Source organism: Somniosus microcephalus, chromosome 34, assembly GCF_052327205.1.
Source record: "Somniosus microcephalus isolate GS21.2 chromosome 34, FLI_Smic_1.0, whole genome shotgun sequence".
Lineage (NCBI taxonomy): Eukaryota > Metazoa > Chordata > Chondrichthyes > Squaliformes > Somniosidae > Somniosus > Somniosus microcephalus.
This window is the reverse complement of record NC_141020.1, coordinates 9,522,438-9,627,470: the sequence shown is the minus strand read 5'-3', so window position 1 is coordinate 9,627,470 and position 105,033 is coordinate 9,522,438. Positions and strand designations below refer to the sequence as shown.

The window sequence follows — 105,033 nt, the reverse complement described above, 5'->3', positions numbered from 1 at the left end:
GCAGCGCGGGCCAGCGATCGGGACCAAAGATAAGGGCCGCACTCGGACTGAAAGGCGCGGCGGCTGCAGAAGCTCAAGGTGCGAGAGCCGCGGTGCACAGCGCGGGCTATCGATCGCACAGAAGATAAGGGCCGCACTCGGGGGCTGAAGGGAGACGGCGTCGGGGGACGGGTGAAGACCGCCAAGCGCGGGAAAACCGCCATTTTGTGGGCGGAGGACGACGGCAAGAGCGGGAAGCCGCCATCTTTGATAACAAGTAAAGAAAATAAAATCTGAGAAATTGCAAATCTACAATGCCTAAACACGGGAATATTAGCACCTTTGATAGTGACCTCGAAGATTGGGCCATATATGTTGAAAGAGTAAAAAATTATTGTAAGGCCAATAAAATTCGTGACCAAGATAAAGCTCTAACATTATTAAATTTAATGGGTGCGAAGACATACGGGCAATTGAAACACCTGTTATCACCAGATGAACCGGCGGATAAGACGTTCGATGAGATTGTTACTGTCCTGAAAGATCATCTAAACCCCACGCCGCTGATGCTAGCGGAACGATTTAAATTTTACGACAGAAGGCAGCTACAGCATGAAAGCAATGCTGAATATTTGCTGGAATTGCGTAAACTAGCGAAATATTGCCAGTTTGGAACGGGACTGACAGATGCACTACGAGACAAATTTGTGTGTGGTTTATTTAAACAGGATACACAAAAGCGACTGCTCGAGGAGAATGAGCTGACGCTTGAGAAGGCGGTCACTATGGCAGCAGCACACGAAGCCGCAGCGAGAGGCACGGCAGTAATGCAGCTACGGTCACCGGAGCTCAGTGCACACAAATTGGGTGTGAGTTCTGGCAAATGTTATCGTTGTGGAAAGACAACGCATGATCAGAACCAGTGTTGATTTAAAAACCAAGAATGTAGAACTTGTGGTAGGCTTGGACATATAGCTAGAGTATGCAGGTCAGGGAAGAAGACCAGCAACAAGAAGTCACCGCAAGGAAAATACGCAAAGGTACACAAGGTGACCGAACAGGAGTCCGATTCAGATGCTAGCAGTAATGAACTGGCTAGCTTAAGAGTACTCAACGCTGGTAAGGGTGCAGACCTCCAGACAATTTGGGTCACTCTTCAGATAGAAGGAGTCCAAGTAAAACTGGAATTGGACACTGGATCGGTCATAAATAAGAAAGATTACGGAAAGTTATTCCAACATATTCCCCTACAGGATACGGGGATTATATTGAAAACATACATGGGGCAAAGAGTGTACCCCATCGGGAAAATAGAGGTTGCAGTGGTCCACAAGGGCGAAGAGAGTCAAATAATGGACTTATATGTGATATCTGAAGGAGGTCCTCCACTACTAGGACGGGAGTGGATTAGGAAAATGAATATGGACTGGCATTTCCTACAAACAATAACGAGTGAGAACTCGGTGAAGATAGTCGGCCCAGACTCTGGAACGGATGATGGTAAGCCCAACTCAGGTGCAAAAGACAAAGTTTCAGCACAGAATTCCACTGAGCAACAACAACATAGTTTAACTGTGGATTCTGAGTCTGGCAAGTCTACTGATGTGCCCATTTCTGAGGGACACCGGGCTCGAACTCAACTCCATTTCAAACTACAACAGCAATTAGAACAAATGCTTCGCCGTTTTGAGCAAGAGTTGAATGCAACGAAAGAGTTCTTGGATATAGAGTTGGAGAATCTGGAAAGACAACAGAAGCAGCTGATGGAGAAAATGGAGCAGGAGCACACAAAACGTCTGATGTCAGAGGAGTTAACGGTCAGCCAACTCCTGCATATGCTGAAGGACAGGACTCTGAAATGGGAAAAACTTGAACACGAACTTCAATATTCAAATGAAAGGGGTTCGGAGCTCTCAAAGGTTATTGGAAGAGCTGAGGTGGCAACACAGACTGAGATGACTGCAACAGAGCAGCCCTTGGATGCCAAAAGTACGCTGACTCATGTCAACGTAGAACAACAGACCGCTGAAACAGCTGCTCCGGTAGAGGGATTGAATAGTCCGATCAATCAATCTCCAAAAGAAGTTGAAGTAGTAAAATCTCAAATGAGGTCATTAGTAAACGACTTGCTGAAAGCCCAGAAAAAGCTGGATGAAGAGGTACGCATGAAGAAGTCTCTTCAGGAAAGATGTCTGGACTTGGAACAAAAGCTGGCTAATGCCCAGCTGGGTATGGAGGAAATAGAAGACCCTCTCGCTGGCCTAGATCAGGACGACACCGAATATTACTATGTCCTGTCCTGCCCAACTTGTAACTTCGACTCCCACCATACAGAAATCATGGAGGAGCACCGAAAGTCTACGGAACATCGGGAGAAGGTGGCTCTACTACGGAAAAAGGAGGAAGAGAAGGAGGAACTGCGCATGCAGCTGGCAGCTGACAGTGGAGCCCAGAGAGTCTCCAAGAAGCAGAAAAGGAAAAGTCGAAACAGAAGATGACCCATCTGAACCATTATTACCTCTACCAGATCACACACGTGGTCCCTCCGAAAGGAGCCAATTCAGTTCGGAAGTTCAAACTGTTAAATCCATGGAAGGACTATTGAATGAGTCACTCCAGCAACGTGAACCGACTACACCACAGAGATTGAAGCTGTGAACTGTTTTCCGCAGAGACTGAATCTGTGATCTATTTTGACATGAAGTTATCTATGTATCTATGTTATTCTGTTATGTAAACCTGAAGTTATATATGTATATATGTTATTACGTTATGTTAAATGGGGAGATGACTGTAAAGCTAAGAAGGGAGGAATGTTGTGTATGTAATATGTGTGCTACTTTGAACCTATGGACAGGACTGCACTACTTGTAGGGCGTAGTGATACGCAGTACCACTCCTGGCCATAGGGGTATAAATAGTACTGTGGGTACTGATCTCCCCTCAGTTCCCGCCTGTGGGCATGAAGTAAAGACCTACGTGCAGTCCCTACCTCCAACCAGTAAAGACCTGTTTGAGTTATACGTTTAAGTCTTTGTGTTAATTGTTCAATACAATACACATACTTAACAGGAGGGGGCAAGGGGGAGAGAGAGAGAGGGAGGGGGCAAGGGGGAGAGAGAGAGAGAGAGGGAGGGGGCAAGGGGGAGAGAGAGAGAGAGAGGGAGGGGGCAAGGGGGAGAGAGAGAGAGAGGGAGGGGGCAAGGGGGAGAGAGAGAGAGAGAGAGAGAGGGAGGGGGCAAGGGGGAGAGAGAGAGAGGGGGCAAGGGGGAGAGAGAGAGGGGGAGGGGGCAAGGGGGGGAGAGAGAGAGGGGGAGGGGGCAAGGGGGGGAGAGAGAGGGGGGGAGAGGGGGGGGGAGAGAGAGGGGGGAGGGGGCGAGGGAGAGAGAGAGAGGGGGAGGGGGCAAGGGGGAGAGAGAGAGGGGGAGGGGGAGAGAGAGAGGGGGAGGGGGCAAGAGGGAGAGAGAGAGAGGGGGCAAGGGGGAGGGGGTGAGAGAGAGAGGGGGCAAGGGGCAGAGGGAGAGAGAGGGGGCAAGGGGGAGAGGGGGAGAGAGGGGGAGGGAGAGACAGCAGAGGGTGATAGAGAGGGGGAATGGGAGATAGGGAGGGGAAGAGTGAGAGACAGGAGAGGAAGATGGAGAGGGGGAGAGTGAGAGAGAGGAGAGGGAGATAGAGAGGGAGACAGTGAGAGAGAGAAGAGGGAGAGTGAGAGAGGAGAGGGAGATAGAGAGGGAGACAGTGAGAGACAGGAGAGGGAGATAGAGAGGGGGGGAGTGAGAGACAGGAGAGGGAGATAAAGAGGGGGAGAGTGAGAGAGAGGAGAGGAAGATGGAGAGGGGGAGAGAGAGACAGGAGAGGGAGAGAGTGAGAGAGAGGAGAGGGAGATAGAGAGGGAGAGAGAGGAGAGGGAGATAGAGACAGGCGAGGGAGATAGAGAGGGGGAGAGTGAGAAAGAGGAGAGGGAGATAGAGAGGGAGAGAGGAGAGGGAGATAGAGACAGGAGAGGGAGATAGAGAAGGGGAGAGAGAGACAGGAGAGGGAGATAAAGGGGGGGTGAGGGAGATATGGAAGAGGATGAGAGGGAAAGAAAGAAAGAAAGACACATTTCTATAGCGCCTTTCACAACCACAGGACGTCTCAAAGCGCTTTGCAGCCAATGAAGTACTTTTGAAGTGTAGTCACTGTTGTAATGTAGGAAACGCAGCAGCCAATTTGCGCACAGCAAGCTCCCACAAACAGCAATGAGATAATGACCCGATAATCTGTTTTTGTTATGTTGATTGAGGGATAAATATTGTCCAGGACACCGGGGAGAACTCCCCTGCTCTTCTTTGAAATAGTGGCCGTGGGATCTTTTCTGTCCACCTGAGAGAGCAGACGGGGCCTCGGTTTTAACATCTCATCCGAAAGACGGCACCTCCGACAGTGCAGCACTCCCTCAGCACTGGGAGCGTCAGCCTAGCTTTATGTGAGATAGAGAGGGAGGGACGCTAAGTGAGAGGGGAGGGAAAGAGGGGTGGGAGAGAATAAGATCGAGGGAGCGTTTGAGCGAGAAGAAAGCAGGATGGGGTGAGAGGGAGATCGAGGGAGAGGAAGTGAGGGAGAAGGGATGAAGATAGAGAGGGGGCAGTGAGAGAGAGGGATAGCAAGAGGGGGAGGGAGGGTAGAGAGAGTAAGAGGGAAAAGGGAGATAGAGAGACGGCGGGAAGAGTGAGAGAAAGACGGGAGAGGAGAGAAACAGAAAATGTTACGGAGGGAGAGAAAGGAAGGGGTGAAAGGGAGGAAGAGAGGGAGAGTGCGGAAGAGCGAGAGAGAGATGTGGGAGAGAGACAGAGACAGTGAGAGCGTCACACAGGCAGGATCATAATTTGTTCACATTAGTGCTTTATATAAATATTTAAAATAGGATGAAACTAAACCTGACCTCAAAGACAGCAGCTTCCAAATGAAGGAGGGTTTGACCCCCAGCTCAGTAAACATTCTCTGATAACAAAACTATACAAACCTTCGTGGGTGAGTGAAAGTTCACAATTGTTTTAAGGTTACTTGAAAACCACAGCGTAAAGAGATGAATGTCAGTGAACCTCTTGTGCCGATTAAGACAAAAGGTGTTGCTGTTCTTAGAATTGGTATCGAGCTCGCCCGAGTCAAGAGAGCATGGAGAGAATGCAGCATAAAGGAAGTTAAACTGGTGCAGAATATTGAAGTGTTGCACGAGTTAATGCACATCATTGGGACAGTGTAGAGGGAGCTTTACTCTGTGTCTAACCAATGCTGTACCTGCCCTGGGAGTGTTTGATGGGACAGTGTAGAGGGAGCTTTACTCTGTATCTAACCCCGTGCTGTACCTGCCCCGGGAGTGTTTGATGGGACAGTGTAGAGGGAGCTTTACTCTGTATCTAACCCGTGCTGTACCTGCCCTGGGAGTGTTTGATGGGACAGTGTAGAGGGAGCTTTACTCTGTATCTAACCCGTGCTGTACCTGCCCTGGGAGTGTTTGATGGGACAGTGTAGTGGGAGCTTTACTCTGTGTCTAACCCGTGCTGTACCTGCCCTGGGAGTGTTTGATGAGACAGTGTAGAGGGAGCTTTACTCTGTATCTAACCCGTGCTGTAGCTGCCCTGGGAGTGTTTGATGAGACAGTGTAGAGGGAGCTTTACTCTGTATCTAACCCGTGCTGTACCTGCCCTGGGAGTGTTTGATGGGACAGTGTAGAGGGAGCTTTACTCTGTATCTAACCCGTGCTGTACCTGCCCTGGGAGTGTTTGATGGGACAGTGTAGAGGGAGCTTTACTCTGTATCTAACCCGTGCTGTACCTGCCCTGGGAGTGTTTGATGGGACAGTGTAGAGGGAGCTTTACTCTGTGTCTAACCCATGCTGTACCTGCCTTGGGAGTGCTGGTTGGGAGAGTGTAGAGGGAGCTTTACTCTGTATCTAACCCATGCTCTACCTGCCCTGGGAGTGTTTGATGGGACAGTGTAGAGGGAGCTTTACTCTGCAACTAACCCATGCTGTACCTGCCCTGGGAGTGTTTGATGGGACAGTGTAGAGGGAGCTTTACTCTGTATCTAACCCGTGCTGTACCTGCCCTGGGAGTGTTTGATGGGACAGTGTAGAGGGAGCTTTACTCTGCGTCTAACCCCGTGCTGTACCTGCCCTGGGAGTGTTTGATGGGACAGTGTAGAGGGAGCTTTACTCTGTATCTGACCCCGTGCTGTACCTGTCCTGGGAGTGTTTGATGCGACAGTGTAGAGGGAGCTTTACTCTGCATCTGACCCCGTGCTGTACCTGCCCTGGGAGTGTTTGATGGGACAGTGTAGAGGGAGCTTTACTCTGTATCTAACCCATGCTGTACCTGCCCTGGGAGTGTTTGATGGGACAGTGTAGAGGGAGCTTTACTCTGTATCTAACCTGTGCTGTACCTGCCCTGGGAGTGTTTGATGGGACAGTGTAGAGGGAGCTTTACTCTGCATCTAACCCCGTGCTGTACCTGCCCTGGGAGTGTTTGATGGGACAGTGTAGAGGGAGCTTTACTCTGTATCTAACCCGTGCTGTACCTGCCCTGGGAGTGTTTGATGGGACAGTGTAGAGGGAGCTTTACTCTGTATCTAACCTGTGCTGTACCTGCCCTGGGAGTGTTTGATGGGACAGTGTAGAGGGAGCTTTACTCTGTATCTAACCCGTGCTGTACCTGCCCTGGGAGTGTTTGATGGGACAGTGTAGAGGGAGCTTTACTCTGTATCTGACCCCGTGCTGTACCTGTCCTGGGAGTGTTTGATGGGACAGTGTAGAGGAAGCTTTACTCTGCATCTAACCCCGTGCTGTACCTGCCCTGGGAGTGTTTGATGGGACAGTGTAGAGGGAGCTTTACTCTGCATCTAACCCCGTGCTGTACCTGCCCTCGGAGTGTTTGATGGGACAGTGTAGAGGGAGCTTTACTCTGTATCTAACCCGTGCTGTACCTGCCCTGGGAGTGTTTGATGGGACAGTGTAGAGGGAGCTTTACTCTGTGTCTAACCCGTGCTGTACCTGCCCTGGGAGTGTTTGATGGGACAGTGTAGAGGGAGCTTTACTCTGTATCTGACCCCGTGCTGTACCTGCCCTGGGAGTGTTTGATGGGACAGTGTAGAGGGAGCTTTACTCTGTATCTAACCCGTGCTGTACCTGCCCTGGGAGTGTTTGATGGGACAGTGTAGAGGGAGCTTTACTCTGCAACTAACCCGTGCTGTACCTGCCCTGGGAGTGTTTGATGGGACAGTATAGAGGGAGCTTTACTCTGTATCTAACCCGTGCTGTACCTGCCCTGGGAGTGTTTGATGGGACAGTGTAGAGGGAGCTTTACTCTGCATCTAACCCCGTGCTGTACCTGCCCTGGGAGTGTTTGATGGGACAGTGTAGAGGGAGCTTTACTCTGTATCTAACCCGTGCTGTACCTGCCCTGGGAGTGTTTGATGGGACAGTGTAGAGGGAGCTTTACTCTGCATCTAACCCCGTGCTGTACCTGCCCTGGGAGTGTTTGATGGGACAGTGTAGAGGGAGCTTTACTCTGTATCTAACCCGTGCTGTACCTGCCCAGAGAGTGTTTGATGGGACAGTGTAGCGGGAGCTTTACTCTGTATCTAACCCGTGCTGTACCTGCCCTGAGAGTGTTTGATGGGACAGTGTAGCGGGAGCTTTACTCTGTATCTAACCCGTGCTGTACCTGCCCTGGGAGTGTTTGATGGGACAGTGTAGCGGGAGCTTTACTCTGTATCTAACCCGTGCTGTACCTGCCCTGAGAGTGTTTGATGGGACAGTGTAGAGGGAGCTTTACTCTGTATCTAACCCGTGCTGTTCCTGCCCTGGGAGTGTTTGATGGGACAGTGTAGAGGGAGCTTTACTCTGTAGCTAACCCGTGCTGCACCTGCCCTGGGAGTGTTTGATGGGACAGTGTAGAGGGAGCTTTACTCTGCGTCTAACCCCGTGCTGTACCTGCCCTGGGAGTGTTTGATGGGACAGTGTAGAGGGAGCTTTACTCTGCATCTGACCCCGTGCTGTACCTGCCCTGGGAGTGTTTGATGGGACAGTGTAGAGGGAGCTTTACTCTGCATCTAACCCCGTGCTGTACCTGCCCTGGGAGTGTTTGATGGGACAGTGTAGAGGGGGCTTTACTCTGTATCTAACCCGTGCTGTACCTGCCCTGGGGGTGTTTGATGGGACAGTGTAGAGGGAGCTTTACTCTGTATCTAACCCGTGCTGTACCTGCCCTGGGAGTGTTTGATGGGACAGTGTAGAGGGAGCTTTACTCTGTATCTAACCTGTGCTGTACCTGCCCTGGGAGTGTTTGATGGGACAGTGTAGAGGGAGCTTTACTCTGTATCTAACCCGTGCTGTACCTGCCCTGGGAGTGTTTGATGGGACAGTGTAGAGGGAGCTTTACTCTGTGTCTAACCCGTGCTGTACCTGCCCTGGGAGTGTTTGATGGGACAGTGTAGAGGGAGCTTTACTCTGTATCTGACCCCGTGCTGTACCTGTCCTGGGAGTGTTTGATGGGACAGTGTAGAGGGAGCTTTACTCTGCATCTAACCCCGTGCTGTACCTGCCCTCGGAGTGTTTGATGGGACAGTGTAGAGGGAGCTTTACTCTGTATCTAACCCGTGCTGTACCTGCCCAGAGAGTGTTTGATGGGACAGTGTAGCGGGAGCTTTACTCTGTATCTAACCCGTGCTGTACCTGCCCTGAGAGTGTTTGATGGGACAGTGTAGCGGGAGCTTTACTCTGTATCTAACCCGTGCTGTACCTGCCCTGGGAGTGTTTGATGGGACAGTGTAGCGGGAGCTTTACTCTGTATCTAACCCGTGCTGTACCTGCCCTGAGAGTGTTTGATGGGACAGTGTAGAGGGAGCTTTACTCTGTATCTAACCCGTGCTGTACCTGCCCTGGGAGTGTTTGATGGGACAGTGTAGAGGGAGCTTTACTCTGCGTCTAACCCCGTGCTGTACCTGCCCTGGGAGTGTTTGATGGGACAGTGTAGAGGGAGCTTTACTCTGCATCTGACCCCGTGCTGTACCTGCCCTGGGAGTGTTTGATGGGACAGTGTAGAGGGAGCTTTACTCTGCATCTAACCCCGTGCTGTACCTGCCCTGGGAGTGTTTGATGGGACAGTGTAGAGGGGGCTTTACTCTGTATCTAACCCGTGCTGTACCTGCCCTGGGAGTGTTTGATGGGACAGTGTAGAGGGAGCTTTACTCTGTATCTAACCCGTGCTGTACCTGCCCTGGGAGTGTTTGATGGGACAGTGTAGAGGGAGCTTTACTCTGTATCTAACCTGTGCTGTACCTGCCCTGGGAGTGTTTGATGGGACAGTGTAGAGGGAGCTTTACTCTGTATCTAACCCGTGCTGTACCTGCCCTGGGAGTGTTTGATGGGACAGTGTAGAGGGAGCTTTACTCTGTATCTGACCCCGTGCTGTACCTGTCCTGGGAGTGTTTGATGGGACAGTGTAGAGGAAGCTTTACTCTGCATCTAACCCCGTGCTGTACCTGCCCTGGGAGTGTTTGATGGGACAGTGTAGAGGGAGCTTTACTCTGCATCTATCCCCGTGCTGTACCTGCCCTGGGAGTGTTTGATGGGACAGTGTAGAGGGAGCTTTACTCTGTATCTAACCCGTGCTGTACCTGCCCTGGGAGTGTTTGATGGGACAGTGTAGAGGGAGCTTTACTCTGTGTCTAACCCGTGCTGTACCTGCCCTGGGAGTGTTTGATGGGACAGTGTAGAGGGAGCTTTACTCTGTATCTGACCCCGTGCTGTACCTGCCCTGGGAGTGTTTGATGGGACAGTGTAGAGGGAGCTTTACTCTGTATCTAACCCGTGCTGTACCTGCCCTGGGAGTGTTTGATGGGACAGTGTAGCGGGAGCTTTACTCTGTATCTAACCCGTGCTGTACCTGCCCTGAGAGTGTTTGATGGGACAGTGTAGAGGGAGCTTTACTCTGTATCTAACCCGTGCTGTACCTGCCCTGGGAGTGTTTGATGGGACAGTGTAGAGGGAGCTTTACTCTGTATCTAACCCGTGCTGTACCTGGCCTGGGAGTGTTTGATGGGACAGTGTAGAGGGAGCTTTACTCTACGTAACCTGTGCTCTAATTGACCGGGTATTGTTTGATACTTACACTGGGTGCTTGAAATGGGAACATGTTCCATTCCCAGCACCTTGATGAACAGAAAATTCACCGAGAACAATACAGCGAGATTCAGCATTGACCAGTTTGTATACAGCTACTGGTCCGGCTCCCCCACTGGCCCACTGAGCTAAGGCCATCGGCCAGTACTGTACTAAACTTTGCAGGCCCTTTTGATCCCAGGTTCAATTTGCCCGAGTTACTGATCTCGGCTGTGATAGCAGTGGGGTCAGACACGGCCGCGATGCCCCCCATAGTTGAATAGCAGGGCAACACTCACTGTCTGCTGAGCTCCGGCACTGTCGGGGCACCCGGTATCGGTGGAGCCGTGTGGGACTCTGGTTGGGCGTATTCCGTACTTCCTCACATGACCTCTCACCTCGACCGCCCCGCACCCCCCCCCACACTCCCGCCATTGGTCCGTCCTCCAGGCGCCACCCCCCCCCCAAGCCTCCCCATGGCCAACTGGAAAGGGAATAAAACCCTTCACCACCCAATTGGATTCGTCGTATTTTTATTTACTAATAAACGAACTGTTTCAAAGGAAAGAGCACAATTTTCTTTTAAGACCCTTATTCCGTTTCTTCTCCTGGTTTTTGCTTGCGGCAGTGCCCTGGAGATTAATCTTCGATTCCTGGAGACTCCAGGGCCAATCCTGGAGGAGGGTGGGAACGCTAGCGGAACCAGCGTGTGGGGGGGCGGTGGGGCAGCACTTTGTAGGTGTGGAGGAAGAAATGCATTTTTCTGTCGAAGGATTGACTATAACCCCGTCACTGCTTGATTGAACCCAATTCCATCCTGCCCGATTATTGTACGTACGCCGAGCGCTCAGGACATCAGCTGTTTTTTTTTTACTGCTTTGTGCTCTCTTCACCCCACAGCCGCGAAACGAGAATGGGCTTTAGTGCCTCTCACGAAAGCTTTTGACGTGTTTCTGGGTCTGTGTGTGCGGTGTGAGCGTATACATAACATTTACTGCAAATGTCAACTGCAGCTAATCTTTTCTTTGGGGAAAATAATTCTATCGAGCTCAGTCGGTTCCAGCATTTGGATTAAAAAAGCCCACAGCTCACACGCTGCGAGTGTTTAACTCTTTTAATGGCCAGGTTTTCGGCGGGTGTAAAAGAAAGGTGCAACCTGCATTTATATGGCGCCTCTCCCGACCTCAGGGCATCCCAAAGCGCTTTCAAGGTGGAGATCGCTAGGTTTTTGGAGTCTCGGGGAATCAAGTGACATGGGGATCGGGCGGGAGAGTGGGGCTGAGGTCGATGATCAGCCATGATCTTAGTGAAAGGCGGAGCAGGTTCGAGGGGCCGTACGACCTACTCCTGCTCGAGGGACCGTGTGGCGGAGCAGGCTCGAGGGGCCGTACGACCTACTCCTGCTCGAGGGACCGTGTGGCGGAGCAGGTTCGAGGGGCCGTACGACCTACTCCTGCTCGAGGGACCGTGTGGCGGAGCAGGCTCGAGGGGCCGTACGACCTACTCCTGCTCAAGGGACCGTGTGGCGGAGCAGGCTCGAGGGGCCGTACGACCTACTCCTGCTCCTAATCCCTAAGTTCTTTGCAGCCAATTAAGTACTTTTTTTTTTGAAGTGTAGGCACTGTTGTAATGTAGGAAAGGCGGCAGCCGATTTGCGCACAGCAAGCTCCCACAAACAGTGTGATAAGCGACCAGATCATGTTTTTTTTCATGTTGTTGATTGAGGGATAAATATTGGGCCTCAGGACACTCGGGGAGAACTCCCCCCTGCTCTTCTTCGAAATAGTGGCCTTGGGATCTTTACGTCCACCCGAGAGAGGGCAGACGGGGCCTCGGTTTCACGCCTCATCAAAGAAGTACTTCATTGGCTGTAAAGCGCTTTGGGAGGTCCTGAGGTTGTGAAAGGCGCTATAGAAATGCAAGTCTGCGATGGGATGAAGGTCTCCTTACTTTGCTGGCTCAAAAGGCCCCACAGTTAACGGAGTTTGAGCTGCCTCGGCTGAGTTTCTCATTGGGCTTGCAGTGGGGCTGAGCAGAGGGAGCTTTACTCTACTTCTAATCCCTGCAATACCAGACTCGGCATGTTTGTTACCGATAGCTGATTGAAAACTAAGAAGCTGTGACCTTCCAGGATCACTTTCCCCACTTTCAAGATCACCTTGCCCGGCACATCTCCCTCCCTCCCATCTAGTTTCTCTGGAGGAGTTCAAAGCTTTGGCCCATCAAGTAGCCACAGTACGTGAGAGCTGAGCTCTTTGACATGAATCAGTCATTCATGAAAGAAAGACTTATGCAATAATACTGAGTGGCCTACAGGTGGCGCTGTCCAGGGAGAGTATAAATACTCGGGCATGGGCCCAGCTTGCGCAGGACATTCTTAACAGGAACTAGTGAAGGACACAACTAGACCTCCATGTTGTAAAACAGTTGATTAAAGCTTTGTTTAACGCTTAGACCAAGTGCCTAGTAGTTTTCTTATGTCACTCTTTACTTGCGATTTCCACTTGTGTTTTCTGCTGGCAGTGAACACCGGGGTGGAAATTCGACCGGGGGGGGGGGGCATCGCCAAACAGATGTTATCGCACCAGCAGCCTGTTATACGACCCGCTTGACATTCAGTTGTATCGAACGCAATGCAACTGAATATCGGGCGGAGAGTACAACGGGCGGCAGATACAACACCGTCCCTGTTGTGCTGCCTCCCATGGTCGAATGTCTACCTCCAACAATCTTAGCTTTTTTCTTGTTGCCTGGGAGTCGAGGGGAAGGCAAGCTGTCGGAGGAAGCGAATCCCATCCAACATTGGTCAATTACCTCCCATCCCCCCAGCAAATCAAGTTAAATGGAACAATTTCCACCCCCCCCCCACCTATCTTACCAAAGCCCCTCTTGATTGAAATACTTTGGACCGCAGTCCAATGCTGGCATTTGCAACGCTGTTTGTAAAGGGACTTCCCACAGTCCGCAAGAGTTAATCACACTTAAGCTACCACTGCGTTCTCGACATTTATTATTTTGGTGAAAGATTGGGTGAAAGAACACTGCTCACACACGCACACACTCACACACACAGGTGGATGCCAGAATTCCAGTCAGCCTCCCGCAACTCCAAACACTAAGCCCCGGTGAAATGTCAGATTAAAGCTCCTAGCCTCTTCTCCGCTTGCCTGCGTCTTGCTCTACAAAGTAATTCGAGGGGGAATTTAAGACCACAGCAGGAGCCAGGTGACAACAGGAGCCCAGAGCTAGTGTACATTGGGCTCAAGCCCCACTCCAGAGACTCGAGCACAAAATCCAGGCTGACGCTCCCAGTGCATTACTGAGGGAAACATAGAAACATAGACGATAGGAGCAGGAGTAGGCCATTCAGCCCTTCAAGCCTGCTCCGCCATTCAATGAGATCATGGCTGATCATCCAAATTCAGTACCCTGTTCCTGCCTTCTCCCCATATCCCTTGATCCCTTTAGCCTTAAGAACTATATCTAACTCCTTCTTAAATATATTTAATGATTTGGCCTCAACTGCCTTCTGTGGTAGAGAATTCCACAGGCTCACCACTCTCTGGGTGAAGAAATTCCTCCTCATCTCAGTCCTAAATGGCTTTCCCCTTATCCTTAGACTGTGACCCCTGGTTCTGGACTCCCCCGCCATCGGGAACATCCTTCCTGCATCTAGTCTGTCTAGCCCTGTTAGAATTTTATTTCAATGAGATCCCCTCTCATTCTTCTAAACTCCAGCGAGTATAAGCCCAATCGACCCAATCTCTCTTCATACGTCATCCCTGCCATCCCAGGTACCTAGGGAGTGCGGCGCTGTCGAAGGTGCCGTCTTTCGGGTGAGACATTGAACTGAGACCCTGTCTGCTCCCTCTCAGGTGGACTTACAAGATCCCGCAGCACTATTTTGAAGAAGAGCAGGGGGGGTGGGGGGAGTTCTCCCCGGTGTTCTGGGGCCAATATTTATCCCTCAACCACAATAAAAAGCAGATGATCTGGTCATTATCATGTTGCTGTTTGTGGGATCTTGCTGAGTGCAAATTTCCTGCATTACAACAGCGACTACACTTCAAAAGCACTTTGGGAAGTCCTGGGGGTCGGAAAAGGTGCTATATAAATGCAAGCCTTTCTATTGAAGGCAGTTTTGACGTCAACTTTTCCCCCCTCGCGTCTTGAAATGCCATAGAGGGAGTGCAGCGAAGGTTCACCAGACTGATTCCTGGGATGGCAGGACTGGCGTATGAGGAGAGATTGGGTCGACTAGGCCTGTATTCACTAGAGTTTAGAAGAATGAAGGGGGGTATCTCATTGAAACGTATAAAATTCTGACCGGGCTAGACAGACTGGATGCAGGGAGGATGTTTCCCCTGGCTGGGGGGGTCTAGAACGAGGGGTCACAGTCTCAGGATACGGGGTAGGACATTTAGGACTGAGATGAGGAGAAATTTCTTCACTCAGAGGGTGGTGAACCTGTGGAATTCTCTACCACAGAAGGCTGTGGAGGCCAAGTCACTGAATATATTTAAGAAGGAGATAGATAGATTTCTAGACACAAAAGGCATCAAGGGGTATGGGGAGAGAGTGGGAATATGGTATTGAGATAGAGGATCAGCCATGATCATATTGAATGGCGGAGCAGGCTCGAAGGGCCGAATGGCCTACTCCTGCTCCTATTTTTCTATGTTTCTATGTTTCTTAAGACAGTGGCTCACCCTGGGCCTTGTGTGTCGGCTGACTATTTGACCTTAGAGGTCAAAGATCGGAGCCTGACCTCAACGCTCTTCTCACCTGACATGGACACCTTCGTAGGATCGTGACCAGGAGCAGGAAACCTGGTCGATTTTACCTCTCCTTAACTCAGGGGCTAAATGTATCACCTCAACTGCGCCGGACCAGGCAGTGACTGACGTAAGAGAACTACTAGGCACTTGGCCTGAGTATTAAACAAAGCTTTAATCAACTGTTTTTCAACTTGGAGATCTAGTTGTGTCCTTCACTAGTTCCTGTTAAAGAATGTCCTGCACAAGCTGGGCCCGTGCCCGAGTATGTATACTCTCCCTGGACAGCGCCACCAGCAGGCTGCCCAGTATTACTTCATAAGTCATTCCCACATGAACGACAAGATTCAAGTCAGTGACTTAACTGACCAGGCCATCGGTGGAGCTGGTTAGCGACAGCTAACCTATTTATCAAGCAAATACAGGAAACTCTTTTTTATCCGGCACCGACGGGACCGGCGTGGTGCCGGTTTATCAAAAGGTCCGGATTACAGAGAGGTATAGTAAAAGGTACGAGAGCCCCGTACACAGCAATAGATCCAGGCTTCCCTGTTGCTTAGCAACAGGTGCAGGCACCCCGGCCACAAGATCCAGGCGTCCCTGTTGCTTAGCAGCAGGTGCAGGAACCCCGGTTACACAGCCACAGATCCAGGAACGGCCACTAATATGAAGTAAAACTTACCTGAACCTACTCCTGAATTTTGCCGGTTAACAGAGATTTCCGGTTATTTTAGGTGCCGGTGAATCGAGAGTTTCCTGTATTGAGCTGCCTTGGCGGTATTTTGAGCGAGAGGTGACAGCACAAGAGATACCGATGAGCTGCGGACCCCAAAATATGTATAAACCCTTTATTGCAGAGCGTAACACTTGTACCAAGCCCTTCGATGCTGGCGTGACTGGAGAGTCTTTCAAAATATAACCGGCTTTCGAAGGTCTGAATTCAAGTCACTCTCAGAGGCTGCAGTAGAAAGCCAACATTACAGTACAACACAAAAAACGGAAGAACAATAAGAGATTCCTCCACATCAGCAGGACATGATAAGATATAGTCAGTGCGAGAGGTAACAAATTCCCATTGATGGTGCAGTCGTACTATCCTATGCAAACTGGGTGGCGATGCTTATAGAATCATAGGGGAAAAAATTCAGTATCGCCCCGCTTGGGGCGCCATTATCGGCCGTGCGCAAAGTTTAGCGCCTGGCGCTAATTATCGCCTCCGACGGCAAACTTGGCTTTTATCGCCCCTGGAGGTGATTGGAGCGCTAAATCAGGCGCTTCACACCCGTCTTAAGGCGCAAAGGCCGATGAGCGAGGCGCTACCTCAGAGCGCTGGCGAAGCAAGGAAGGGCAAATCAAAATGAACCTGCAAAGTGCTGCTCAGTACTCAAAACTCCTTCACACAGCGTTGAATCTCTCCAGAAGTCTCTCTCTCTCTCTCAGAATGCGTGGTGCAAAAATGTCACCAACAAAAAAAGGCAGGAAGCGGTCGCCTTTAAATGTCGCTCCCCCAGTCCCTTTCTGACTGCAAAACACTCCCCTCAACCTGTCGTTGCTAGCGGCAGGCGGTAAGGGAGGGGGCGCCACTCAATATCCGGTCTGGGGCGCTACCAGGGCGTTGCCCACTCGACTGACGTTACGATCTGCCGGCGCAGGAGATTGTGGCGGTAGTGTTTAGCGCCGCCGCAAAATGTCTAGTTAATTTCATGAGCGGCGCAAACATCGCCCCGCCTGGGCGCTAGTTGCTTTGCGCCCCATTAGCGCCCTCTTAAGGTGCTAACGGGAGGTGCAAACAACTGAATTTTTCCCCCATAGAACCATAGAATGGTCACAGCTCCGAAGGAGGCCATTTGGCCCGTCGGGTCCATGCCAGCTTTCTGCAAGAGGGGTTCAGCTAGTCCCACTACCCCGCCCTTTCCCCGTAGCCCTGCAAATCTTTTTCCTTCAGGTACCTATCCAACTCCCTTTTGAAAGCCGTGATTGAGTCTGCCTCCACCACCCTTCCAGGCAGTGCAATCCAGATCCTAACCACTCGCTGCATAAAATGTTTTTCCTCATGTCGCCTTTGGTTCTTCTACCAATCACCTTCACTCTGTGTCCTCTGGTTCTCGACCCTTCCGCCAATGGGAACAGTTTCTCTCTCTCTACTCTGTCTAGACCCCTCATGATTTTGAACACCTCTATCAAATCTCCTCTCAATCTTCTCTGCTCCAAGGAGAACAATCCCAGCTTCTCCAGTCTATCAATGTAACTCAAGGCCCTCATTTCAGGAATCATTCTCGTAAATCTTTTCTGCACCTTCTCTAAGGCCTTCACATCCTTCCTAAAGTGTGGTGCCCAGAATTGGACACAATACTCCAGTTGGGGCTGAACCAGTGTTTTATAAAGGTTCATCATAATTTCCACACTTTTGTACTCTATACCTCTATTCATGAAGCCCAGGATCCTGTAAGCCTTTTTAACTGATTTCTCAACCTGCCCTGCCACCTTCAATGATTTGTGCACACATACCCCCAGGTCTGTCTGTTCGTGCACCCACTTTAGGATTGTACCCTTTAGTTTATATTTCCTCTCCTCATTCTTTCTACCAAAATGTATCACTTCACACATTTCTGCGTTAAATTTCATCTGCCACGTGTCGGCCCATTCCACCTATATTTATGTCCTCTTGAAGTCTATCACTCTCCTCCTCACTGTTCACTATACTTCCAAGTTTTGTGTCATCTGCATATTTTGAAATTGTGCCCTGTACACCCACATCCAAGTCATTAATATATATCAAGAAAAGCAGTGGTCCTAGTACCGACCCCTGGGGAACACCACTGTGTACCTTCCTCCAGTCCACAAAACAACCGTTCACCACTACTCTCTGTTTCCTGTCACTTAGCCAATTCCGTATCCATGCTGCCACTGTCCCTTTTATTCCATGGGCTTCAACTTTGCTGGCAAGCCTATTATGTGGCACTTTGTCAAACACCTTTTGGAAATCCATGTACACTACATCAACTGCATTGCCCTCATCAACCCTCTCTGTTACCACATCAAAGAACTCAATCAAGTTAGTTAAACACGATTTGCCTTTAACAAATCCATGCTGGCTTTCCTTAATTAATCTACACTTGTCCAAGTAACTGTTAATTTTGTCCCTGATTACTGTTTCTAAAAGCTTCCCCACTACCGAGGTTAAATTGACTGGCCTGTAGTTGCTGGGTTTATCTTTACACCCTTTTTTGAACAATGGTGTAACATTTGCAATTCTCTAGTCCTCTGGCACCACCCCCGTATCTAAGGAGGATTGGAATATTATGGCCAGTACCTCTGCGATTTCCGCCCTCAATTCCCTCAGCATCCTAGGATGCATCCCATCCGCTCCTGGTGATTTATCTACTTTAAGTACAGCCAGCCTTTCTAATACCTCCTCTTTATCAATTTTTATCCTATCAAGTATCTCCACTACCTCCTCCTTCATTATGTCTATGGCAGCATCCTCTTCCTTGGTGTAGACAGATGCCAAGTACTCATTTAGTACCTCAGCCATACCCTCTGCCTCCATCAGTAGGTCTCCTTTTTGGTCCCTAATTGGCCCCACCCCTCCTCTTACTACCCTTTCACTATTTATATGCCTGTAGAAGACTTTTGGATTACCTTTTATGTTGGCTGCCACTCTATTCTCATACCCTCTCTTTGCCCCTCTTATTTTCTTTTTCACTTCTCCTCTGACCTTTCTATATTTAACCTGATTCTCAGATGTATTTGCAACCTGATATCTGTCATACGCGCTATTTCTCTGCTTCATCATATTCTCTATCTCTTTCATCATCCAGGGAGCCCTGACTTTAGTCGCCCTGCCATTTCCCCTAGTGGGAATGTACCTCAACTGTACCTGAACTATTTCCTCTTTAAAGGCAGCCCATTGTTCCTTTACAGTTTTGCCTGCCAATCTTCGATTCCAGTTTACCCGGGCCAGATCCGTTCTCATCCCACTGAAATTGGCTTTCCGCCAGTTAAACATTTTTACTCTAGATTGCTCCCTGTCCTTTTCCATAGCTAATCTAAACCTTACGATACTATGATCACTGTTCCCTAAATGTTCCCCTACTGACACTTGCTCCACTTGACCCATCTCATTCCCCAGAACCAGATCCAGCAATGCCTCCTCCCTCGTCGGGCCGGAAACCTACTGTTCAAGAAAGTTCTCCTGAACACACTTCAGAAATTCTTCTTAGAATGAACAAAATGGTGTCTTTCCTTGTTTCTGCTTGCTGGGAGAGTCTAAAAGCAGGGGTCATAAATATAAGATGGTCACTAATAAATCCCATAAGGAATTCAGGAGAAACTTCTTTACCCAGAGAGTGGTGAGAATGTGGAACTTGCTACCACAGGGAGTGGTTGAGGCGAATAGTATAGATACATTTAAGGGGAAGCTAGATAAACACATGAGGGAGAAGGGAATAGGATATGTTGATGGGGTGAGATGAAGTAGAGGTGGGAGGAGGCTGGTGTGGAGCATAAACACCGGCACGGACATGATGGGCCGAATGGCCTGTTTCTGTGCTGTACATTTCATAGCGAGAGGGTTGCGCAGCAGGAGAATGGGATTGGGTGGCCTTTAGCACTCAATTCCAAATCGCCGACTTTCCATCTGACAGTGAGAAAATTCCGCCCACCTGGTTGGGTTGGTATTGGCGCCCATCCGCTTCTGGAACCTTCTGGAAATTTCTAAATTCCCACCTGGGAAACAACAACCAAAAAAAAAATAGATGCAGTTTTTTCTTTTTCGCTTCATTCGGAGTGGAGCCCGCTACTTATTGGGGTTCTTTTCTCGCCAGCTGCGAGGAGTCGCGATCCCTGATCTACCCCACCCCCCCGCTTCCGTCCAACCCCCTCCCGCCCCAGACCGGCCTGAACAACCCCCCGCCTGCTGTTTTGGGTTGTCCGTAGGCGGCGGTCCCAGGTTGATTGGCTAATGCCCGTCAGTGCATCCGAGTGAACGAGAGAGTGGCCCAATGCCGCAGGGCTTCAGTTTGGCTTTAGGTTGCGCAATGCACACAGGGCTCGAAGTGCGACTAGACGGTCTAGTTGGCAGTTCGACTCACCTTGAGTCCCTGTCTCTTTCATCGCTGTGCCCTTGTTTTTGTTACTTTGCCAAAATGAGGGACGTTGGGCACTTTGGCCACACTGGCACACCAATGGGCAGTGCCACAGCCTGATGAGACATGGGTTTCCAGAGGTCCTCCATCAGGAAAGACTGAACAGGCTGGGGCGCTTTTCTCTAGCAAAGATAAGACTGAGGGGTGACCATGTCATGTGTCTTCAATAGACTAGACATAGAGAAGATGTTTCCACTTGTGGGGGAGACCAGAACTAGAGGCCATCAATATAAGATAGTCACTAATAAATCCAATAGGGAATTCAGGAGAAACTTCTTTACCCAGAGAGTGGTGAGAAAGTGGAACTCACTACCACAGGGAGTAGTTGAGGCGAATACCGTAGATGCATTTAAGGAGAAGCCTACTGTCAACAAGGGCAGACGTCGATGACGAAGTCCAACACCGCCTTCAGTGTGCCAGTGCAGCCTTCGGTCACCTGAGGAAGAGAGTGTTTGAAGACCAGGACCTCAAACCCGGCACCAAGCTAATGGTCTACAGAGCAATAGTGATACCCGCCCTCCTGTATGCTTCAGAGACATGGGTTGACATGAATCAGTCATTCATGAAAGACTTATGAAATAATACTGAGCGGCCTGCGGATGGCACTGTCCAGGGAGAGTATAAATACTCGGGCACGGGCCCAGCTTGCGCAGGACATTCTTAACAGGAACTAGTGACGGACACAACTAGACCTCCATGTTGTAAAACAGTTGATTAAAGCTTTGTTTAACGCTTAGACCAAGTGCCTAGTCGTTTTCTTACATCATGGACCATGTACAGCAGACACCTCAAAGCACTGGAGAGGTACCACCAACGCTGCCTCCGCAAGATCCTGCAAATCCATTGGCAGGATAGGCGCACCAACGTCAGTGTTCTCGCTCAGGCCAACATCCCCAGCATCGAAGCTCTGGCCACGCTCGATCAGCTCCGATGGACGGGCCACATCGTCCACATGCCCAATACGAGACTCCCAAAACAAGCGCTCTACTCGGAGCTCTGACACGGCAAGAGAGCCCCAGGTGGGCAGAGGAATTGCTTCAAGGACACCCTCAAAGCCTCCTTAAAAAAGTGCAACATCCCCACCGACACCTGGGAATCCCTGGCCCAAGACCGCACAAAGTGGAGGAGAAGCATCCGGGAAGGCGCCGAACACCTCGAGTCTCTTCGCCGGGAGCAAGCGGAAGCCAAGCACAGTCAGCGGAAGGAGCGCACGGCAACCCAAGCTACCCACCCACCCGCCCCTTCAACCACCGTCTGCCCCACCTGTGACAGAGACTGTAGGTCCCGCATTGGACTCATCAGTCACCTGAGAACTCATTTTTAGTGTGGAAGCAAGTCATCCTCGGTTCCGAAGGACTGCCTAAGAGGAAGATATGAGGGAGAAAGGAGAAGATCGGGTGAGATGAAGTAGGGGTGGGAGGAGACTTGTGTGGACCATAAATGCCGGTATAGACCAGTTGGGCCGAATGGCCTGTTTCTGTGCTGTACATTCTATGTAATTCTTAGTGAGCCTGTGACTATAGCTTGGGGGAAAAATTCAGTTGTTTGCGCCTCCCGTTAGTGCCTTAAGAGGGCGCTAATGGGGCGCAAAGCAACTAGCGCCCGGGCGCGCCGATGTTTGCACCACTCGCGAAATTAGCTAGACATTTTGCGGCGGCGCTAAACACTACTGCCACGATCTCCTGCGCCGGCAGATCGTGACGTCAGTCAAGCGCGCAATGCCCCGTTAGCGCCCCGGACCGGATATTGAGTGGCGCCCCCTGCCTTACCGCCTGCCGCTAGCAACGACAGGTTGAGGGGAGCGTTTTGCTGTCAGAAAGGGACTGGGGGAGCGCTATTTAAAGGTGACCGCTTCCTGCCTTTTTTTGTCGGTGACATTTTTGCACCACGCATTCTGAGAGAGAGAGAGAGACTTCTGGAGAGATTCAACGCTGTGTGAAGGAGTTTTGAGTACTGAGCAGCACTTTGCAGGTTCATTTTGATTTGCCCTTCCTTGCTTCGCCAGCGCTCTGAGGTAGCGCCTCGCTCCTCGGCCTTTGCGCCTTAAGACAGGTGTGAAGCGCCTGATTTAGCGCTCCAATCACCTCCAGGGGCGATAAAAGCCAAGTTTGCTGTCGGAGGCGATAATTAGCGGCAGGCGCTAAATTTTGCGCACGGCCGATAATGGCGCCCCAAACGGGGCGATACTGAATTTTTCCCCCAAGGTGTTGGGAACGGGAGTGGGAGGTGAGGTGAGGGATTGAAGCTGAGCAGAAGGGACCCTCTCCATCATCGGGGGGGTGGGGGGGTGGGGACAGGGTGTAGGGACTATTAGGAAGCTCATCTCCCAGGGCACTCCCTCGCACACCCCAGCATTGCCGCAAGAAACTCGAGAATGCGTTTCCTGTCAGCCCACTCAATCACGTCTGACAAACTCCAGGGACTGTTACTCCAGGGGCTGTTGCTCCAGGGAATGTTACTCCAGGGATTGTTACTCCAGGGACTGTGGGGTTGGGTGGGGGCGAAATCACTTTAAATTTAGCGGATGGGAGTAACCACGTTAAACCGAGGCCCCGTCTGCTCTCTCAGGTGGGTGTGAAAGATCCCACAACACTGTTTGAAGAAGAGCAGGGGAGTTCTCTCTGATATCCTGACCAATATTTATCCCTCAACCAACATCACTAAAACAGGTTATCTGGTCATTATCTTATTTCTGTTTGTGGGAGCTTGCTGTGCACAAACTGGCTGCTGCATTTCCTACATTACAACAGCGACTACACTTCATAACAGTACTGCATTGGATGTAAAGCGCTTTGAGACATCCTGAGGTCGTGAAAGGCGCTATAGAAATACAAGTCTTAAAAAAAGTCCGTCTTTACTTCAGTCCGACCCCTCTGAAATCTTTTCCTGTCACTTCAGGTCTCCTATCAGGAAAATCGTCCCTGAGTGCGGGCAAAACAAGAATTCCCAGTTCAGCAGCGAAGGTAAATCCCTGGAATAATTTGGGAAACTGTGTGTAGATGCTGGTGCTCCTTCCGGACGGATGAATGCAGATGAGGCGAACGGACTTCCTTATCTTCTTCTACCCTGCGAACTCTGCACCTATAAAATTCCTCAGTACACACTCTGGCCGCACGTGGCTCTTGCCGGGAAGCCTCAGCAAACCGCCTCCCAATTTAACCAGTACAACATTCAGGTGTGCCGGGGTTAAAGGGCATTCCCAAGAAAAGCAGAGGCAGCAGGCCCTGGAGTAACATTCGCTGGAGTAACATTCCCTGGTGTAACATTCCCTGGAGTAACATTTGCTGGAGTAACAATCCATGGAGTAACATTCCCTGGAGTAAATTCCATGGAGTAACAGTCCCTGGAGTAACAGTCCCTGGAGTAACAATCCCTGGAGTAACATTCCCTGGAGTAACAGCCCCTGGAGTAACAGCCCCTGGAGTAACATTCGCTGGAGTAACAATCCCTGGGGTAACATTCCCTGAAGTAACATTCACTAGAGTAACAGTCCTGGAGTAACATTCCCTGGAGTAACATTCACTGGAGTAACAGTCGCTGGAGTAACATTCCCTGAAGTAATGGCCCCTGGCGTCACAGCCCCTGGAGTAACAGTCCCTAGAGTAACATTCTCTGGAGTAACATTCTCTGGAGTAACATTCCCTGGAGTAACAGTCCCTGGAGTAACATTCCCTGGATGACATTCTCTGGAGTAACATTCCCTGGAGTAACAGTCCCTGGTGTAACAGTCCCTGGTGTAACATTCCCTGGAGTAACAGTCCCTGAAATAACATTCCCTGGATTACATTCCCTGGAGTAACATTCCCTGGAGTAACAACCCCTGGAGTAACATTTCATGGAGTAACATTCCCTGGAGTAGCAGCCCCTGGAGCAACATTCCCTGGAGTAACAGTCCCTGGAGGAGCATTCCATGGAGTAACAGCCCCTAGAGTAACAGTCTCTGGAGCAACATTCCCTGGAGTAACATTCCCTGGAGGAGCATTCCATGGAGTAACAGCCGCTGGAGTAACATTCCCTGGACTAACATTCATTGGAGTAACAGCCCCTGGAGCAACATTCCCTGGAGTAACATTCCCTGGAGTAACAGTCCCTGGAGTAACAGTCCCTGGAGTAACAGCACCTGGAGTAACAGCACCTGGACTAACATTCCCTGGACTAACAGTCCCTGGAGTAACGTTCGCTGGCGTAACATTTCCTGGAGTAACATTCCCTGGACTAACAGTCCCTGGAGTAACGTTCCCTGGAGTAATGTTTCCTGGAGTAACATTCCCTCGAACTACAGTCCCTGGAGTAACATACCCTGGAGTAACAGTCCCTGGAGTAACATTCCCTTGAACTACAGTCCCTGGAGTAACATACCCTGGAGTAACATTTCCTGGAGTAACATTCCCTGGAGTAACATTCCCTGGAGTAACAGTCCCTGGAGTAACATTCCCTGGAGTAACAGTCCCTGGAGTAACAGTCTCTGGAGTAACAGTCTCTGGAGGAACAGTCCCTGGAGTAACAGTCCCTGGAGTAACAGTCCCAGGAGCAACAGTCCCTGAAGTAATATTTCCTGGAGTAACAGTCCCTGGAGTAACAGTCCCAGGAGTAACAGTCTCTGGAGTAACAGTCCCTGGAGTAACATTCCCTGGAGTAATAGTCTCTGGCGTAACAGTTCCTGGTGTAACAGTCTCTGCAGTAACATTCCCTGGTGTAACAGTCCCTGGAGTAACAGTCCCAGGAGTAACAGTCTCTGGAGTAACATTCCCTGGAGTAATAGTCTCTGGAGTAACAGTCCCTGGTGTAACAGTCTCTGCAGTAACATTCCCTGGAGTAACAGTCCCTGGAGTAACAGTCGCTGGGGTTACAGTCCCTGGAGTAACATTCCCTGGAGTAACAGTCCCTGGAGTAACATTCCCTGGAGTAACAGTCGCTAGTGTAACATTCACTGGAGTAACATTCCCTGGCATATTATTCCCTGGAGTAACATTCCCTTGAGTAACGGTCCCTGGAGTAACATTTCCTGGAGTAACAGCCCCTGGAGTAACAGTCGCTGGAGTAACATTCCCTGGAGTATCAGCCCCTGGAGTAACATTCCCTGGCTTAACAGTCCCTGAAGTAACATTCCCTGGAGTAACAGCCCTGGAGCAACATTCCCTGGAGCAACTGTCCCTGGAGTAACAGTCCCTGGAGTAACAGCCACTGGAGTAATATTCCCTGGAGTTACAGTCACTGGAGTAACAGTCCCTGGAGTAACATTCCCTGGTGTATCATTCCCTGGTGTATCATTCCCTGGAGTAACATTCCCTGGCGTATAATTCCCTGGAGTAACATTCCCTGGAGTAACATTCCCTGGAGTAACAGTCCCTGAAGTATCATTCACTGGCTTATCATTCCCTGGAGTAACATTCCCTGGCATATCATTCTCTGGAGTAACAGTCCCTGGTGTAACAGTCCCTGGTGTAACATTCCCTGGTGTATCATTCCCTGGAGTAACATTCCCTGGTGTAACATTCCCTGGAGTTACATTCCCTGGAGTTACATTCCCTGGAGTAACATTCCCTGGAGTAACAGTCCCTGGAGTAACAATTCCTGCAGTAACAGTCCCTGGAGTAACATTCCCGGGAGTAACATTCCCTGGAGTAACAGTCCCTGGATGACAGTCCCTGGAGTAACATTCCCTGGAGTAACAGTCCCTGGAGTAACAATTCCTGCAGTAACAGTCCCTGGAGTAACATTCCCTGGAGTAACATTCCCTGGAGTAACAGTCCCTGGAGTAACATTCCCTGGAGTAACAGCCCCATTAGTAACAGCCCCAGGGGTAACATTCCCTGGAGTAACAGCCCCAGGAGTAACATTCCCTGGAGTAATAGTCCCTGGAGTAACAGTCCCTGGAGTAACAGCCCCTAGAGTAACATTCCCTGGAGTAACAGTCCCTGGAGTAACAGTCCCTGGAGTAACATTCCCTGGAGTAACCATCTCTGGAGTAACAGTCCCTGGAGTAACAGTCCCTGGAGTAACAGCCCCTGGAGTAACATTTCCTGGAGTAACAGCCCCTGCAGTAACATTCCCTGGAGTAACAATCTCTGGAGTAACATTCCCTGGAGTAACATTCCCTGGAGTAACAGTCCCTCGAGCAACATTCCCTGGAGTGACAGCCCCAGGAGTAACATTCCCTGGAGTAACATTCCCTAGAGTAACAGCCCCAGGAGTAACATTCCCTGGAGTAACAATCTCTGGAGTAACATTCCCTGGAGTAACAATCTCTGGAGTAACATTCCCTGGAATAACATTCCCTGGAGTAACAGTCCCTGGAGTAACATTCCCTTGAGCAACATTCCCTGGAGTAACAGCCCCAGGAGTAACATTCCCTGGAGTAACATTCCCTGGAGTAACAATCTCTGGAGTAACATTCCCTGGAGTAACAATCTCTGGAGTAACAATCTCTGGAGTAACATTCCCTGGAGTAACAGTCCCTGGAGTAACATTCCCTGGAGTAACAATCTCTGGAGTAACAATCCCTGGAGTAACAGTCCCTGGAGTAACATTCACTGGAGTAATATTCCCTGGAGTAACATTTCCTATAGTAACAGTCCCTGGAGTAACATTCGCTGGAGTAACATTCCCTGTAGAACAGTTTCTACTGTGACAGTTTCTACAGTGAAAATTTCTATAGTAACAGACTCTATAGAAGTATGCTTTGCTGCGACCGTGTCTCCTGTTGCCATATCCACAGGCAGTGAAGCGTTGATTTGTCCAGTAACAATCTCCCTCCTCATCTTAAAGTGAGATTTTTTATTTTTGGGGGGGTGGGGGGTGATGGGGTGCGGTTCTCTCTGCTCTGCCACGCCCAAGGGTGCTGACCTGTACTGGGTGACAGCGCTGTGGGTGCTGACTGGCCTCTGCTATTTGGTCTGAACATCATTCTTCACATGGGAGTCTAGACAGTGAGGATTGATAGGGGAAGTTAGGTCTGGCTCCGACCCTGTGCTCACTCAGTGCCCACCCTTGCTCCAGCAGGGGTCACGGGGGAGTGATCAAGCGCACGATGCAGGCTGGTTCTCACGCCCCAGTCCCTGCGTGTGGGGATGTTGGGTGAGGGCTAATCTGTGATGACTCCACGGTCGAATAGCTCACGGGCAACTCACTGTCCAGGACTCACAGGACTATCAGGACCTGTGGAGTTGTTCTCCTTAGAGCAGAGAAGGCTGAGAGGAGATTTGATAGAGGTGCTCAAAATCATGAGGGGTCTAGACAGAGTAGATAGAAACTGTTCCCATTGGCGGAAGGGTTGAAGACCAGAGGACACAGATTTAAGGTGATTGGCAGAAGAACCAAAGGCAACATGAGGAAAAACTTTTTACACGGTGAGTGGTTAGGATCTGGAATGCACTGCCTGAAAGGATTACGTAGGATTACACAGGATATACAGCACAGAAACAGGCCATTCACAGAAACCCCACAGTGCAGATAGAGGCCATTTCGGCCCATCGAGCCTGCACCGACACATATCCCACCCGATCCCCGTAACCCCTACACCAACACATATCCCACCCTATCCCCGTATTTAATCCCCCTAACATTAAGGGTCAATTTATCATTGCCAATCAACCTAACCCACACATCTTTGGACTGTGGGAGGAAACCGGAGCACCCGGAGGAAACCCACGCAAACACGGGGAGAATGTGCAAACTCCACACAGTCACCCGAGGCCGGATTCGAACCCGGGTCTCTGGCGCTGTGAGGCAACAGTGCGAACCACTATGCCACCATGCTGCCCAACCAGTCCATGCCAGCGTTTATGCTCCACTCGAGCCTCCTCCCGTCTTTCCTCATCTAAATCTATCAGCGTAACCCTCTATTCCCTTCTCCCTCATATGCTTGTCCAGCCTCCCCTTAAAATGTATCGATACTATTCGCTTCAACCACTCCCTGTGGCAGCGAGTTCCACATTCTCACCACTCTCTGGGTAAAGAAGTTTCTCCTGAATTCCCTATTGGATTTCTTGGTGACTATCTTATATTGATGGCCTCTAGTTATGCTCTTCCCCACAAGTGGAAACACTCTCTCTGTATCCACTCTCTCAAAACTTCTCATAATTTTAAAGACCTCTATTAGGTCACCCCTCAGCCTTTTTTCAAGAGAAAAGAGACCCAGCCTGTTCATCCTTTCCTGATATGTATACCCTCGCATTTCTGGTATCATCCTTGTAAATCTTCTCTGCACCCTCTCCAGTGCCTCTATATCCTTTTTATAATATGGTGACCAGAACTGTACGCAGTACTCCAAGTGTGGTCTAACCAAGGTTCGATACAGGTTTAGCATAACTTCCCTACTTTTCAATTCTATCCCTCTAGAAATAAACCCTAGTGCTTGGTTTGCTTTTTTATGGCCTTGCTAACCTGTGTCGCAACTTTTAGTGATTTGTGTATTTGTACTCCGAGATCCCTTTGTTCCTCTACCTGACCTAGACTCGCACCCTCCAAGTAATGTGACCTCCCTATTCTTCCTACCAAAATGTAATACCTCACATTTATCTGTGTTGAACTTCATTTGCCAATTATATGCCACTTCTGCAAGTTTATTAATGTCCTCCTGTAATTTGTTGCAGTCCTCCTCAGTATTGACTATTCCACCCGCCCCCCCCCCAAAATTTGGTATCATCCACAAATTTAGAAATTGTGTTTTTGATTCCAAAGTCTAAATTGTTGATGTAAATTGTTAACAGCTTATGAGGGAGAAGGGTAGTGGAGGCAGATTCAATCGTGGCTTTCAAAAGGGAATTGGATAAGTACCTGAAGGAAAAACATCTGCAGGGCTACGGGGAAAGGGCGGGGGGGGGAGTGGGAGTAGCGGAAGTGCTCTTGCAGAGAGCCGGCACGGGCTCGATGGGCCGAATGTCCTCCTTCTGTGCTGTGACCGTTCTATGATTCTAACAAAGAGTCACCTTCAGGGGAGAGGAGGGAGGAAAATGATTTAAAAAAACAGGCCAACCTGTCCAAATTGGGCAGAGTTAACAGCAAATTAAAAACTGGCGCAGTACCACGGTTTTGCCTCTAGATGCCACCAGCGTGCTTAGTAAATACTATGTTACACCCGATTCAAAAAGCACACTACCGACACCTAGTGCTGGAAGATTATTACTGCAAGATCTTTTTCTCTATTTCAAATTTCTGGAGTTCAACACTGGACTGACTTCAGAATCCTAGATCTGATGCTGATTCCTATTTCTTTTTTTTCCTAAATGAATTTTGTCCCTAATTGTCACTGATTCTGAGGCAAGGTGCCCCTCTCTCTCTCTCTCTGAGTTGGCCTTAGGGCCCAAGCAGTTGAAGGCACGGCCGCCAATGGTGGAGCGATTAAAATCGGGGGATGCTCAAGGGGCCAGAATTGGAGGAGCGCGGAGATCTCGGAAGGTCCTTAGTTCGGCGCCCAGCCTGTGTTGGGTTCACTGAGTTCAGGTGCCACCACAGTTGGCCTCAGTACCCCAAGGAAATGGACAAGGGTGGGGGGGGGGCGCAGAGGGGAGGGGGTGAAGGGGCAATCAGCCAGTGGCCCCTGCTCTCGATCACTGTGCTGCCAGGGTACTGAATTTGGATGATCAGCCATGATCTCATTGAATGGTGGAGCAGGCTCGAGGGGCCAAATGGCCTACTCCTGCTCCTGTCTTCTATGTTTCTATGTTAGGGGAGGGACGGATCCGGCGCCACGGTGATGCCCGGGGGAGGGCATCTTCCCGGGCAAACAGCATGCTGACAGTCACATGGGCAAGATGCCTTTTCCCCGTGGAACCATCCCCAACAAGGAGTCGGAGAGAGCTGTGGGCAAAAAAACGTTTTGTCTACATTTGGCTTCCTCTGGGTCGGCTCTGGGCAGGGGAGACGTTTTGACTTGTACAGGAAGTGGACGGTTATTGTGGGCCAACCTTCAACCCGTTGTAATAATTCAGCCAAATATATAGGCCTGTATTCACTAGAGTTTAGAAGAATGAGAGGGGATCTCATTGAAACGTATAAAATTCTGACAGGGCTAGACAGACTGGATGCAGGGAGGATGTTTCCCCTGGCTGGGGGGGTCTAGAAACGAGGGGTCACAGTCTCAGGATACGGGGTCGGCCATTTAGGACTGAGATGAGGAGAAATGTCTTCACTCAGGAAGGTGGTGAACCTGTGGAATTCTCTACCACAGAAGGCTGTGGAGGCCAAGTCACTGAATATATTTAAGAAGGAGATAGATAGATTTCTAGACACAAAAGGCATCAAGGGGTATGGGGAGAGAGCGGGAATATGGTATTGAGATAGAGGATCAGCCATGATCATATTGAATGGCGGAGCAGGCTCGAAGGGCCGAATGGCCGACTCCTGCTCCTATGTTTCTGTTATGTCAAGCGGTTCGACCTACAAGCCACGTGGTCAAGTTCGAGCGCTTCCCGCTCCCAAATTGTTTTCAGTGGGGTTTAGTTTCCCCGCTCTCCTCCTTTCGACAAGAGTGCCTGGAGCAGGGATGGGGTGTCTTCAAGCAAAGGGGTGGGGGGAGGGGATAAGGATCGCCGAACCCCTCCTGGACTGGGTTGGAGTCTCCAGGAATTGAAGCTTAATCTCCAGGACCCGGCTGGGGAGCAAAAGCCCCGGGGAAGAGCAAAACCATAGAGGCGTTAAAAAAAAAACTGGCTTGCGTGACCGCCGAGGCGGTTCACCGCGAGGATGACCCAATGGCAGGTGCGAGCGGGCCGTGCGGTGAATACATTCGGCCGCAATTGGCGACTCTAGTGGGCACCGTGTCTAACTCGGACCGTTCCCGCTCACCGCCGGCCGCGACGCCGGACGACAGACGCGAGGAAAACCACCGCGAGAAAGAGACGGAGAAACAGACATTGGGAAGGGAAGGAAAGTGGAGGTCGGGTGGTGGGATTGCCTGATGATTCAAAATGATTTAAATAAGTCAAAAATTACCGCATACATGAATGTTATAAAAAATACATTTATAAAGGTAGCAATACTATAACATCTTACAACCCTTAGATTTTATTTTATTTTTTTAAATTCTTTATATACTCAAAGTCTTCATCTGAATGCAGTCCTCCTTGAGCACCACCAGCTCGATGTTGAAATACTGGGATTTTTTAGAGGAAAGAGGGGTGTCCAGCGTGACAGACCGGGCGATGTCCGTCGACTTGGAGCTGGTGAAGAACTTCAAGAGCGGCGCGAGGCCCTTTGTCACGTCACTGCGGGCGCCCTCGTTGACCAGACAGTAAAGGATGGGGTCGGCCACGCAGTTGAGGCTGGTGAGGGCCAGTGAGACATGGTAGGCGGTGAAAACGTTCTCCTCGAAGCTGCAGTCCCGGGGCCTGCTCAGGTACATGACGCTCCGCAAGAGCAGGATGATGTGGTAGGGCGCGAAGCACAGCAAGAGGATGACAATGAGACTCAGCGCCAAGCGCTTGATCTTCGCCTTCTCCCCCTTCTCCGTCGACAGGTTCCCCTTGACCGCCTTGAGGATGCCCTGGTAGGAGAACAGCATCAGTATCCAGGGGAAGAGGAACCCGATGAAAACCCGGTACAAGTTCATCTGGGCCACCCACTTCTCCATGGGGTACTTCTCGAAGCAGAAGGTGTGGTTGAAGCGGTCTTCAAAGAGCTCGTTGTGGAACAGCGGGGCCGAGTTGGCCCCGATCTCGATGGCCCAGACCACCACGCTGGTGACGACCGCGGTCTTCACCCGCCGGATCTTGGCGAACCGCAGCGGGTGAGCCACGGCCAGGTAACGGTCGACCGAGATGCAGCTGAGGAAGGCGATGCTGATGTAGATGTTGGTGTAGAGGATGAAGCCAAACAGCTTGCAGGACTCTGGGCCGAGAATCCAATTATCCTGCTGGAGGAAGTAGTTAATCCACGGGGGCAGGGTCGCGATGTAGAGAAGGTCGGAGATGGACAGGTTCAGCAGGTAAATGCCCAGTTCATTCTTCTGCTTGACCTGAAGGTAGGCAGCCCATAGAGCAAGGCAGTTGGTCGGCAGTCCAATCACAATGACAAAGATGTAGAGAGTTGGCGGGAACAGGCTGTCGAGTCTCGAATCAACATCGCAACTGTCATTACTAATGTTGCACATTTTCTACTCTGTGAGACCTGGTCAGGCTCAAATCTTCCTAAAATTGGACAAACCCATCGCCTGGAGGACCTTACCAGTCGCGTGTTCAGTGAAGTACTCGAGCTTGGCCAACCCAACCGATTCGAAATATTCCATTGACGAATAACCGATCGCTTTCAATACAAGGCCGAATACCCTAGGGCCACAGTGACGAGGCGGCTATCTCTTCGAAGTGTAGCCTCTCCCTTTGTCTCTTCCCAATCATTTGAGAGTGAGGTGGCAGAGTGTTTGTGTGATATCTACTGCACACTTGGGCTTGGAGTGGTGTTGAGTGTCCTGTCAAACAATTCCTGAAAAATAAAACAGAATTACTTGTCTTGGCCATAACTACTATAAGACATCACATAGAAACATAGAAGATAGGAGCAGGAGTAGGCCATTCGGCCCTTCGAGCCTGCTCCGCCATTCAACGAGATCATGGCTGATCATCCAAACCCTAGCACCCGGTCCCTACACCGACAGCCATCCCACCCAAGCCCTATCCCCGTATCCCCGTAACCCCACGTATTTAATCCCCCCTAACACTAAGGGCCAATTTTTATCATGGCCAATCAACCTAACCCGCACATCTTTGGACTGTGGGAGGAAACCGGAGCACCCGGAGGAAACCCACGCAAACACGGGGAGAATGTGCAAACTCCACACAGTCACCCGAGGCCGGATTTGAACCCGGGTCCCTGGCGCTGTGAGGCAACAGTGCTAACCACTATGCCACCGTGCTGCCACCAGGAGGAAATTGTCAAGTTAATGAGGCCTTGTTATATTTCCGATGTTCTCCCTCCTCTCCTGAAGGCTGTGTTTCATGCTGGATGACGGTTGCATTTGCAAAGCTAGTTCCTCCCTCAAGACCCCATTCTTCATGTTTGAGCCGAGGCAGTATGTATCCTCAGGCTATTCAACTGTGGTGGGCAGACTCACAGACAAGCCTGATCCTGAAGTCACCTGATACCCAGACCTAGGCACTCTCCGAAATAACAACAGAAAATGCTGGAAAAACTCAGCCGGCCAGGCAGCATCCGTGGAGAGAGAAACAGAGTCAACGTTTCAGGTCGAAACCCTTCGTCAGAACTGGAAAAAAAGCAGGAAAAGGGATAGATTTTAAAGCAAGTGGGGGCTGGGAAAAGGGGGAGGGGATGAAAGAACAAAAGGGAAGGCCAGAGATAGGATATGGTGTGGAGATGCCGGAGTTGGACTGGGGTGGACAAATATAAGAAGTCACACAACACCAGGTTATAGTCCAACAGCTTTATTTGAAATCACAAGCTTTCGGAGCGCTGCTCCTTCGTCAGGTGAAGTGGAGAAATGCATAAAGACACAGCTTATATAGTCAGAGAATAATGTCAGATGTTTACAGGTAATCTTCCCAACTGCCATTTATCACACCTCGGCAGATAGAAAGCAGGAGAGATTAAGAGACATTGAGAGACATTGGGGGAAAAATTCAGTATCGCCCCGTTTGGGGCGCCATTATCGGCCGTGCGCAAAGTTTAGTGCCTGGCGCTAATTATCGCCTCCGACAGCAAACTTGGCTTTTATCGCCCCTGGAGGTGATTGGAGCGCTAAATCAGGCGCTTCACACCTGTCTTAAGGCGCAAAGGCCGAGGAGCGAGGCGCTACCTCAGAGCGCTGGCGAAGCAAGGAAGGGCAAATCAAAATAAACCTGCCAAGTGCTGCTCAGTACTCAAAACTCCTTCACACAGCGTTGAATCTCTCCAGAAGTCTCTCTCTCTCTCTCAGAATGCGTGGTGCAAAAATGTCACCGACCAAAAAAGGCAGGAAGCGGTCGCCTTTAAATAGCGCTCCCCCATTCCCTTTCTGACTGCAAAACACTCCCCTCAACCTGTCGTTGCTAGGGGCAGGCGGTAAGGCAGGGGGCGCCACTCAATATCCGGTCCGGGGCGTTGCGCACTCGACTGATGTCACGATCTGTCGGCGCAGGAGATCGTGGCGGTAGTGTTTAGCGCCACCGCAAAATGTCTAGTTAATTTCGCGAGCGGCGCAAACATCGCCGCGCCCGGGCGCTAGTTGCTTTGCGCCCCATTAGCGCCCTCTTAAGGCGCTAACGGGAGGCGCAAACAACTGAATTTTTCTCCCATTGAGAGACATTAAGAGATATTCAAGGAACAAAGGATGGCTCTAGATGAAGTGTGAATGGCCCTGGCAGTCTCCAGCAGGTGTCACAGGGTAGTATTTAAGAAAGGGAACATTGGCTTATTTTTAAACCTCCCCCCCCCCACTCCCCCCTCCAACTCCCTTTGCCCAAGCATACAGAGACCAATCGTAGCTGAGATCTCGGATGTCAAGATGAAAAATAAAGACTTGCATTTCTATAGCGCCTTTCACGACCACCGGACGTCCCAAAGCGCTTTACAGCCAATGAAGCACTTTTTTTGAAGCGTAGTCACTGTTGTAATGTAGGGAAACGCGGCAGCCAATTTGCGCACAGCAAGACCCCACAAAGAGCAGTGCGATAAATGCTGTTCTCCACCCACCACCCCTGTTTTTCTTCTAAATTCCCAGCATTTGTGTGTTCTTTGTGCTTTCTTTTTAAACGGAGTTTTCCGACTTGGTGCTTCCGGTGGGGAGTCTCGCCTGCCAGGGGCACAGGCGGGAGTTCCCTCGCGGGCTGCGCACGATTTCATGACCGGGGGGGGGGGGTTAGAACGCTGAGCGCAGCACGTACCAGAATTCCACATCCGTGCCCTCGGCTGGCCCGCGCAAGGTTGGAAAATTGACTCCCTAACTCGTTATATTCAAGACTGAGATCGATGGATTTTTGGATATTAAGGGAATCAAGGGATATGGAGATTGGGCGGGAAAGTGATGAGGTAGAACATCAGCCATGATCGCGTTGAATGGCGGAGCAGGTTCGAGGGGCCGAATGGCCTATATTCTCTAGAGTTTAGAAGAATGAGAGGTGACCTCATTGAAAGATACAAAATTCTTACAGGGCTTGACAGGGTAGACACAGGGAGGATGTTCCCCCTGACTGGGGAGTCTAGAACCAGGGGTCACAGTCTCAGAATAAGGGGTCGGCCATTTAGGACTGAGATGAGGAGAAATTTCTTCACTCAGAGGGTGGTGAATCTTTGGAATTCTCTCCCCCAGAGGGCTGTGGAGGCTCAGTCGTTGAGTATATTCAAGACAGAGATCGATAGATTTTTGGATATTAAGGGAATCAAGGGATATGGGGATAGTGCAGGAAAGTGGAGATGAGGTAGAAGATCAGCCATGATCGTATTGAATGGCGGCGCAGGCTCGAGGGGCCGAATGGCCGACTCCTGCTCCTACTTCTTATGTTGGTGACACACGTTGTATCGCAAACATGTTCAAGACATCGGTTCAGATCATGTTAGTCCGCCAGCCCTTTTCATCTCGCTCTTCCACGGTACCAGCTCTGCCCTCTCTTAGTTACAGCTTTCTTGTCAGCCGGATTAGGCAGGATGTCAACCTAGCAGCTCATAGAATGACACAGCACAGAAGGAGGCCATTCGGCCTGTCATGCCTGTACTGGCTCTTTGAAAGAGCTCCCCAATTAGTCCCACTCCCCCCTTACTCTTTCCCCACAGCCCTGCAAAATCTTTCCTCTTCAAGTATTTATCCGATTCCCCTTTTTGAAAGTTACTGTTCAATCTGCTCCCACCGCCCTTTCAGGCAGCGCATTCCAGATCACAACAACTCGCTGCATTAAAAAAAAATTCTCCTCACCTCTAATTTTTTTTGGGGTGCGCAGCCCCTTTAAGGGTCTGCGCGGTTCATTCAATTACTCGCGCATGCGTGGTTATTTCAATTGTAAAGCCGGTGAGCCGGCTGCACGGGGCCTCCAGACCGCGGCGCGGCTGCGCGCACTTAACAGGTACATTGCTCCCCACTGCCATTTTTTGAGAATTGTCTTAAATCTGTGTCCTCTAGTTACTGACCCGCCTGCCAGTGGAAACAGTCTCTCCCTTTCTACTCAATCAAAGCCCCTCATAATTTTGAACACCTCTATTAAATCTCCTCTTAACCTTCTCTGCTCTGAGGAGAACAATCCCAGCTTCTCCAGTCTCTCCACATAACTAAAAGTCCCTGATCCCTGCTGTAATCCTAATGGCCGAAAAATTCGGTTCCTTTGCGCCTCCCGTTAGCACCTTAAGGGGCGCAGAGCAACTAGCGCCCGGGTGCTGCGCCGCCAACGCCTCCTGCGAAATTCAGCAGGAGGTTAGCGGCGGCGGTAACCATCAGCGCCCCGCGGCGCTGTGCCACCAGCGATGATGTCGTTGCCGTGCGCAGCGCCCCGCTCGCGTCCCTGCCGCGATCTTCGGGAGTGCCCCCTGACTTACCGCCGGACGCTATGTCCGACGGGGTCGGGGGGGGGGCCTACCTGCGTCCGGGGTGGCACTAATTAAAGGGGAGGTACCGGGCGGCCATTTTTGTTGCTGCCCACTTGCCAGCACCTGCTTCCGCTGCCGTCCCCGGCCTCCTGACCCGCCCCCCCCCCCCCCGCGGAGTGCCGGCTGCGCTCCGTGAGTCCTGGCACTTCTCGACTGCCGGTCTCTTTTGCCGGCACTCCCGATCCCCGGTGGTCCAGCTGGGCCCCGGGTCGCGCTGCGCCAGGCCCCTCCCCTTTAAGAAGGGGAGGAAGGCCTGCAATACCGCAGCATGTAGCGCCGTGATATTCCCTCGCTGCGCCCCAAGAGGGAGGCGGCACGCTTCCAGTAGCATCCCGCTTCCCTCTTGGGGCGCTACCGATGAATTTCAGCCGCGGAGGCGAAGTTAGCGCCCCAAAGGGGGCGCGACTGAATTTTTCCCCCAATAAATCTTCTCTGCAGACTCTCCAAGGCCTTGACATCCTTTCCTAAAGTGTGGTGCCCAGAATTGGACATAATTCTGTCCACATAGGTGAGTCTAACCAGTGTTTTATAAAGGTTTACCGTCAGTTCCCTGCTTTTGTACTCTTTGGGCTGGATTTTTATTGGGCCGTGGAGTCGGGATTGGAGGCGTGTGGGGGTTTAAAATCCCGAAATCGGGGGTCCTGACCCCATCCCGCCCTCAACCCGCCTCCATGCCAGTTTCAAAGGAGGCGGGCACCCGCCCCTCACTGGGACCCGCCTCCCCGAGGCGGGAAGGGGATTAGTGCCAATTAACTGCCTGTTAACAGGAAGTTAACAGGCAGTTTTTAGCCTAATCCTTATTTTCATTGTTGAAATGTGGGATTCCCGACGGCTCCAAACCACGCCAAGTTAGCGAGGTGGGCCTTCGGGATGAAGGGCTTGGAGGGGTCGAGATGTCCGGTGTTCAGGTGAGTGATGGGTGCATGAGTGCAGAGTAAGTGTGTTTGGTCTGTGTGAAGTGTTTAAAGAAGTTCTACTAACCTTTACTTACCTTTACAGCCTTCCTTCCTTCAGGTCTCGGGAGTCCCTCATCTCACCGGCACAGAAAGCAGAATGGCTGCGAGCTGTCAAAATCTGCAGCATTCAGCTTTCTGTTCCGGGGAGATCTCTAAATCATCCTGAGAGGAAGTAATTAACCTGGAGTACAGATTGTCAGTGTTTGACAGCTTCAAACAGCTGTCAAACGCTGATATTTCATCTGTCAAAAGCTCTTGACAGATGAAATGTCAATCTGTGACGTCACCTGTTGTCGAGTGGCCCTTAATTGGCCTGCTGAGTCCGCTGGGCGGACTCAACAAGGTCAATCAAGTCTAAATCAAGTGGGTTGACCAGAACTCGATGGAGGCGGGACTACAACCCCGAAAGTTGTAGTCCCGCCTCCTACCCGCCTCCTCAATGAAAATCCTGCCCTATGCCTCTATGCCTCTATTTATAACGACAAAGGATCCCGGATGCTTTTTTATAACATTTGAAGACTGGCCTCTCTGACATGGCAGCCTCCTCTCGGTGCTGCCCAGAAAGAGCCAGCCTACAGTATGTGCTGGCGTGGGGCTTGAACCAGCAACCTTCTGATGCAGAGGCGAGACTGCTAGCCACTGAAATAAGTTGGCACCTTCAATGTGAGGGAAGAAATGAAGTTAGGGCAGCGACGTCTATTTGACAAAAATAGCATGACGTGCTATTTGTTGTACTTTGTGTTTTACACTTGTGTCCTTGTGTTCCTCTTCGATGTGAATTGATCGAGTTGATGTCCCTTTTTGCTAGTTCATTTTGGGATGTGGGCATTTATTGCCCATCCCTAATTGCACCTTGAGAAGGTGGTGGTGAGCCGCCTTCTTGAACCGCTGCAGTCCCGTGTGGTGAAGGTGCTCCCACAGTGCTGTTAGGGAGTTCCAGGATTTTGACCCAGCGACGATGAAGGATCGGCCGATATATTTCCAAGTCAGGATGGTGCGTGACTCGGAGGGGAACTTGGAGGTGGTGGTGTTCCCGTGCGCCTGCTGCCCTTGTCCTTCTAGGTGGCAGAGGTCGCCGGTTTGGGAGGTGCTGCCGAAGGAGCCTTGGCGAGTTGCTGCGGGTGGTAGAGGTCGTGGGTTTTGGTGGTGTGACACCAGCGCGGACACTGCCAGTAAAGGAAGCAATTCCAATTCCCCTTGTAAAATGGGGATGATGTGGTGCCTCCGACAGAGTTACGATTCCTCAGGGCAAGGAAGGTTTTCCAGAGAGGAACTTGAATGGCTTCTGATACCATTAGCAAATGCCGGGGGTGGGGGGGGGGGGTGGTGGAGCAGAGCGGACCGTGCTTCCGAAACCAATGGAAGTTAAAATCATAGAAATATAGAAGATAGGAACAGGAGTCGGCCATTCGGCCCCTCGAGCCTGCTCCGCCATTCAATGAGATCATGGCTGATCATCCAGACTCAGTACCCTGTCCCTGCCTTCTCCCCATATCCCTTGATCTCTTTAGCCTTAAGAAATATATCCAACACCTTCTTGAATATATTTAATGAATTGGCCTCAACTGCCTTCTGTGGTAGAGAATTCCACAGGTTCACCACTCTCTGGGTGAAGAAATTCCTCCTCATCTCTGTCCTAAATGGCTTACCCTTATCCTTAGATTGTGACCCCTGGTTCTGGACTTCCCGACCGTAGGGAACATCCTTCCTGCATCTAGTCTGTCCAGTCCTGTTAGAATTTTATAAGTTTCAATGAGATCCCTTCTCATTCTTCTAAACTCTAGCAAGTACAAGCCCAATCGACCCAACCTCTCCTCATACGTCATTCCTGCCATCCCAGGTATCAGTCTGGTGAATCTTCACTGCATTCCCTCCATGGCAAGAACATCCTTCCTCAGATAAGGCGACCAAAACTGCACACAATACTCAAGGTGTGGTCTTACCAAGGCCCTGTACAACTGCAGCAAGACATCCTTGCTCCTGTACGCGAATGCTCTCGCTACAAAGGCCAACATACCAATCGCGCGGGTTCTATAACTGGCGGGGTTTCCGCTCCGGCAGTTTGCAGGTGAAGGTCAAAATGACCCCCTGGTGTGACTCAGATCTGACGTCGATACACACGCGCGCGACACTCACCAGAAAGCGCTTCTCCCTCAAACGAGGTGACGTGACGTGACGTGGCGCCCAGCTGATCTCGGCTGGCCATTTCGGCAGTCGGAATCCAACCTGGGTGAGCTCCCGAAGCTCGGGGAAAGTGACACGAAGAGCACCCTGCACACCGGCGCGACTGAACTGACAACAGCCCCAGAGACATTGAGTCTAGTCCGCGGACTCTGGGCTGCTGACAACTGATTGCAAACCAGCCCCTATGTTGATTAAACGCCATGTCACTGTTGACTCTACATCTGCCCCCATCCTGGTAGAGCTTACCACCATCGGGGACTTGAAGTGCAGCTAGCCCGGAGCCCAGTGTCTTGTGCAACCTTTTTTGAGCAGTGTTTTTTTTGCATTCCGGAGCGCTAATTGCCCATGCCGATGTGCGAATGACTACGCAGAGCCTGCATGCTGCCCCTGCGGCGTGGAATGTCGCCCGTCCTGTCTGCCTGCTCCCACGTTCTGCTGGCGCGCCCCGCTGACACTCCAGGGGTTGCGCCCGTGGGACTCTCGCCGCGAAGGTCACGGCGCCGGTCGTCGTGCCCACGGGGCTCCTCGCCACCATCTCGCGGCCTGCGACGTGGGATCGGCCAATCCGCAGGAACCCTGCTCCGCTGTCAGTGGCCATCTCGAGGTGCTGCTCCCCATTATGTGCGGGTTAGTGTGTTTGTATGTGTGCTGGTATTGTTGGATTGAAATAGTGTATAAAATTACATAGAATGTAAAGTACATAGAATTTCCCACATTACGACAGTGACTCCACTTCAAAAGTACTTCATTGGCTGTAAAGCGCTTTGAGACGTCTGGTGGTCGTGAAAGGCGCTATAGAAATGCAAGTCTTTCTTTCTTAATGTTCAGCACAGAAACAGGCCATTCGGCCCAACTGATCTATGCCGGTGTTTATGCTCCACACCAGCCTCCTCTCACCCCTCCTTATCTAACCCTCTATTCCCTTTCTCCCCCATGTGTTTATCCAGCTTCCCCTTAAATGCATCGACACTATTCGCCTCAGCCACTCCCTGTGGTAGCGAGTTCCACATTCTCACCACTCTCTGGGTAAAGAAGTTTCTCCTGAATTCCCTATTGGATTTATCAGTGGCTGTCTTATATTATGAAAAAGACAGACTTGCATTTCCAAAGCGCTTTCACAACCACCGGACGTCCCAAAGCGCTTTACAGCCAATGAAGTACTTTTTGGAGTGTAGTCACTGTTGTAATGTAGGAAACACGGTTGCCAATTTGCGCACAGCAAGCTCCCACAAACAGCAATGTGACAATGACCAGATCATCTGTTTTAGTGATGTTGATTGAGGGATAGATATTGGCCCCAGGACACCGGGGAGAACTCCCCCTGCTCTTCTTCGAAATGGTGCCGTGGGATCTTTTACATCCGCCTGAGAGAGCAGACGGGGCCTCGGTTTAATGTCTCATCCGAAAGACGACACCTCCGACAGTGCGGCACTCCCTCAGCACTGCACTGGGAGTGTCAGCCTGGATTGTGTGCGCAAGTCTCTGGAGTGGGACTTGAACCCACGACCTTCTGACTCAGAGGTGAGAGTGTTGCCCACTAAGCCATAGACTGATAAGTCTGTTCGATCTTTCCTGATCAATAGTTTGGTTGTACGTGGTAGTGCTGATGTTACAATGGTTCTTTGTCCTGGCTTCAATGAAGATAGTCTCTGAATCCGCAATGGCCCAAATATCACCTGTAAAGATATCAAAATACCCTTTGAGCATGAGGCCACGCTAACAGTATAGAGAATCTGTCCAACATATTGCCATAAATTAAACATTTTTAGCAACGGTGGCAATATAATGGTGTATCTTAACTCTCTTAAACCACTTAGATATATGCTCAAAGAGAAATAAGCTTGGGATTGAACTCTCACCGGATTCTGTGGAGGTGCCGCCCATATCAGATTTCCATCAAAGCCCGGGTCCGACGAGAATAATTCAGTCACTCCCGCCCCCTCTGTGGCCAACTGCTAGGCCGGGCAGCTGGACTGGTGGCTGAGTTCAACCGGTTCATTCGTGATCTTGTTATCCATCGTGGAACTGTTTGGGCCAAGGCAAGCAAATTCTGTTATTCCCGGGAGATTGTTCTCCCTGGCCTGCAAAGTCTTCTCAGGCTTGGCCTGGGTTTTGGAGTGAATTGCGCCAAATACGGATTCCCCCCGTGGCCATCGGGCTCCTCTACGGTCAGACCTACCTCAGAGTAGATGGAGCCTTGCCCTCTCCAGGGTCCTTCGCTTCAAATGCCACTTTCTCCCCAGTACACCAACAAAACCTCGACAGGAGTCAGAAAAACCTCATTCGGAAAGGCTATTTTCGGATTGATGAAGAGTTGAGTTTGATGGCAAGTGGGGGAAATTGCTGTTCATTTACCAGCAACTTTGCGTTCGTGCTTGCTGACCCGTGGCTCAGTGGGCAGCAGGCTCGCCTCTTACTCCGAAGGTTGTGACTTCAAAGCCCCATTCCGTGAGACTTCAGCACAAAACTGGCACTCTCAGTACAGTACGGAGGGAGTGCTGCACTGTCGGAGGTGCCGTCTTTCAGGTGAGAAGTTAAAGCAAAGCCTCCTCTGCCCTCTCAGGTGGATGTAAAGGATCCCACAACACTATTTTGAAGAAGAGCAGGGGAGTTCTAAGCTCTGGAATTCCCTCCCTAAACCTTGCTACCTCTCTTTCCTCCTTTAAGACGCTCCTTAAAACCGACCTCTTTGACCAAGCTTTTGGTCACCTGCCCTAAAATTCTCCTTATGTGGCTCGGTGTCAAATTTTTTGTCTTATAACACTCCTGTGCAGCGCCTTGGGATGTTTTACTACTTTAAAGACGCTATAGAAATACAAGTTGTTGTTGGTGTCCTGATCAATATTTATCCAATACATAAAAACAATTTATTTGGTCATTATCTCATTGCTGCTTGTGGGATCTTGCTGTGCGCAATTGGCTGCCGCGTTTCCCACATTACGACAGCGACTCCACTTCAAAAAGTACTTCAATGGCTGCAAAGCGCTTTGGGACGTCCTGAGGTCGTGAAAGGTGCCGTACAAATGCAAATGATGTTTTCTTTTAATGGCAGGGGGGGGTGAATTTTCTGAGGTCAGGGGGTTAAGGTTTATTTATAGGCCTTCTTGAGGGCCTTTGTTCTGCTTCCAAACAGTCCAGCACTTGACCCGGGAGTGCTTGGGAGAGCGGACATTGGGTCCCAGAAGTACAAAAATGTTCCATTCCACACGACTGAACCAATACTCACTATCCGACTCCACGCAAAAAAGCCCGAAAGTAAACGAAGCCAAGAGGAAAATCATCCGTGTTATTGTGCCGCTACTCCACTTCATAGAGCATCTGGAGATCGCACTATGGAAGGAAAGGGTTAAAAACAGAAAGAAAGACGTGCATTTATATAGTGCCTTCCACGGCCTCAGGACATCCCAAAGCCCCTCACAGCCAATGAAGTACTTTTTGAAGTGTAGTCACTGTTGTAATGTAGGAAAGGCGGCAGCCATTTTGCGCACAGCAAGCTCCCACAAACAGCAACGTGACAACGACCACATCATCTGTTTTAGTGATGTTGGTTCAGGGATAAATATTGGCCCTAGGACACCGGGGGAGAACTCCCCCCTGCTCCTCTTTGAAATAATAGCCGTGGGATCTTTTGCATCCACCTGAGAGGGCAGACAGGGTTTAAACGTCTCATCTGAAAGACGGCACCTCCGACAGTGCGGCACTCCCTCAGTACCGCACTGGGAGTGCCAGCCTAGATTTTTTGCTCGAGTTTCTGGAGTGGGACTCGAACCCACAACCTTCTGACTGAGAGGCGAGAGTGCTGCCCACTGAGCTATGGCTAAAGAAATATATCTTGGCATCTGCCCTAAACTCGGCCATCACCTCCCTTCACTGTGCCCTCTTGTCCCGCTGCCTCACTTTATCTAAAGCAATCGTTCCACGTTTCCTCTATCCCATTAAGTACCTGTGGACCAAGTATCTCCAAGTTTGCAGACGACACAAAGCTGGGTGGGCGTGTGTGCTGTGAGGAGGATGCCGAGAAACTCCAGTATGATTTGGACAGGTTGGGTGATTGGGCAGAAGCATGGCAGTTGCAGTATAATGTGGATAAATGTGAGGTTATCCACTTTGGTGGCAAAAACAGGAAGGCAGATTATTATCTGAACGGCAATAGATTGGGAGAAGGGGAAGTGCAACGAGACCTGGGTGTCCTTGTGCACCAGTCACTGAAGGTAAGCATACAGGTGCAGCAGGCGGTTAAGAAGGCAAATGGTATGTTGGCCTTCATAGCGAGAGGGTTCGAGTACAAGAACAAGGATGTCTTGCTGCAGTTGTACAGGGCCTTGGTGAGACCACACCTTGAGTATTGTGTGCAGTTTTGGTCACCTTATCTGAGGAAGGATGTTTTTGCCATGGAGGGAGTGCAGCGAAGATTCACCAGACTGATACCTGGGCTGGCAGGAATGACGTATGAGGAGAGATTGGGTCGATTGGGCTTGTACTCGCTGGAGTTTAGAAGAATGAGAGGGGATCTCATTGAAACTTATAAAATTCTAACAGGACTGGACAGACTGGATGCAGGAAGGATGTTCCCGATGGTCGGGGAGTCCAGAAACAGGGGTCACAGTCTAAGGATAAGGAGTAAGCCATTTAGGACTGAGATGAGGAGGAATTTCTTCACCCAGAGAGTGGTGAACCTGTGGAATTCTCTGCCACAGAAGGCAGTGGATGCCAATTCATTAAATATATTAAAGAAGGAGTTAGATATATTTCTTAAGGCTAAAGGAATCAAGGGATATGGGGCGAAAGCAGGGACAGGGTACTGAATTTGGATGATCAGCCATGATTTCATTGAATGGCAGAGCAGGCTCGAGGGGCCAAATGGCCTACTCCTGCTCCTATCTTCTATGTTTCTATGACCTCTAAGGCCCCCTTGGGGAGGCATCTCTTCTCAGGGTCTCCTCTTACTTACTCGAGTGCGCGCAAACTTGCTCTGGTTGTGCCAGCTCTCAGTGCCTTCCAACAGCATTGGTACGGGGTGAGAGAACTGGTCCCTGAGTGAAGCCCAGATAGCATGACTGGAGATTGCATGGTCAGAGGAACTGATCCACCCACCGATTGTGTACTCTAATCAGTCTGAGACAATCGCAGAATGGAATGGGAAGCTTGAGTCACGATTGTGTAGTAACCTAATATAGCAAGGAAACAATCAGTGGGAGCAGCCGGAAATAAAGGATGTAAAAATGAATTTATAATTCCCGTCAACTGCCTGGCATCAACGTTGACAGCCCTTTTCTCATTGCCCTCTCAGGTGGACCTGAAAGACCCCACGGCACTATTCGAAGGAGAGCAGGGAAGATCTCCTTGGTGTAACCTGGGGCAATATTTATCCCTCAATTAACACCGCAAAAAAAAAACATACCCCGGATTATCTGGCCACGATCACATTGCTGTTTGTGGGATCTTGCTGTGCGCAAGTTCGCGTTTCCGACAGTACAGCGGCATTTCAAAGGCCCTTCATTGGCTGTGAAGCGCTTTGGGACGTCCCGAGGTCGCGAAAGGCGCCGGAGAAATGCAGGTTCTCCCTCCTCAGTATTCCGAGAAGGAGTTTGTTATTTATCTCGGTGTCCCATCTCATCCCTGCTTTGGATTGGCCGTTGTCCATTTCCGACAAACTCGAAGCAGATACGTAGTTTGGTTAAACGCCCCGGGCTGACAGATAGTTGAGCAGCTTGTCTCCCTCCAGCTCATCGCTATTTCTTTCCTGCCTTGCAAAACCCTCTCCGCATCTGATAACATTATCCAGTCAGTCCCATTAACAGGGTACATTGTCAAGTGGTCTGAAATGTTTCATTCTAATAACTAAATAAATGAGACATAGTTTGAAATACGTCAGCCTCTGCAACAGCTGGCCGTTTATGTTCCTCCAATTTTCTCCCCTGTCTGAACAACAATAACTTCTATTTATATAGCGCCTTTAACGTAGTAAAACATCCCAAGGCACTTAACAGGAGTCAAAAAATTTGACACCGAGCCACATAAGGAGAAATTAGGGCAGGTGACCAAAAGCTTGGTCAAAGAGGTCGGTTTTAAGGAGCGTCTTAAAGGAGGAGAGAGAGGCGGAGAGGTTTAGGCAGGGAATTCCAGAGCTTAGGGCCCAGGCAACAGAAGGCACGGCCACCAATGGTGGAGCGATTATAATCAGGGATGCTCAAGAGGGCAGAATTAGAGGAGCGCAGATATCTCGGGGGGTTGTGGGGCTGGAGGAGGTTACAGAGATAGGGAGGGGCGAGGAGGCCATGGAGGGATTTGAAAACAAGGAGGAGAATTTTGAAATCGAGGCTAACCGGGAGCCAATGTAGGTCAGCGAGCACAGGGGGTGATGGGTGAACGGGACTTGGTGCGAGTTAGGACACGGGGCAGCGAGCACAGGGGGTGATGGGCGAACGGGACTCAGTGCGAGTCAGGACACGGGGCAGCGAGCACAGGGGGTGATGGGCGAACGGGACTTGGTGCAAGTTAGGACACGGGGCAGTGAGCACAGGGGGGTGATGGGTGAACGGGACTTGGTGCGAGTTAGGACACGGGCAGCCGAGTTTTGGATGAGCTCAAGTTTACGTAGGGTGGAATGTGGGAGGCCGGCCAGGAGTGCGTTGGAATAGTCGAGTCTAGAGGTAACAAAGGCATGGATGAGGGTTTCAGCAGCGGATGAGCTGAGGCAGGGGCGGAGACGGGTGATGTTACGGAGGTGGAAATAGGCGGTCTGTGTTATGCCGCGGATATGTGGTCGGAAGCTCATTTCAGGGTCAAATATGACACCAAGGTTATTTAGATATTTTAATAGTGGCCATAAAGGGGTGTTAGTGTCGTCGGTACGTGTTGGGGGCCACGGGAGGCGGGGGGAGGGAGGGAATTACCGGCGTCCGTAAATCCGAGAGTACTCGTGAATTCTGTATTTGAAACAATTCCGTGTTTGCTGACCTGCTAGCACGTTATCAGCCGTGGCTCAGTGGGCAGCACTCTCGCCTCTGAGATTGTGGGTTCAAGTCCCACTCCAGGGATCTGTGCACAAAATCGAGGCCGACACTCCCAGTGCAGGACTGAGGGAGTGCTGCACTGCCGGAGGTGCCGTCTTTCGGAGGAGACGATGAATTTAAAGAGGAATTTCTGTAGTAAGGTGTCTAAAAGCAAAGCCCTTAGCAGCACTGGTAACCCTCTCTCCCTCTTTAAATGCCCGGAAATATACCTAATTTGCCACAGATTTAGTTTCAAATCTATTCCCCTGCTAAATTGTCAACCTACTTCACTTTACCGTACACTCAAGCCACACTAAGCTGGGTTGGACAAGAGTCAGCAGCAAGGCGTTCGGATCTAACCTTTCGGATGAGATGTTAGAACTAGGGCCCCGTCTGCCCTCTGAGGTGGACATAAAAGATCCTGGGGCCAATATTTATCCCTCTACCAACATCACTAAAAAACAGATGATCTGGCCATTGTTTGACAAATCTGTTAGAGTTTTTTGAAGTTGTAACTGGCAGAGTAGATAAGGGGGAACCAGTGGATGTAGTATATTTGGATTTTCAGAAAGCATTCGATAAGGTGCCACACAAGATAACAGATGGTCTGGCCATTATCACATTGCTGCTTGTGGGAGCTTGCTGTGCGCAAATTGGCTGGCCGCGTTTCCCACATTACAACAGTGACTACACTTCAAAAAAAGTACTTCATTGGCCGTCCTGAGGTGATGAAAGGTGCTATATAAATGCGAGGCTTTCTTTTATCGTTACCTCTAGCCCGCAATGTTGGCAGAAATCTGCTCAGTATAATTCCTCCCTCACTGCATCTGACACAAAACAAGCTGCCAACATAAACTGCGAAAAGGCTTAAGATAATGTAAGAAAAATAAGTTACTTTTTAGCAAAAGAATCTGTTTGCGCGATATATTAAAAGTCTGGCATATAGCTTGTGCTATCTATCACCCACTTCCGGTTACACTTTTGTGTCACAGTTCCACCACGCCTGATTGGGTCATCCTTCTCCCACGATCGACTGCTATTTACCCAGAGCTGCACCTGATTGTGGGAAAATGTCAATTAAAACAAACTAAAAACAACTGAACAGGCCCGAACAGGTATAAATGTAGGAAAGAGAAACAAAGATTCTTATCATTAAGATCATTTTACGCATTCTACCTCCTGTCAGCCATGGCTCAGTGGGCAGCACTCTCTCACCTCTGAGTCAGAAGGTCGTGGGTTCAACCCCACTCCAGAGACTTGAGAGCATAAAGCTAGGCCGACACTCCCAGTGCCAGTGCTGAGGGAGCGCTGCACTGTCGGAGGTGCCGTCTTTCGGATGAGACGTTAAACCGACGCCCCGTCTGCTCTCTCGGATGGATGTATAAGATCCCATGGCCACTATTTCGAAGAAGAGCAGGGGAGTTCTCCCCGGTGTCCTGGGCCAATATTTATCCCTCAACTAACATCACTAAAACAGATTATCTGGTCATTATCACATTGCTGTTTGTGGGAGCTTGCTGTGCGCAAATTGGCTGCCGTGCTTTCCACATTACAACAGCGACTACACTTCAAAAAGTGCTTCATTGGCTGTAAAGCGCTTTGGGACATCCTGAGGTCGTGAAAGGCGCTATAGAAATGTAAGTCTTTCTTTCCCTGCTTGGCATTCTTTCTTACATATGTGAAACTAGCTTAAAATGCAGCGAGTGTTTCAGCTCCCACTCTTCAACAGGATACCGGTTCCGCATTTATTTTGGCAAATTATGCATTGACTTGTCAATCAAACAAAGGTCTCACCTGCAACCTAATCTCTAACTGAACGCAAGGAGACAAATCGCACCGAAACACGGAAGTTCGAGATACTTTTGACTTCTTCCAACAACGGAAAAAGGCTTGCAAGTGAATTTTCACGAAGAGAATGTCCCTTTCAGGCTCAGCCAGCACCACAACCCTTCACGGCCAGGAGACATTTATAAAGAGCTTCAGGAGAATGGACACTGCTGTTTGAGAATCACAGACAATTGCAGTCTCTTGGGTAACTGCAGATGGCACTCAATCCTTCCCTTTCCTCGCTTGATGTTGTGGTGCGCTGAAAACTGAGACACCATCATTGCTCAGGCTCGGCCATTTACATCAGGAGTTCTCCAATAAAAGCTGAACCTCATTATCTATCAAATGAGCCAAACATTGTTTAGAAAGTGATGGATAACTGGAAGCTGCCAAACTGCGAAGTAACTGGCGGGGAAAGCAAAGGCTGGGCCTAATATAAGAGTCTTGCCAACACAACTCTACGTTAAAGAGAGTCTCACCTCCCGGGCTCTCTCAAAGAGAGGGTATCAACATTCAAAGAATGCAGCATCACCATCAAAATCCCTTTCAAAAAGGGAATGTCACCTTCTCCTCCTTTTCCATTTGTCGGTGTTCAGACGGACCTGGGTGTCTTTTTACACCAATCACTGAAAGTTAACATGTAGGTACAGCAAGCAATTAGGAAAGCAAATGGTATGTTGGCCTTTATTACAAGAGGATTTGAGTATAAGAGTAAAGACGTCTTACTGCAATTATATAGGGCCCTGGTGAGACCACACCTGGAGTACTGGGTACAGTTTTGGTCGCCTTGCCTAAGGAAGGATATACTTGCCATAGAGGGAGTGCAACAAATTCACTAAACTGGTTCCTGGGATGGGGGGATTGTCCTATGAGGAGAGATTGAGTAGACTAGGCCTATATTCTCTAGAGTTTAGAAGAATGAGAGGTGATCTCATTGAAACATGCAAAATTCTTACAGGACTTGACAGGGTAGATGCAGGGAGTCTAGAACCAGGGGTCACAGTCTCAGAATAAGGGGTCGGCCATTTAGGACTGAGAGGAGGAGAAATTTCTTCACTCAGAGGGCGGTGAATCTTTGGAATTCTCTCCCCCAGAGGGCTGTGGAGGCTCAGTCGTTGAGTATATTCAAGACAGAGATCGCTAGATTTTTGAATATTAATGGAATCAAGGGATATGGGGATAGTGCAGGAAAGTGGAGATGAAGTAGAAGATCAGCCATGATCTTATTGACTGGCAGAGCAGGCTCGAAGGGCCGAGTGGCCGACTCCGGCTCCTATTTTTTATGTTCTTATATGTTCTAAGACCCCAAAGAGGATGCTGCGGTTCAGGATTTTTTTGACGGGTTTAGTAAGAATATCAGAACATAAGAATTCGAAGCAGGAGTCGGCCATATGACCCCTCGAGTCTGCTCCGCCATACGGCCCCTCAAGCCTGCTCTGCCACACGGCCCCTCGAGCCTGCTCCGCCACACGGCCCCTCGAGTCTGCTCCGCCACACGGCCTCTCGAGCCTGCTCCGCCACACGGCCCCTCGAGCCTGCTCCGCCACACGGCCCCTCGAGCCTGCTCCGCCACACCGCCCCTCAAGCCCGCTCTGAACACGGCCCCTCGAGCCTGCTCCGCCACACGGCCCCTCGAACCTGCTCCGCCACATGGCCCCTCGAGCCTGCTCCGCCACACGGCCCCTCGAGCCTGCTCCGCCACACGGCCCCTCGAGCCTGCTCCGCCACACCGCCCCTCAAGCCCGCTCTGAACACGGCCCCTCGAGCCTGCTCCGCCACACGGCCCCTCGAACCTGCTCCGCCACATGGCCCCTCGAGCCTGCTCCGCCACACGGCCCCTCGAACCTGCTCCGCCACATGGCCCCTCGAGCCTGCTCCGCCACACGGCCCCTCGAACCTACTCCGCCACACGGCCCCTCGAACCTGCTCCGCCACACGCCCCCTCGAGCCTGCTCCGCCAACACGGCCCCTCGAGCCTGCTCCGCCACACGGCCCCTCCAGCCTGCTCCGCCACACCGCCCCTCAAGCCCGCTCTGAACACGGCCCCTCAAGCCCGCTCCGCCACACGGCCCCTCGAGCCTGCTCCGCCACACGGCCCCTCGAGCCTGCTCCGCCACACGGCCCCTCGAGCCTGCTCCGCCACACGGCCCCTCGAGCCTGCTCTGCCATTCAATAACTTTTCCACAGAACGCGTCTAGATACGACTTTTCTTCTTTCATCCCCTCCCCCTTTTCCGAGCCCCTAAACTCGCTTTCCCTTTCCTGCTTTTTTCTCAGTTCTGGCGAAAGGTTCTCGACCTGAAACGACTCTGTTTCTCTCTCCACGGATGTTGCCTGGCCTGCTGCGTTTTTCCAGCTTTTTCTGTTGTTATTTCGGATTTCCAGCATCCGCAGTATTTTGCTATCGACTTTTTTTTGTGTGTGTCGTAAGTTAAAGCTTGCTCGAATGGGGTTAGTTGGTGTCCCGGACAGTCCCATTTGGACTGTGCAGCTAGACCCAGACGGAAGATGGTTAATATGCTCACTGGGACTTGCTTTTCAAGAGATTAAAGATTAAATCATTTTTTAGCTTATCTGGGTAATTGGAAAATCCTCTCACCCGCTGTGTTGGAAAACCCTTGGATCTCTATCTGTCTCGGTGGGGCTGGGGGTTTGTAGAAGAGACACCAGCCTTTTGACAGAGAGAAGATCCTGCCCTGGACTGTAGGACTGAATGCAGAGGGGCTTATTCTGATTTAAGTTCAGTAAGATAACCTACTGAAGTGGGCCAGTGTATTGCATTCATTATTTTAAGTGATCAAGCTGTGTCAACTGAACATGTGAATCTGATCATAACTATTGCTCTGTACATTAGCATCTTCGGCAGCACCTCCCAAACCCATGACCTCCGCCCCCTAGAAGGACAAGGGCAGCAGGCGCATGGGAACACCACCACCTCCAAGTTCCCTGCCAAGTCACACACCGTCCTGACTTGGAAATATATCAGCCGATCCTTCATCGTCGCCGGGTCAAAATCCTGGAACTGCCTCCCTAACGGCACTGTGGGAGCACCTTCACCACACGGACTGCAGCCGTTCAAGAAGGTGGCTCACCAGCACCTTCTCGAGGGCAATTAGGGAATGGGTGATAAATGCTGGCCTTGCCAGCGACGCCCGCATCCTGTGAATGAATGAAAAAAATACTTTTCACCCCCGTAAAAAGCAGCTTGAACTAAGTCCCATCTCATCTGGCGGTAAATTGGCAGAGTCAACATGGTTTTATGAAAGTGAAATTGTGTTTGACAAATCTGTTCGAGTTTTTTGAAGATGTAACTAGTAAACATAGAAACACAGAAGATAGGAGCAGGAGTAGGCCATTCGGCCCCTCGAGCCTGCTCCGCCATTCAATGTGATCATGGCTGACCATCCAAACTCAGTACCCTGTCCCTGCTTTCTCCCCATACCCCTTGATCCCTTTAGCCTTAAGAAATATATCCAACTCCTTCTTGAATATATTTAAGGAATTGGCCTCTACTGCCTTCTGTGGTAGAGAATTCCACAGGTTCACCACTCTCTGGGTGAAGAAATTCCTCCTCATTTCTGTCCTAAATGGCTTACCCCGTATCCTTAGACTGTGACCCCTGGTTCTGGACTCCCCGACCATCAGGAACATCTTTCCTGCATCTGGTCTGTCCAGTCCTGTCAGAATTTTATAAGTTTCAATGAGATCCCCTCTCATTCTTCTAAACTCCAGCAAGTATAAGCCCAATCGACGCAATCGCTTCTCATACGTCATTCCTGCCATCCCAGGTATCAGCCTGGTGAATCTTCGTTGAACTCCTTCCATGGCAAGAACATCCTTCCTCAGATAAGGCGACCAAAACTGCACACAATACTCAAGGTGTGGTCTCACCAAGGCCCTGTACAACTGCAGCAAGACATCCTTGTTCCTGTACTCAGGACGGATAAGGGGGAACCAGTGGATGTAGTGTATTTGAATTTTCAAAAATCATTTGATAAGGTGCCACACAAGAGGTTATTGCACAAAACAGGCCATTGTAGCAGAGCCTGGTCTCCAATCGTCTTGGATCCCCTTGCCATTGGAACAAGACCTTGCTCTGTCAAGCCCATGTGTTAGCTGGTGTGCACCCCACGTTAAAAGAATTCACGCATAGGCATCTCCCACCCTTTAAAATGAAGTTCGGGACCTGGAACATCAGGACCCTCATGGACAATCCCAACGGTGACAGACCGGAACGCCGTACTGCTATCGTTGCCCGGGAGCTCGCAGGCAGCGCAAGGAGCGCACGTCAACCCAAGCACCCCACCCACCCGCCCCTTCAACCACCGTCTGCCCCACCTGTGACAGAGACTGTCGGTCCCGCATTGGACTCATCAGTCACCTGTGAACTCATTCTTAATGTGGAAGCAAGTCATCCTCGGTTCCGAGGGACTGCCTAAGAAGAAGAAGAAATTGGTCTGCTTTAGGAGAGATAGAGAGATGTGTAGAAAGACACGAGTATCCATTTTAGGTCACAAAGAAGTTCACTGTAACGCACCGGGGTCCTGCTACCATTCAATTAGATACAGAGCCGTGGGAGTCAACTCCCAGACAAGCAAATTGTTCAGATCACTTGCAGGAGCGACTGACGTCACTGAACCCAGTAAACAGCGGCCTCGTCACAGACTCCCTCATCCCGGGAATTATATCTTTTCAAAATAGGGGTTTCGGCCGATCTTTCAAAGGGGGCATAGATTTAAAGTAATTGGTAGAAGGATTAGAGGGGAGTCGAGGAGAACTTTTTTCACCCAGAGGGTGGTGGGGGTCTGGAACTCACTGCCTGAAAGGGTGGTCGAGGCAGAAACCCTCATCACATTTAAAAAGTACTTGGATATACACTTGAAGTGCCGTAGCCCACAGGGCTACGGACCAAGAGCTGGAAAGTGGGATTAGGCTGGACGGCTCATTTTCGGCCGGCGCAGACACGACGGGCCGAATGGCCTCCTCCTGTGCCGTAAATCCCTGTGATTTTTATGATACGGAGTCCGATCGGGAGAACCTGGCAACAAGAGCTCTATAAGGCAGGAGCGACCGCCTGCATTCCTGCTAAAGAGCGAGCCTGTCCTTTAGAGAGCCTGTTTCAATAGCTAAAAATTATTAATAACTTTTAGTGTCCAGTTGTTTGACTTTCCGTCAACTTCTGTTGACTTTTTATTTAAACAGCGGGCAGAGGCCAATTCACTGGAAAAACTGGCCCGGGGAACAAAAAGTCAATGAGCGTGACGCTGCAGGGGAACTGGACTGACATCAGCTGAGAGTCGTTACCCCGCAGTGCCTCGATCAGCTTGTCCTTCTGCTAATTCAGCTCCCTCGCTCTGATTTGTCACAGGCAGTAATTGCTCTCCACCAGCTCTTTTGACCGGCACGCAACTATTTCGCAAAAAAGACAGAAATATATAAATTTTTTAAATCGAAGGAATATTAAAGTGAATCAGAAATGGTTGTTGGGGGCGGGGGGGGGGTGGTGTCGTAAAGGGCGCGGTAATCGAGTCGGTAATGCACAGTAGCATGGCCATTTAGTTGTTAAATGAATGTTATGTACTGTTTATCTAAAAGGGGAGGAATTGTTGTGTATGTACCTTTAAGAGAATAACTGGTCTCAGACTGCAGTACCGGCAGTGACCACCCCTGTATAAAAGGCGCTAGTGAGCCTCTGTTGTTTTCAGTTTCACTATTGACTTCCATCAGTAAAGACTTGTTTTGTTCAACTCCTGCTGTCCGTGTCTCAATTATTCACGGACGTAATAACTATCATTAGCTTTTTCAGTCTTGACAAGGATCAAAGGAAGCCAGATACCAATAAGCATGATGGAGCTACTGTGAATGCAGCGTTTGAGCTGGGTATTTGGGATGTTTTATTACGCTAAAGGCTTTATATACAGGAAACTCTTTTAACCGGCACCTAAATCTCTCCGGAAATCTCTCTTAACTGGCAAAATTCAGGAGTAGGTTCAGGTAAGTTTTACTATATATTAGTGGCCGTGTAACCAGGGTTCCTGCACCTGTGGCCGTGTAACCGGGACTCCTGGATCTGTGGCCGTGTAACTGGGACTCCTGGATCTGTGGCCATGTAACCGGGACTCCTGCACCTGTGGCCGTGTAACTGGGGCTCCTGCACCTGTGGTCGTGTACGGGGCTCTCGTACCTTGGTAAGTATACCTCGCTGTAATCCGGACTTTTTGATCAACCGGCACCACGCCGGTCCCGTCGGTGCCGGATAAAAAAAGAGTTTTCTGTATAATGTAAATTGTCGTTGGGTATGAGAGCACTTAGGATGGGTGGGGGGTGGGGGGGCGTTGGGAGAAGGGACCTTGGGACGAAGGCAGGCTGGAGAGCAGAGAAAGGTTTGGTTGTAAAAACAGAAAATGCTGGAAAACACTCGGCAGGCCAGGTAGCATCTGTGGCGAGAGAGAAACAGAGTTAACGCCTCAGGTCGAGGACCCTTCGCCCAGCTCTGACGAAAGGTCCTCGACCTGAAACGTTAACTCTGTTTCTCTCTCCGCAGATCCTCGCCTGACCCGCCGAGTCTTTCCAGTGTTTTCTGTTTTTATTTCCGATCGCCAACATCCGCGGTATTTTCCTTTTTGCATAAGGGTTTGGTGGTGTTGTGTTTTTTTCTATGACTATTGGCAAAAGAACCAGAGGCGACAGGAGGAAAAACATTTTTACGCAACGAGAGGTTAGGGTTTGGAACGCGCTGCCCAATAGGGCGGTGGATACGGATTCAACAGTAGCCTTCAAAAGGAAATTGGATAAATACTTGAAGGAGAAAAAATTGCAGGGATATGGGGAAAGAGTGGGATAATGGGACAACCTGGGCTGCTCTGCGAAAGAGCCGGCATAGACTCAATGGGCCGAATGGCCTCCTTCAGTGTTGTACTATCCTACGATTCTAACTGATTCTTCGGATCTGATTGATCAGAATCAGATTCGCTACTAGGACCCTACAGTCATAATCTTACAGGCACAATATTTCTAATAATATACAGATAGATTCATATTAACCACCTGAGCTCTGCAAGGAATTGTTACGGATGGCGAGACTCCTCTCCTTTTCATTAAAAGACTGTAGCAATTGGGAATTGGCCGGGTGTTTCAATGGCATACCTGATTCAGAAACATTGCCAAGAATACTTGAGGTCAAAAGCATTGTGATCCCTTGTGGGCGCTTCATTCTGAGCCCAGTTACAAGGCCCATTGTTTTGGATGGTTGTCTTTGGGGAACAGCTGGTTCAACATCTGTTGAAAGGTCCGTTTTGGCGATTTCGTCATGCGTTTCGCAACATCCAGGATACAACGGGTGAGAAGTGTCCTCTCCTGAGCAGCCCCCTTAAGTCAGCCATTCAAGGGTGAGCAGGTTCCAATTTAGGGAACCTCCTTCTTCTCAATTGCCCGAGGCTCCATCTGACCAATCCATTTATGCATGCCTACAAGCCAGCCTGTTACCTCCCTGAGATCGATGGATTTTTGGACTCTAGGGGAATCAAGGGATACGGGGATCGGGCGGGAAAGTGGAGCTGAGGTCGAAGATCTCACTGAATGGCGGAGCAGGCTCGAGGGGCCGTATGGCCGACTCCTGGTCCTATATTTTATGTTCTTATGAGTAACACCTGCCTTGGCCAATCTATTAATACATCCCTGAGTGACACTCCTATTAGTCAATGCATTTTATACTCCAAGTGACATTCCCATTAGCCAATCCATTCTTACACCCTTAGAAACATAGAAATATAGAAGATAGGAGCAGGAGTAGGCCATTCGGCCCCTCGAGCCTGCTCCGCCATTCAATGAGATCATGGCTGATCATCCAAATTCAGTACCCTGTCCCTGCTTTCTCCCCATATCCCTTGATCCCTTTAGCCTTAAGAAATATATGTAACTCCTTCTTGAATATATTTAATGAATTGGTCTCAACTGCCTTCTGTGGTAGAGAATTCCACAGGTTCACCACTCTCTGGGTGAAGAAATTCCTCCTCATCTCTGTCCTAAATGGCTTACCCCTTATCCTTAGACTGTGACCCCTGGTTCTGGACTCCCCGGCCATTGGGAACATCCTTTTTGCATCCAGTCTGTCCAGTCCTGTTAGAATTTTATAAGTTTCAATGAGATCCCCTCTCATTCTTCTAAACTCCAGCGAGTATAAGTCCAATTGACCCAATCTCTCCTCATACGTCATTCCTGCCATCCCAGGTGTCAGTCTGGTGAATCTTCGCTGCACTCCCTCCATGTCAAGAACATCCTTCCTCAAATAAGGCGACCAAAACTGCACACAATACTCAAGGTGTGGTCTCACCAAGGCCCTGTACAACTGCAGCAAGACATCCTTGCCCCTGTACTCAAACCCTCTCGCCACGAAGGCCAACATACCATTTGCCTTTTTAACCGCCTGCTGCACCTGCATGCTTACCTTCAGCGACTGGTGCACAAGGACACCCAGGTCTCGTTGCACTTCCCCTTCTCCCAATCTATTGCTGTTCAGATAATAATCTGCCTTCCTGTTTTTGCCACCAAAGTGGATAACATCGCATTTATCCACATTATACTGCATCTGCCATGCTTCTGCCCAATCACCCAACCTGTGCAAATCATACTGGAGTTTCTCGGCATCCTCCTCACAGCACACACGCCCACCCAGCTTTGTGTCATCTGCAAACTTGGAGATATTACATCTAGTTCCCTTGTCTAGATCATTTATATATATTGTGAATAGCTGGGGTCCTAGCTCCGATCCCTGCGGTACCCCACTAGTCACTGCCTGCCACTCGGAAAAAGACACGTTTATTCCAACTCTTTGCTACCTGTCTGCCAACCAGGTCTTTATCCTTGAGAGACAGTCACTTGAACCAATCCATGCTTACATCCCCCAGTGACCCGCCCGTTAATCAATGCATTATTGGATCCCTTGGAGTAACAGGCTGGATAATTCACTATCTTATGCCATTTGTACCTATTCTTTTGCAACAGTTTCTCTCAATTTCCTTCAGGTTTCTATCAGATACGATATTTGTTCTCTCTCAGCCGACCAAGGAACAACCCAAATCTAAATTGTATTTAAGCTCAACCACTCAGTCATCAAACTAAAAACAAAAATCATCTTTTAGGCACTTCAACATGTTTATAAGATCCCATAACAACTAACAAATCATCTACGAGCAGGCTCCGGGGCAGTAACAGTTCCTGCGGCTCAGGTCACCTTGAGAAACCCTTTCAACTTTCTCCCTGTAGGTTGTGATGTCCGCCCAATGTGCACTGCCCTAGTAACAGCTTCCAAGCTGTCTCTCGGCCCGCATGCCGCACTCGGTCCGGGTAGGTAAGGCAGGATTTGCACCGGCCACACGAGGAGAAGGTCCACGCTCTCCTGTCCCCCAAGTACGACCCACTGATTCAGAATTGGGAGATGCTGGAGTCTCCCCGGACAGTGGAAAACATTCCCCGTATAGATTAGATTTCAATCGACTTAATAAAACGATAGGGGAAAAAAAATCAAACAATGCTCACATATCCTATTGAAGTGTTCGAGTCCCAGATGCTGCTATATCTGCAGGAACGCAGTGCAGTCTCGCAGTCAGATGTCATAATTGGGTAACTCCCACGGTTGCTGGGATTGCGCCCACTGTGTTGTGGTTTTTTTTATATAACTGGACTGGACTGATCCGAATCGTTTCGCTTTAGTCATTCCACTTCGAGCAGTGTATCGGTCGATCTGAAGCTGCCTCACCGCATTCTGCCTCTCCTGTCTGGCCCAGGTGGTTACACCGATAGCTTGATTATTAATGCTCCAGATTAACAGCTTGTGCTCGACTCGCTTCACTAACCGGCAAGAGTGGAGCTGGCCTTAAAGGGGCTTCATCACCGTGCAGATAAAACCCAGAGAGACAGAAAGAAAGAAAGACTTGCATTTCTATAGCGCCTTCCACGACCTCAGGACGTCCCAATGTGCTTTACAGCCAATGAAGTACTTTTGGAAGTGTAGTCACTGTTGTAATGTGGGAAACACGGCAGCCAATTTGCGCACAGCAAGCTCCCACAAACAGCAATGTGATAACATCAGATAATCTGTTTTTTAGTTATGTTGATTGAGGGATAAATATTGGCCAGGACACCGGGGAGAACTCCCCTGCTCTTCTTCAAAATAGTGCCACGGGATCTTTTACATCCGCCCGAGAGAGCAGACGGGGCCTCGGTTTAACGCCTCATCCGAAAGACGGCACCTCCGACAGTACAGCACTCCCTCAGTACTGCGCTGGGAGTGTCAGTCTTGATTTTTGTGCTCAAGTCCCTGGAGTGGGACTTGAACCTGCAACCTTCTGACTCAAAGGCAAGGGTGCTGCCCACTGAGCCACAGCTGACAGGGAGAGAGAGACAGGACGAGAGAGAAGAGTATTGATGTAAGAAAACTACTAGGCACTTGGTCTAAGCGTTAAACAAAGCTTTAATCAACTGTTTTACAACATGGAGGTCTAGTTGTGTCCTTCACTAGTTCCTGTTAAGAATGTCCTGCGCAAGCTGGGCCCGTGCCCGAGTATTTATACTCTCCCTGGACAGCGCCACCCGCAGGCCACTCAGTATTATTTCATAAGTCTTTCTTTCATGAATGACTGATTCATGTCAAGTATTGTTCTCAAAACCGTGATGTTCCTGTACAGATTCGAGCATCATGGCCCCCCCGGCCTCGCCACCTAACTGGATGGGTTGGTAACCCAGGGCTTTGAGCTACTGGACTGGTTTCCATCTCAGGTAGACGATGACTTAGCTGATGTCAGCCAGAATGGTGGCAATGCCACTGGGCTGGAGAGCAGGGAAGGGGTGGGGGGGGGGGGGGTAGGGGTCTGTGGCATCGCTCTTGGTCACTGTGGGTTGCCACCTTGCTGGAAAGTCCGTGGGTGGACATCAGGGTGCGGCCAGGGTTGCATTTTGCTGTGACGCCCACCACAGTTCTCGCTCACTGTCTGGGGGTGCACAGCATCTGCAGAGCCCGTATTCCAGCGCAGGTCAGCGTCTCTGGAACCTGTACCACTGGAAGAGTCAGTGCCCATGGAACCCGTATCCCAGCATGAGTCAGTGCCCATGGAACCCGTATCCCAGCATGAGTCAGTGCCCATGGAACCCGTATCCCAGCATGAGTCAGTGCCCATGGAACCCGTATCCCAGCAGGAGTCAGTGCCCATGGAACCCGTATCCCAGCATGAGTCAGTGCCCATGGAACCCGTATCCCAGCATGAGTCAGTGCCCATGGAACCTGTATCCCAGCACGAGTCAGTGCCCATGGAACCCGTATCCCAGCATGAGTCAGTGCCCATGGAACCTGTATCCCAGCACGAGTCAGTGCCCATGGAACCCGTATCCCAGCAGGAGTCAGTGCCCATGGAACCCTTATCCCAGCATGAGTCAGTGCCCATGGAACCTGTATCCCAGCACGAGTCAGTGCCCATGGAACCCGTATCCCAGCATGAGTCAGTGCCCATGGAACCTGTATCCCAGCACGAGTCAGTGCCCATGGAACCCGTATCCCAGCAGGAGTCAGTGCCCATGGAACCCGTATCCCAGCATGAGTCAGTGCCCATGGAACCCGTATCCCAGCATGAGTCAGTGCCCATGGAACCCGTATCCCAGCAGGAGTCAGTGCCCATGGAACCTGTATCCCAGCAGGAGTCAGTGCCCATGGAACCTGTATCCCAGCAGGAGTCAGTGCCCATGGAACCTGTATCCCAGCAGGAGTCAGTGCTACAGTTCCATGGGTGCTGACTTTTGCTGGGGTACAATTCCACAGGCACTAATTCTCACTGGAGTACAGTTCCATGGGTGCCGTCACACATTGGGTTCAGTTCCATAGGTACTGAGTTACGCCAAAGTACTGTTCCAATGAAGCTCAACGTAAGCGCGAGGAACAGCACCTCATCTTTCGATTAGGCACTTTACAGCCTTCCGGACTCAACATCGAGTTCAACAATTTCAGACCATAACCTCTGCCCCTATCCTTTTTTCCCCCCATTTATTTATTTATTTATCTATTTTTTCTCTCTCCCACGTGGCAGCTGTCTTTCATTAAAGCCAGTGCCATTTACACTTTACCTAGAGCCATCTTTTGTTTCTTAACTTGTCCCATTACCATCTCCTTTTGCCTCGCACCATCTCTTAATGTCTCTTAATCTCTCCTGCCTTCCATCCTATCACAGACCTTCCCTTTTGTTCTTTCCTCCCCTCCCCCCCTCTCCCTGTCCCTACACTTGCTTAAGAACCTGTTCCATCTCCAACTTTTTCCAGTTCTGACGAAGGGTCATCGACCTGAAACGTTAACTCTGTTTCTCTCTCCACAGATGCTGCCTGACCTGCTGAGTATTTCCAGCATTTTCTGTTTTTATTACAGTTCCACAGTGCTGATTTTCACAAAGGACTTTCACAGCTCCATGGGCGCTGACTACCACTGGGGTATGGTTCAATGAGCATTGCTTCTTGCTGGGTACAGTTCCGCAGGCGCCAATTCGTGCTAGGGTTTTGGGTTCCTTGGGTGCCTTGTGCCAAATGGCACCTTGCCCACGTAGACAATCTGCACGCGTGAGCCTAGACTGAGTGTGAGCAGGTATTCTGATTGCCGAGGGCATCCCTCTCCTCACCCACTGTTACAATCTGACCCTGCGCAGGGTGGGCTGAGGAGCAGGAAAATCGGCCAGGGTTCCTGTTCTTGATCGTTAGCCAATGACTCTTACTGGAATGTGAAAGAAAGATAGACTTGCTTTTATACAACACCTTTCACAACCTCAGGACATGCTAAAGCGCTTCACAGCCAGTGAAGTACCTTTTGAAGTGTGGTCACTGTTGTAATTTAGGAAATGCAGTAGCCAATTTGCGCACAGCAAGCTCCCACAAACAGCAATGTGATAATGACCAGATTATCTGTTTTCGTGATGTTGATTGAGGGATAAATATTGGGCCCAGGACACCGGGGAGAACTCCCCCCTGCTCTTCTTCGAAATAGTGGCTGTGGGATCTTTTACGTCCGCCTGAGAGAGCAGACGGGGCCTCGGTTTAACGTCTCATCCAGAAGATGGCACCTCCGACAGTGCGGTGCACTCTCAGCACGGCACTGGGAGAGATCAGCCTAGATTGTGTGCCCAAGTCTCTGGAGTGGGGACTTGAACCCACAACCTTCTGACACCGAGAGGCGAGGGTGCCGCCCACTGAGCCACGGCCGACCCCCGCGTGCTCATGGATGTTAGACGGGGACAGGAGTGGTCTCGGCTGCTGTGTCCCGTGGTCGAATAGATTGCTGGCTCCTTGGGAGAAATTTTGCGAGCCTGCGATTTCCCCGTCCTTGCCGGGTGTACCCAAGGTGACGTTGGGGGGGAGGTTATCACATAGAAACATAGAAGATAGGAGCAGGAGTAGGCCATTTGGCCCCTCGAGCCTGCTCCGCCATTCAATGCGATCATGGCTGATCATCCAAATTCAGTTCCCTGTCCCTGCTTTCTCCCCATATCCCTTGATCCCTTTAGCCTTAAGAAATATATCTAACTCCTTCTTGAATATATTTAATGAATTGGCCTCTACTGCCTTCTGTGGTAGAGAATTCCACAGGTTCACCACTCTCTGGGTGAAGAAATTCCTCCTCATTTCTGTCCTAAATGGCTTACCCCTTATCCTTAGACTGTGACCCCTGGTTCTGGACTCCCCGACCATCGGGAACATCCTTCCTGCATCTAGTCTGTCCAGTCCTGTCAGAATTTTATAAGTTTTAATGAAATCCCCTCTCATTCTTCTAAACTCCAGCGAGTACAAGCCCAATCGACCCAATCTCTCCTCATACGTCATTCCTGCCATCCCAGGTATCAGTCTGGTGAATCTTCGCTGAACTCCCTCCATGGCAAGAACATCCTTCCTCAGATAAGGCGACCAAAACTGCACACAATACTCAAGATGTGGTCTCACCAAGGCCCTGTACAACTGCAGCAAGACATCCTTGTTCCTGTACTCAAACCCTCTCGCTACGAAGGCCAACATACCATTTGCCTTCTTAACCGCCTGCTGCACCTGCATGCTTACCTTCAGCGACTGGTGCACAAGGACACCCAGGTCTCGTTGCACTTCCTCTTCTCCCAATCTGTTGCCATTCAAATAATAATCTGCCTTCCTGTTTTTGACACCAAAGTGGATAACCTCGCATTTATCCACGTTATATTGCATCTGCCATGCTTCTGCCCAATCACCCAACCTGTCCAAATCATCACACACTTGAACCTCGTCTGGCTCTGTTCACACATGAACAACAGCCTTGGGGGGCGAGTCAGCACCATCCCGAGAAAGGCCAGGACAGGATTAAGACTGGTTCCAGATACTAAGTGAGGGAACTTATGCTGCAAATACTTTGCACTGCTCAGAGAGAGTTATTGCCCACTTTGAACTGTCAGCACTGTACACCAGACAGGTCCTCAGTATAAACTGCCTCTACTTTTCGCGGAGCAGTAGATTAAATATCTGATCATTGAAAAGAATCGCATTACTGTCTTGGCAAAGGGACAGCAAATAAAATGAAACTTTATATAATAGGGAAGTGCCGACAGTTTCTGTTGATAGCCCGCATCGGGACAGGTACAAGGTGAAACAGGGACACGGCTAACACTCTGATAACAATTATCGCCAGCGAAATGCGATCTCACTCCAGCACAAGAATTCAAAGAACCAAACCCCTTCCTATTCACTCCCATTGTACAGAATTCCAACGAATTAAACCCCTTCCCATTCACTTCCACTGTATAGAATTTCAATGGACTAAACCACTTTCCCTTTACTCTCAACGCGTAACTACCCAATGGATGAAATTCCTTTCAGATGTCCTTCGAGGCGAGCAATGCAATCACTGCCTTTGCCACCAAAGACTCATCCCCAGCCACTGTCTCAAATTGAACCAGGTTGTTCGCAACCTCGCCCTTCCTATGTGACCTTGAGCTGAGCTTCCAGCCTCATCGCAGCTCAGTGGGCAGCACCCTCGCCTCTTGGGTCAGACGATCGTGGGTTCGAGTCCCACCCTGGAGACTAAGTTCACACTCCCAGTGCAGTGCCGAGGGAGCGCCGCGCTGTCGGAGGTGCCGTCTTTCGGATGAGACGTTAATCCAAGGCCCCGTCTGCTCTCTCGGGTGGATGTAAAGATCCCACGGCCACTATTTCAAAGAAGAGCAGGGGGGGAGTTCTCTCCGGTGTCCTGAGGCCCAATATTTATCCCTCAACCAACATCACTGAAACAGATTATCTGATCATTGTCACATTGCTGTTTGTGGGAGCTTGCTGTGCGCAAATTGGTTGCTGCGTTTCCCACATCACAACAGTGACTGCGTTTCAAAAAGTACTTCATTGGCTGTGAAGGGCTTTGGGACGTCCGGTGGTCGTGAAAGGCGCTACAGAAATGCAAGTTTGTTCATTTGATCGTAAGCACTGCCGGGGGTGAAATTGGTCTTTGTTGTTAATGGATAATGAATCGTCAGCCTATTTTTCACTCGGCTTGATTTTCGATTCATTCGAGTTCAATGTGAAAGAAAATTGGGTGGGGTGTAACAGGGTCAGTCGATTCTCTATCGCCCATTTTGTGCTATCACCAAAAGACCAACTTCACCCCCACCCACCAGCCCCCTGCCTTCTTCCACCTCTGTAACACCACCCGCCTCCAAGCTGCCTCAGCACATCTGCTGTTGAAACCTTCATTTGTGCCTTTATCACTTCCAGGCTCGGCTATTCCAGCGCTCTCCTGGCCGGCCTCCAGTTCCCTACCCTCCATAAACTTCAGCTCATCCGAAACTCTGCCGCCCGGATCCTAACCCGCACCCCATGCGCCAACGCCTCAATTTTACAATTCCCATCCTTGTGTTCAAATCCCTCCATGGCCTCGCCCCCCCCCCATCTCTGGAACCTCCTCCAGCCCTACAACCCTCCAAGATCTCTGCACTCCTCCAATTCCGGCCTCTTGCGCATCCCCCAACTCCCTTCACCCCTCCCCTCTTGGGCGGCCACGCCTTCAGCCATCCAGGCCGCAAGCTCTGGAATTCTCTCCCTAAACCTCGCCGCTTCTCTACCGCTCTCTCCTTCTTCAAGAACCTCCTCAAAACGTCTTTGACCAATCTCCTAACATCATCTTCTTTGCCTCGGTGTCGATGTTTGCCTGATTACATTTCCGTGAAGCTCGCAGAACTGTTTTGCTACATTGAAGATGATGTAAGAAAACTACTAGGCACTTAGTCTGAGTATTAAACAAGGCTTTAATCAACTGTTTTTCAACATGGAGATCTAGTTGTGTCCTTCACTAGTTCCTGTTAAAGAATGTCCTGCACAAGCTGGGCCCGTGCCCGAGTATTTATACTCTCCCTGGACAGCGCCACCAGCAGGCCGCCCAGTATTATTACATAAGTAATTTTCACATGAATGACAAGATTCATGTCAGAAGGTATATATAGGGCCAAGATGTTGTTACATCTCGGTAAATTATGGTTCCTGTGCTGCTGGTACAGCGGAGGCCATGTTGTCCCTGGTGGTCAGCAGGCCAGGGGTGAAGACCGTGGCTCTGAGGGTGGATGAATATCCTGGAGCGCCACTCGATAATTTTTTGGGATCAGGACTATTTCTTCAGAACGAATCTCTCGGGAAATGAAAAGCCCTCCTTACGGTCTTAACCACCGGCTGGCGCAAGAATTGTCAATAAGGCGACGAGGTGAAGCCTCAAGACTCTGAGACGTACCCCAAGACTGGCCAATGATCTCACCAAGAAGGCAGTTCAGCCGAAACAGAGCGATTCCTCGGAGGTGGGTGGGGAGTCAGGGCACGTCACTGTGAAAGCATCGCAAACCAGCTTGGGCGAGGGGGGGGGGGGGAGGAAGCATGTGGCGGTGTGCGAGGGAGTTCTTCAATGAGAACACCCAGGGGGAGAAATTCGGTATCGGCCCGTCTGGGGCAGTAAATTTTGAAAGCTGGAACAATTATCGCCAGGCATTGATCATTCCCAGCTCTTGGTAAATTCAGTGCTGGCGCTCCAGGAAAGGGAAGTGGCGCGCGAAATCATGCGCTGCCACTTCCCTGTGGAGCGCTAAACCACACGAGGGGGGGGGGTGCGGTAGAGTTGCAGCGCTGCGCATTTCCTGCGCAGCGCGGCCGGGATCCTTCCCTCCCTTAAAGGGAAGGGCCGTCGCTGCAGGCTCTGCATTTGAACGACCTCCCTCGTGGCCGACGGCAGCCGGGATCCTCGACGATCAGCCCCTCGCACTCTAACAGAGCGCAGGGCCGACCAACTGCGTCATTTAAAACATTTTCACAATGCGCCCTAAAGGAAGGAAGCGCATCTGCACCAAAGACCAGCGGCCTTACCTTTAACTAGCGCTCCCGGCCTCCCGGAAAACGGCCTCCTGCAGCTGCCGGTGTTATGGGGGGGGGGTCGCAAGCCAAGTTTCGGGTCCTACCGGGGCGCGCTGCGCAGCCGGATGATGTCACGATCTCCGGGCGCGGGAGAGTGTGGCGCTAGGGGGGATCACCGCGGCCACCAACCGGCAGGTGAATTTCGCGGGTGGCGGCAACATCGCCACGGCCCGGGCGGTAAGTCGTTAGCACCCCCCTTATCGCCCCCCTCCTTGGGAGGCGCTAAAGGGAGGCGCAAAGGACGAAAACATTTCTTAGCCCTGTCAGTCCCGCTTTCTGCATATAGCTAATTGCGCACAGGGTTCTGGCCCCTCTGGCACACTAGATCAAGACTTCTGATAATCTCCCTCAGATCAGTTTACTGTTTTGGAACATTATTTCAGTGAAATACTAATGGAGAAACTCGATGCACTCAAAACTAAAATAAATAAGGGCACCTGCTGCTGACGGCAGCTCGTTCTGGAACATTCTTCCCACCAAAGAGATCCCGGTTAAACAGGGAGTCTCCCCCATCAGAATCCCTTTCAAAGCGAGAGTCCTCATCAGCGGAATCCCTACTAAAGCCTCTCGCGCGAGGACCCTTCCCGAAGAGGGCCCGTCACCGTCAGAGTCCCTTTTAAAAAGGGAGCCCCCTCGTGTCAAGACCCCTCGGGTGAAAACTGGCCCCCGATGAAGAACGGCTGGTGGTTTTTCACGTCGGGAAATGTTCCAAGGCGTTTGACAGAGGCGTGTGGAAAAATCAGATGACGGGCCAGAGAAGGAGATGTTAGGACCAAGAGCTTGGTTGAGGAGGTGGGTGCCAAGGAGGGTCTTAAAGGAGGGAAAAAAAGAAAGACTTGCATTTCTATAGCGCCTTTCACGACCACCGGACGTCACAAAGCGCTTTACAGCCAATGAAGTACTTTTTTGAAGTGTAGTCACTGTTGTAATGTAGGAAACACGGCAGCCAATTTGCGTACAGCAAGCTCCCACAAACAGCAATGTGATAATGACCAGATAATCTGTTTTTGCTATGTTGATTGAAGGATAAACATTGGCCCCAGGACACCGGGGAGAACTCCCCCTGCTCTTCTTCGAAATAGTGCCATGGGATCTTTTGCATCCATCTGAGAGAGCAGACGGGGGCCTCGGTTTAACGTCTCATCCGAAAGACGGCGCCTCCGACAGTGTGGCGCTCCCTCAGCACTGCACTGGGAGTGTCAGCCTGGATTTATGTGCTCAAGTCCCATGGAGTGGGGACTGCGAACCCACAACCTCCTTGAATCAGAGGTGTGTGTGCTACCCACTGAGCCACAGCTAACAGGAGAGGGAGATGGGGAGGTGGAGGGCCTGTGCAGCTGAAGACACGGCTGCACATGATGGAGCCAAGGGAGGAGAAAGGCACAAGAGGCAGGAGTTGGAGGCATTCTATTCAGCGTGTTGTAGGGCTGGAGGAGGCTACAGAGATAAAGAAAGATTCGCATTTATATAGCGCCTTTCTCGACCTCAGGACGTCCCAAAGCGCTTTACAACCAATGAAGTACTTTTTTTGACGTGGAGTCGCTGTTGTAATGTAGGAAAGGCGGCAGCCGATTTGCGCACAGCAAGATCCCACAAACGGCAACGTGATAATGACCGGATAATCTGTTTTTAGTGCTGTTGATTGACAGATAAATATTGGCCCCAGGACACCATTAAGTAGGTCGTAGAAATCTGAACTTCTCTCCTCCCCCCAACAGGCTGTGGATGCTGGGACGATTGGCGCGATCAACACTGAGGTGGGTAGATTTTTGTTGGGTGTGGGTATTAAGGGGTAATCGGTTTTTAGTGCTGTTGATTGAGGGCGAAATATTGGCCAGATAGGGAGGGATGAGACCACGAAGGGACTTAAAGCCAAGGATAAGATGCCACCTGGTTGACCTTGGGTGCAATTTCCAAGCTCCTACCAGTTGTTCGGTGGACTCGCAATGTGATAACGTTCTGAGGGGTTATCGGGAGTGCTGCAAAGGTCAGACATGAGCAAATATAGAACAATAAAGGGCTATTCAGGCTGATAAGCCCTCTCCACCCAGCATGCAATGGACAATTTGCTAATTCATTTAAGTAATCGCGTGTAGATTTTCCATGTAGGCACAGCTTTGTGAATTTTTTTTTTCCTCGGCCAACGGGAGCTAATGAAGCGGAACGCTGGTTACGCCGACCCTGTCGCGTTCTACCCCCAGCCTCGGCAGTGCCACCGCTCACAGGTCCTGCAGGGGAGGTTTATCGTAAAGCGGTTTGCTTGGCTCAGTTGGCAGGAACCGTGCCTCTGCTCCACGGTTGCAGTGCGTTAGAGGTCCCCCAAACAAAGAAAGAACTTGCATTTATATAGCAACTTTCCCCACCTCAGGACATTCCCAAAGCGCTTCACAAGGCATGAAGTGCTTTTTAGCCGCTGTCGTAATGTGGGAAACGCGCCAGCCAATTTGCGCACAGCAAGCCCCCACGAACAGCAATGCGATAATGACCGGACCATCTGTTTTTAGGTGTTGGTTGAGGGATTAATATTGGCCCCCAGGACACCGGGGAGAACTCCCCCTGCTCTTCTTCGAAATAATGGCCATGGCAATCTTTTACATCTACCTGAGAGGGCAGATGGAGCCTCGGTTTAACGTCTCATCCGAAAGACGGCACCTCCGACAGTGCGGCACTCCCTCAGCACTGCGCTGGGAGTCAGCCTGGATTTTGTGCTCAAGTCTCATGGAGTGGGACTCGAACCCGCAACCTTCTGACTGAGGGTGTGAGAGCGATCCACTGAGCCACAGCTGATCTGGAATGAATGTCGGTGATATCAAGTGCCAGCTGTGTCACAGTGGGTAGCACACTCGCCTCTGCTGTCATGAAGGTTGTGGGTTCATAGTCCCACTCCAGGGACTTGAGTACAGTATAGTAAAGCTAGGCTGACACTCCCAGTGCAGTGCTGAGGGAGTGCTGCATTGTCGGAGATGCCGTCTTTCAGATGAGACGTTAAACCGAGGCCCCGTCTGCTCTCTCAGATGGACGTAAAAGATCCCAGAGCACTATTTCGAAGAAGAGCAGATGTCCTGGGGCCAATATTGATCCCTCAACCAACAGACAGATGACCTGGTTGTTATCACATTGCTGTTTGTGGGAGCTTGTTGTGCGCAAATTGGCTGCCGCGTTTCCCACATTACGACAGTGACTCCACTTCAAAATAGTACTTCATTATCTGTGAAGCGCTTTGGGACATCCGGTGGTCATGAAAGGCGCTGTAGAAATGCAAGTCTTTCTTTAATGTGTTGCTACAGTGCTCATCTCTTTGCTATTTTAGCCCACTGGGTACGACCTCCATTGCAACAGAGGTCGGAGGAATGCTATGCAGTGACGTTAACTGCTTCTCTGCGGTTGTTGGCAACAGCCCTTTCTAGGCTATTTGATTCATAAATTGATAGGATTTCAGAGCTGTACGTGGGAAGGCGGGGCAACCCAACGACGGATGTGTCGGCTGACCAATGGCGGGAGAGCGTGGGGTTGCGGGGGGGGTGCGGTTGGAGTCAGGAGGTCATGTGATGAAGCCTCCAGGAATGGGTCCGGCCAAAGCTGGCGACGCTGCATTCTTACAGGTGCTGTCCTTTGGAGATGTTAACCCAATGCTCCTCTACCCGTTCCGCAGGGGTCGCCCACCCTCCAGGGATGGCCTGGAGTCTCCAGCAATTGAAGATTAATATTAAAAATATATATTTTTTTAACAGAACGGGGCGCCACACTTTAGGAAGGATGTGAAGGCTATGGAGAGGGCGCAGAAGAGGTTTACTAGAAGGGTTCCAGGGATGAGGGATTACAGTTGCGTGGAGAGACTGGAGAGGCTGGGGTTGTTCTCCTTGGAGCAGAGAAGGCTAAGAGGAGATTCAATAGAGGCATTTAAAAATCATGACGGGTTTAGATAGAGTAAATAAAGAGAAACTGTTTCCGATGGCTGAAGGGTCGATGACCAGAGGGCACAGATTTAAGGTGATTGGCAAATGAACCAGAGACGACAGGAGGAAAAACCTCTTTACGCAGCGAGTGGTTAGGATTTGGAACGCGCTGCCTGATAGGGCGGTGGACACAGATTCAATAGTAGCCTTCAAAAGGGAATTGGATAAATACTTGGAGAGAAAATTGCAGGGATATGGGGAAAGAGCGGGGGAGTGGGACTGACTGGATTGCTCTTCGAAAGAGGCAGCACAGACTCGATGGGCCGAATGGCCTCCTTCTGTGCTGTACTTTTCTATGATTCTATGATCCAGGACCCCGCTGGGAGCAAAAACCCGGGGAGAGAAATCACAGGGGCGTGAAAAAGAATTGTGCGGTTGTTATCATTTTCTTTGAACGTTTCCGTTTATTAGTTGTAAAAATATTGGCGACGGAAAAAGGGCTGTTTGACCAACAGTCACAACTCCGCCAATCGGGTCGCCAAGAGTCTTTTCGCTTTCCGATTGGCCGTGGGACGGCGGGGCGCCGCGATGATGGGCGTGCCAGGCGACCAATGGCGGGAGGGCGGAGGCAGGAGGTCACGCGATGAAGCCTCCAGGAATGCCTCCGACCAGAGTTGGCGACCCGACCCTTCCGGTGACAAAGAAAGATCCCGTGGCATTTTTTTTGAGGAAGAGCAGAGTTCGCCCGGTGTCCCAGCCAACATTCTTCCCTCAACCGCCAAACAAACTCCGCCCCCCCACCCCCAGGATAACCCTCCATGTGGGACCTTGCTGTGCAAAAGTTGCCTGCCACGTTTATCTACGTAACAACAGTGACCGCAACTCAGAAGTAAATCTGTGTCAAGTGCTTTGGATTGTGAACAAGGCAAGATAGAAACGCGGGTCCATCTTTGAGCCCTGTACGAGGCGGTCAGTGCCCTATCACTGGTTGAGCAGGTTGGGCCTATACTCATTGGAATTTAGAAGAATGAGAGATGATCTTATTGAAACATATGAGATACTGAGGGGGCTCGACAAGGTAGATGCAGAGAGGATGTTTCCCCTCATGGGGAAATCTAGGACTCGGAAGTTTCAGAATAAAGGGTCGCCCTTTTAGAACTGAGATGAGGAGGAGTTTCTTCTCTCAGAGAGTCGTAAATCTGTGGAATTCTCTGCCCCAGAGAGCCGTGGAGGCTGGGTCATTAAATACATTTAAGGTGGAGATAGACAGATTTTTACAAGATAAGGGAGTGAAGGGCTATGGGGAGCGGGCAGGGAAGTGACTTTGAACCCAAGATCAGCCATGATCTTATTGAAGCCCGCTTGATTGGCACCCCATCCACCACCTTAAACATTCACTCCCTCCACCACCGGCGCACCGTGGCTGCAGTGTGTACCATCTACAAGATGCACTGCAGCAACTCACCAAGGCTTCTTCGGCAGCACCTCCCAAACCCGCGACCTCTTCCACCTAGAAGGACAAGGGCAGCAGGCGCGTGGGAACACCACCACCTCCAAATGCCCCTCCAAGTCACACACCATCCTGACTTAGAAATATATCGGCCGATCCTTCATTGTCGCTGGGTCAAAATCCTGGAACTCCCTCCCTAACAGCACTGTGGGAGCACCTTCACCACACGGACTGCAGCGGTTCAAGAAGGCGGCTCACCACCACCTTCTCAAGGGGCAACTAGGGATGGGCAATAAATCCCGGCCTTGCCAGCGACACCCACATCCCATAACCGAATCAAAAAATGGCGGAGCAGGCTCGAGGGGCCAAGTGGCCTGTTCCTGCTCCTATTTCTTATGTTCTTCTGACAGCCACCCAGTGCTTTATGGGGCGGGGTTATGGACACAGGACGCTCCATTCTTGAGTTGTGGCCCTCAGAACCTCTTCCGCTTGTGCACGCTGCTCTCAGCGAGGGAGGTGGAGGATGGCCTGGTGCTCCGTCCTCATTACAACAGCGACTCCACCGCCAAAGCCATTCAGAAGATGTAAAGCGCTTTGGGATCGCCCTGAGGTCGTGACAGGCTTCGCTATATAAAAGCAGGCCTCTATCTTGCTTTCTTGTAGTTGTGAATAAGCCTCGCTGTCGGGCCTTGTCCCAGTTAAACCTTTACTTGCTGTCGGTAATTTTGCCAATAAATTGATTTTATTCACGAAATGCCGCATCACTTTAAGAATATCAGACTGGAGGAGAAAGGCGAGTTCAGCCATGACGGAAGGGAAGATGTGAAGAGTCGTGAAGGGCATGTTTGGGTCAGACGGGAGGAAGTGCTTCTTTAAACAGAGGATGGCCAACAGCTGGGAAAGGGGGCCTGGAAGGGTGGTTGAGACACTGGACTCATTTGAGGAAGAGCTGGATGCTGTAATGGGGATAGGGGAGGATTGGGATTGGGGAAGGAAAAACACCAAATAGGCCCAATGGTTTTCGTTATTGGAACCCGTCCTTGGGACTGACACCCGCCGGGTCAACCCAGCAGGAAAACCCGAGGTTGACAGAAAAAAAATCTGAAGTTGTATTAAGGGCAAGAGGCCTGAAGAATGCTCAGGAGAAAGAACCAGCCCTTTCTTTCACTCGTCCCTCTGCCCTTCCACACGGGATTGCGTACACCAGCCAAAGTGTAATGGCGGTCGACGCTTCCGTGGAACGCCAGGCACCCATAGTACAGGCGGTTTACAGGAAGGCCCACAGGGCACCAGGGATGTGGGGGAGCGCTGCAGATAGCTCGTTCCCCCAAGGTAAAAACATCTTTGCAATTTTTTTGGGCACGGGCCTACAGATTTATCAAGGCACCCAGAATCCGAACTGAAATAGTGTTTACTTTCAAAAGCTGCTTTTAGATCGAGCCTATTTCAGTTCAGGCGACTTGATAAATCTGTAGGCCCGTGCCCAAAAAAATGGCAAAGCTGTTTTTACCTTGCACCGCAGGTCTTGGGGGAACGAGCTACCTGCCGCGCTCCCCCACATCCCTGGTGCCCAGTGGGCCTTGCTGTAAACTGCCTGTACTATGGGCGCCCAGCGTTCCACGGAAGCATCGACCGCCATGACACTTTGGCTGGTGTAGGCAATCCCGTGTGGCGGAGTTGCCAACTCGGGTTGGGCGTGTTCCTGGAGCTTTCATCACGTGACCTCCTGCCTCCAACTGCCCCGCCCTTCCCCCCCCGCGCTCCCGCCATTAGTCGCCCGACACGTCCACTCTCGCGGTGACCCGCCTTCCCGCGGTCAATTGGCATCCCATCCACCACCTTAAACATTCACTCCCTCCACCACCGGCACACCGTGGCTGCAGTGTGTACCATCTACAAGATGCACTGCAGCAACTCACCAAGGCTTCTTCGGCAGCACCTCCCAAACCCGCGACCTCTTCCACCTAGAAGGACGAGGGCAGCAGGCGCATGGGAACACCACCACCTCCAAGTTCCCCTCCAAGTCACACACCATCCTGACTTGGAAATATATCGGCCGTTCCTTCATCGTCGCTGGGTCAAAATCCTGGAACTCCCTCCCTAACCGCACTGTTGGGAGCAGCTTCACCACACGGGACTGCAGCGGTTCAAGAAGGCGGCTCACCGCCACCTTCTCGAGGGCAACTAGGGATGGGCAATAAATGCTGGCCTCGCCAGCGACGCCCAGATCGCAGGAGCAAATAAAAAACAACTGGAAAGTGAACAAACTCCTCATTACCCGATTGACTGTCGGTCAAACTCCAACAATAGACAAATATGCTGAAAGAGAGTGATTTTTAAATTTTAATCCCCCTATGATTTTTCACTCCTGGGTGCTGCTCCCAGTGGTGTTCTGGAGCTTAATTTTCAATTCCGAGAGACTCCAGGACAATCCTGGGTGATGACGGGAAGCTCAGTCCTGCCGTGGCTCCACACGCACTCTCTCCTGCTGTGCCAGGTCCCTGCTGCTCCCCACTGGCCGGCAGTGACTAGTGGGGTACCGCAGGGATCGGTGTTAGGTCCCCAGCTATTCACAATATATATTAATAATCTAGACGAGGGAACTAGATGTACTATCTCCAAGCTGGCAGATGACACAAAGCTGGGTGGGCGTGTGTGCTGTGAGGAGGATGCAGAGAAACTCCAGTATGATTTGGACAGGTTGGGTGATTGGGCAGATGCATGGCAGATGCAATATAACGTGGATAACTGTGAGGTTATCCACTTTGGTGGCAAAAACAGGAAGACAGATTATTATCTGAACAGCAATAGATTGGGAAAAGGGGAAGTGCAACGAGACCTGGGTGTCCTCGTGCACCAGTCGCTGAAGGTAAGCATGCAGGTGCAGCAGGCGGTTAAGAAGGCAAGTGGTATGTTGGCCTTCACAGCGAGAGGATTCGAGTACAGGAGCAAGGATGTCTTGCTGCAGTTGTACAGGCCCTTGCTGAGACCACACCTTGAGTATTGTGTGCAGTTTTGGTCACCTTATCTGAGGAAGGATGTTGTTGCCATGGAGGGAGTGCAGCGAAGATTCACCAGACTGATACCTGGGATGGCAGGAATGACGTATGAGAAGAGATTGGGTCGATTGGGCTTATACTCGCTGGAGTTTAGAAGAATGAGAGGGGATCTCATTGAAACTTATAAAATTCTAACAGGATTAGACAGACTAGATGCAGGAAGGATGTTCCCAATGGCGGGGGAGTCCAGAACCAGGGGTCACAGTCTAAGGATAAGGGGTAAGCCATTTAGGACAGAAATGAGGAGGAATTTCTTCACCCAGAGAGTGGTGAACCTGTGGAATTCTCTACCATAGAAGACAGTTGAGGCCAAATCATTAAATATATTCAAGAAGGAGTTAGATATATTTCTTAAGGCTGAAGGGATCAAGGGATATGGGGAGAAAGCAGGGACAGGGTACTGAATTTGGATGATCAGTCACGATCTCATTAAATGGCGGAACAGGCTCGAGGGGCCGAATGACCTACTCTGTCCTGAATAGCTTACCCCTTATCTTGTACATTTATATAGCGCCTGTAACCGAGCAGAATGCCTGAAGGCTGAACCAGGAAAGGACACTGAAAAGTAATATAAGACTTAGGAGCAGAGACTGAAAGCATGGCTTTTAAAGGCAGCAATATAAATAACATAATATTAATGTGCTTATATGTGAGAAAATAAAAATTCAGCTACAGATATTCCAATCTGTTATGTGAAATAGTATTTCTAGTCAAACAAATCAAACTTAATTACCCTCATTAATATTATTTTTTATATTGCTGCCAGACACAAGCTAAGAAGGTTCCAATGCTGATGACTAATCTGTGTTGATCTCAGCTGTGATGACAGGAGTGGTACTACAATTTGCCTGTGACGTTTACATACTGACTCATGGTGGATGGTTGGGGGTGGGGGTGGGAAAGTGCGGGAAAGGTTAACAAACTATAACCTAAATATTATCCCCATCACTGACACAGTGTAAAAGGGAGGGTCTATGGATGAGGGCTGTATTGACTTCCAGAAGGCATTTGATAAGGTTCCACACAAGAGTTTATTGGCAAAGATGAGAGTCCATGGAATGTTTGGCTAATGGAATGTTGGCTGTTATCTCAGGGGACTGATCTGGAGCACAAAGCTCAGTCTTGGGTCGCACACCTCTGGAAAGATACGTTGGCCTCGGAGACTGGGCGGTGGGAGGATTGGTGGAGGATATGATGAGAGGGCTTAAAGGATTAAATTATGACAGGTTTCATAAGCCTGGCTTGCATTCCTTGAGCTTGGAGGGCTGAGTGGTGATCTAATTAACATGCTGAAAATGATAAAGGATCTGATAGCATAGATACGGAGAAGTTATTTCCTCTGGTGGGGGCAGTCCGGAATGAGGGGGCACAAACTTAAAATTAGGGCAAGGCCGTTCAGGAGTGAAGTTCAGGGAGCAGTTCCTCGCACAAAGGGGCAATGGAAATGTGGAATTCTCTTCCCCAAAAAGGCTGTAGACACTGAAATTCTCAAGACAGAGATGGTCAGACCTGTATTCGGTAAAGGCATCAAGAAATATGGACCAAAGCTGGGTAAGTGGAGTTGAGGTACGCACCAGCCCTGATCTAACTGAACAGTGGAACAGGCTCGAGGAGCTGAATGGCCTCCTCCTGTTCCTCGAGGCCCATTGTCTTGACGTAGCTCTGATAGAACCGTCTTTGCTCCTCCTTGTTAACACGCTCTGCACCTGCGCAACCAATCTCACCTTGGAGCATCAGCGGTCACCTCCCCACAAGCCAAGTTTCAGTCTAACGGGGTCACATTTTTTCGGCTTTGGCCCCCGCAAAGCACCAGCTGGCTAAACGTTTAAGCAGCACAGTGGAACACTGAAAGGAAAACCACATTCCCTTTTTGAGCCCACAGCACATAAGCGAGCTTCAGGAATGTACTTGTTGTCCAACAGTAATCCCGGACCCCACGATAGAAAACTGCAATAATGTCACTTCACTACTGGAATCAAGAGAGACGGGGATAAGGCGGGAATCATAGCATGGACACAGCACAGAAGGAGGCTGATGGACTTCGGCACTCTCAGTTCAAATGGCCGCAACTCTCTGCTCTGTGTATTTTAAACTCCAGTTGATCCTGTTCTCTGTGTCAATACTTTAAGAAAGAACTTGCATTTCTATAGCGCCTTTCACGACCTCAGGACGTCCCAAAAGCGCTTCACAGCCAATGAAGTACTTTTTGAAGTGTGGTCACTGTTGTAATGTAGGAAACGCGGCAGCCAATCTGCGCACAGCAAGCTCCCACAAAACAGCAATGTGTTAATGACCAGATTGTTATAAATCTCATCATCATAAAGAAACTACTCATGAAATAACACTGGACGGCCAGCTGGTGGCGCCGTCCAAGGAGTATAAATACTCGGGCGTGGGCCCTGCTTGCCAGGGACATTTTGTAAGACAAGGAGCTAGTGAAGTACAACTGGACCTCCATGTTCTGAAACAAGTTGATTAAAGCCTTGCTTTATACTCAAACCAAGGGCGTAGTGAGTTTTATTATGTCACAGATCATGTGTTTTTTTTTAGTAATGTTGATTGAGGCATAAATATTGGGCCCTGGACACCGGGGAGAACTCCCCCCACTGCTCTTCTTCGAAATAGTGGCCGTGGGATCTTTTTCCGTCCACCCGAGAGGGCAGACGGGGGCCTCGGTTTAACGTCTTGTCCGAAAGACGGCAGTGCAGCACTCCCTCAGCACTGCGCTGAAAGAGCGGGCTCGCTGATGAAGAGGAGCCCTGGGAAATGCTGGTAGGCGCCCTAATCAGAGTCAGTGCCTTCGGGGAAAGAAGGGGAGATGAGGTTGGGGGAGGGGAGGGAATAAACTCTGCATGCAGCTGCCAATTTTCCTTTAGTTTGTTGGTGGGGAGGGGGGGGGGCGGTCACAGAGTGCGTCACATTAAATTACAACAGTGACTACGCTTCGAAAAGTACTTCATTAACTTTAAAGCGCTTTGGGAATGTCCAGTGGTTGTGAAAGGCGCTATATCAATGCAAGTACAAGAGCAAAATACGGCGGATGCTGGAAATCTGAAATAAAAACATAAAAATGCTGGAACCACTCAGTTCTGGCGAAGGGTCATCGATCTGAAACGTTAACTGTTTCTCTCTTGCTGCCTTTCTTTTTTTTTCCTTTCTCGCCATCGATCGGCTCGACACGTCATTCATCCCTGTGAACCCCAGCAACCATCGGCCAAACGCCTTCTGATGGCGGAGCCCTGTTATTACCACAAAGTGCCTCGGGGCTCTCTCGCTTTTCTTCCAGTCCCGGGACAATAAAGCAGCGACGAGCCAAGATTGCTTTCGCAGTTTCATCCTGTCCCAATGCTCTGATCGTATCACCATGGCTCTGCACTCTGATACAGTCCATGCAAATCACACAGCACTGACACTTTGATTACTCTCCTGGGAGCCTCAGGACATTGTTTCCAGGTGCAGGGCGGTCAGGAGCAGTGAGGTATATAATAATTTGATAAAAGGATATAAGATTCAGGATTTTTTGAATGGCAATTATTTTAACCCTTATGCTACTAAGTAAAAGTAACTCTGTACAGTTACACAGTGAGTGACTCTTACCCTGCTGAATAAACAGTGACTCTGTACGGTTACAGTGAGTGATCCTTACCCTGCTGAATAAACAGTGACTCTGTACAGTTACACAGTGAGTGACCCTTACCCTGCTGAATAAACAGCGACTCTGTACGGTTACACAGCGAGTGATCCTTACCCTGCTGAATAAACAGTGACTCTGTACAGTTACACAGTGAGTGATCCTTACCCTGCTGAATAAACAGCGACTCTGTGCAGTTACACAGTGAGTGATCCTTACCCTGCTGAATAAACAGTGACTCTGTACAGTTACACAGTGAGTGACCCTTACCCTGCTGAATAAACAGCGACTCTGTACGGTTACACTGCGAGTGATCCTTACCCTGCTGAATAAACAGCGACTCTGTACAGTTACACAGTGAGTGATCCTTACCCTGCTGAATAAACAGCGACTCTGTACGGTTACACAGCGAGTGATCCATACCCTGCTGAATAAACAGCGACTCTGTACGGTTACAGTGAATTGGAGCGAAAAAAGAAATCTCAGGACGTCCCAAATCACTTTACAGCCTATTAAGTATTTTTTTTGAAGTGTAGTCACTGTTGTAATGTAGGAAACGCGGCAGCCAATTTGCGCACAGCAAGCTCCCACAAACAGCAAACGTGATAATGACCAGATAATCCATTTTAGTGATGTTGATTGAGGGATAAATATTAGCCAGGACACCAGGGATAACTCCCCTGCTCTTCTTCGAAATAGTGGCCTTGGGATCTTTTACGTCCACCTGAGAGAGCAGACGGGGGCCTCGATTTAACGCTTCATCCAAAAGACGGCACCTCCGACAGTGCAGCACTCCCTCAGCACTGCACTGGGAGAGTCAGCCTAGATTTTTGTGCTCAAGTCTCTGGAGTGGGGACTCGAACCCACGATCTTCTGGCTCAGAGGCGAGAGAGTGCTACACGGTACAGGGGCGAATTGGTAGGATATTGTACTGAAGCTCTGGGTGGAATAGGAGTAGAGAGATGTGGACTTAGTACCGAAGGAGGAAGGAGCTGGACCCAACCTCAGCCAGGTTTGAACACAGAGGGAGTGACACACATTGCACCAACCTTACCTTGGTCCTGCCCTGGTCATGCTGCCTTCAAACTATTGAGTATACTTTTCATTACTTTTTAAACTTGGACTGAAACACAGAAGGATTTACTATTTATTGTTAACTGTAACAGTTGGTACATTGGCCATCTCATCCAGAGAATTTTTGGAAAAATATCACACTGGTTAATAGAGACCGTGGTTGGCCATGTGATCCCAATATTCATATTGGCACAGCATAAGAATGTGAACTTTATCCTCTTTGTGCGTTGGTTGGTAAAGCGGTAAGATGAAAAGCAGAGTGAGTGAGTGATCGTTGTGAGTGCTTTGCGTCCTTGGTTTCTGACTGGTGGCAGATGTTTGTTAAGTAAATATACACATGCGAAGTACGCTTACCTGTATTGTTTGAGTGTATGCAAGGCGTTTTCAACTAAAGTTAATGTACGTGGTTAAAACAGTGCCACCGTAGCCACGCCTCTGGCTCATAAAAACAAAAGAACATAAGAACATAAGAAGTAGGAGCAGGAGTAGGCCATACGGCCCCTCGGGCCTGCTCCGCCATTCAATAGGATCATGGCTGATCCGAATCTAGACTCACGTCCACTTCCCTGCCCGCTCCCTGTAACCCGTAATTCCCTTGTCAGCTAGGAAACTGTCTATCTCCGTTTTAAATTTATTTAATGTCGCAGCTTCCACAGCTCTCTGAGGTAGCAAATTCCATAGATTTACTACCCTCTGAGTGAAGAAGCTTCTCCTCATCTCAGTTTTGAAAGGGCAGCCCCTTATTCTAAGATTATGCCCCCTAGTTCTAGTCTCACCCATCAGTGGAAACATCCTCACCGCATCCACCCGATCAAGCCCCCTCACAATCTTATATGTTTCGATAAGATCGCCTCTCATTCTTCTGAATTCCAATGAGTAGAGGCCCAACCTACTCAACCTTTCCTCATAAGTCAACCCCCTCATCTCCGGAATCAACCGAGTGAACCTTCTCTGAACTGCCTCGAGAGCAAGTATATCTTTTCTTAAATATGGAAACCAAAACTGTACGCAATATTCCAGGTGTGGCCTCACCAGTACCCTGTATAACTGCAGCAAGACTTCCCTGCTTTTATACTCCATCCCCCTTGCAATAAAAGCCAAGATTCCCTGGCTCGTCAGGGAATTGTTCCAAACAACACTGTTGTAGAAGGAGCTTTATCCTGTGTCTAACCCGTGCTGTACCTGCCCCGGGAGTGTTTGATCGGACAGTGTAGAGGGAGCTTTACTCTGTATCTAACCCGTGCTGTACCTGCCCTGGGAGTGTTTGATGGGACAGTGTAGAGGGGGTTTTACTCTGTGTCTAACCCGTGCTGTACCTGCCCTGGGAGTGTTTGATGGGACAGTGTAGAGAGAGCTTTACTCTGTATCTAACCCGTGCTGTACCTACCCTGAGAGTGTTTGATGGGACAGTGTAGAGGGAGCTTTACTCTGTATCTAACCCATGCTGTACCTGCCCTGGGAGTGTTTGATGAGACAATGTAGAGGGAGCTTTACTCTGTATCTAACCCATGCTGTACCTGCCCTGGGAGTGTTTGATGGGACAGTGTAGAGGGAGCTTTACTCTGTATCTAACACGTGCTGTACCTGCCCTGGGAGTGTTTGATGGGACCGTGTAGAGGGAGCTTTACTCTGTATCTAACCCGTGCTATACCTGCCCTGGAGGTGTTCGATGGGGCAGTGTAGAGAGAGCTTTACTCTGTATCTAACCCATGCTTTACCTGCCCTGGGAGTGTGTGATGGGACAGTGTAGAGGGAGCTTTACTCTGTATCTAACCCGTGATGTACCTGCCCTGGGAGTGTTTGATGGGACAGTGCAGAGGGAGCTTTACTCTGTATCTAACCCATGCTGTACCTGCCCTGGGAGTGTTTGATGGGACAGTGTAGAGGGAGCTTCAACAACACTCAAGAAGCTCGACACCATCCAGGACAGAGCAGCCTGCTTGATTGGCACCCCATCCACCACCTTAAACATTCACTCCCTCCACCACCGGCGCACCGTGGCTGCAGTGTGTACCATCTACAAGATGCACTGCAGCAACTCGCCAAGGCTTCTTCGGCAGCACCTCCCAAACCCGCGACCTCTTCCACCTAGAAGGACAAGGGCAGCAGGTGCACGGGAACACCACCACCTCCAAGTTCCCCTCCAAGTCACACACCATCCTGACTTGGAAATATATCGGCCGATCCTTCATCGTCGCTGGGTCAAAATCCTGGAACTCCCTCCCTAACAGCACTGTGGGAGCAGCTTCACCACACGGACTGTAGCGGTTCAAGAAGGTGGTTCACCACCACCACCTCGAGGGCAATTAGGGACGGGCAATAAATGCCGGCCTTGCCAGTGACGCCCAAATCACATGAATGATAAAAAAAATAAGGCGATATTAGGACAGGTGACCAAAAACTTGGTCAAAGAGGTCGGTTTTAAGGAGCGTCTTAAAGGAGGAGGGAGAGGCGGAGAGGTTTAGGGAGGGAATTCCAGAGCTTAGGGCCCAGGCAGCTGAAGGCACGGCCGCCAATGGTGGAGCGAAGGAAATCGGGGGATGCGCAAGAGGCCAGGATTGGAGGAGCGCAGAGATCTCGGGGGGGTTGTAGGGGCTGGAGGAGGTTACAGAGATAGGGAGGGGGGCGAGGCCGTGGAGGGGATTTGAACAGGAGGAAAAGCAGATTACTTACAGGAAAGTGCAGCTGTTTTAAAGAGATGTTAGTGCTGCTAGTCTCATGTCTCAGTGCTCGGAACTGCCAGCATTGGCACCTCCCTGAGGCCTAATAAACTCAGTGTCAGAGAGAGAGAGAGAGGCGTGAGGGAGGCTGCCTCTATCATAGCCATTTCACAGATTGTTGGCTGTTTACAAGCTGCCACCATCACAGACCGAGCCAGGAACTTCAGAAGAAGGATACAGAAGATAAAAAAAAAGATCGAGTGACGGGATTTATTATTTTCTGTGGGCGATATACCAGTGACGCTCGCTGGGAAAGTCCGCCCAAAGTTAGAAAACTGAAATTCCAGCACATTTTAGGGAACAGTCCAACAGGAAATAAAAATGAGATATGAACGGAAGTAACACAGTGTGAAAAAACATGGTTTTACAGCCAACTTTGGTTAATTTCTCTGGAATGGAGTTATTTTGTTGGTAATAGTGCTTGTGTTGAATTTGTAGAAGGCATATCGACCAGTTCTACCGAGCTGGGAAATCTTCCGCTCCCCCCCCACCTGCCATGGAGAGGTTCCTTTCTCATTATAAGCAAATTCATATGAGGGTAGACTTCATGAATTTGCGAGGGGGGTGCGTTTTGCAGCACTGAGCTTTGCACAGTGGAGGATCTGATCAGATATCCGGGCAGTGCCCCCATCTCCCTCCGCACATATCTTCTGTCCAGCTGTAACTCTCCTGACTGCCAGGTTTAGTAACATAGAAACATAGAAAAATAGGAGCAGGAGTCGGCCATTCGGCCCTTTGAGCCTGCTCCGCCATTCAATATGATCATGGCCGATCCTCTATCTCAATACCATATTCTCGCTCTCTCCCCATACCCCTTGATGCCTTTAGTGTCTAGAAATCTATCTCCTTCTTAAATATATTCAGTGACTTGGCCTCCACAGCCTTCTGTGGTAGAGAATTCCACAGGTTCACCACCCTCCGAGTGAAGAAATTTCTCCTCATCTCAGTCCTAAATGACCTACCCCGTATCCTGAGACTGTGACCCCTCGCAAATCTTTTCTGCACCCTCTCTAAGGCCTTTGCATCCTTCCTAAAGTGCGGTGTCCAGAATTGGACACAGTATTCCAGTTGAGGCCGAACCAGTGTTTTATACAGTTTCGTCATAATTTCCACGTTTTTGTACTCTGTGCGCTGGATTTTGTCAATGGGAAGCTTTTGGAGGTGGGACTCCCACTTGTTGGGTGTTAGTCCCGCCTCCATCGACTTGTGGCCAACCCAGGCTATTTTCCCTTGATTGACCTTGTTAAGCCCGCCCAGTGGGCTCAGCAGGCCAATTAAGGGAAAGCCAGTTACAGGTGACGTCAGCGAGTGTTGTTTCATCTGTCAAGAGCTTTTGACAGCTGAAATGTCATCGTTTGACAGCTCTGTGAAGCTGTCAAACACTGATAATCTGTCTTCACTCAAGACTCAATTAGAAAGCCTTCCTGACCAGAAAGCAGAAGGCTGCAGCTTTTGACAGTTCAGCGGCCATTCTGCTTTCTGTGCCGGTGAGCTGAGGGACTCCCGAGACCTGAAGGGAGGAAGCCTGCAGGAAGAAGTAAAGGTAAGTTAAACTTATTAAAACACTTTACACACACCTCACACACTTACCTCTGCACACATGCACCCATTACTCACCTGCACACCGGACATCGCAGCCCCTCCGACCCCCGCAGACCGACGGCCCGCCTCGCTGACCCTGGCGAGGTTCGGAGCTGTCGGGAAGCCCGCACTTCAGGGCTCAAAATAGGGATTAGCCAAAAAACTGCTTGTTAACTACCTGTTAACAGGCAGTTTATTGGCATTAATCCCCTTCCTGCCTTGGGGAGGCGGGACCCGGCGCGGGTCGGCTACCCGCCTCCCGGCAAGATGGCATGGAGGCGGGTTGGGTGTGGGTTGGGCACCCGCCCCCAAATTCTGCCATTTCCCCGGCAGTCCCACCTCCAAACCCACCTCCCCAGGGCTGGCAATATCCAGCCCTATACCTCTATTCATGAAGCCCAGGATCCAGTAAGCTTTTTTAACGGCTTTCTCAACCTGCCCCGCCAGCTTCACCGATTTGTGCACACCATACCCCTAGATTTTTCTGTACATGCACCCCCTTTAGGATTGTACCCCTTTAGTTTATATTTCCTCTCCTCATTCTTTCTACCAAAATGTATCCCGTCGCACTTTTCGGCGTTAAATTTCATCTGCCACGTGTCCGCCCATTCCACCAGCCTGTCTCTGTCCTCTTGAAGTCTATCGCTCTCCTCCTCGCTGGTCGCTGTAAGAGTGAGGCGTGTGCGTGAGGACAGTGCAACGGCTCGGCTGTGATGCCCCCTCAGGTCGAACAGCCCACCAACGCCGCATCTATGGTCAGACAAGCAGAGTGGCCGCTTGGGAGGGGCGCTGGGTTGCCTAGCAACCGTAATGCAGACTGAGTGGCTGTCTTTGGGGGTGGGGGGAGGGGGAGACAGTAAGACTGAGGAAAAAAATGTATAACAATTCTTTACTGCCTGTCCATTCCATCCGGTTGCTTTTATTTTATGACATCAAAACTTGTTAACTGCTCCTTTGATCCCCAAAGTTAGTCCCTGTTCCTGGGACTAGGGACAGGGTCACTGGATCAAGGCTTGGTGAAGTCTAAGCAGAGCCAGGCCTGGTTAGTACCTGGAGGGGTGACCATCAAGGAAGACCAGGTGCAGAAGGTCACGGAAGGAGCCCCGAGGAGGGGCGGTTGGTGAGAAGGTCACGGAAGGAGCCCCGAGGAGGGGCGGTTGGTGAGAAGGTCACGGAAGGAGCCCCGAGGAGGGGCGGTTGGTGAGAAGGTCACGGAAGGAGCCCCGAGGAGGGGCGGTTGGTGAGAAGGTCACGGAAGGAGCCCCGAGGAGGGGCGGTTGGTGAGAAGGTCACGGAAGGAGCCCCAGGAGGGGCGGCTGGTGAGCAGGCCCAGGCGTTGGGCTGAAGATAGGAGGAATGGTGGAAATGGAATGGCGGCGCGCACAGACGCAGCGGCTTTGCTTCTCCCAGGACGGTGCTGTTTACGTTTAATGTTAATGTTATTTGTACTGGACTCATGGGAGCTTGCAAGGTCACATTTCGTTGTTCGTGTACTTGTGCATTGTACAATGACAATAAAGTTGAATTATTATTAAATAGTTCTGGAATTTCCCAGTGTCTGATCCCAGTTGAAGCAAGCAAATAAAGACCATTGATCGTCACAGATGATAGCTGATTAATCTCGGGTACAGTCTCCGGAAATATCTGGTCCGTACAAACACTAGTAGTCACTGTCGGAGGGGCCGTCTTTCTGCTGAGATGTTAAACCGAGGCCCCTGTCCGCCCTCTTGGGTGGATGTAAAAGATCCCACGGCCATTATTTCGAAGAAGAACAGTGGCGGGGGGGGAGGTGTCCTGGGGCCAATATTTATCTCCGCAATCAACATCGCAAAAAAAAAGGCAGATGATCCGGTCATTATCGCGTTGCTGTCTGTGGGATCTTGCTGTGCGGCAAATTGGCTGCCGCGTTTCCCACATTACAACAGTGACTGCACTTCAGAAAGCACCTCATTGGCTGTAAAGGGCTTAGGGAGGTCCTGAGGTGGTGAAAGGCGCTATAGAAAGGCAAGTCTTTTTTTTATTTACAGGCCATTCGGCCCAACTGATCTGTGCCGGCGGTTTTGCTCCACACAGCGGGTGCATTGGGCACTCCGCCCACCACCTGCCTGGCGTTAAGATCCGGGCTCAACGCAGATTGCCACAAACTCTCGAACCAGGCCGCGGGGGCCCAACCTTAGGCGAGGGAAGGCCCACAAACTGTTTAAACCTGACGGCTATTGGCAGTCCGCGGTGAACGTGTGGAGCGGGCTTTTGCACTGGCGGGAAATTAATGGGAGAATTGGGACAGATATTGGAGGGGGTCGGCGATTAGGAGGTGTTGGTTTTTGCGAGACCAGACTATAATCTTTTCCTATTCCGCTAAAGAGAGGAGAAGGGGGAGGGTATAGGACGGAGGTACATCAGAACTTAAGAAATAGGAGCAGGAGTAGGCCACTTGGCCCCTCGAGCCTGCTCCGCCATTCAATAAGATCATGGCTGATCTTGGGCTCAAAGCCACTTCCCCGCCCGCTCCCCATAACCCTTCATTCCCTTATCTTGCAAAAATCTGTCTCTCTCCACCTTAAATGTATTTAATGACCCAGCCTCCACGGCTCTCTGGGGCAGAGAATTCCACAGATTTACGACCCTCTGAGAGAAGAAATTCCTCCTCATCTCAGTTCTAAAAGAGTGCCCCCTTATTCTGAAACTATGCCCCCGAGTTCCAGATCTCCCCACGAGGGGAAACATCCTTTCTGCATCTACCCTGTCAAGCCCCCTCAGTATCTTATATGTTTCAATAAGATCACCTCTCATTCTTCTAAACTCCAATGAGTATAGGCCCAACCTGCTCTATGGGTTTGTGTTCCTTGGAAGTCAATTAAGCTGAGCAGAGATGTCAAAATTGCGGCCTTTGTACCACATGCACCCCGCACGCCGTCCCATCCCCCTCCAAACCCTGGCAACCGGGCTCTTAAAGCTCAGTCCTATTTGCCCTTATACTTATAAAGAAAGACTTGCTTTTCTATCGCACCTTTCACCACCTCATGACATCTCATAGAATCATAGAAAAATAGGAGCAGGAGTCGGCCATTCGGCCCCTCGAGCCTGCTCTGCCATTCAATATGATCATGGCCGATCCTCTATCTCAATACCATATTCCCGCTCTCTCCCCATACCCCTTGATGCCTTTTGTGTCTAGAAATCTATCTATCTCCTTCTTAAATATATTCAATGACTTGGCCTCCACAGCCTTCTGTGGTAGAGAATTCCACAGGTTCACCACCCTCTGAGTGAAGACATTTCTGCTCATCTCATTCCTAAATGTCCTACCCCGTATCCTGAGACTGTGACCCCCTCGTTCTAGACGCCCCCCAGCCAGGGGAAACATCCTCCCTGCATCCAGTCTGTCCAGCCCTGTCAGAATTTTATATGTTTCAATGAGATCCCCTCTCATTCTTCTAAACTCGAGTGAATACAGGCCTAGTCGACCCAATCTCTCCTCATACGACAGTCCTGCCATCCCAGGAATCAGTCTGGTGAACCTTCGCTGCACTCCCTCTATGGCAAGTATATCCTTTCTTAGGTAAGGAGACCAAAACTGCACACAGTACTCCAGGTGTGGTCTCACCAAGGCCCTGTATAACTGTAGTAAGACATCCTTGCTCCTGTACTCAAATCCTCTTGCAATGAAGGCCAACATTCCATTTGCCTTCCTAACTGCTGGCTGTCTCAAAGCCCTTTACAGCCAACGAAGTATTTTTTTGAAGCGTATTCACTGTTGTAATGTAGAAAATAACTCGCTGGTTTTGTCTTGCTCCCATTTTGTGGGTCTGGAGGTTTGGAAGGGGCTTGTCCTTCGCACTATTCCTGCAGTGGTAGATAAAACCTAAATCAGAGCACCAAGGGTGGAGGTAATTTCAACCTTGCGCTGTAGTGTAAAAAGGGCCATAGAGAGTTGGGAACCTAAAGGAACTGAGGTCAATGGAAATAAAGGTGGGGTGAGATGTAAAACTGGGCTGTCGATTCGCTATCAGCCTGTCGCGCTAAGTCAAAATTATCCCCAAGCGTCTGTCAACGTCGGCAACTTGAGACAGACGGGAATTAATGAGAAGAGGGATTGAAAGTTTGTACATGTGGCCCACACTGAACTACAAAAACTCGGGACTCCCCATCTCCAGAGTAAACACAGCCGGCAGATTTTGTTGAAAATTCTTCCTTTTAAGCTGCCCTCAGCATGCGCGTTACTCAAACACTAGAGAATCAGTCAAAAAAAGAAAGACGGAGTCAATCCGTGGCTTCAAAGTGACCTGGTCTAAATAAGGCAGCACGGGTGTAAAAAGTCCTCACCAAATCGGGGTCGCGGACGAGCTGTTGTCTTAATAACGAGCGTTTACTTTCCCCTTGTCGAAGTTACCTGTGTGCACAAGTACAAACACACACGCACACTCGACGAGCCAATGACTCCAGTGCAAATGGTTGAATGCCGACACACTGCTTGAGCCTGCGTAGAGGTGAAGGATTATATCAGGCTTTACTTTTAATCCGCCCTGCTTTATAAAAAAACTTTTCATAATGGGCATCTTTCAGTCGGCACATCAGAGCCCAGTGGTGTACAATCTGAAGGATACACTTGCCTTAGAGGGAGTGCAACAAAGGTTCACTAGACTGATTCCTGCAATGAGAGGGAGAGATTGAGTAGAGTGAGCCTATACACTCTGGAGTTTAGAAGAATGAGAGGTGATCTCATTGAAATGTATAAAATTCTTACAGGGCTTGACAGGGTAGATGCAGGGAGGATGTTTCCCCTGGCTGTGGAGTCGAGAACCAGGGGTCACAGTCTTAGAATAAGGGGTCGGCCATTTAGGACTGAGATGAGGAGGAATTTCTTCACACAGAGGGTGGTGAATCTTTGGAATTCTCTGCCCCAGAGGGCTGTGGAGGCTCAGTCGTTGAGTATATTCAAGACAGAGATCGATAGATTTTTGGACTCTAGGGGAATCGAGGGATATGGGGATCGGGCGGGAAAGTGGAGTTGAGGTAGAAGATCAGCCATGATCTTATTGAATGGAGGAGCAGGCTCGAGGGGCCATGTGGCCGACTCCCGCTCCTATTTCTTATGTGCCATAGTCAATGTAGTTGTGCGGAAGCCTCGATTGCCCGCGCGTACAGTCGTTTCTGTTTCGCATTCTACAAGGTTAAGGCGTCAGCTGAAGTCCCGAGGGTCACGCTCTGGCCTATGGGTCAGAAGGTTGTGAGGTTCCAGGCCCCGCGCCAAGGACTTGAGCACACCACCCAGGCCGGCACGTCACGCGAGGGGCGCGCTGCATTTGCCGGCCGGTCCCGTCCTTCGGATGAGACGTCAAGATTGAAGGAGAGCAGCGGGGGGGGGGGGGGGGGGGGGAGGGGGGGTGGGGGTGGGAGAGTTCTGCTGTCCTGGCCATCATTCCTCCCTCGGTCAATGGTGCTCGTTTTGTGGGATCTTGCCATGCACAATATGGCCATTGCAGTTGCCTAAATAACAACGGTCGGTGAACTTTAAGAGTGATCCATTGCGTGCTTCCAAGAGATGGAACAGGCTCCCTGGGGAGTTAGTAGTGATTCATTCAATGAAAAGTTGATAGATAGTTTTCAGGAAAATGATATTTTGGGAAACAGTATATGAGTAATTTGAGCTGTGACGTGTGATGAGTGTAGTGTGGTTGGGAGGTGTTGGTGACTTTGGCCCCGGTTCCTAAAACTCTCCACCACTGGGAGTTTTCCTCACCTCACTAATTACAGACATACAAAATCAAAGGGCTTAAAAAGACAAGCTGGTCCATCAAGCCTGCCCCATACCGTGATGGTCGGTCCATCATAGCTAAACACTCCTTCTCTCCCCTGATCTCCCCCCCTCACCCCACTTTGCATCCACTCCCTGCAGCCATGTAATGTCCCGAGAGAAGGCAAAAACTGGAAAAACCCAGGGCCAACGAGGGGAAAAAGTACTCTCAGTAAAGTTCCTTTCCGACCCTCTCTGAAACCAGTCCAGGAGATCACACGGACCAATTGATACAACATAAGAATTAGGAGCAGGAGTCGGCCACTCGGCCCCTCGAGCCTGTTCCGCCATTCAATGAGATCAAGGCTGATCTTCGACCTCAACTCCACTTCCTTGCCCGATCCCCACGCCCCCATGATAGAGATTGATCGCCATTAGAGTTAGAGCCAGGCCTTTCAGGAGTGACGTTAGGAAACACTTCTACACACAAAGGGTGGTAGAAGTTTGGAACTCTCTTCCGCAAACAGTAATTGAGGCTAGATCAACTGTTAATTTTAAATCTGAGTTTGATAGATTTTTGTTAACCAAAGGTATTAAGAAATATGAGGCAAAGGCGTGTACAGTAATCCCTCCCCAACTGCGGGGCACACGTCCCTGAAAACCCCCGTGGTTAGTAAAACCGCGGTTGGCAAATACAGTATAAATGTTCAAATAACACAATAAAAAAGAATATAAAAGCAATAAAATTATGTTATTTACCTTAATCCTGAAATAAAAACCACGTATACGCAAAATTCACTGCTGCGGTTGGCAAAAGTCGTCGGAGAGAGGAAACCGTGTATACTTGAAATCCGCGTATGGCAAAACCGCGGTTGGGGCGCGATTCCTGTATATCGAATTAGGTCACCACAGATCAGCCATGCTCTCATTGAATGGCGGAACAGGCTCGAGGGGCTGAATGGCCTCCTCCTGTTCCTATGTTTCTATGCCATGTGTCATAAATCGCAACTTCTACAAGGAAGTACTACTGAACGGCCAGCTGAGGGCGCTGCCCGAGGAGTATAAATACTCGGGCGTGGGCCCAGCTTGGCCAGAGACAGTCTGGAAACAGGAAGCTAGTGACTACTAACTAGACCTCCATGTTTTGTTACAAGTCGATTAAAGCCTTGCTTTACGTACAACCAAGTGCGTAGTGAGTCTTTATTACGTCACCATGATTAGCCAACAACCCCATTATGGTTGTATCACGTGACTGCCAGGGATGGTAGAAGGCGAACTAGAGGGACCTTGGTCTTTTTCCATCTACCAATTGCTATTTTTGGGTCGAGGGTTGAACATAAGAACATAAGACGTAGGAGCAGGAGGAGGTCATTCGGCCCCTCGAGCTTGCTCCGCCATTCAATGAGATCATGGCTGATCTGAACTTGGCCTCAACTCCACTTCCCTGCCCGCTCCCCATAACCCTCGACTCCCTTACCATTCAAAAATCTGTCCATCTCCACCTTGAATATATTCACTGACTCTGCCTCCACGGCTCTCCGGGGTAGAGAATTCCAAAGATTCACGACCCTCTGAGAGAAGAAATTCCTCCTCATCTCCGTTTTAAATGGGCGACCCTTTATTCTGAAACTATGCCCCCTCGTTCTAGATTCCCCCACGAGGGGAAACACCCTCTCTGCATCTACCCTGTTCAACCCCCTCAGAATCTTATATGTTTCAATAAGATCCCCTCTCATTTTTCTAAACTCCAATGAGTATAGGCCCAACCTGCTCACACCTGGCAGGCGTGGTGCCTGGTGTCTGCCTGCGGCGAGTCTTCGAACGGCGAGCTAGGAGATGCCGGACACCAGGCTGGTTCTGTTGTTGGAAGGAGTGGCCGGGGTGGCCTCCGTCAGGCTGGGCGCAGGGCAGTCAGGTTCCACTGGGGCGTAAATTACCCTGGCAACCTTTTCACCGTGTGTTTGGCAACACGGTAAACAGTCCAGGCAAACATATCTGACAATCACATTCATCTCAACGACAGGACTCCCCTCCCCCCCCCCCACCCCTACTCCCCAAAGAACAAACATGAACGATATAAAGACTCTTGAAAATTCTGCCATTACCAGGAGCTTCCTGAGTGTCTTGTAGGAGGCGAGACTTTTGTCTATAGCATTAGCTTATACAGCACACTTCATTAAAGTGCTGTAAAGCGCTTTGAGACGTCCGGTGGTCATGAAAAGCGCTATAGAAATGCAAGTCTTTCTTTTTTCACCATTAATGTAGAAAAGATGTGTCATAGAGTTATACAGCACAGAAAAAGGCCCTTCGGCCCATCGTGTCTGAGCCAGCCATCAAGCCCTGTCTATTCTAATCCAATTTTCCAGCACTTGGTCCGTAGCCTTGTATGCTATGGCGTTTTCAAGTGCTCATCTAAATGCTTCTTGAATGTTGTGAGGGTTCCTGCCTCTACCACCCTTTCAGGCAGTGAGTTCCAGATTCCAACCACCCTCTGGGTGAAAAAGTTTTTCCTCAAATCCCCTCTAAACCTCCTGCCCCTTACCTTGAAACTATGCCCACTGGTTATTGACCCCTCTACTAAGGGGGAAAGTTCCTTTCTATGTACCCTATCTATGCCCCTCATAATTTTGTACACCTCAATCAGATCCCCCCCTCAGCCTTCTCTGCTCTAAGGAAAACAACCCCAGCCTGTCCAGTCTCTCTTCATAGCTGAAGCGCTCCAGCCCAGGTAACATCCTGGTGAATCTCCTCTGCACCCTCTCCAATGCAATCACATCCTTCCTATAGTGTGGCGACCAGAACTGCACACAGTATTCCAGTTGTGGCCTAACTAGCGTTTTGTACAGCTCCATCATAACCTGCACAGCTCCACCATATCATGTCATGGCACTTCAGAGGTGTAATCAGAGATAAGAAAATAGACCCCAAGCCAAAGAAGGCGAACTTAAGAATTAGGAGCAGGAGGAGGCCATTCAGCCCCTCGAGTCCGCTCTGCCATTCAATAAGCTGATCTTCAACCACAACTCCACTTTCAACAACAGCTTCACAGGAGCGATTATCAAACAAAATTTGACACCGAGCCACATAAGGAGATATTAGGACAGGTGACCAAAAGCTTGGTCAAAGAGGTCGGTTTTAAGGAGCGTCTTAAAGGAAGAGGGAGAGGCGGAGAGATTTAGGGAGGGAATTCCAGAGCTTAGGGACCAGGCGGCTGAAGGCACCCGCCAATGGTGGAGCGATGAAAATCGGGGGATGCTCAAGAGGGCAGAATCCCCATAGCCCTTGGTGTTCATATGGATCTCAGTCTCGCATCTACTCAACGACTGAGCACCCACAGCCCTCTGGGGCGAAGAATTCCAAAGATATCAGGAGACGGTTGGTCAAAGAGGTGGTCTGTAAGGATGGGTTTTAGACGAGGAGAAGGAGGTGGAAAGACGGAGAGGGTGCAAGAGCCTGGCACCTAGGTGACCGAAGGCGGACCCTTCTTTTAGTAATAACAGCAGAGAATGCTGGAAAAACTCAGCAGGTCAGGCAACATCCCTGGAGAGAAGGGTTTCAACCCGAAACGTCAACTCAAATTTCTCTCCACGGATGCTGCCTGACCTGCTGAGTTTTTCCAGCATTCTCTGTTGTTATTTTGGATTTCCAGCATCTGCAGTATTTTGCTATCCTTCTTTTAGTTAGTCCAGTCTCACACAGGGAAAGTGACCTGGTGCTTAATCAAAAGGTTGTGTGTGTGTGTGTGTGTGAGAGAGAGAGAGAGATCTTAACCACAACAGCTAACTAGAAACCGCTTACATTGAGCCGCAAGGTGCAAAAACCCAACTGGCTTTAGCGACAAGTCAGAGTAACAGATTAATGCGGTCAGTTCCTTGTCGCTTTCCTTCCTTCTGCTGCCCCCCCCCCCCCCCCACTGCTTTCTGAACAGTCCCTTTACATTTAGGGAAAAAAAACATTTAAAAGCCAAACCTTCAAAGCAGACTTGCGTTTGGCATGTCCCATTCGACCAGCAGTGATTCCCCGATGCGATCGCCAATGGAAGTCCTCAGTGATCCCCGTCTCCTGAGTTGCTGCTATCTGACAACACGCTCTCCGGGTCCACTGGCCGTCTGCGCTGATCGGCCTGATCTTTGCAGCACCAATCGAAACTCAATTTAGAATAAAATTGCCCGTCAAGTCATTCAAATTTGTCTCTTTTTGCAAAATGCTTCTAAGCCCCTGAGTCAAGCTTGATATTTCTCAGCCAAGCAATTAGGTCTTGATCCATCATGCTTAATTGTTCGAATTCAATTTCTACTTTAAAAGCATTCACTGGCTCTCCAAAGTCCGTATGAAGTCTCTGTATGAAGTCTGTCTTGTGTGAATTGAACAGGTGCCAGTCTGGGTCTCTTTCTCTCTTGCTCCTTCTCTCTCTCTCTCTTTCTCACATGCTCTATTTTTTCCTTTCAGTCTCTCTCTTAGCCTTCCTCTCTCATTCTCTCTCTCTCTGTCTCTGTGTGTGCGCTCGCTTGAAAGCCAACAGAGACAAGCGCAGAGAGACAAGACTGGGTGCCCAACCTGTTGTGCTGTGCTTGAAAGAATCCTGCCAACTTGCATCAATAGACACTGAGAAACAGGAAGCGGCTTGAAAGAAGCTCGGGGCGTTCAGTAAGCTTGTTCTCAAAGCCGCTGACTTTCACCAGTCGGAGGGAAGTATTAACTCTCTCCTTCCCATGTTCTTTCACAGTGCATTGTAGCAACAAAGCAAAATTTTGAAGCTTTTTCCACCCCCACCACCACCACCCTCCCCCAAACCCAACACATCCCCCTTCCCCTCCACCCACCCCGCCCCCCCCCCCAGTTTTCTATGCCGCAGCTTTGCTTTTCCTTCATTGGGCACATTCGGGTGGCAATTCGACCAGGGGCGGCAGCGCAAAACGGGCAGTATCGCAGCAGCCGCCCGTTCTACGCCTCGTCCGATAGTCAGCTCGACCGCCTTCAATACAGTTCCCCTCTGAGTCAGAAGGTCGTGGGTTCAAGTCCCACTCCTGAGACTTGAGCGCAAAAAAGAATTATATCTCTACAGCGCATTTCACGACCTCAGGACGCTTTACAACCAATGAGGTACTTTCTTGGTGTGTAGTCACTGTTGTAATATGGGAAACGCGGCAGCCAATTTGCACACAGCAAGCTCCCACAAACAGCAATGTGATAATGACCAGATCATCTGTTTTTAGTGATGTTGATTGAGGGATAAATATTGGCCCCAGGACACCGGGGAGAACTCCCCCTGCTCTTCTTCGAAATAGTGGCCGTGGGATCTTTTACGTCCACCTGAGAGAGCAGACGGGGCCTCGGTTTAATGTCTCATCCGAAAGACGGCACCTCTGACAGTGCTGCACTGCACTGGGAGTGTCTGCCTAGATTATGGGCTCAAGTATCTGGAGTGGGACTTGAACCTACAACTTGCTGCCTTGGGGTAAGTGTGCGACACACGGAGCCACAGCTGATTAGAGGAAGAGGGCTGGGAGGAGGTTCACGTGGAGTAACAATGTTGCCGTGACCAGTGTTCTGGGGATTAATCATCAATTCCTGGAGACTCCAGGGCAATCCTGGCGGGTTGGCGACCCTAGTTCAAGGAGAGAGAGGAGGCTGAAGCATTAACACATAATAGGCGCCAAGACAACAACAACTACTTGTATTTATATAGCGCCTTTAACATAGTAAAACGTCCCAAGGTGCTTCACAGGAGTATTTTAAGACACAAAATTTGACACCGAGCCACATAAGGAGAAATTAGGGCAGGTGACCAAAAGCTTGGTCAAAGAGGTCGGTTTTAAAGAGCGTCTTAAAGGAGGAGAGAGAGGGAGCGAGGCGGAGAGGTTTAGGCAGGGAATTCCAGAGCTTAGGGCCCAGGCAACAGAAGGCACGGCCACCAAAGGTTGAGCGATTATAATCAGGGATGCTGAAGAGGGCAGAATTAGAGGAGCGCAGATATCTCGGGGGGTTGTGGGGCTGGAGGAGATTACAGAGATAGGGAGGGGTGAGGCCATGGAGGGATTTGAAAACAAGGATGAGAATTTTGAAATCGAGGCGATGCTTAACCGGGAGCCAATGTAGGTCAGCGAGCACAGGGGGTGTTGGGCGAACGGGACTTGGTGCGAGTTAGGACACGGGCAGCCGAGTTTTGGATGACCTCAAGTTTACGTAGGGTGGAATGTGGGAGGCCGGCCAGGAGTGCATTGGAATAGTCGAGTCTAGAGGTAACAAAGGCATGGATGAGGGTTTCAGTAGCGGATGAGCTGAGGCAAGGGCGGAGACGGGCGATGTTACAGAGGTGGAAGTAGGCGGTCTTAGTTATGCTGCGGATATGTGACATCGCGTCACGTGTTTATAAACAAATGAGAAACGTTTTGCCTTGAAATTGCAGCTTCTTTAAATGGCCCTATTTTAATTGTTGTTCCCTGAACACTGCCTCATTATTTATACATAAAGCCAGGTGCAGAGGCTGAGAGTATGCAAGCTATCGCCTTAAGGAAAAACATTGAAAATGCTGTTTCCTCTTAGTATGGGCATCAAACACTCCCAGGGCAGGTACAGCATGGGTTAGATACAGAGTAAAGCTCCCTCTAAACTGTCCCATCAAACACTCCCAGGGCAGGTACAGCACGGGTTAGATACAGAGTAAAGCACCCTCTACACTGTCCCATCAAACACTCCCAGGGCAGGTACAGCACGGGTTAGATACAGAGCAAAGCTCCCTCTAAACTGTCCCATCAAACACTCCCAGGGCAGGTACAGCACAGGTTAGATACAGAGTAAAGCTCCATCTACACTGTCCCATCAAACAACTCCAGGGCAGGTACAGCACGGGTTAGATACAGAGTAAAGCTCCCTCTACACTGTCCCATCAAACACTCCCAGGGCAGGTACAGCATGGGTTAGATACAGAGTAAAGCTCTCTCTACACTGCCCCATCAAACACTTCCAGGGCAGGTACAGCACGGGGTAGATACAGAGTAAAGCTCCCTCTACACTGTCCCATCAAACACTCCCAGGGCAGGTACAGCACGTGTTAGATACAGAGTAAAGCTCCCTCTACATTGTCCCATCAAACACTCCCAGGGCAGGGTTAGATACAGAGTAAAGCTCCCTCTACATTGTCTCATCAAACACTCCCAGGGCAGGTACAGCACGGGTTAGATACAGAGTAAAGCTCCCTCTACACTGTCCAATCAAACACTCCCAGGGCAGGTACAGCAAGGGTTAGATACAGAGTAAAGCTCCCTCTAAACTGTTCCATCAAACACTCCCAGGGCAGGTACAGCACGGGTTAGATACAGAGTGAAGCTCCCTCTACACTGTCCCATCAAACACTCCCAGGGCAGGTACAGCACGGGTTAGGTACAGAGTAAAGCTCCCTCTAGACTGTCCCCATCAAACACTCCCAGGGCAGGTGCAGCACAGGTTAGATACAGAGTGAAGCTTGCTCTACACTGTCCCATCAAACACTCCCAGGGCAGGTACAGCACGGCTTAGATATAGATTAAAGCTCGCTCTACACTGTCCCATCAAACACTCCCAGGGCAGGTACAGCATGGGTTAGATACAGAGTAAAGTTCCCTCTAAACTGTTCCATCAAACACTCCCAGGGCAGGTACAGCACGGGTTAGATACAGGGTAAAGCTCCCTTTACACTGTCCCATCAAACACTCCCAGGGCAGGTACAGCACGGCTTAGATATAGATTAAATCTCGCTCTACACTGTCCCATCAAACACTCCCAGGGCAGGTACAGCATGGGTTAGATACAGAGTAAAGCTCCCTCTACACTGTCCCATCAATTTACCTTCATTTTAATTTAAACAGAGTACCTCCTACTGTACTAACACTTCCCTCTCCCACACCAGCCATCCTGATGACCTGGCTGACAAAGATTTTACAAATTGTGCCAATTAGTAGGGTGGTTTTTCTGTGGTGTTGCTCCACCCCTTCCCACTGCCCAAAGCTCCTTCCATTTTGGCCCACAGAGCTGAAGAGATATTTTCATTCCATCGTCCTGGGCTGTAGGTATCAGACCCTAAGCTGGAGCTGAGCTCTGGTCCCAGGGTGGAGCAGAGCTCAGGTCCCAGGGTGGAGCTGAGCTCAGATCCCAGGATGGAGCAGTGCTCAGGTCCCAGGGTGGAGCAGAGCTCAGGTCCCAGGGTGGAGCAGAGCTCAGGTCCCAGGGTGGAGCAGAGCTCAGGTCCTAGGGTGGAGCTGAGCTTAGGTCCCAGGGTGGTGCAGAGCTCAGGTCCCAGGGTGGAGCTGAGCTCAGATCCCAGGGTGGAGCTGAGCTGAGGGCCCTGAGCTGGAGCTGAGCTGAGGGCACTGGGCTAGAGCTGAGCTGAGGGCCCTGAGGTGGAGCTGAGGTCCCAGGGTGGAGCTGAGCTGGGGTCCCAGGCTGGAGCTGAGCTGAGGGCCCTGAGCTGGAGCTGAGCTGAGGGCCCTGAGCTGGAGCTGAGCTGAGGGCCCTGGGCTGGAGCTGAGCTGAGGGCCCTGGACTGGAGCTGAGCTGAGGGCCCTGGGCTGAAGCTGAGCTGAGGGCCCTGGACTGGAGCTGAGCTGAGGGCCCTGGGCTGGAGCTGAGCTGAGGGCCCTGGGCTGGAGCTGAGCTGAGGGCCCTGAGCTGGAGCTGAGCTGAGGGCCCTGGGCTGGAGCTGAGCTGAGGGCCCTGGGCTAAGATAAGGTGAGGGCCCTGGCTGGAGCTGAGCTCAAGTCCCAGGGTGGAGCTGAGCTCAGGTCCCTGGACTGGAGCTGAGCTGAGGGCCCTGAGCTGGAGCTGAGCTGGGGTCCCAGGGTGGAGCTGAGCTGAGGGCCCTGAGCTGGAGCTGAGCTGAGGGCCCTGAGCTGGAGCTAAGCTGAGGTCCCAGGGTGGAGCTGAGCTGAGGGCCCTGGACTGGAGCTGAGCTGAGGGCCCTGGGCTGGAGCTGAGCTGAGGGCCCTGGGCTAAGATAAGGTGAGGGCCCTGGCTGGAGCTGAGCTCAGGGCCCTGAGCTGGAGCTAAGCTGAGGTCCATGGAGGGATTTGAAAACAAGGATGAGAATTTTGAAATCGAGGCGATGCTTAACCGGGAGCCAATGTAGGTCAGCGAGCACAGGGGGTGATGGGCGAACGGGACTTGGTGCGAGTTAGGACACGGGCAGCCGAGTTTTGGATGACCTCAAGTTTACGTAGGGTGGAATGTGGGAGGCCAGCCAGGAGTGCGTTGGAATAGTCGAGTCTAGAGGTAACAAAGGCATGGATGAGGGTTTCAGCAGCGGATGAGCTGAGGCAAGGGTGGAGACGGGCGATGTTACAGAGGTGGAAGTAGGCGGTCTTAGTTATGCTGCGGATATGTGACATCGCGTCACGTGTTTATAAACAAATGAGAAACGTTTTGCCTTGAAATTGCAGCTTCTTTAAATGGCCCTATTTTAATTGTTGTTCCCTGAACACTGCCTCATTATTTATACATAAAGTCAGGTGTAGGGGCTGAGAGTATGCAAGCTATCGCCTTAAGGAAAAACATTGAAAATGCTGTTTCCTCTTAGTATGGGCATCAAACACTCCCAGGGCAGGTACAGCATGGGTTAGATACAGAGTAAAGCACCCTCTACACTGTCCCATCAAACACTCCCAGGGCAGGTACAGCACGGGTTAGATACAGAGCAAAGCTCCCTCTAAACTGTCCCATCAAACACTCCCAGGGCAGGTACAGCACAGGTTAGATACAGAGTAAAGCTCCATCTACACTGTCCCATCAAACAACTCCAGGGCAGGTACAGCACGGGTTAGATACAGAGTAAAGCTCCCTCTACACTGTCCCATCACACACTCCCAGGGCAGGTACAGCATGGGTTAGATACAGAGTAAAGCTCCATCTACACTGTCCCATCAAACACTCCCAGGGCAGGTACAGCATGGGTTAGATACAGAGTAAAGCTCTCTCTACACTGCCCCATCAAACACTTCCAGGGCAGGTACAGCACGGGGTAGATACAGAGTAAAGCTCCCTCTACACTGTCCCATCAAACACTCCCAGGGCAGGTACAGCACGTGTTAGATACAGAGTAAAGCTCCCTCTACATTGTCCTATCAAACACTCCCAGGGCAGGGTTAGATACAGAGTAAAGCTCCCTCTACATTGTCTCATCAAACACTCCCAGGGCAGGTACAGCACGGGTTAGATACAGAGTAAAGCTCCCTCTACACTGTCCAATCAAACACTCCCAGGGCAGGTACAGCAAGGGTTAGATACAGAGTAAAGCTCCCTCTAAACTGTTCCATCAAACACTCCCAGGGCAGGTACAGCACGGGTTAGATACAGAGTGAAGCTCCCTCTACACTGTCCCATCAAACACTCCCAGGGCAGGTACAGCACGGGTTAGGTACAGAGTAAAGCTCCCTCTAGACTGTCCCCATCAAACACTCCCAGGGCAGGTGCAGCACAGGTTAGATACAGAGTGAAGCTCGCTCTACACTGTCCCATCAAACACTCCCAGGGCAGGTACAGCACGGCTTAGATATAGATTAAAGCTCGCCCTACACTGTCCCATCAAACACTCCCAGGGCAGGTACAGCATGGGTTAGATACAGAGTAAAGTTCCCTCTAAACTGTTCCATCAAACACTCCCAGGGCAGGTACAGCACGGGTTAGATACAGGGTAAAGCTCCCTTTACACTGTCCCATCAAACACTCCCAGGGCAGGTACAGCACGGCTTAGATATAGATTAAATCTCGCTCTACACTGTCCCATCAAACACTCCCAGGGCAGGTACAGCATGGGTTAGATACAGAGTAAAGCTCCCTCTACACTGTCCCATCAATTTACCTTCATTTTAATTTAAACAGAGTACCTCCTACTGTACTAACACTTCCCTCTCCCACACCAGCCATCCTGATGACCTGGCTGACAAAGATTTTACAAATTGTGCCAATTAGTAGGGTGGTTTTTCTGTGGTGTTGCTCCACCCCTTCCCACTGCCCAAAGCTCCTTCCATTTTGGCCCACAGAGCTGAAGAGATATTTTCATTCCATCGTCCTGGGCTGTAGGTATCAGACCCTGAACTGGAGCTGAGCTCTGGTCCCAGGGTGGAGCAGAGCTCAGGTCCCAGGGTGGAGCTGAGCTCAGATCCCAGGATGGAGCAGTGCTCAGGTCCCAGGGTGGAGCTGAGCTGAGGGCCCTGAGCTGGAGCTGAGCTGAGGGCACTGGGCTAGAGCTGAGCTGAGGGCCCTGAGGTGGAGCTGAGGTCCCAGGGTGGAGCTGAGCTGGGGTCCCAGGGTGGAGCTGAGCTGAGGGCCCTGAGCTGGAGCTGAGCTGAGGGCCCTGAGCTGGAGCTGAGCTGAGGGCCCTGGGCTGGAGCTGAGCTGAGGGCCCTGGACTGGAGCTGAGCTGAGGGCCCTGGGCTGAAGCTGAGCTGAGGGCCCTGGACTGGAGCTGAGCTGAGGGCCCTGGGCTGGAGCTGAGCTGAGGGCCCTGGGCTGGAGCTGAGCTGAGGGCCCTGAGCTGGAGCTGAGCCGAGGGCCCTGGGCTGGAGCTGAGCTGAGGGCCCTGGGCTAAGATAAGGTGAGGGCCCTGGCTGGAGCTGAGCTCAAGTCCCAGGGTGGAGCTGAGCTCAGGTCCCTGGACTGGAGCTGAGCTGAGGGCCCTGAGCTGGAGCTGAGCTGGGGTCCCAGGGTGGAGCTGAGCTGAGGGCCCTGAGCTGGAGCTGAGCTGAGGGCCCTGAGCTGGAGCTAAGCTGAGGTCCCAGGGTGGAGCTGAGCTGAGGGCCCTGGACTGGAGCTGAGCTGAGGGCCCTGAGCTGGAGCTGAGCTGAGGGCCCTGGGCTGGAGCTGAGCTGAGGGCCCTGGGCTAAGATAAGGTGAGGGCCCTGGCTGGAGCTGAGCTCAGGTCCCAGGGTGGAGCTGAGCTCAGGTCCCAGGGTGGAGCTGAGCTGAGGGCCCTGGGCTAAGATGGCAATCTTCAATCTGACTGTGCCACCCTGATCCCACTGTGTTCTTGTTTTGCTGAATTTACTTTGCCAGCCCACATCTGCTGTGAGTAGCCTGTATGTAGCTCACGTAGCCTTTAAAAATAGCTTAAAACACCCCCCGCCCCCAAACCGATCAGAAATACACAGCTTCCTCTCTCTGTGGGAACCTATTTATTCAGCTATCAACATCCTGTGCTAGATTGGCACGCAGATTTGGCATTTCAGCCAGGTTTCTTTTCAAACTCATCCAATCCTTCGCCAATGTGTCGTGACAAGCTGCCTTGGTGTTGTGGTTGTGTCTGTCTGCGATCGGGGAAAGGCCGAGTGGTGTCGGACTGGTCCATGTGAGGTCCCTGGTCAGGGAATGCCACGCGCCATAATACGACCAAAGGTGAGGGGTCAGAGGGCAAATTGTGAAAGAGGGTCAAAGGGCAGTTAGTTACCCATGGGTCGTGATGGGGGGCTCTTCTCATAATTAGAAGGCCGTGGGTTCAAGTCCCTACTCCAGAGCCTCGGACACATAATCTAGGCTGACGCTCCCAGTGCAGTACTGCGGGAGCACTGCACTGTCGGAGGTGCCGTCTTTCAGATGAGACGTTAAACTGAGGCCCCGCCTGCCCTCTCAGGTGGACGTAAAAGATCCCGCGGCCACTATTTCCGAAGAAGAGCAGGCCAACGTTTGTACCTCGACCAACATCACTGTAAACAAAAAACTGATGATCCGGTCATTATCGCATTGCTGTTCGTGGGAGCTTGCTGTGCGCTAATTAGCTGCCGCGTTTCCCACAATACAACAGCAACCGCACTTCAAAAAGTACTTCATTGGCTGTAAAGCGCTTTGGGATGTCCTGAGGTGGTGTAAGGCGCTATAGAAATGCAAGTCTTTCTTTCTTTCTTTCAGTCATTGAGCATGTTATACATTGAATCCCGAGTTGCCCCCAACTGGGAGCAAAGATAAGCAAGTGTTGCAGGAAGTTTCCCAGCTCGGATGAGGGAGGGAATCTCCTGAATACATTTGATTGACAAGAACAGAGATCGATAGGTTTTTGGATATTAAGGGATATGGGGATAGTGCAGGAAAGTGGAGTTGAGATTGAAGATCAGCCGTGATCTCATTGAATGGCGGAGCAGGCTCGAGGGGCCAAATGGCCGACTCCGGCTCCTATTTCTTATGTTGTCTTGTACGATATCCAAAATGGTTCCAAAGTGCACGGGTACAGATGATAAACCACGGCACTGGGATGTGTTTATATACGGCCGATGTCTGTTCTTTGTATGCGAAACATTGAGCAGCGGGGAGAAGTTCTGTTCGCGCAGTTGACACCTCCACTTGCGTGTGATTGAGGGCAGGGACCCGGGCTGTGTTTTTTTTATCCTGCACTCTCTCTGACCCGGGGGGGCGGGCGGGGGTGCTGAGGTTAATGTAGCACCACTAACGGTGTGACAGAGGCCAGCAATCTCAGCACAGAGCCCGGTGTGGGTGGAGGGGCGGGTGTTGGGGGGTGGGGGGCGCAGCAGGGAACCTCGCCGGCTGTAAGTCCTAACAATGTCCCCTCGCCTAATTTTATTTTTATTCATTCACGGGATGTGAGCATCATGGGACTTCCTGTAGTTCTGCTTCTGTATCCCTTTCTAGTTCCCCCAAGGTTCCTTTGCAACATTATGTACAGGAAACTTTTTTTTATCCGGCACCGACGGGACCGACGTGGTGCCGGTTCATCAAAAATTCCGGATAACCGAGAACTATAGTAAAAGATACGGAGAGCTGACAGCTCCGTATAAAGCAACAAACCCTGTTGCTTAGCAACAGGTGCTGAACAATGGCCACAAGTTCCAAGCGTCTCTGTAGCTTAGCAACAGCTGCAGCCACACCCTTGCACAGCAACAGATCGAGGAAGGCAAGTAATAAAAGTTACCTGAACCTACTCCTGAATTTTGCTGGTTAACCGAGATTTCCGGTTATTTAGGTGCCGGTAAATCGAAAGTTTCCTGTATTGTTACATTTTACTTAAGCCTTCTTTTATCTCTTGCAGATCCTCTTGCAGGCGGGGTATCGGAGCCCCCACCAGATCTTCATAATTGACCAATTCATCCCTTAAACTATCTGGCACATTTAGTTTCATTTATTGCCCATCCCTAATTGCCCTGGAGAAGGTGGTGGTGATGAGCCGCCTCCTTGAACCCAACTGAGTGTCTTGTTGGGCCATTTCAGAGGGGCAGTTAAGAATCCACCACATTGCTGTGGGTCTGGAGGCACACGTAGGCCAGGCATCCCGAAACAGTTCACAACCAGTGAAGTACTTTTGAATTGTCGTCTGTTCCGCCATTCAATTAGGTCACGGCTGATCTGTATCTCAACTCCGTCCACCCGCCTTGATTTCGCAACCCTTACCGAACAAAAACCTATCGATCTCAGGTTTGAAATTTTTAATTGATCTTTTAGGAGAGTGAGCTCCACATTTCCACCACCCTTATTGTGTAGAAGTGCTTCCTGATGTCACCCCCGAACAGCCTAGATCTAATTTGAAGGTTATGCCCCTCCTTCCCTTGTTCTGGACTCCCCTCACCAGAGGAAATAGTTTTTTTCTATCTACCCTATCGAATCCTATCTTTTATTTATTCATTCACTGGATGTGGGTGTCGCTGGCAAGGCCAGCATTTATTGCCCATCCCTAATTGCCCTTGAGAAGGTGGTGGTGAGGCGCCTTATACATGCTGGGCCATTTCAGAGGGCAGTTAAGAGTCAACCACATTGCTGTGGGTCTGGAGTCACATAGAGGCCAGACCGGGTAAGGACAGCAGATTTCCTTCCTTTTACCACATCCCTGACACTAGCTTTTTGTTCCAGATTTATTTAATTAACTGAATTTAAATTCCCCAGTTGCACGTGGTGGCGATTGGAACTCATGTCTCACTGATCATTAGCCCAGGGTCTCTGGATTACTAGTCCAGTAACGTAACCACTCTGCTACCGTACCCATATGAGCAGCTAAAGGGTTAATGAGTTGCAAGCACTGAACTTCATTGACTTGGCTTCCAGGCTGTTTTGTCCCCCTCTCTCCCCCCTCCGCCCCCCCGCCGCCCCACACCCCCCGCCCGCCCCGATTCACACACACACTGTTGTGTGTCGCCCACGGCAAGCGTACGAAGCCATTCATCTCAATAAAGGCAGGTGGCCAGTGAGGAGAGGATAAATTTACAAGCTAAACCAAATACAGTAGTATAACAATATATGGTGTTGGCTGGGTGCAGAGTCACGGAGCAGGAGAAGAGGAAGCTCAGGAAAGTGAATCATTCCAAAATATCTCTTTCCCGAGATGGAAGATGTTCCATAAATAGGAAAAAAAAAATGATAGGATAACAAAGCAGTTAGAACAGGCTCGCGGAGAATGCAGTCAATTCAGGGTCAGTTGACACCTATAAAAGCAGCCAATCTGTTGAGGAGAGGGATTTGAGGGGTTTACAGAGGCACCGGGCCGGAAGCTGCTGAGAAAGTAACGGCGAGTTTAATGGCGCGGTCGCCGTTATCAGTGCGCAAAATCGCCCAGCCACTTGCGGCGAGGAAGAGATACGGCGTGAGTTGCCAATCGCCGCAAATGTCTGGACGATTGCCGTCGCTCCGCTGTTAGCCTCGCAATAAAACGGCCAGCTCGCCCGCAGCCGCCCTGTGAGTTTCATGAAATTTGTGCCGTAAATACGAATTAAACGCACCGCAGAAAGTTAGGGCTGGTACTTAACGGTGTAAGTACCTTTTTATTGAGGAGATTTATGTTCCTGCAATGCCACTCAACCTCTCCGGCCCAGAAAAGGGAATAATTGAAACGGTGGAGTTTCACTCCTACAGGTAGTAAATTGTTCCTAGAGGTCTTTAAAATTAATTTCTTCTTTCTTACTTTTCCTTTCTGTCTCTTTTCTCTTTCGCTCTTAAACCAATTCTATCTTTCCATCTCTTTATTTCTCTTTCTGCACCTGATTTG

At 50.4% G+C, this 105,033-nt stretch overlaps 1 protein-coding gene across 1 annotated transcript; it reads right to left on the bottom strand.

Moving 5' to 3' along the window:
• Positions 1-30,987: 30,987 nt before the first annotated feature.
• On the bottom strand, positions 30,988-93,754 carry gpr4 (G protein-coupled receptor 4). The gene is made up of 2 exons (XM_085973356.1): positions 93,054-93,754; positions 30,988-32,462 (listed from the first exon to the last, which is right to left on the bottom strand). The coding sequence occupies exon 2, from the start codon at positions 32,131-32,133 to the stop codon at positions 31,072-31,074; it is 1,062 nt and encodes a 353-aa protein (XP_085829482.1). The 5' UTR covers positions 32,134-32,462; positions 93,054-93,754; the 3' UTR covers positions 30,988-31,071.
• Positions 93,755-105,033: the final 11,279 nt, after the last annotated feature.

Bases quoted from the DNA above. Each gene is read 5' to 3' on its own strand.
- gpr4 (XM_085973356.1), bottom strand. From the start codon at position 32,133: ATGTGCAACATTAGTAATGACAGTTGCGATGTTGATTCGAGACTCGAC.